This window comes from Sphaeramia orbicularis, chromosome 21, assembly GCF_902148855.1.
Source record: "Sphaeramia orbicularis chromosome 21, fSphaOr1.1, whole genome shotgun sequence".
NCBI lineage: Eukaryota > Metazoa > Chordata > Actinopteri > Kurtiformes > Apogonidae > Sphaeramia > Sphaeramia orbicularis.
The window spans coordinates 22,078,547-22,184,953 of record NC_043977.1 but is presented as its reverse complement, the minus strand read 5'-3'; the positions used below and the strand labels follow the sequence as shown (position 1 = coordinate 22,184,953).

Sequence of the window (106,407 nt, the reverse complement as noted above, 5' to 3'; positions counted from 1 at the left end):
TAACAAATGACATCCGAAAATATAGTATGTCTTGGTCTTATAGTTATTAATACAGAAGCAAAAATGCTCTATTTTAGAAGAGAAAGGTTTTCCTTGACAACAACAACAACAACAACAACAACAACAACAACAACAACAACAACAACAACAATAATAATAATAATAATAATAATAATAATAATAATAATAAATCAAAATTTTTGTCAACCAAAATGTATGATAGCAGCCAAATTTTTCAGACAGACCTGAAAATACTGACTGTATTTAAATTTTTTGCCCCCAAAACATGATTTTATTCCATAATGTTCATAAAACATGCAGATGTTTGCTCTGAAGCGAGTCCTGCTGTTTTTTAAATCCACCTTTATATGTATTATATACTTAATGAGCAGGATAGGTCTTGTACATTCTAAAATAAATAAATAAATAAATACACAGCTGTGTCCTAAGACTCTACATCACCATCATTTTGACAGACAATGATTACACAAGGGATTTGGCTTCTTCAATGAGGGAACATGATCTTATGACATTGACAGTGAAATAGGCTTAGCATGATTTTTGTAATGGAAATTACCTAAATCTCCTTATGGTGGCTCTGTTCTATGGTTTATAAAGCATAATGATGATTTCAGATTTCATTTATTTGTATATATGCAGGTTAATACACAGCCAATGCAATGGAAAGTTGTGGACAAGAACCATTCAATGCACTAGTCACAAATATTAGAACAACAATGCATATTAAAAATGAGAAAAGTGTAAAGATATATGAGGGGAAAAAAAGAAAGAAACAAAAAGATATAGCTAAACATTAAAGGAAATATGACCATGTACATGTGCAGTGTCTAGAGCTACAAAATGAGAATGTAGGCCTTAACAGCTCAGTAGTGCAGATAAGATGGGTAATTATAATAATATTGCACAGATGGAAAGTGACAGTACAGGTGAGTGAGTGTGCACAGAAACACAGTATGAGGTTTGGTGCATGGTCATGACAGTTTTTAGTGCAGGGTCAGTGTCTGTTTAAAAGCCTGATAACCTGGTGGTAAAAACAAACAAACAAACAAACAAATAGAATCTTTTAAATATCTAAAGCAGTACTTTTCAACCTCGGGGTCGATACCCCACGTGGGGTCACCTGGAATTCAAATGGGGTCACCTGAAAATTCTTGTAATTGATAAAAAATAAAAAATTACTAGTAAAAAATATATGGTGAGTTGGGATGACAATCACAATCCACAAAAGACATGACAAACTCTGAAGCTGAAACTGAAGCACTGTGGTGCTGTTTATCTTTCAGATGTTCATTGTGGTCAGTTTCAGATGCTGCAGCTCTTTCATAATTCATAGTTTGAGTTATTGTTTGTTCAGTATTAATTGTCAGCCTTGTAAATCCAAGCTGGACTGACTGTACATATGCTGACCAAGGAAAATCAAATTCTCACTTTGTGCAGTAATCTACACCTGGCTTTTCTGCCTCCGTCCATAATAATATACATTAAACAGACTAAATGTCATCTAAAATTAACGTTTATTTATAACATAGTATAGCAAACTATTACATGATCAAAAACAAATTAATTTTAGCCAAAAAAGGCTCCTTTTTTGAATGTCTGGGGTCGTCAGAAATTTGCGATGTTAAAATGGGGTCACAAGCCAAAAAAGGTTAGGAACCAGTGATCTAAAGTGTTCTAGTAATGTTGGCCCTCACTGTATTTCTGTTGTGTCTTCATGGATCAGCTCTTTGTCATCCTGTCCATTTAGCTAGACCATACGTTATGAAATGCAGTGGCGCCATCTAGTGTCCAGTGTTAACAGCTGCACTTTGAGGGCTCTGGTGCAGCTCTGACTCCGGTGTCACTGCGTGACATATTTGATCGTCACACAACGTGACACTATTTCACACAAAGGGGCTGTCAGGACATTTCATTGTTTATTATTTATTTTAAAATAGTAAATGATATTCGTAAATATTCGCATAAATAGGCTACATTTCATATGATTGTACAAAGTGTCCGATCCAGAGCCGTGTGTGGGGGGGTCTTTAGGATGATTTAATTCTCGCCCCCTGTGTCTATTGAACCATTGTGTCCGCTCGTGGCATGTCACTGTCACGGCATGGTGAGCGCGCGTGTGTTCAGCGCGCGCTCATGTGTGTGGTCCGTTATTTTCCGGGTTGGTCTCGTGTCGAGCGGTAGTTGCGCTGCAGCAGCCGCCAGCTGACACTTGTAGTCAGGAGGTGAGGTCAAATTCGCCTGCCTCTCAGTGTCTGTCCGTCTGAGAGGCTGCTAACTAGCGCATCATCATCATCATCATCATCATCATCATGGCGGATCAAGGCGAATCTCCGGCTCCGGTCCAACAACAGCCGCAACCGGCGCCGACCCCCAGCTGGCCCATTACCAGGGAGTCCTACGAGCTGCAAGAAGTCATAGGTTAGTACCCACGATGGGGAATAATGGCACGGAAAGACACGTCGCGGTGGGTTATCAGCTGTGGGTGACGACCAGGGCCTACCGGCTTTTTCATGTGCGGTAGCAAAGCAATGCGGATGTGAACACACATTTAGAAACTACCGGTGTGGAGCTGTGGATGTGTAGAATAGAAGTGAAACGGACAGAACTGGAAAGGTCACACATGTTCCCATCATGAACACACAGTCTGTCTGGGACACATGGACAGTTTTAAGGCTCAAACCAGTCAAATCACAGGTTGTGTGATGTTTAAAGACCATCAGATGGTGTTGGAGAAGTCTGATCTGTGATGGCACGTAAGCGGAATTAACCAACACAAGTTTCACATCACCTTGAATGGAAAGGACGGCAGTACGAGTTTTACGTTACACTTTTCAGCATAAACTACATATAGCCTACAGGGTTATATGTATATTAAAATGTGGATTGATGTGTCTGTTTATGGGTTGATAAATTATAAAAAAAAACCCAAAACAAAACAAAACAAAACAAAAAAAACAGAACAAAACACTGCTTTAAAAGTAATGTCTGAAGCTATGTAGTTGAACCAAAATCTTTTAATTATTTGGATTGCTAAATGAAACTATAACCAGACTAACAAAATATTCAAGATTTGATAATAACCGTTCCAAGACTACTTTCCACAATAAGACAGTCAGTCAAGTTTTTGTTGTTTTTCCCATAAATTTCAAATAGATGAATACAGATTTGAAAAATACATATATTTAGTCATTCTGAAATCCAGCAGCTTGTGTTTTCTTCAACCATTTATTTTAAGACTGACAAGCTGAATTGATGTGTCTGTTTATGAGTTGATAAATTATTTAACCAATAAAAACACTGCTTTAAAAGTAATGTCTGAAGCTATGTAGTTGAACTATTGTTCAAAATGTTTTCATTATTTAGATTGATAAATGAAACTATAACCAGACTAACAAAGTATTCAAGATTTAATAATAACTGTTCCAAGACTAATTCTCACAATAAGACAGTCAGACAAGTTTTTGTTGTTTTTCCCATAAATTTCAAATAGTTGAATACAGATTTGAAAAATACATACATTTAGTCATTCTGAAATCCAGCAGCTTGTGTTTTCTTCAGCCATTTATTTTAAGACTGACAAGCTGTTACACTTTCTTTTCTTTTTTTCCAGCGTTTTAAAACATTTCTTCACACAAGTCATTCACTTTTACTTTCAGAGTTATCCAAAAATCACTGTATTTCATAAATTTTATTCGCTACACTGGTCAAAATTGTACATTTACTGAAAAAGCACGAAGGGAAGTTGTGTGAATATTTTTGGCACATGCATTTCCAGTGCAGATGAGCTGACAAGTCATATCATTGTAGATAAGAGGCAGTGTTACAGCTGTGCGCTGCTGACTGTGAGGAGTTAGTGGGACCCCATCTCTGTTCCCATAATCAGCTGGTTAGCAGTCAGATCTCATGTGTTTTTTACTTCTCCTTATCTGTCACTAACAGTTGGCAAGCAGTATACTGTTGGTCACAGCTTCTTGGTGTGAACAACTTCACTACTCCAGCGTGGCCTGATTTGTAATGGACCTGTTAAACGAGTAAACAGCCTGTCGTGTTGCAGAAAGCGCTCCACTTGAAGGCGGCTGATGTAACTGTGTTTGTCTAATGTTTCACCCAGCACATACGGAAGATGAATGTCATAACATGAACACACAAACAGAGGGACAGGAGGCATACACACACCATACGCTGCAGAGTGATGCTGCGTTCAGAGGTCCAGCTGTGCATGATGTGAGTCTCCCTTTGCTCCTGCCTTATTTTTCATGGCTGTGTTGTGTTGTGGCTGTGATTCCAGGCAGCGGGGCCACAGCTGTGGTGCAGGCGGCCCTCTGTACCCCCAGACAGGAACGCGTGGCCATAAAGAGAATCAACCTGGAAAAATGCCAGACCAGCATGGATGAGCTATTGGTGAGTACAAAAAATACAGGCTTTTTTTCTCCCTGCTAGTGCCCATGGAGTGTTTGTGTTCCTGTATATAATATTTTACTATTTCTTCCCCTTGGATCCATGTAACTCTTTGTTGTCGGGTGGTAAAACATTGCTTTAAATTTTAGAATATCAAAAGAACTGGATCTATACATGACTGTACCATACATGTGTTCAATAATACACCTCAGAAGCAGGTTTGATCAAAAAATTCGAGGGTTATTTTTTCAGACTTGGGTGCAGGGATAAAACTCAAACCAAATCCACAGAAACTGCAATGTCTTCCTTAAAAAAACTCATGTCAGTGAAGTCTGAATGAAAAAGGCTGTAATACCCAAAGTTAGTTACAAGGGCCAGAAATCATGAGAAAAGCACACGACCCAGAAAAATAAGTCTTCGTTCAACAGCTCACTTCTCTTTATCCAAATCATATGTAGATGGATGACCAGACAGTGTGTCATACTGCTGTGGAAAAGTGAAGGCAAAATATCATGGTTATGGAAGCTGCCGTGTTGTTTTTATGTGTGGTGATGAGCCATAAAGTTGTAGTAGTTACATGACACAACATCTTCTGCAGTCATAACATCTGTCAGTCAACCCTGACTTTTTGAAAACACCCACGATCAGCCAAAATCTTGCGTCAATGGGATAAATTTGCTCTTCAAGCAGAGGTAATGAAGTTTTTATTGCTCTCCGACCTTCTAAATCTCAATACTGAAGGTTAGTAACTGTATATGAAATGAATGTCTAGTAACTAATGCACCAAAAAAAGAAGAAAAAATCCTGCACTGAAGCTGTAACCACTTATTTCTTGTTGATATTTGCAGCTTCTCTTGTCCTTTTTGAATAGTTTATCACATGAGAAATAAATTTAGGATTTATGGAGAAAATATTCATAAATATAACATCTTTTTAACTGACCTTTTTCCTATCTCTCTCAAAATAGAAAGAAATTCTAGCAATGAGCCAATGCAACCACCCGAATGTTGTCACCTACTACACCTCCTTTGTTGTGAAGGATGAACTTTGGTTAGTTATGAAACTTCTGAGTGGTGGTAAGTTTTACCTGTGAAGATATGTACAACTACTGTTTATCAATTACTTATATGACTGTATATGAACTGAATGATGCTGGTCTGTTAATCCATTTGACCTTTTTGAAACAGAATTATTAACTTATGCTCTATTAAAATGGTGTAGTCACACAGAACATACAGTATTTACATTATTTGTGCATTATTTACTGTCATTGCAACACTAATTTATATTATAATACTGTGTAAATAATGCGATGAATAGACAGAATGCAAAGAATAGTTGTGTAAAAATATTTCTAAGTGCAAGCTGTGTAAATAGAACATACGTAATATTTATGTTCTAATGATATTCCTTCACACATGGTTAAAATGTGATAATATTTCCTAGAGACTAAAATATATCATATGTTACTGTTGGGCTGGGAGATACAACAATAATGATAATTCCTTATGATATATTTTCATATCATATCATGATATAATTGGTCATATTATATTTTCATATTTTTTTCACTGAGATTAGCAGCGATGATTACTGCAATATAATTTTATATCACAGTCTGTCGTGTTATTTTGTGTTTTCATTGTCAAATTGAGTGCAAAATTTCACAGTCTTGTGTTGTTTTGTTGAATTTTACTGGAAAAAAGGTGATTTTAACATTTTCAATATTCCACCTCTACATTGTAAAATGTTTTGATCAGAAAAAAAGTTTAAAAACCCAAATTACCATCAGCTTTCTTCAATTTTCACACCAGAAGTGAAAGTAATATTTTTATCATAATGGCGTTTTGGCCGTATCATTTGGGTGTATTTGACTGTTAAAGAGAAAGTGAGAGAGATGTAGCCGGACCACAGTCGCTGATGCTGATAATATGGTTTTTCTTTTCTTATTTTGTTCTATTGTAATTTCTCTTCCTATTTCTCATTTTCTATTTTAAGGATCCATGTTGGATATAATCAAGCACACAAGCAAAGAAGAAGACAAAAACCGAGCTCTAGATGAGCCCATTATTGCCACAATATTAAAAGAAGTCCTTGAAGGTCTGGACTACCTGCACAGAAATGGACAAATTCACAGGTAACACATTTATACAATACTTTTATACAATTCTTATTCTCTTCTCCGGTTGCTTCTTTTATTCCCGAATATAGAAACCCCATGTTCCACTTAAAATGCCCTGTTATGCCCTGTTGTGTGGTGCTATTATTGTGTGCAGTTAACTTCCTGCATTTCAAGGTCATTGAGAGCCAGGGTTAAACCTTGATCTGGCCCTTGGGCAGAGTTCCAGATAGTGGTGGGATGTGGACATGAGTGGAAGAATCAATGCTGCCCCACATGTTGGTTGTTTGACTCTGTGTTTGTTTATGTCCTAAGGGATGTTAAAGCTGGAAACATACTACTAGGAGAAGACGGATCTGTTCAGATTGCAGGTGTGCACATATATTCCAGTAGTTTCTTATTAGTACAGTGTTTGTGTTTTGTGTGTTAAAAAGTGTTAAAGCCTTTAAATGTCTTGAATTCTCTTTTATTAATATAAGGTTTTAGAAGGATTTAGTTGTATTTATGAGGGTTTAATTGCAAGAAATATTGGAACTAATTTAATTTGTCAGTGTTTTTATTTCTTTTGTGAATGTGAAGCTGATCTTTAAACCTTTCTGAGCTTAATACGGTCTTTATTCATGCTCTTGTGTAGATTAATCCAAATTAGTAATAATCAAACTCCTACACAAAACCTACTTCTGCACAGGACCACATACATACTGCTTACCTGTAACTACCTGGAATCCATGAATAAGTGAAGGTTATTTTTCCAAAAGTCATTATTTGTAAAAAAAAAAAAAAAAAAGATTCTGAAACGTGCACAACTTTCTAATATCTGTTGGCAGCTTGCTTAAAATGTACGGACAATGACACAAACTATTACATTTTTACACATCATTTGATTTAATTTGGGATCACGTTTACTGTTTAATTTTAACACATCACTGGTTTTTAACTCATAGAAGGAAGGTGATCGCAAGATTGGTGAATGTAATATGTTTACATATTGTGTGCTGCACATTGTGTTAAAATATACTTTAAACAATACAGTTTGATTTGATAATGACGTGGATTTTATTTAATAATTTACTTAGGATCAGACATTGAATTTTATGGAGAATAGCCAATGACAAATGAGAAAACATACAAGCAATATTTAGTTCATACACCAATTACTATCAACAAAACAAGACTTTCAATCATTTCATTATTGACAATAAGCAAAAATAAATGAACTAACAGAAGTGCAAACTATCTAACTGATACACACTTTATCACATCAAAACAAGCCAAACAACAACTTCATTAAAATGAGTTATTAATACTTACAGTGGTACTAGTTCACAGTGTTTACTCAATAAAATAATTTTTCCATCATGATCATACATAACCTAAACTGATCTCCTTATGAATGATGGCTGTTCTTTGTTTATTTCTGAAGCCACACTTGTTATTAATCTGAGCTAAATATGCTGTTAGGTTTTTCCATCTTAGCACAGCCCTGTAGAGTAAATATTTGTAGAGCCCTGGATAATTTCTGCATTTTTTTCTACACATTCCATCAAACAATGCATTTGCTCTTCAGATATCCAAACATGGTTGAACAGAGAATATTGAATCAGCAAAACACTGACCAGTACTGACTGTAATTGTTTTTTGCTTCCACTTTGCCTCAAATATATGCAAAGTACCCATGTTTTTGTGCAACATCAATAATGTATTATTTACTTGTGTAGATTTTGGAGTGAGTGCATTCTTAGCCACTGGGGGGGATATGACGAGGAACAAAGTGAGGAAGACGTTTGTTGGGACACCATGTTGGATGGCACCAGAGGTGATGGAACAGGTCAGTCTCTGTTTAAAGAAAATTGACGACAACTTTGTAATATTTGCTCATATTATATTTAAAATGTGTTTTCCAGAACTTTAACTGAATTCTGTTACTGCTAGTGCTAATCCACACCTTGGATATTTCTGTTATTATTTAACTAGATGTATCTCTTGCCTTTTTAACATGTAGACACTTGCATTAAGTGGGTACATTTCCGTGATAATACATGATATTGTTCCCACAGGTACGAGGCTATGATTTTAAAGCGGATATATGGAGTTTTGGAATTACAGCCATAGAGTTAGCAACAGGTTCTGCACCGTATCACCGCTACCCTCCCATGAAGGTAAGTCTGCTGGAGGTATCACAGGTTCTGTGATAAGTGTAGTACTGACAATAAAAGAAAAAAACAAGACAGATAGTTATTTGGCGGATTTAGAAACTCTACACAGTGGCCTGCAGTGCTGACATTTAAGACCATGAGGATGAATGAAAACAAACAAAAACACTGAGAAAAAAGCAGTGCCAGCGCCTCAAGTTGTTTAATTTCTTATTTTTCTGGTTTTATTCATAGTAATTGGAAAAACAAACAACAAATTTAGAGGAAACAGCTTCCTCCTGTGACTTTCTTTTATCACTTCCACAGTATTTACTGAAATATGTGGGCGATTATGACCTTTTTTTTTTCCCCTTGTCATTTTAGGTCCTAATGCTCACGCTACAAAATGATCCACCCACTCTAGAGACGGGCATAGAGGACAAGGAAATGCTCAAAAAATATGGCAAATCATTTAGAAAGCTAATAACAATGTGCCTTCAGAAAGATCCTGCCAAAAGGTTTGTACCACACGTCGTATATCAGCCAAGCTTTTCAGCATCGAGGGCCAATGATGCAATTTCTAATCAATAAAAAGGACAGACTTAACATTCAGCAAGGGTTGTGTTGAGATGTGTTTTCTAAAAACAGTACTCTTTCTTTATCTCTAGGCCTACAGCTGCAGAGCTTTTGAAGTGTAAATTCTTCCAAAAGGCCAAGGTATTTATATCGTCTCAGATCCAGACTTTGTTTTTCTCGTAATTGTTGTCCTTAGGGTCCTGCAAAAGGTTTATAATGCACATACATAAAAGAACACATCAAACAAAATACAGCCTAAAGGTTCAGGAGAGTAATGCATTCATCAAAGAAACCAAGACAACAAGACATCTTGAGTTTATGTAAGAAAAAGAAAGCAGTGACATCAGAGCATTAATTATCTTTACACTATGGGTTTTCAGTCATTTTGATGTAATAATGTGACTGTAGTTAGCTGGACTTTTCAATGGTCATGACATTGTTGGATTCATTACCAGTGATGGATGTTTTTATATCAGAGATGCAATATACTAAAAAAGTTCTGACAAAATGTTTTTAAGTGGGTAGGATTTTCTGGATGTGTTTTTATTTTATGTCAATTTTACTTTACGGTTTTGTTTTCTTTTAGAGCTGGGTGGTATGATTAAAAAAAAAAAAAATCTGTTTTTCAAAGATTTACTTTTCTAAATCTTTAATTTTCAGATTTTTGTTTTTAGGACTTTAATTTTCAAACTTAAAGATGATTTTTTTTCTTCTGGCATTTAAGTTTTTATTGATTTTTCATTAGGTAATGCACAAAGATATACAGTACTATACAAAAATGAGCACAAGAACACCAACTCACGCAACAGTTAGTTACCTTAACAAATATAAATATGAAAGGCAGCAAGGGAGAAGGATAAAACACAGAAATAAATAAATCAATTAATCAGTCAAATCAATCAAGCTTTTTTTGGTCATTTTGTTTGTACCGTGTATAAAGAGATAATGATAAATAACACAGAAAGGTAACAGAAACATCAAGATCATGAAAACTCTAATAATAAATAAAAGCACAGGCACAGTTCATACTCTGAAGGTCCAGATAATTTATCACATCCAAATAATTACAAAAGCCTTTTAACACCAGCACCATGAAAACAACTGAGGATGATTTACAAGTTTGGTCGATTGTTTTCTGTCTACATGAGCTGAAAACAAAACATGTTTTTTTTTTTTTTTTACTAAATCTGTATGTCATAGTTGATCGGAGAAACACATATACAGTCAATATATTACAAAAAATTAACAGGGTGTGTTGTTATTTTTGTTGAGCAAGAAACATCTCCCAAGGAACAATTCATAATTTGCAATTTAGGCATTTTTCACAATTTTCTATCAGCAAAACCTGACTTAATTGAAATAACTTAATATTGTTGGTTTTGTAATTTTTTGTTTTGTTTCTCTGTTCGTGGATTTTATTTTGCACTATGTGAAAAACTAGTTAGATATGCTAATTGCACTTATACTACATTTCCATGAAAAATACTTTCAAACAGATTTGGTATAATGTGTAAAGAACTGTAGATATGAAATTGTGCAACCATTTGTGTGTTTGGACAGAAAAGTGCATCTCCACCAACACATCTTTTCATGACATTATTATTCATTAATTAAATCTGTTAAATTATTCAGTTTAATAATAACACGTTAACAAATATTTTCCTCTCTTGCAGAACAAAGAATATCTAGTTGAAAAGCTTTTGTGTCGTGCACCAAAGATTTCCCAGCGAGCGAAGAAGGTATGTTTGCACAAACATCCCCGTAAAACAACTGTTATTGACTAAACATGAGCACATTATAGCAGAGCGACAGAAGTCTCTCTCTGTCCACCACGATGTTGCATTTACAGTCAACACAAGCTCCTCACTCATTTTCTTCAAACAATTTATGCCCAAACTATTGTGTATATGATGTGAAAATACAGGCCAGTGCAGCAACAGTTTCAGTCTGACAAAATAGATGCAGATTTCTTCCCGTGGCTAAGAGGATTTCATGAACCTGAGGCATGAAGAAGAAACTTTATTTTTAATCCGTCTGCTTTGTTGGCCTCTCATTGCACTTTCCTGAGAGTTAGTGCATTTTTTGGAGGCGCAGCTGATATTGGCGTCACATAATACACACCGCCTGGATGGCAAGGACAGGAAGGAGAACAGAGGGCTATTGCCAGAAGGCAGAGTGGCCCAGCGGAGGGGTGGAAATTCACTGACATAGTTTGGAGTAAATGGAGGACATAGTGGAGAGCAGGGCTGGTACTGGTCTATGACGTAAACGTTACGCACAGGGATGGTCACATATCAATAAAAAGGCCCTCAGCTAAAATGGAACTAGCATGTGTCTGTGCGAAGTTAACATAGTAACCACAGTCATCTATAGTAGTAGTAGTCAGAGATTCTCAATGCAGTATGTATAAATAAGCAATATGTGTCTTTTACCGACTAGACCTTAAATACCGTGGAGTCGTTTTTATTCTGAGCTATAAATGCACAGTTATTAAATGTGATATACCTAACTCTGTGGCCACGCAATGTCTGATTTGCATCAAAGCTTTGGTCGATGAAATGCGATCCCCTGTCCTTGTTGTTTTGTGCTGATTTGACCTACAGAGGCATCTACATTATACACTCAGCAAACACATCCCAAAGCTTGCAGAGACAAGCAGTACTGTGGAGACATTTTTATCTCTGGATGCTTTGACATTCTTTTTTTTATTTTTTTTTATTTGTAAGACCACAGTGACCTTATGCTCCCAGTATTTTGTTCAGGTTTTTCCTGTGTCTTTGTAGTCTGCCCTTGATGCACTTACCTCTATTGTGACTCTCTTCTTTGCTGTATTTTTGCTGTATGTTGTATTCTTCTTTCTTGGTGCACATATACAACCCTCAAAAACAAGACTAAGACATGAGATAAAAACATACTCTTTGAAAATAGAGACTGATTTAAAGAAAGATGATGCATAGTGTAATGGACATTTAGTGCTGCGGATGTGATGTTCAGAGTATAGACCTGGGTGAAATATGAATCCAAAATAGGGTCATTTGCAGAGTCTTAGAGTGTACACTGCAGATACATATGAGTTGATTGACCAGCAGAGGGCGCCCTAACACCCACTATCACAATTCCAACAAGGACATTTGGAGGCATTATTGTTTAAAGATTAGGTTTTTGTTGCATGCAGCAAAAGAGGTGGGCTGGTGCATTGATTTGTTACATAATAAATAAGTGAGATAATAGAAAATGATTCCGATTGAGCTAAAAACTGCGGTCTATTTCACAGTAATGATAGAATAATGACTGAGCTCTGCATGGACGCTTTGCAGAGTGTACACAGTCTTTATCCGAATATGCAGCCTCTGGATTTTATGTAAATGCAAATATTACTTGTTGCTTACACACTCTGATGTTGATCTGTTTCTATTCATGTTTTTTGCATCTTTGCATGGAGTCACCTACACCTTGTATGTGTTGGTGTGAATGATCATCTCTGGCTGCTATGTGGATTGATCTGTATCTGTTTTGCTCAAGGACCGTGAGCAGAACCGGGGGAGCCTTGGTTCTTTGTCAGGTTTGGAAAATGAACCTGCTGCTGCAAGAAGGGTAGAGCTTTTTATTAACTTTGACCTTGAGTAGAGCTGGGGAATTTCCATGTATGACCCCAGTGTTAGTGACTTACAGTTTTGTGTGCTGTCTTTTCTGTTCTGTAACAGTGTGGCCCCCGCTGTCATATTCATCTGCACTCATAGACTAGTCATCTGCTGCTTGCTTTATATGCTCACAAAGTCGCAAACAGCAAACGATCACAGGCTTTAGCAATGACTCTGCCATATTTACATGCTTTGACTCTTCTGCGCTTATAGCAGTTCTGTTTACATGACTGGTGTCTAACCAAGTGGAAGTCATCGAGTTCCTCGTATGTTACATTGTATTCATTGTGCTGTACCCAAGCCATGCCTACTGAGATAATTAAATATTAGGGAAGTGCATGAATAATCGATTAGTTGATTGAAGTTGTTGAAATGAGTGGTGGAGGAAAGAGTTTTATGTTTTGCTTTCTAGAGATTAGACAGTTAAAGTTTTTGGCATTGTTTCTGCTATGTGTGTTGCATATATTAATGAATTAAAATGTGAAAATAATTGTATATACTTGTGATTCACCCACTCCTTTGTTGGTCAGTTTTTTGTTATTATCATTTTGGTTTGGATGGAGGGTCTGTGTTACAGTCGCATTATGACTAATCGACTATATTGACTTGATTATGTGACTTTTAAAAAGTCATTTAAATGTCCATCCCTATTAAATATTGAACCATTAGGTTGATATTTGAGAACTGGCCAGTTTCATCAATTATTGTATCATTACTATATGGCATACCAGCATTCATCAATACACTTTCTACCTTTGGACATTTGAAGATAGTGATTTCAAACCACTTTACCTCAATATGAAAATATTTTTATTGAATATTTTTACTTGAACCTTTTTAGTTCCACATGTTTTGTCAAAAAATGTATCTCATTGCAAATTAGGTAAACCTCAATGATTTTTCAAGGATTAGGTAAAGATTCAATTGAACTGAGTTGAGTTTATACCAGTAACCTTTAAAAATAGGGAACTATTAGTAATGTGTTGATCAATATGATTAGTATGCCTCCAATGAATGATCCAATACTGCTTATGGAATACTTCTTTTTTTTTTTTTTTAAATGTCAGGTTTTGCCCACCAAATGCAAAGATGCTGTTCTAATACAAAATATATCATTAGCTGATTTTAAGCAGTAATTTATTCTGAAGAAAAAGCACTTCAACAATAGCTTCACACTGATCAAAGGGACAAAGTAATCTTTCCTGCAGAAATGAAGAATCACAATTTGCTATCACGCTGAGTTTACATTCCAGACACATTGAGCACACTAAATTACTACACTGTGGATTTGTGGAAGTACCTTTTACAGACATGAAGCAGGGAGTGTTAGTCGTTTGTGGAAGAGAAATGTGTCCTTGAGGCATGTCAGGCCATTAAAGTGATAAAAACTTCAGAGGGCAAAGCACAATGTGTGCACATACATATTGTATTGAATGAATATACATTATTTTGCTAATACACAATGTTCTGGTCGTATTCATGTTTTCATGGTTTAGGTGAGGAGAGTCCCGGGCTCCAGTGGGCACCTCCACAAGACTGAGGATGGAGACTGGGAGTGGAGCGATGATGAACTGGACGAGGGCAGTGAAGAGGGAAAAGCGGCGGTGAATCAGGGCAGGGTAAGTGAGAGTTCATATGCAGCCACATCAGTTTATCAGTTTATCCTGCAAATACATATGATTTAAACAGGAACTATGATCTATAGAGAGCCGAAGTCCCACTTCTTCCCGTCTGCCCTAGGGTTAGGGTCAATGGAGATGAAACAAATAATTGTGCCACCATTTACACATATGATATTTGTCAACTGAAAAAACAATTTTCCAAGTCAAGAAAGTCTCAGTTTATGGCAAAGTTAGTAAAGAAACATCTCGCTTTGTGTTAAACAGCTTAAGGGCTCATTTATGCTCTACGTTAAAGACGCAGATGGATACGGATGAAGCGTTTGTCTGTCCCCTGCGTACATTACGTGCGTAATTCTGTCCTTTCTCTGGAAGCTTGCGGATGTGTACCTGGACGGATGAAACACATCAGTACCGCTGGGAACAGTGGAGGCAGTGCTGAGATTTGAACAGAATAATTTCCATAAATAGCGGCTTTTCTGTGAGTTAGTGAAAAACTACCGTCATATTTATGACAATTACCCTTCTCAACATCAACATTATTATCCACTTTAGTAAAACCTCCTCTGTCGTCGCCATGTTTGTTACCTCTGCCAAGGAGGTTATGTTTAATTAAATCATTTGTTCCTTGTGCCAGTATCAACATTTCCTGAAATTTTCATCCAAATCCGTCCATAACTTTTTGAGTTATCTTGCACACGGACAGACAGACAAACATCGGGGGAGGGGGGCACTGATCTGCCTTGGTGGAGGTCGTGCTCTCTGAGTGCTTTTCTAGTTATTATTGACTTTCTTCTTCTCAAAAAAACGTTTCGCTTCTTTGTGGTATTCGGCCAGCATGGCAATTAAGAGCAGCGCCCTCTGGTGGATTGATTAAGAAACGCTCATTCCAACGTACAGGATGCACTGAAGTATGAAGGCAGTGACGCATGACAACGTCAGAAACGTACGTACCTATTTATGTGTGTAAATAGAGCATAAATGAGCCTTAATGTGCCATCATACATGATAAACGTCACCAACACCAAAACAACCTCTGCTGTGGCACATTTCACCTCAGTCTTTAAGAGCACCTTTAAAGTATTTGAAAAGTGATGAAAATAACCATGAGTCAGGTCATGTTGAAGTTGCAGAGACCTCTACAGTGACTCAACACTTTTACAACCATCTCGAATGAAATTACCTTTTAAACTGACAAACGTCATGTGTGCAAATAATGGTATCATCAAAACAGTATCAATATAACTTCCCTCTCACCATTGACTATAATACTTTTTTTTTTCTGAATTAAGGTCCCATGGGATGTAACCAGAGGGGTGGGACTTTCTATCCCGTTTCCTTAGACTTAAGACAAAATTACAAGAATTGAATTATTAAGAGCTAGGTCTATATGTCTGCATACCATGCCTTGTATTGTTATATAACTTTTCCTTTTTGTCTTGAACCCTAAACACTCCTTCCCTCCTCGATCAGTTTGTGTTTTTGGATAGCAGATGGCCTCATGAGGTCACTGTAATGAGCTGGAGGATAACTGCAAGGATTTGAGGCAGGCAGGAAATAGTCAGTTATGATCAAAGAGCTCTTTGATAAAGAAATTCAGCTGTAAAGGGTGATGCAATAAGTAATAGCTCATAGCTGATGTAAGAAATAAAGCGTAGTGGTAGCCCGCTACATGCTAAGTTGTGTCTTCATTTCTTTTTATCACTCTCAGCCTTGTCAGAGTCAGTCACACTTTGCATGTTTCCACTAAAAAGCAGGTGTTGACTGTCAGATGGATAAACACATGAATACAATATCTTTACAGCTCACGAAGAGTGTAAAGTTTTTTGCTCTTTGATAAGCTGTAAGTGACGTATGTTTGATCTTTTCTTCAGTCCCGAAGGGTCAGAGATGAGGCCAAAGATGTAAGTCGGCTCTTCTTCTTGTTTACTAATTTATCCAACAGTTAAAAAAAATATAACTGTCTTGTCACAAAGAGATCTTTGTTAATGCAATTAACTGGTTGGCTTGAACAGAAGTCTTCACAATAATCATGAAATTTGCAATAATTGTTTATTTGACCACAAAATTTTTTACGTGATTAGGGTCAAACAGCCACTCCTGTTATAAACTCTGACCAAGCCAGTCAGTTGTACCATATTGATTATTCTAGAAATGACGTTTCTGTGTCATTTAAGATAATTCTTGATCTGATGTTTACCATGGATGTAACATAATTTGCACAACTGTACCTCTCATTTTGTTTTCCTAGAATGAGGAGAATGCAAACAATGTCCCTATTGAAGGGTTGTCTATTCAGCATCCCCAGGTGAGGGATTCTGCAGCAGCACTAATTTGTCATGATTCAATGACCTTGATGCCACACTAATTGTCTGTGTTTGCTGGCATACATCTGTGGATGTGCATACTAACTGTGCAAGTGTATGTGTTGGTGTGTGTGTACATGCTTGGATGTCTCCTGGAGGGATGCTCTCAGCGGTAATAACTCAAAGTAAATGGCTGTCAAAGCCTGGTAGTGCCAGCTCAGTGTCTGGGTGTATCTCATCTTAGGGCTCTGTGCCATTGTAACCCATTTTCTAAGGCTATTGTCATTTTGAAAATGAGCCAATGCAGTTTTAGGTGTAGTCATGTTCTCCAGTCAGGAATTAACCGTGGCAGCTACTCACCAGTCATTTCTTAGTTGTAATATCCATTGTCATATGGAGTCAATTTACTTTAACAGTATCCGGAATTTGCATTATACACCTTTTATGTTCTGTCCCTTTTTTCCCCCTTAAGTCTTACCTTGTGTTTGCCATTAATGGAGAGCATTTTTCTGACTACCGTATATGTTTATGTTGATTTCAATAGCCTCCTTTCTTGCTAGTGCACAATGTGGATAAAGTGGCCTCTTCTTGATGAAAGGAGGCATTTTCTGTGCGTCTGATGTCGACAGCTATTAGCGTGCAGAATCAACAGCCACATCATCAGATGTTCTTTTATACAGGTCGAACCATACGAGGATACTCCCGACATACAAGGTGCTGTGAACATGGTACTACGACTAAGGTGAGAGGGATAATTTTTTTTTTTTTTCATAAATTCCTCAATTACCTGTTGAATCACAGGACCGTCTTAAGAAGAGATCGATCGAGTTCACTCATGGCACTACCTTGTCAATATCCAGCAAAAAAATGGTCTCTTTGGAGTGAGGCTGATACAAAAAGCAGGTTTACAAATAGTTACATGAGAGGAGTATCTTCATTTCATCCTGTACGGGTAAAAACAGATGAAGAGTGGACCTAATCGTCTCTCTGCTATAGGGGAAAATCTGGCATTTTCATAGATCCCTTCATCTCAGTTTGTCTCACCATTTGTGTCACAGGGAGGCGAGTGTTACACACCATTTGTTTTCTGGCTCTCTGCCACAGTCTGCTTTGCTCCTTCAGACACTTTGCACTCATAGCACCCCTGCGTATTCCAGACATCGCTGTTTATGAAACTGTAATAGTGACAAAGCCTTAGTATGATCAACACAGAATGCTTCAGTGCAGTGTGATATATGTAGCTGTGCTGAATCCACCTCCTTTTTTCATCTGTGTGGGAGAGAATGATTTATTAGAACATACTGTGTTAATGAGGATATGTCTGACAGATGTTTAAATTACATATTCCCAGTTATTACATGTCACAGTAATTGGAGCTAACCACAATTATTTCGCATAATCATGGCAATTGTTTCCATTCATGTAGATGAAATTAACAGAAATGGTGTATTTATATCACATAATTTTCCACTGTTTGACATTTGACTGGTGTTCTTTGAATGCAGCGCTATAACAATTAATGGATTATTGAAACACTTGTTTAGTACACAGTTAATCAAAAACTATTTAAATAATCTAATCAAATTCCTCTGATTACAGCTTCTTAAATGTGAGTATCTTATGGTGTCTTTGCTTCCCCGTGAGTGTAAACTGAATATCTATGGGTTCTGAATCAAATATGTCATTTGAGGACATTATCTTGGGCTTTGAAAAATACTTTCTCATCATTTTCACATTTTTAGATCAACTACTCAATATGGGTAAGAGCATTTGGACGCATAGCTTCTACAACTTCCCATTCTCCTTTATCTGAAGTATTATCTTAATACAAAAGTTGATATCAGTTGTTGTTAATAATTATGATAAATCAGTTTTTTTTTTAAGTTTAAAGACTGATTTTTCTTCTTCTTTTCAGTCAAATTCAATCAAAATGTATTTATTTAGCGACAAATCCTAACAGAAGTTATCTCATGACACTTTACATATAGAGCTGGTCAAAACCGGACTCTCAAGCAGACTGTCTTTTCTTCCTCTGATCTTCATGTGTTGCATCAGCTGATTTACATTATAATTCTTTTAGCTTAGTTCTGTTTTTAGACAGAAGACAGCCACAGTAAAATGACAAACCACCTCCGTTTTCTGTACGGTTTGTGTTGTCAATAGCTGCACTAAAGCTCTCTTTAGAATCATCCAAACAACATCAGAACTGTCACCGTTTAGTCTCAACTGTAGGTCAACAAATAATCAACTTTGTAAAGATGATAACATCACATGATAACTTCTACCTTCATGAACCTCATTATCAAACTCAACTGTGTAGAAGAAACGCTGCCATTTCAGCATCAAACTCCATTCTTTTCATTTAGAGCTGTGTCCAGTGGTTAAAACAACAGTGCATCTAGTTTTTCTCACTTTGTTACTTTTTTTGACTCTGCAAGTTGTTTTTTAGTTGTTCTCATTACTTTCTGACACTTTGGTAAAAAGCCCTGTGGGTGTTCTGTAATGATAATTTAAGGTCATATTTCTATGTAGAATTAATTGACATTGAAAATAAATATAGATGCAGCCTTATTTTAATTATATGACCACTTTGCACTCCTTCATGTAGACTGGAAGTGCTTTACTTGTTTACTTGCTTCATGTAGTTACTATTTTGCAAATGCAAACAGAAATGCAGGTGTTCACTGCTATTAACTGGCTCTTCTTCTTCATTACTGTATGGATATGAGCACAATTTGTACGGCAATTAATCCTCAGCTAAATTTTCATTATCTGATAGCACTATGATATATTATTTATCTCTTCTTCTTAGCGTTTACATACAAACCAAATGAGAGAGGACATTTTAATGCAGCAGCAGACAATGGTGTATTTTTGGGCAGGTAAAAGTGTGCCTTTAACTCCCTTATGAGTTGGTTGCAGAGCACACTCATGGTTGAGCAGACATCTGAAGACCCCTCCCCAGGCGCCGACCATAGCCCAGAAAACTGTTTTAATCTGAAAAGTGCCTCGGATGCAATAGGATTTATCTTTTGGTGCCGAGTAAAGAGTGATTATTTTAACCAAGTAATGAAAGTGAAAGGTAATATTTGATTGTTTTCATTTTCACATCCTTCATTTCTCAATATATCCATGGATTTCGAGATTGTATTTGATTGGATTTTATGGCTCAAGCACAAGGAACAAATTGAATCCGGTTATCAATATTAAAGTTACAACATGCGCTCATCTTAAATAAAGAAGAAACAGCGTTATCCTGGGAACTTCAGAAGGAGCTCATAAAAAAATGTGTCAAAGCAGTGTTGTGCAGGAAATGAATTAATTTCCTCTTTCAGAGAAATGCATTCACTGTGTTTAATATGATCCCAGCATTAGGCTGTTGGTTCATCTCTCTTGTTTGCTAACTTTAATATTCAGTATTAAAGGTGGAGACGTGTGATAGACACTGTCTTAGATGCAAGTCCAGAAGCGTGAAGGCATTTTTTAAAGAAATACATGGATTTCAAAAGCATTGTACGCCCTGGTGGGTTTTTACATGCATTTCATTATGACATAGGGGATGTTTTTAAATCTATGAAGTATAAAAGATAGACTTGACAGAAGATTGCATTATATTTAATCTAGAAGGGATACTGGCTGCTTTGGAGATGCGCATAATATCAAGCGTGTCTCTTAAAATTAACCCTTTAAATGCTTTTTATGCTTCCCATCACATACATTTAGGCCTCTGTTTTAACATTAATAACACATTTTCATTAGCGTTGTAAATGTGTTTTTCTGGGATAAGGTTGTATTAACATCTGAGCAGTTTGTTTCTAACTGTGGACATGTTTCTTTAAGAGATGGAGCGGGAAAAAAAAACATCTCACAAACAAGCCTTTTTATATATTGTTGGCTGGTATATTTTAAAAGTGAATCAGCATAGACGGCTCTAAAAGAAGTGCTTCAGTATTTTGAGATGTTCCTTGGCTGTGTTCCTATGTTTTGGGGACAAAACAAGGCAAATTTTAGCCTTCAAAGATGGTGTGAGGCTGCACAAATATAAAACATTTAATTAAGGATTAAATGAAGGATTTATCTGGTACATACAGCTCTGGGAAAAAATAAGAGACCACTGGTTTTACTATTTATGGGTTTTATGTTTGAGTAAAATTAATATTTTTGTTTATTCCAGAGAAAACATCTACCCAGATTGCCAAGTGAACAGAAATTATTATAATTTAGAACATGTTTAAAATAATTAAGGAGAAGTGTTTGGTGACGTGCAAAGAAAATACAAAAAGCTTTACTTTTAAGCAACATGCTATGAATATTTTAACTTAGGAATAGCTCAGAAATCAATATTTGGCTTTTCACTCACAGCTTTCATGTGCTTTGGCATGCTCTCCAACAGTCTTTCACATTGATTTTGACTACTTTATGCCACTCCTGGAGCAAAATTGCAAGCAGCTCAGCCTCTGTTTGATGGTTTTTCCACTATAATTTTCTTTCAATAGGGTTCACATTTTTTCTGGAAATGTGCAGAGGATATAAAGGAAAATTCAGTCCATTTTAGTGTGTATATCAGAAAATCATATGTGTAGAAACCAATCAAGAATGATTATGATTTCACATGTAAAATTTGAAACAAGTTAATAAATATACAATGTAAAAGAAAAAACTATTACACAAAAAATGCAAATAATTTAGTGATTGTGGAGCTTTTTATTAATATATTAATGTATTGAACAACATTTAGAGCAAAGCAACAACTAATTGCTCCTGTACTTTAACTAATAAAGGAATCTGGGTTGGTTTAGGTTGTTGATGATAATCTGAGCTACACAGAATCACAGATATTGAACCACAAGCTCTACAGTGTAATTGGATTTTTGTCAACATTTTGCCTGGAACATATTCAAGTCATTTTTTTCCCCCCAAAGTCACCAAGGTCTCCTGAGAATGGCATTGTCAGCAGTTTGAAGGAGAAGTGAAGACCTGCATAATGAGCTTGCTGTTGTTGCAATGTCACAGAGACTTAAATAGCCAAAGTAGCATAGATGGAAATTGATTTCATTGAGCTTTTGAGTCCAGAGGTCACTTTCTGTGTGATTTAAGCTTTGTTAAATTTGTTCATTTAGACCAACATAATAATAATGGATTGGATTTCTATAGCGCCTTTCTAGACACCCAAAGCGCTTTACATTATTGACCCATTATTCATTCGCTCTCACATTCTCCCTCTGGTGGTGGTAAACTACATCTGTAGCCACAGCTGCCCTGGGGCAGACTGACAGAAGCGTGGCTGCCATTTTGCGCCTACGGCCCCTCTGACCAACACCAAACATTCATACACCAGTGTGGGTGGCACTGGAGGCAAGGAGGATGAAGTGTCTTGCCCAAGGACACAACGGACTGACTAGGACAGAGCGGGATTCGAACCGCCAACCCTTCGGTTATTGGACAACCCGCTCTACCAACTGAGCCATGGCCGCCCCAAAACATGCATGAATGTGGTCACCAGACCCGTCACATTATTGACATTTGAGTTGATGATTGATTTTCAAATAAGTAATTGCCATGAATGATATTATTGCCTAGTTTGTTGACTTTATACATATACATACATATATATTTATATATAGTAGTATTAGCCTAAAAATAACACTAGTCTGGTTTTTGGAAATGACCTGCTTTAGAGTTAAAATGTACTAAATCTTACATATTTGGAAAATAAATAATACAAGTTCTGGTTGGCAATTTGTTTCAAGATACATGATCGGTTCATATACATGAATCTAATACATTTAGAAATCTTACACACAAAAGGAATGTAAAAAAGTAGAATGGGCAGCTGAGACACAAGTAGTCCGACTAAAACCCATTCTGCCATTAATTCATAGAATTTCACATTTTTACCCAATACTATATCATCTAAACTACAGCCAACAGCACCTTTGACTTAATTCTTCTTTATTAGTAACCCAGATTTGGTTAAAGTTTCATTACTTTTATTCTAGAGGTATTTTGCCTATAGGCCAGTTTAGTCAAATTCTTCACATCTTTTAACCATTAAAGACCTAAAACTGTTTTTGTGGCGACTTCCACATCACCATTTATTATATTATTATCTTTTGCATTTTGCGTTTTTCAGTGAAAATCTGGTATTTTCCTGTATTTAACGCATGGACCATGGCAATGTTCGCAAAAGCTCAGAGTGAAATCAAAGGTTATTACATCAGAATGGAGAAAACTGAAGAAAAAGTGACTTTTTTTTTTCCTTAGCAAAATGTGTCATTAACTGAACATGAAAACAGGTGTCTACAGCCACTGCCTTTGTCAAACTACATGGGTTTAACTGGTGAATCAGTGTCACAGAAAATGATGGTGGAGCCTCTGAACATCTAAATGGGCCATATCTGATGACAATGAAAAGATGAGAAACTGCATTTTACCTGGATTATTCAATGTATTGATAGGATTATAGGTTCAAATGGTGGAAATAATTATAAATGTATTATTTCTGCAAGTTTTATCCAGTTGTTTCTATATAGCTGACGATTATCATTATTATTTCAAATAATTGTGACGTAATGATTATATACTAATTATGACAGACCTAGTGATCACCCACATTTTTATCATCACTTCAGGCTCCATACAGATGCTTTATCATCGTTCACTAGTTAGTGATGGGTATTTAGGAGCAAATAAATGGATGAGAGATACAATTCTGTCTAACCCAGCACTGGCATCACAGCCAACCAGCAGGTGTCAGTAGGACAATGAGGAGGCCATGACTCCTCAGTGGGCGTCCTCCCTCGGTTTGGTAAACAGCCCACAGCTTTGGAAATAATTACAACACAACATGTGATTTTTCTGCAGAAATTCAATATAATTGCTTTTTAAATTACCTTTTTTTATTCTGTCCTTGGAATATTCATTGTTGAACTGGTTTTCAACATCAGATGTTCTTATTTATATGTTACTTGCTACTGGGAAAATTCTAGATATTTTTCACAGTTTCTTTTCTCTTTTGTCATTGTGGTCTAATTATTATTTCCAGGGCTGCATTTTTAGGTTTTCAATTGCTGGTTGGACAAAACAAGCAGACTGTTGAATACAGCTCTGAGGGATTGCAACAGACATTTTCTTTCAACAACCCAGCTGTTTGGGCAGAATAAACAATTATTTAAAAAAAAATGATAAGATCAGACCACCTGTGATTTTCTATAGAAATTCAATATAACATTTCATAAAATGGCCTTGGTATTCTGTTTTTTGGAATATTGCTTTTTCTAGTTTGGTTTTCAAAATCATTTTTTTGTAAATTTCAGCAATTCTTGTTTTGACAGAATTTTGACTCACTTTTGCTCACAAGAAAACCTTACAGCTTAAAGTCACACTTATGACTTATGTTTACTTTTCTCTACTTTTTCCTTGTGGCCCAATAATTATTTCCAGAGTTGTATGTACTGGAAGTAATTGTAGGTTACAGTTCAGTAAGATTTCCACACATTTCGAGTGTGAAGCCTGAAATAGATTTTTATATACGCATAGGTGAGTCGTTCTCTATGGGCATTCAGCCATGTGCTGTGCTGTGAAGGAAAAAAGGTCTCCCTGTCAGTGTGAAATAAAAGTGTGTTGAATATCTGTGAATTATCTGCGTTTTCCTTAGCTTACCATGCCACCTGGTTATATTGTAAGAAAACTCCGTGACAGACAACAGCACAGGACTGTGTGTTGTGGACTGAGAAAACTACTAATTGAATAGACTTAAGTTGAGAGTTTATTTCCAGATCTGCCAGCCTCCATTATATGTGCTGATGAATTATTTATTAAGACTGTATCTAAAATTGCACAACCTGTCTTTAGAAGTGGAAAAGCATCCTGTCTACTGTCCAGTACACTTACCAGTCTTGCAGATGAAAGTTTTAGCATAACATGTCACATCTTGTAATGTCTGAAATGTTATTTTTCTGGTAATGAGCTGCAGAACTATTAAATATTGAGCATGGCATGTACAAAGGTATGTTTCTACTCATACTACTTGACAGTGTTCAGTCTGCTATATATGGCTAATCCCAAATGTTCCTAAAGTATTTTGACAGACTACTCTCTAAACACCCGCTGTGCTTTATGTAGATAGGAGGCAGATTTTGGGCACATTTTATTTGGGCAGTGTTAGGATCTTGATCTCGACAGCTCTGGCAGTGCACTCGTTTTCCCTCTGCTACTGGGAATAGAGATGTTTACGTCCATCTGCTCCACCACAGTTTTTTTTTCTCAGCTGTAAATCTCTTAAATTAAAAGTCAGGCTGACACACAGCTGAGTGAAAGTAAATCCTTCTACTCTTTTGTATAGTCTTGCTACTAACAGATTAATTGGTGATATCTACACACACACACACACACACACACACACACACATATATATATATATATATATATATATATATATATATATATTTTTTTTTTTTAAATTTGTTTTGGTTTTGTGTGTTGACGTATGGTTATAATCTCAAAAGCTCACCATGTGAATTATTTAAACAGAGAATAATCCAAATTTATCTTCTCCTATCACAGTTCTTTTAGTGGAACTGGTGTGTTTATGCTATGATTAAGTGCAAACTACAGAGAAGCTGTAACATTCCTCAGCCCTGTTACATTCACTGCACTGTTTCCATTACAGCATAATCATAATTCAAGTGAATTGTTATTCATAATTGTTTCCACTTAACCTGTATAAAACTGCTGGATTAACAACAATTTCACATTTCTATTAGTATTTCCACATAAACTTCCTCCATTTCAGATTTGACTGGTTGGCTAGTTGGCTTTAATCAGACTTTCACAGTTTAGGGCTGGTTAATAAACACATTTTTTGCATAGACTAGTTGTGTTTAAAAGGTAACCACTAACAACATTGCAAAATGACTTTGTTAAACAATTCTTGATGAAGTTAACTGTTTTACAGAGTCAGTAAGCTATTATTTAGCAATAGCTTGTTCCCGTTATACCATTCCTTTTGTCCAAACATGGTCATTTCTGCCTCCAAAAAGCCAACATGATAATAGCCAAATTGCAAATTACTGGCTTCAAGTTAGCAGTTCAGAAACGATTGGGTGACGCCCTTGACTTACCTGCATTATCGGTAAAGTTTTTGTTTATTTTGGTCACATACACAATTTTTATTTATGTTTTCTGGTGTTGAAGGTCAATAGAAGACTCTTTTCCCTTAGTGTTGAATGTGTATAAACAAACTAATAATAGGCTTAACTTTTACAGTTGGCATAAAATGACAAGTACAATTTTTATGTGTGACAGCCTCAGTAAATGCATTTGTTTTTTGGCATTTTACTGCAACACAGGGTGGTGTGACAGTATGCTGCTGCCTTCTTTTAAGCATATATGCACTTGAATTATACTGAGTACCATTTAAACACAAGTGTCTGAGCTGGTTTCTCTTTAGTTCTGTATTTTAATGCTGTTACTTTCATAGTATTTGTATTCCTAAAAGCACTTTGCACCCTCTCTCTATTCCTATAGAATACATTTCCATTCACCTTTATATTTAGCAGTTTTAATGTAGTTTTTAACACCTGTAGATTGTGAGGGTGGAAGTCTGGGAGCTTGCAGCTGAGGTCTAATGAATTTCTGCTGCTTTTCCTCATTATCATTTTTAGATCACACAGTGTTTCCATATCTACACACAGCCTTGTTTTCTAATCCTCTGCAGCTTTGAATCATGTTTCTGCTCAGTATGTTTTACCCCTTGATTTTCCTGTCAGAAAACCTGTCGTTACACTACCATTAGCAGAGCAGCAAGCCAGTGCTTTTGCCATAACACCCTCTTCTTTTTCTTCTTCAGGAACTCTAAAAAGGAGCTGAATGACATCCGGTTTGAATTCACACCTGGAAGAGGTAAGAACTCAGCCTAAATGGTTGTGGATGTGTGGTTTCCTCTCTGCTAACACACTGATTGTGACCTGAAGTGCGGATGACGGTGTCTAATTCAATATCTAACACAATTACCTGCTAAGTGGAATGTTGTGGGTCCAATATTTGTTGTGTTATTTCACCCACAAGACACCGCTGATGGCGTTTCCCAGGAATTATTCTCAGCCGGTCTAGTCAATGGACATGATGTTGTTGTAGGTAATGCAACACCTTTCTTTTCTAGTAAAATTGTGCTGTTTGATTTAATTTTTATCTCATTTTTAATCATTATTTAATATATATATATATATATATATATATATATATATATATATATATATATATATATTTTTTTTTTTTTTTTTAATTCACATGAAAAATATTAGGAGTAATTGATCTTCATTTTATTACATAAACTCCCAGATTCTGATGTGGCTACATTTGACTAAATTTGCACACTGGAGATTATATTGATTTTATATACTTCATCTGGTACAAATGCCATGCAGTACACTACAATAAATGAACAATATTGCTTCTTTACTGTGACTAGATTTTCCTTCTGTTGTTTTAATATCATGAAAAACAAAAGTGCACTGACATTATGTTGTATTATGCCCTCTGCAGTTGCTGCTAACCTTCAGAAGATTGTAGATGACCCAACTACCTACAAAGTATTGACCTTTAAGCTGGTGAGTTTTCAGGTGATTGATTGTTGACGACACCCTCCTGTGTTTGTCATGCGTGACAATATCCAGCTGTAAACAGCTTGGTGATGAAAGGTTCAGAGAGGAATGAGAGACCTGGAGTTTTTTTTAAAGGCCACACAAAGACAATAGCTTCACCACAGACCAACAAAAGGTTGATGGCAACTTTATTACAGGTTGTTTTTTGTGGAAAGGAGATTTTAGTTATGACTATATGACTGACAGGACAAATAATTTAGTTTTTATGCGGCAGCTGGTGTTTTTACATGCTGTGAGCATTGCTGAACTGCTGAATAAATACGTGGTGTATAAACCAGTTCTATACAAATAATAGTAGCTCTTAATGATGTTTAAGTATAAACAGGACATATTACCAGTAAACAGAAACAGTGGTCAGTTCATTAATGCTGACATAATGTTTGATATACAGTAATTAAAAAACCCTTCCCTAGAGTAATGTAAATGTGTCTCTTTCTCATTGTTGCTCTGCAAAATAAACTGAAACTATCATCATTCATAGAATATTGCAGCTGCACATTGCAAAAATAGCCCATGATAACTGTGCATGGATACCACTAAAACAGGTACAATAACTAATAGGCACACAGCCACAGTGGTTGTTTATGGACAGACTTTTATGCTTCTTCATCCTTAACAAAATATTGAAGGTCAGAATTGTTTTTTTGGAAGATGCACTCAGTGGTGCATCGTGTTGTATTGTAATTGAAACTGCTGACTGCTTTTTAGGAAGCTTTCCAGAAGGACAGTGAGTTTTCGGGTGAAAAACAGTTCACCCGTGGTTTTCTCAGTCTGACAACAATAACAGGTAGATTGAGTCTGCATGTGATCAGACGTCCTTTGTAACTTCATCTCTAATCACAGCAGAGAAGCAGCTGAAGTCACCTTTGTATGAACCACTGGTGAAACAGTTACATAAACAAAAGGAGACAACAATATTACTCCTTCTAGGTTTGACAGAAATATACGTGTCGTAAGTTGCGCATGAGGCTCACCTTGTCAGTGCGTCCGCCTTATCAGCTCCTCCCTGAGAGTCAAAGTGGGCAGTGCTGGGCAGGACATGGAGATATATTTGGCCATGCATCCATTTCCATATGTTAACACTGCTGTACTGCAGGTGTTGTAAAATCTTGCTGCTGCTCCGTTCTCCCTTTCTGAAGAGTTATGAGTGCAGTGTCACAAAACCCAGAGACTGAATAATTACCCTTGGTAGAGAACCATTTATAAGCTTTATGCAGACAGTTTATAGTGTGGGTGTCACTACAACAGCTTTATGACTAGACCGAACAAGAGGTCACTTAGACTCGGTGAGCTCAGAAAAAATGACCTCTGTTCATAACGGCCCCTTCATGTCAATCAGGGCACTGCAGAGCTCCCTCACAGATGGATATGGTGTATATCCCCAGCAGGCATTAGTTGAGTCAGTCACACTACCTGGCCAAAAGTTTGTGCACTCTTAAGCAGGGTTATTATACAGTTGTTAACAAAAATTAAACCTGCAACCTGAAGTGGAAGTGATTCCGAATTCTGAAATTAAATTAACAACACTGACTGTTGAGAGACAGAGACACAGAGGCACAATGCTGTTGTGCATCATATTTGATGCTAAAACTTTTCAAATCCTCAAATTACAACTTCAATTGTAAAAACATTGTAATACAATGTAATAATTTGCCATTTTAAGGAAACAAATAATGTCATTTTGACTTTGATGGCAGTGATACGCCTCCAAAATGCAGGTAAAGGGTGATGTTTACCACTGTGTAGCATCCCTTATTTCAACAACAGTCTGTGAATATCTGGGAACTGAGGAGGCCATTTGACTGAGATTTTGAAGAGGAGTGTTGTCCCATTTTTGTCTGATACAGGATTTTAGCAGCTAAGCCAGCCTGGATCTTCTTTTTACAGTTCTGTATTTCCAAATGCTTTCACATGAATGGTCTGGACTGTAGAAACTGGTTCAGCAGTTCATGCTGTTGTAATAGGTGTAGTTTGTGGTTGATCATTGTCCTGGTGAAATGTGTGGGGTCTTCCCAGATGAAGATGTAATCTAGATGATAGCATATGTTTTTCTGGACCTTTCAGCATTGAAAGCACCTTTCCAGATGTACCAGATGTCCATTATGTAGGCACTAATGTTTAGTTTAAATATTTGATATGTATTCTATGTTCTGTTGTGAATAAAATATGGGTTTATGATATTTCTGTTTATGAATCTTTGCACTATTTTTATTTATATTTTACGCACCATCCCAACTTTTTTGAGACCAAAACTGTGCTGATGTGTTTTTAAAAATAACTGGAGTTAAAAAACAAACTGAAGAATAAATTAAAATGAAAATTTAAAAACTAGAATAACTGATGTACCATTTCCACTTTACTGCAGGGCTTCTCTCTAGGATACTCTCAATATTTACACAAGCCTGCCCAAAGTTCTCTGTGCTGCCTGTGTAGGAGTGCATCTTAAAAACCAAAAGTTTTTTTTTCATCTGTAAATAAAAAAGGATCCTTCAGTTCAGCATCAGTCCCCGGATTTAAGCAGATGGTGCATTCATGTAATCATCTTGCTAACCTTTTCTTAAGCTTTTGCCAGCACTAGTATTTCTTTGTCAAAACTTTTTTCTTTGCACTTTTTGAAAATGAGTCCCAAAAGCTAATTTCCAGAAATAATAAATATGCTAAGTTGCTTCAGTCCCCTGGTTAATCCAGGATGTTGCAGTACAGCTGTTCTGCAGAATTCAAAGGATTAGTTTTGGTGCCAGAATGAGCGTTATAGGATGTTTAAGAGCCCCGTTGACCCTATCGGTGTCTTCCTCCTCACGCAGGCTTCCGGCTGCGATGACACGGAGATCCCAGACGAGGTGAAGCTGATCGGCTTTGCACAGTTAAGTGTTAGCTGATGCCTTCTTCATGCCTGAAGCAGGTGAGACAGGGGAGACAGTTCAGGGCAGACAGACTGAGGAGCACACCACTTCCTGCAACATTTCAACCCCACCACCCTCCTCCCTGAAAATGCACTCCCTCTCTTTTCCTTCTCACTTGCCCTGACGCCAAACTTCGCCTCCACGTCCTTACCGTCTCCCTCCCCGTGCACTGTCCTCAACCCTTTAACCTTAACGACATTCCACCGCCCAGCACATGGACCAGGATCAGGAAAAAGCCCAGGAACCTAAAGATGTACTCAGGTGGTGAAGGAAGATGATTAAGATGTAGCTTTGAATGTTTTATTATTTCCTCATGTTTGTTTTACATCACATTACCTCTGTGTTCAACAAAGCCCTCATTATTTATTAAAATGAGATGGTTTTTTTTTTTTCTCATGCTCTTTTTGTTGCCACAGTGAAAACAAATTTGCTTTTACTCACATCTTGTAAACCCACTCATTTGTGACGTTTCCCTGAGGTCTGAGTCAGAATGTATGATTAAGGTAATTTATGAGAAAAGCACATTTACATAATGAATGTCTAGAAAGAGAATGAGTCGTAGTTCTGTGTCCAGACCAGTTTTACACTGAGAAGAAGGGAACCATTTGCTTGTGAGTGTGCAGAAAAAAAAAAAAAAAAAAAAAAAAAAAACGAGACCTGGATGCTACTGTGTATAATTTGCTGCTGTCGACAGTGTTAATGCGTCAAAATGCTAGAGGTGCCTTGTTAATTTTTCTGTGCCTAAGGAAGTAGTCGGAGTGAGATCACACAAAAAGCAGCGCCTGCTGATTACCATTTCACAAATGTATTACTCCAGCATCGACACAGTTCAAGTGAAGTAACTTAATGAGTAAATGAGACAAGCTACAATGCACTTTTGGGTTGAGTGTACGCACACAACAAGCAGACGCTTAGCCCGTGATGACATGTTAACATATGTGCTTAACGTCATCAGACAAATAAAACATAACAGATCCTGTAGTCATGTAATCCACTCTGGTTGCAGTCTTTTCAGATGCCAAGCTTGGAGTCAGAACCACAACTATTTAATTTTCTTGCTCTGTTCAGCAAACATGTTCCCACAACTACAATAGTTACTAAAATGTACTGTATGACAATGCATCTGAAGACAAAACCAAAAGGCAACTATTGAAAGGGTCTCGAGCCATTTGTTTGTTCAAACAAGTCCAGTAGCTCGAAGTTATTTTTAAGTATTGAGGTAGTATATATTAACTTCTACTAAATTCTTTATTTTATGAAATAATTTATTGTGTTTTTTATGTACAGTATGTGTACCATTTCAGCATATTACCCCTGTTCTCTCTGTAATCAGCTGATGTCAAATTTCTGACAAAGAGCAACAAATAAAGAATTGCTATTAAAAAAAAGTGTGGGCTATTTAATTTTAATTCATGGCATCACTACATACTTATTTATAGGCAGATTTATGGTAAAATTCATCTAACCTATACTTTGGCCATTCATTCTTTCATTAAAATGCAGTGGAAGAATTTTAATATAATCAGAACCATAAATCAATCTGCTCTTTGCTCACAAATCACATCCACACACTACATGATTAGTTGAACCTGCTTGAAAAAAATCCTAGGGAGAAGGAGGACAAGTAAAAGCAGTAATATTACTTTAATTATTCAAGTATTTGTTTTTTAATATAAAAAACATACAATATATAATGACAACCCCTTGTGGGATAGATGCTTTCACAGTAAATGTCACATTAGCTTATATTACTACAAAACCTCTGGAAAAAAAACAAAACAAACTTTAAATTTGTCCATGAAAGCCACATTTGCTGAGAAACAGATATTTTCCATGTTGTCAGTCGCAGTACTGATGATGCCAGATACATGTGATAGTACATCCAGTCTGTAATGATCATTTAGCTACAGTAAATCTCATACTTGCACAACGTGATACTGTATTTCTGGTGATGGCATAGAGGGGTTGATGAGCTGCTGAAATACAGCGCACATAACCAACAGCTGCAGCAGGAGGAGTGAAGAACTGAGACACAATTAGCTCAAGTATGAAAGTGGAAAACAACAAAATGCATCTAATAGCTAAAACATTAACTTTCAGGAAGAAGAGGCAGTTAAATGATGATATGTAAACAAAAGACACCAGGCAAATCCGTAATAAAATCCTTAAGAGTTATAAATTGGCCAGTCTGGAGACCAATAAAACTGCATAAGGTTATTGTTAGTGTTCTGTCTGACTGTGTTCATGGGAGACTGAAGGCAGAAGCAGCATGAGAGCAGATGTAGTCTTATCTGGTTTATCATGGGATTTCAATGTACAGTGTTGTGGAATTCATTTGTTTCATTTGTAAATAATACTTTTAAAATGTCATTCTTATAGAGTCGATACAGTAATTTCATACTTCTATTGATTCCTGCACAGAAATTCTCTTTTTACTTGCACGCGTGCAGGGAAGTCTGTGAGCTGAGTCAGCAGCTATAGAGCTGGTTCAGGTTTGGTGTCTTGCTCAAGGACACTTTAACAGGCTAAGGGGTCATCAGTCATGAACCAACCATCTGCCAACACTGACTGACTTGATGCTTTAAAGTGTAAAGAGTATTGGGCTTAATTCACACCTGAAAGCATGAACAAAGTTACAATAACAATATCACATTTTAGAAATGCACGAGAATGCACGCCTTAAAAGCCTCATGCATTCATTAACAATCATGACTTGTAATTTTAGAAATAGACATAGATGGATGTTGATGAAAACATCTGTCATGAAATAGAGACTTGCAGCAGCCCTCGATATTTTTACTTGATTCAGTATAACTGATGGACTTTGAAAAGGAGGAAAAAGGCAAAAGAAAGTTCAGTGTTCCACCTGTGCCCTAACATCTCAGGTGCTTCTTGCTGGACATGTCGTTCCAAATGCGATGCATCTCCTCCGGGGAGATCTGGTGGACTGTGATAACCCGTCTGTACCTGCAGAGACTGTAGGCCATTTTCCAGTGATTAAAACCACTGTTCTGATAAGGGTGTATCCCCAGCTTACGCAAACACAGTCCGACATACACATCCTCGAGGTGCAGCAGTCTTGTGTGTAATGAAGTCTTGTAGATTAGCTCCGCTACATCTGCTGAGAACACATAGCCAGTGCCTGAGCAGAAAGGTGGGTATTTACTGTCAGGATACAGGTCTCTGGACATGTACCATTTGCTGCGCATATCCCTTATAGGGCCACCATTTATGACGTAACCAGTGAAATATCTCCTTCTTGGCTTAGTTGTGGGCTTCAGGAGCTTGTAGATCAGATTGTCCATGTTGACAAAGATGTCACTGTCAGTCTTCATGATGTACTGCGCTTTGGGGCAGTATGTGGCCACCCAACGCATGCCCATCATGGTCTTAAGTGTGAGGTTGTGATAGGAATCGATGAAATTCTCCACCACAATGTCATGAAAGATCTGGCTCTCCTGCTCCACCATCTGGTTCAAGACGGAATCCGTGTTCTTGCCTAGCAGAAAGATGGTGAGGATGCGGATGTCGCTGAAGGTGCTCTCATCCCCCCATGTTTCCCGGATGGCTTGACGCGCATCAAACTCCTTGTGTGTGGTGCTGATGAGGATGACCAGAAAGGGGGCGACACTTTCACACTTCTTAGGCTCATTGATGAGAAATTCAAAGGCATGTGGATTAAGGGGGCGAGTGCGGATGTTAGTGAAGGTGATGTTTTTGGGGGGCTTTGCAATCTTCCGCATAGGCACAGACATGTGGCCGACATAATTGGAAGTTGGGCGAGATATACTCAAGTACCACAGAGCGCTCGCCCAGCAGACCACTGTCAACAGGTATAGACATGACACTTTTGAAGGCATTATGCTGCATTTAGGTGTATTTTGATGAATACGATGTTATAAGGCTTTCTTTCCATTAGCAATGTTTCACCCAGCGAGGCAGCATTAAGCTGCTCCTGCGTGCACTTTGACATTAATTGTCAGTAATGGATTACTTTAGAGAGAAGTGATGCTGTTTGCATTTAATGCAAAGCACTTAAAATTTGTATGGACATCCAATTTCTCTTGATGACACCCACGTTTCTCCATTTACATCTGAAACACAAAAAGAAAAATGGAATATTAATATAACAAATGTATATTTTATTGGCTTTAAAATATAATCTTGAATACATCATGAGGTACTATTCCAGTTTTGCTAAATTCAATAAGCTCAGAAGCTGCAACACAAGTCTGTATAAGCAACACACCATAAAGCAAATAAGGAAAGGCAGCTTTTATTTTAAATTACTGCTTTATTTCTACAATGAATATCCTCATGCACTGCAGATGTACTGCAGAGAAATGAACTATTTGGACGGTACAATCAAAAGTCATCACACCACAGGTCTCATCATGAATTGATTGTCACTGAATGATTCCTATTAAATAAAACAAAAATTGAAATGAAATGTATGGCAGCCACAGCTATATAGTAAAGCGAGACTAAACACTAAAACATGTTCTTTTGAGCTGTAAACAGAATCATGACTCATTTTTAATGGAATACAGCAATACAGGTGATAATGCATAGAAACTGACAAATGTTTAAAATTATATCTTTTAAAGGTAAAAACACTTAAACTTGCCACTTCCTATTTGAGAACCTCTCTGAGCCTTGAGTCTCATATTTTTTTTAAAAATTGTTACATTAATACAGCCCCAGAATGAAATTGGTATAAAAAACCCCCACTGTTATCACCTCTAATCAGAGGTGTTTGCTATACTGGTTCTTTAATCACATTCTGCCAAAGCTCATTCATTTTCTGCCGGGTTGAACTGGAGCCATTTTATTACTCTATTTGGAAACCGTGGACTCACTAAACCACAGCCATTTTTTCCTTGTAAAACTGCTGTCTTGATCGTTTAATTTATTTATTGGGTTTAATCTGAAAGTTTACTTTTTCTTGGGGAACTTTGGCAGGTTTCAGAGCACTTCAGGGCTTCAGTTTCTCCCGTTCTCCTGTCTCCATCTGATTATCCATGTCTGGGTCATGGGGCAGACGCCTCAGCAAAAGGAGCCCAGACAGCCCCCTCCCCAAACACTTTCACCAGCTCTTCCGGGGGAATCCTGAGGTGTTCCCAGGCCAGTCGAGAGATATAGTCTCTCCAGCGTGTCCTGGGTCAGCCCTGAGGTCTCCTCCTGGTTGGACATGCCCGACACACCTCCCCAGGGAGGTGTCCAGGAGGCATCCTTACTAGATACCCGAACCACCTCAACTGGCTCCTCCTGATGTGGAGGAGCAGCAGCTCTACTCCCTCTCTCCTGGATGTCTGGGCTCCTCGCCCTATCTCTAAGGCTGAGCTGGGCCTCGTTCTTCTTTCCTGTGAACGAAACTCATTTCGGCCGCTTGTACTTGCGACCTCATTCTTTCAGTCATTACCCAAAGTTCACGACCATAGGTGAGGGTCGGAACGTAGGTCGACCGGTAAATTGAGAGCTTTGCCTTTTGGCTTAGCTCCCTCTTCACCACAACGGACCGGTTTAGCATCTGCATCACTGCAGACGCCGCCCCAATCCACCTGTCAGTCTCCCGCTCCATCCTACCCTCACTCGTGAACAAGATCTCGAGATACTTAAACTCCTCCACATGAGGCAGGACTTCCTCCCCGACCTGGAGTGGGCACTACCCTCTTCCGGCTGAAGACCATGGCCTCAGACTTGGAGGTGCTGATCTTCATCTCAGCCGCTTCACATTCTGCTGCAAACCACCCTAGCGAGAGCTGGAGGTCGCGGCTCGATGCAGCTAACCACATCATCTGCAAAAAGTATCCACCAGTGGCTTTGGGGATTACTGCAGTGACTGGCCCCAGCTACCTTATGGCCGCAGCTCGCCACAGCCTCCTTGACAATGGTAGAGCGGAACAGAGGCCGTTTGGACTCAATGTTTTCCTCTACGGGCGGGATGTGGTTGAAGCCCTGCCCTACTCCTTTAGGCTCACCGGGTTCACGCTTCCAAATGTCCAAAAAAATCCTTGAGATTTTCCACTGAACTTCATGTTCAATGTGTTGAGTCAACTGTAGGATGTTACAGTAAACACTTATCAAACTCACTAAAGTTAGGAGGGTAGTGTGAGAGACATGCACAAATCATGAACATTCCCTCAAAGAAAACTGTAATAAATATTAAAATCACATTTCAAGAGGTTTTAAATTGTACTGACATATATGTAACTGTTTGCCCATTCATAATAAAACCCAGGAATTTCATTATTTTGCAATGTGTCCATGGTGACAGATTCTGCTGGGAGACACCAACAGCACCTTATAATGATATTGACCCATATATTAATTAATTAATGTTTCTTCATCTTGAGTTTCCTCGTTCTTCTGGATCTAGTAAAAGATAAACCAGAGGGTGGGGGCTGATTTTAGAACTGGTCCACCACTTATCCTTACACTGAAGGGATTTAAGTTTGTTTGCATTGAATTAGTTTTTATCTTCATTATCCATCTTGGTTTGATGGGTTTGTATATGCTCCCCTCTTGTCTCATCCGTTTAGGTTTGTTAGCTTAGGTGGCATCTTGTTTTGTTCAGCTGTATTCCTTCTTTAGACTCATACTTTTTTGATGTATTTTAAAGGACAGGTAAAACTATGATTTCACTTCTCTTCAGTTGTATGTTTTGGAATATCATTTCTTGAACGAAAAACAAATTTTATTTGGACATTAATCACCATGTCCTACTCATAACTGCTTGGTCCTTTATGTAGCTGATATCATTTATAAGGCATTTACTTGTTTTTAGCTGCACAGATTATGATAGAAGGAATTTTTACATACCCAGTGAGTCATTAGTATTCAGGCAACAGCTCAGACATTAGTCATGGCCACAACTACAGAGGAAATAAAGTTATGCATCTTATGTGTATGATGCACAGACTATGTAATAAAATTTTCTGCCAAAGTTCTTTTGAAGTGAAAAAGTATCAAATAACATAGTATACTTTGTCGTAAAATGATAACTTAAATATTAATAGCCTAGTATAGATTAGGCACAGTTATTGATTTTGTGTCAGACCTTTGTATCAGAAGTGACAACATTTTCAGCATTCAGTACATGATCCTAGTGCACAGGTTGATATTTCACAAACGCAGACAAATGACCTTTTAAACTCAAAGCATAAGCAAAAAAAGGGTTTGTGAGCTTGTTTTTTCTGTCTGTAGTTCAAAAGAGCTCTGAGGTTGGCAGCGTTCTTCATGACAGTGTGATACAGTAGCACAAAGGGAACACCGTGCTATGATAAGCTTCTCCCACGGGATGATTTTTTTCCCCCCTGTTTTGTTCAGTGCCGCACCGCTATACAGTCTGGTTGTTATTGAGCTGACAGAAGTTTGGCATGTGTACTTTTTCAACCATTATTCTGCAGCAAGGACACTGAATGGGACATAGTCATTTGTGCAGGCAGAGCATGTACATGTTAGATTGTATATCCCAGCTTTTGAAGCTGCTCTTTACAGTCAGGGAGGGGCAGGCGATCAGACGATGCGCTTCACAGGAGAATGGCCATAATGGAATAAAAGTCTACATTTCCATCTTCAAAGCTGTAGTGTAGCAAACCCAGTTTAAACAGCCAAATGTAGCCATAATGATCTGAATTGAATTCCTTTTAACAATAGAGTGCAATTACCTGCAGTGTATAACCATATTGTATAGAAAGGTACTCAGCCTGACTGAAACACATGCCATTAACAACAAAGGATACAGTGCTTTGAATGAGGTTTTCTTTGTAGAATGTAATCTGTCATCTGAATAACTGTGATTTTTTTCCCCTTGAAATATAGGTTTTGAACTAACACAGTATGTTCTCTACTATTTATCTGTTTGCAGCTTGCTTCTGTAGAGGCGGTTTATGAACCTGTCGAATGTGTGCTACTATGCAGTTTCTTTTATATCAAACTCATTTCTCTAGAGTCTTTGAGCAAAACTCTTAAATTGAGAGTGTTTGCCCACAATATCAGATCTCTCCTCTTGTGAAATTGCTATTTGATCTCATAGGGTTGACAGAAGCAAACATTTGTTCAGTTTGAACAGTTTATTCAGACGGCAGAGACTTCCCACACTTTTCTGACACGAGATGACATGGTGTTCACACATGTTCAAACACACAATAACGAAGGCCAGCTGGTTGCAAGCAGTCGCTGTGTTCCACATTGTCACTTTGAAATCTCACTTTCCAGATTGAAGCAAAATATTTATGAGACAAAACTGTGACAGTTCATTTGGCTGCCAGTCTAAAAGTAAGATAGCGTGGGAGTTTTATGTGCATACACACCACAAATTAAACAGTTAATTCACTAGTAAAAAACAGCGCTCCTTTATACTACATCGATAATTAATTAGTCTAAAACTGAACTGAGGATGCTCCACACTGTAAACAAAATGCATGAGACACATAACAGTTCACTACTGTCATGTTTATTTTACAATTTAACAGCTAAAACAAATGATAAATCACTGTGTGAGAATAACATTTCATGATAACTGGCTTCATTCAGTGATGCGTATTCTTGCATCACAACCAGCACATCAGAGTATATGTGCATGAGAGAAATATAAAGTGGCTTTTTCGTGCTTTAAGCAAGTGGCCACATAAATCAGTCTTAAAGCTGCAGGAGCTGAAATCCACACTTTGTTTCTGCAGCTCTCTGCTCTCATTCCATATCAAAACACTACATATAAAGATAAATGAACCTGATGACATTTCACACCAGTGTGTAAAAAAAAGATGGTTTTTTTTTGTGTTTGGTGTACAATAGTACCATCACTTCTTAACAGTGATGCAATCATGAGTAGCATCATGAGTAGCATTCTTGTTTCCTTTCCAACAACTTGAATTACTGACTGAAAGATATTTAAGGAAGTTTTGCAAAAAAACTATCAAGTATTGCAGCTGGTTGCAGGAAATGCCATGATCATGGTCTTTCAATTACAATTAAATTCATTAGCAACAAACAGTAAACACATAAAATTTGAAGGTAGAGGTGATTAATGGGTTGTATTTTATCATTTTTACAAAAATGATTAACACATCGCAAAGGATTAATCCTACATGTTGCAAAAAGGAGGTTTTTGTGTGTGACAGTGGATATAATGGGGATAATGATCTAATATTCAATAATTTAAGCTGTAAAACTGTTTAAGATATAATTTCTTGGAATGTTCTACAATTAATACATCCATTTTCTGAACCACTCCTTGTGAGGGTTGGGTGGGTGGGGTGCTGGAGCCCTTCTCGGCTACCTGTGGGTGAAGGTGTCGGCATGTCACCAGTTCATCACAGGGTTGACATATATAAACGAACAACTATTCACTCCCATTCACACCTATGGGCGATTTAAACTGACCAGTTGACCTACAGCATTAGGGCGCATGTCTTTGGATGTTGGGAGGAAGCTGATGTACCCAGAGTGAACACTGGGAAAACATGCAAGCACACACAAAGGCACTGGAATCGAACCCAGAATGGAATGGACAGTGCTGACCACCGAACCATTGTGCCATGTTGTATATAACAGCTTCAGTATTCACACGCAATTTGTTCAGTAAAAGCATGTTTGAATATGTCATTTCTCTATTCACTGTAGGGTCTAAGTTAGCAGTGTAACCATTAAGGGTAATATTTTGCTAAACCCACTTTTGTTAGTCTTTGTTGTTTTTTTTTTTCTCTTTTTTTCTTTCTTTTTTTTCTGTTTCTTCTTTTTTCTTCTTTTTTTTTTCTCTCTATTTTTGGTTAGTCTTTGGTACATTTATTTGTCTATTTGGGGACCCTAATAGTATCTTTCTATTCATTTTGGCAAAAGTCGAGTGGATGTCTACAACACTTTTTCTCTGTTTTGGTCATAATATCCCTCAACTTTAAAGGGGTCATGTTTTGCTAAACCCACTTTTATTTGTTCTTTGGTACATTTATTTGTGTATTTGGACCCTAATAGTTCAAAAAGTTTGAATTTGAACCCTCCGGGTGCTGCAAAGCTATCTTTATATTAATTTTGGCAAAAATCGAGTGGATTTCTACAACCTGTTTTAATTCTTTCTTAATTTGGTGCGTTTATAACTAGTTACGTCACAACATTTGCACATATAAGGTCAAGACTTCCAATGAACATTTCCCTGTGTATGCCATAATTGTTTATCGGCAGCATCGGTTGTAGTAAAAACTGAAAATATGTCCAAACTTTGAGCCGATTACCTAAAATGTTCAGTTGTTGGGTGTATTAACGAACACAAGTGGCTGAACAGGACAGAGCAGCACAGTCAACAACCTGAAGGGGGTGGGATGTGAAGAGGCTCATTTGCATTTAAAGGGCCAGCGCTCAAAATGACCTTTCTTGTGTCATCACTCAGAAATAGCATTGAAGATGGACCTGTGGAGTTGAATTAATGAAGAATTCAGACCCAAGCAGAGCATTTACAGTTTATGTAGACCACAGGGAAATGTATTAAAATCCATAACTCTATTTAAAAAAGCAAAATATCACTCCTTTGACACAGAAACACCTATAACATATAAAACTAATACACACACTTCAGTCTTCATTAATTCATCATATGTCATATTGCCATTGCAATACAAAGCAATGCTATCACATATCACCTTTTTTTTGCATGTAGTTCAGGCCTAATCATAATCTTACATGATATGACCAGTATGTGGCTAAAGTTTATTTGCTTTAAAGATTTGACACTGTATACTTTGTCGGTTTGCTGTTGTCAGTGTGTTTTAACTGTCAGTCGTGACCACACTGGCTGTTGTTCACCAAAAGGTACAAAGCCTCCCTTCTCTTTAAACAGTAAGATATGAAGTCGATATCAGAGGATGTGTGTGGTTGAGACTCACACAGAGATGGATGCACTGTACAGTAGATGCTGATTATGATCGGAAGCCAGCAGTAATTATTTTAGGAGGTGCTCTAATTATATTTCCTGCTCTGTTTCACTGATGTATGCTTTGTAAAATACATACATGGCTACTGAAAATAAAAATCTGCAAAAAAGACCTGGTCATCCATCATGCACAGGGATTTTTGGGGAAATATACAACATAATGTGCATCATAAATGTAATGTGCCCGACTATTCTGTCTCAGTGCTGTGTATCAGGTTAGGTATCACTCCTCTGTGTGTATTTTCTACAGTGATTTTCAGGTGCAGGCTGTGGTTGCCTGCGTGTTTAAAAGCCTAGGTGTGGCAGCTCTAGCTTGTGTTTAGACGACCGTAGCGCCTAAAGGCAGACTGCCAGACCTTTGCAGAGCTATTATTCCAATCAGTCTCCATAACACAGGATGTCTCACTGAGAGTCCGTCATAAACTCCCTCGCTCTGTGTGACCAGATTGGGCCGGTGTCTGGCAGAAAGGACGAAGCACGATATAAAGTGGTCTATACGGGGAAGGAACAGGTGTACGCGGTCGCACCTTTGAGCACTGGACCCTCACGACACGAAACACACCGTAGAAACACAACAGGGAGGGGAGAGAAATGGGGAAATAATTAGCCCACACTCCTAACAGAAACCCAATTTATTATGATTTATTATATAGCATGAGGTAAACTTGTATGGGGAGCACAGTACAAAGACAGCCATTCATCAAGACATGACATTTCTTTCTCGCAGCCCCTGGGTTGACTGTTTGGCGGACTGGTTTCTAAAAAGGGCTATTATGCTTTCGTCTGTACACAAGAAAAATGTTTTGATTCATGGCCCCGTGACCATCTATAGACAGGTCTCTAAAGTGTTTTTCCAATAACAACATCTCTGAGCTAATAGGTTGCCAGATTGAATTAACGGCTTCATACAAAGCTGAAGTACAGAGGAGATTCTGTGCTGAAAATTTAAATGGATCACCTTGGGTTTCATTTGACGCCGCCCTCCCTTCAACTCCGAACAATGCTAGTTATACTTTTTAATCACACAACATGGCAACAGTAGACTTACGCTCTGCAGAAAAACTGCATCGGCGCATGGTGTAATGGTAAGATCAGCGCCGCTTCCATTAAAATACAGTCTGATTCTCCCATAATTCTAATCTTACACAGCTCAGATGCAATAAGCCTGCATGTATTCATTTTTCCTCACAGCAAACACCTGAATGATATATGAAAATCTAATGAAAGGACAACCTGACGCCGCGGAGATGTGATGATGAAGATTGTAACGCAGTAAGAGGTGAAGTCTTCAGTCTCCCTGTCTGGCATTCCGTTACTGAAAGCCCCATCTGCAAGCTTCACTAAGATAACAACGACCTTGGAAAAGACAGAAGATTGACCAGCTGCACATTTTCAGCACGATTAAAGAATATTTTTCACAACATTTACTAGAAACTCCCAATGGTTTATACCGTATTTTTCAGGCACTAAAAGCCACAGTGAACAGACAATATTTTTCCACTTTTAGTACCAGATCCTTCAAACCCAATGACCCTGTAGCTTTTAAGACCCTGTCTTTGTATATTACAATAATGTCTCATTCTGACAAAACACTGCTTAAATATTGTGGCATCGTTCTCAACAACAGCTCCAGTTAGCACAATTTGACTACATGCAATAATTTCCCTTGTGTTGTATCTTGTATTAGCAATCTCACAGTGACATTTGTACGAAATAACTCCAAATATGACATAAAAAAAAAAATCACACAAACTAAAGCCTAACACATCCATGAAGTTTTATATTAATCCAATAATTTAAGACTCACTACAATATTACTGATGCTTGTTCCTACAATCTCTTTATTTCACTAGAGATTCTTTAGTCAAAGCAGAAGAATAACAAATTATATATCAGCCTCTGCATACATTTATGTCTTTGGGACATTTTTGTCTTTTTCAGACAGCTGAGATACAGGCTGGAAAACAAAAGCAGACACAGAGAAGTTAGACATGAAACAAACAAAGGTCCCAGAGTCATAAATAAAATCCAATTGGCTGTTACAGGGCTTCTATTTTTCTTGAGTGGCAGACAAAACCCCAGTGACTACACAGTTTTATGACATAAGACCTGTAAAACAACGTACAAAAAAAAAAAAAGAAAAGAAAAGCTGCTCAGATGAAATGACACATGGAAATGTACAGTTGAAAAACAGTTGATGTTCACTTAAAACTGCCAAACAGGTAAAATTTACAGATGCACGATTTGTCGTCTGCAAACATGTCCTAAGTCATTGTATTACAGGCACAGCCAAACGTTTTGGCAGTAATACAAATTGACTCATAAATGTGATTTATTTGCCAATAAAGTTCTTTGAAATGTCTAAAACCATTATTTTTCAATTTACTTCAGAAAAACATGGAAAAAATCTAAAAGAACCGAAGTAGAAAATCTTGCAAAAGTATCTGTGTCACTGCCAGAACTGCAAAGTGAAAGTGAAAATGAGTACTTAGTGAAAGTAAAGTGAAAATGGGTGTTAGAAGAAAATATATGCTTATTTATTTGGTTCATAAATCACTGTCTCTTAATCAGTATGATTTGTTATACATGGCATGACATATCTTTCAGATCCCACACTAACAAATGCAATTAATTATTCTTAAAAATGTTAAAGTGCAAATGATGAAAAAAATCAATGCATTTTTGTAGAGGAAAATCTCACCCTGTGGCGATATAAGTATATTTGCCCATGTTTTGACTGCAACACAACATAATTTTAGGCAAAGTCAAAAACTGGGGTGTTTCAATGCGTTATTAAAACAGAGAAATGCACAATTGATATACAGCTGCAGTGGTGTGAGTGTTAAAGAAAGAAAAAAAACTAATGAAGGTAGGTATTTCAGCAATTTATAGATAGTGCATTTAATCATAATAATAGAATATTTATTCAACAGAAGAATGCATGAGAAAAACTTTGAGTATTTTAGCTGAATAGTAACAATATAAGTACTAAGGACAAAAAAATTGGACCAAGGGTCCTATAGTCCAACAGCATATTTAAAGACATGAACTGACATTCGTTTGACCTTTCAAGGTCACTAACTGTCAAAGATCATGGCACCGAATGAAGGCCCATATGTGACTTCCTCTATATTGCCAATACTAATGTCAGTATCTTCAACTGTTTTCAAGTTATGGCACTTAGAAATGTGTCCCATTATAAACCAGTGGGGATTTTTAAAATTTCAAAAGTTCATAAAAAATTCAAAAAATAAATATTTCTCAATTCTTTAAACAAACTTAGTAGACCTTGCCTCAAGGAACCTCTGCTATGAATTTCAATTGATTCTGGCTGGATTCTGGTTTTAGAGAAAAAGTTTCTTGAAAAATTGTTTACAGATGGGCGACGGACAGACAGACGGATGGGTGATGGATGGATGGATGACAGATGGATGACGGACAGACGACAACTGATACCAATAGTCCAATGGACCTTCAAGCCATTGGACTAAAAAGAGATCACTTTATCACCCAGACCTGAGTAGAATGAAATATTATTTCACTGTAATGGGCTGAAAATGTAGTTGTGGGATTATTTTAATGCATCCGGCTCCTTTCCAAATTAAAGTCTTAGGCTTACCACAGAAATGCAAAGTCTTTGGGATAACAACAGGTGAAAATGAGTATGTTATAACATGTTCTGCTATAACATTTAACATCCTCCGGTCTACTGAGGATTATGAGTTCTGATCAATGAAAAATCTGATTCTCTCCTGCCTACTTTATTATACCCTAACAGAAACATTAGGGGAATATTGTCATTCATGTATATTAGGCTTAGGGCTTGATCTAAATTGTGCTCTGCTATTACACCAAGACAAACACGAGGAGAAAATCCATACAGGCAATTAAATGAGTGAAGCCACATTAAGCTGAATGAGAACTTTTGATAAATTAAAAACATAAAACTGGCACCACAGACTACTTTATTCCACAGGGGGAGATGAGGTCCCTTAAGGATCAACACCTCTTGAAGTAAATTAATACAAGATAATAAATGATATGACTGAATAAATCTAAATAAAATAACATGCATGCCTGAGTAGAGGACTGTTTTCTGCTGTAAACAGGAATTTAGTATTGTTTTATAACAGGCCGGCTCCATCTAGAGCTATTCTTGTTGTTTGTCATGCAGTAGGACGACAAATTAAAGAAAAAAACACAAAATTATTCAGCACAGAAGTTGTCAGTTATTCAAGTCTCATTATCACATAAACTCAATTACGCTTTTAAATGAAAAGGGAATGGGTTCCTATTAATATACAGCAGCGCATGGGCAGTGGATTGCTAATTTTAATTTGTTAATTTATGTTTCCACTCAGAGGGAAAGGTTACAGATGAATGTGATTAGAATAAGAAACCTTGTCCACTGAATTAGGTTTATTCATTACTCATTTACAACAAAAATAGGTGTTTCAAGAATAAGGTTGTGCAGATGAAGTTTAGTTTGTATAGAAAAAAGTTACAGTATTACGTACAATAGTTGCTAAAGCATAATAAATGTTTTGTTTGTAAACTATATTAGGCTAAAGCGGCACAATATATTGTTTGAGCATTGTCATCATGACATACGTGTGCGTAATAGTCACATCGCAGGTCCTGCAATGTAGGAGGCAAATGAAGTCAACGTGTTCTCATCTCATTTCAACCTGGGTACCTGACACACACTGCACAGCGATTCACCAATTACAATGGTTCTTAGTCAGTTGCCGAAGCAGACCACGCCCCTGAACGCGGAGGGAGTCTCTGGTAACAACATTGAACAAGCAAGGAACAAGAGAAAATCACCAAAAACGGTATCACTTATCAGTTATTTGGAATTATTTTGGCCACAAGAAGGATGATATTGAAACACGAGTTCTGTGTCGACAGTGCCTTGCATCTGTTGCCACAACAAGAGGAAACACAACTAATTTGTTTGACCATTTACGTCGGCACCACACAGCTGTTTCATATCGCAATATATGTCACAGGGTTAAAAAAAATCGCAATGTCAGTTTTTTCCAGTATCATGCAGCCCTATATTAGGCTATAACCATGTGTTTCCAAAACCCAGAGTCAGGACCTAAAATAGTTCACTGGCTTGTTTTTCTTGGGGCTCCAAGTGGAAAAATACAATAAATAATGTTACGTGAATTATTTTCCATGTGGAATGTGACTTCTGTGAATGGATCTGTACATAGACGTCCATCAGTCCTGTTGCATCTACAGCCTGTCCGTCCAAGGGAGTGGATCTGTCCTTCACTGTGGTTCTCCTCGAGGTTTCTCTTTTCCCACTGGGTTTTTGCAGTTTTTCCTTGCCGAGAAGGAGGGTCTAAGGACGGGGGATGTCCGGGACATTAATCCATTTCCTTCATCTACTGTTTATTTGACTGTTGCTTGTTTTCATATCCAACTAATTGTGTAAAGCCCTGTGAGGAAACCTTGTTGTGATATAGGGCTCCACAAATAAAACTGAATTGAGAAATTCCCCAGACTCAATCACATGCATGATGTTGAAATAAAAACCAAAAGAAGACTTCATATCTGTTTGCTTTACCCATAGACTATTAAACAGTTCAGATACTTGTGTTTTAACTGTAGCTCTAAAAAGGATTATAATGAAGAGCAGCAGTGATTCTGTCATTGCAACACAGCAGCGAGCTCATGGCCTGCTGACCTCACCAATTAGAGTTGTTAAAAAATGATTAAAACAGGTAATAATTGTATGTGCTAAATATATCCAGTAGAAATAGCTGACTATAGAAAATGTGCAAGTGCATATGTACTAAATTGAAAGTGGTTCACGCTGTATCATCAACCCTATGTCGCAGTAAAACATCCATTTAATGGGGCTGTCAGGGTAATGCAGTGTAAGTTTTAATCTGAATTTAATTATCATTTTCTGTTCATTTTATGAAAGCGGTACAAGTTCAGCCCAGCAATAGTTTGATATACATCCAGTCAAAAAAATTTAAAAGCGCTATTTATTGGCCTTCACCACCAGAACACATGAATAAAATTACATACAAGGTATTTACTGATAAAAGTTCAAGTCAATGACATCACCCATGTGCTTATGAACTACTGTTCTGAAGTCAGTAGTTTATGATTTGGTTTAATGCTTCAACTCAAGTAAAGCAGAGACACCTGAAAAATGACTTCTTAGCTCTGTTGGTAGGAGACAGTTGCACATGCAGCAGTTATCCATCAAATGCTCCTTCAAGTTTGAACAGATATTAACCCATAAAGACCCAAACATCTACCGTCGACAAAAAGCATCTAGTGATCTAAAATGTCTAATACCTGTTGATCCATTAATCCTATCAATGCATGTAAATAATTGGTATAAAATACAGTTTGTCATCTTTTCATAGGCATCAGATATGACCCATTTGGATGTTCAGAGGCTCTGTAGTGAAAGTGGAAACACCGTCATCTTCTAAAACATTGATTCACCAGTAAAACCCATGGAGGTGGATCAATGACAGTGGATGGAGACACTTGTTTTTATGTTCAGTTATTGATATTTTTACTAAAAAAAGTCACTTTTTCTTCAGTTTTCTCTGTTTCTGTCCTCAACTTTAAAGGGCTCATATTTTGCTAAATCCACTTTTATTAGTCTTTGAAACATTTATTTGTGTATTTGGACCCTAATAGTTTATAAAGTTTGAATTTGAACGCTCCAGGTGCTGCAAAGTTATCTTTATATTGTTTTTGGCAAAAGTCAAGGGGATTTCTACAACCTGTTTTAATTCGTTCTTAATTTGTTATATTTTATAATTTGTACATCACAACATTTGCACATATAAGGTCAAGACTTCCAATGAACATTTCTCAAAGTACGACATAATTGTTTGTCAGCAGCAGCGGTTGTAGTAAAAGCTGAAAATATGTCCAGACTTTGAGCCGATTACCTCAAGTGTTCAGTTGTTGGTTGTACTAACGAACATAAGTGGCTGAACGGGACAGAGCAGCACAGTCAACAACCCGGAGGGGGCGGGGTGTGAAGTGGCTCATTTGCATTTAAAGGGCCAGCGCTCAAAATGATCTTTCTGGTGTCATTACTCAGAAATAGGGTTGAAGATGGACCTGTGGAGTTGAATTAATGAAGAATTCAGACTCAAGCATAGCATTTACAGTTTATGTAGACCACAGGGAAATGTTTTAAAATGCATAATTCCATTTAAAAAAAGCAAAATATCACTCCTTTAATATGAGCTTTTATGAACATCTAAATGATTGGTAAATTAAATATAGATAAATAAATGATTTACACTGTAAAAAGCAAAATTAAGAAAAGAATATTACAATAAATAGTGATAAACCACTTAGGAAAGGTTAAATAGAGAGAAAAATGCATTTGGGGGCTGCCACAAAAGTAGCTCTGGGTCTTTATGGGTTCATTTAAGCATAAGTCACTGTACCGAGCCAAAGGAGATGCAGCTATATACCTGCCATAATGTCACTGCTCCAAGAAAAACATAATTAGATGCTTTACGTAGTTATTATTAAGTAATAAACCAATCCACACAAGGCTTGGGATGTGAACTCCCATCTGTGGGTTTCCGTTTTCATATGCCCACCATCCACTTCACCCTTCTCACTAAGATTTGTGTGCAGTTAACAAAAGGAGCACAAAAAAAACTGTGACTGAACATAATCCAGACGGCAATTACCTCCCTAGAAATGCTGAGAAAACAAATAAGCAGTATAAAACTGTAGTTTCTAGGAGACAAGCTTCGAATAAATTATTCCAGAGGCTTCACAGTGGACATTTTGTTGTGCTAGATTTGAATAAATGTTCTTCCTAATTTCAATAATATTTTGCTCATGGACAGTACATCATCCCCAGGCAACTTCTATTCCTGTGCAGCCAAACTGGTCTTATTACCAAACCAGAGGATGATGCCTCTGAAGGGATGCTACCTCCAGATACTTACTGGTAATACCATTGGTGCTAATTTTAAGCCTGCGCTCAGTGGAGGCTGTAAATAAATCATTAGCAGTGTCTCAAACAATAACTTGTGGGAAATGCCAGAGGAGCTAAAGGACTGAGGTCAAAGATCCTGACTTTTTTTCAAGTAAAGCATTAGAAGTGAATCTGGTAGCTGGATGTTTTCTAAGCAGAGCTGCAGACTGACTCAGACAGAAATCTGGCTTCCTGCCGGGATGATGCCAGCATTATTTCTCCCAGAACAGATGCTGCCCAGCGCCCGCTCTTCTTTGTTCATTCCCTAAAGGAACATAGTATTTCAACTTGCACAGAGAATAAAAATGCTCACCTTGATGCCGGTAAAGGACTTGCCACAGTCAACATGGAACCTTTTGCCAGCTTTAAACCATCAACCACCTCCACAGTTTTTGATGAGGCACTCTGAAAACTTCAACAATTAAATGAAAGAGCCATTTTACATTTTAATTTCTAAATTCACGGCTCAGTTTGAAGCATGTAACGTAACTTAGACATGTGTCATTGCTATGCACAGCTGGCTTAATGGATATTTAATGCCACAGCAAAGGATGGTGGTGCTGGGGAAATGTTCAAAAATGCAAAAAAAAAAAAAAAAAAATTATAAATGCAACCTTTCTCTTAAGTACCAGCAGGAAAGAAGCACTGGTGTCTGGTGATAAAGAGAGCTAATAAATAATACTCAATTCTCAATTTATGACACACAGAAGAGAATGAAAATGCATCGTGCAATTTATTACACAGAGCTCATTCAATTTAAACGCTATAAATAATAATGATACAGTTCATTAGCATGCTTCGATGTTAGCCTCATGAGTCCACTGCCCTGCATTAATCAGATTAACGGCTTTGTAAATGTATATCTGTGATTCCCCTTCAGACTCTGTAAACAGTAACTGGAGGATTTGGTTATTTAAAAACTGGTGGAGAAATTAATCTGTAGCTGCTCAATATGGACACACACATACAGAAACTAAAACACAGTCTGACTAATAACTACTATTTTGTTCGCTTGTAAAAAATAAAAAAATAAAAAAATACATGAATTAAACAATTTACTAATAGTACATTGTGTCAGAATGTAATTTACAGCCTGACTATGTACATAATTTAGAACCGCTCCAGGAGTTCTTTAACCAGAAACAAACCCACATATAAATATTGATATTGAGTTTCAGTCAAGCATGAAACCGCACCTCATGTAAGAGCATAAAAAAAACAAAGTTAAATGAACACTTAAAGACCTACAACTATTTCTGTGGCAACTTCCACATGAATCTTTTCCTACATTTAACATTTCCTAAGTGATTTATCAGCCTTTGCTATAATATTATCCTCTGCATTTTGCATTATTGAGCCTCTGATGAAAATGAAAAGGTGAATAACTGGATTTTACTTGAATTATTTACATGTATTGATAGAATTAGTGGTTCGGAAGTTATTAATCCTTTTAGACAAGGCAAGGCAAGTTTATTAGTATAGCACATTTCATGTACAGGACAATTCAAAGTGCTTTACATAAAACATAAAAGCATCACAGGAGAGGCTTAAAATACATTTAAGTTAAGATAAAAGACATTAATTATATCAAAAACATTAACATTAAAATTAAAATAGACACTAAAATCATCAGTGATAAAATGTGATTTTAAAGTTCATTTAAAAGACATTATTTAAGAGTGTAAGAGAAAGATCAATAAATACTTTTGGTGAGTGTTTAAGTCTTTAAAGGAGTGATATTTTGCTTTTTTAAATGGAATTATGCATTTTAAAACATTTCCCTGTGGTCTACATAAACTGTAAATGCTACGCCTGGGTCTGAATTCTTCATTAATTCAACTCCACAGGTCCATCTTCAACCCTATTTCTGAGTAATGACACCAGAAAGACTGTTTTGAGCGCTGGCCCTTTAAATGCACATGACCCCACCCCCTCCAGGTTGTTGACCATGCTGCTCTGTCCTGTTCAGCCACTTGAGTTTGTTAATACAACCAACAACTGGACACTTGAGGTAATCGGCTTGAAGTTTGGACATATTTTCAGTTTTTACTACTAACGCTGCTGCTGACAAACAATTATGTCGTACTCAGAGAAATGTTCATTGGAAGTCTTGACCTTATATGTGCAAATATCGTGACATAACTAGTGATAAAACACAACAAATTAAGAAGGAATTAAAACGGGTTGTAGAAATCCACTCGATTTTTGCTGGAATGAATATAAAGCACCTGGAGAGTTCAAATTCAAACTTTATAAACTGTTAGGGTCCAAATACACAAGTAAATGTACCAAAGACTAATAAAAGTGGGTTGTGGTGTTAAAAAGCTGCTAAAACCACTCCATTGTAAAAATTGAGACTATGTTGAATTACTTAATCAATAAATAAATGCAACATTTACTCAATAAAATAGACAAAAGTTCAGTCAAATACATGAGTATTTTTTTTTAAGCTGCATGAGAGAAAAAAACAAAAACGCACCACACTTTGAAAAAACACACGTTCCTTCTGCCCTTGACCCGAATCAAAAGACTGAATGTAAATACAAATGACCTGACGCCATTTCACGCCACTGAGGAGAAAGGAAAACCCTTTTCCACGCTTCCATATCGAGCTGCAGAGTAGAACAGTAAAGTCACGTCTGACTGAATCTGATCTGGTAATTGCATCTGTCAATCATGTATTTATCCCCCTACATGTCTGAAAACACCTGTGATCAGTCAGAGCTTGGATCACAGGGTATGTTTTCTACAGCCTGAAAACAGATCCACAGTAGATGAAGGAATTTCATCTCAGACCACTTGAATTACATTATCCTGAAAGGTAATTATACATTTTTTTTCCCAGTGATGCTAAAAAACTATCAAGTGCTGGAGCTTTAATTACATTTTCAATAATGCCAGTAGAAAAAGTGCAACACTAAAATACAGAGTGGAGAATAATCAGAGAATATAGATTTTTATTTTTTACTTATATTATTGATTCAATCATTTCAAATTGAATTTCTACCTGATTTTGTTGCTTTGTTTGCGATATTTCATGCACTAAACATCTAATTTTGTTTGCACAGGATGTGGATAACTTACAAAACTGATTTTGTAAACAGCGTTTTAATTTGCAAAAATACAGATCGTTAAAGACACTTCCCAGAATGAAGATTCTTTTTAAGACTGTGATTTGTTCATATCCATCTGCACAGGGAAAATGAGGAGATTAGACAACAATGTTGTCACACTCCAAGTCTGGCATCAGTCTTCTTACTTTGTGAAATGAACAGACACATGAAACATCAATTATAGCTCATACAGGTGTGCATCAGTGTTTTACCTGCAGTAGATTATAGTCAGCATGAATATCTTCGCTGTATTCGTTGACACCGGTGTTATAAATGGAAATGTCTGTGTTTCTACATCACTTCTGTGTTCCTGTGTGATGACCCTTGAATAATTCATTACCTGACCTTTAGATTCTACATCTGTGGTTCCTCAATATGTTATCAAAGTAGTCCTTGTTCAGCATAATTTTTCCTCTGTCTTATTTAGTTTCAACATTTGACTAATATTGAATCCTGTAACCCCTCTGACAGCTGTCAGGGAGGGTCACTTCTGTTAGGAGTGGCTACTTATCTGCATACTTAAAAAGCACTGACTCTTGTATTGTTTGTCAATCCCCGACAGAACTCTGACTGTGTATTAATAATAACCTTTCTGCAAAAGCTTGCATAAAACAACCCAGTTGATTTGTGGGTTTGGCGTCCTTTATCCAGATTTCCACCACAGGGGTGAAATCTACATAATATTAAAAATACATTTTCACAAACAAACCCGCACTTAAGAAACTGACCTTGTCATTGCTGCTCTTCTTCATGCCAGACTAAAGCCTCTGCATCTGCAACGGCCAAAAATATAATCTAGATGAAAGCGTCTGTAGATATTTTTGTGTTTTAATGTGAAGATATTTAGTTTCATTTAGCAAAATATCACCATTTAATGAATAAAATGTCTTTTAAAACAAGGGAAAACACCTGATTAGGGTTAGGTTGCTTCCCTGAAAAATGTCTATGTCTAAAATGTCTGCAAAAATAGCAAAAATAGGACACTGTTCCTCATAAAGTTGGAATAATTGTGTTTTCAGACACATTTCTCTTTTTATTCCTTCTTATACACATCAATAATGACCTTTGAACAGATGCAATAATTACATACAAAGTCCCAGTTACACTTTATCTGTCAAGAAAAAAATCACATTGTCATAATCCTGTCATTGCAAGAGGTACAAATATTTTGCTCTAACTTTGTGGGCAACATGATTTAATCATACTGAATCTATTTTCCTTGTGAAATTAATTTGGGATCGACTTTTTAAAAGCTTTTTTACATTTTATAACCTTAAATTGACTAATCTAGTCAATAATTTTGTAAGTTGTTTGTACATACTAGAGCTACTTATTTATATATACATCTATATTTTTTTCATATATGCTTTTTCATCCTGTGTGCTGTATATCTTTTTTCTATTTTACTATTGTAGTAGTTGTAGTAGTTTATTCGGTTGTTAGTTACTTTAAACAACAAACAAAAACAACATCATTATTCCATATACAATGCGACCGAAAGGTAGGCTTGAGTAAAGAGTTATTTTGCCTAACCTTATTTACAATTAACACAATGTTTCCACAAGAAAACAAACAAACATTAAAAAAATATATATATCTATGTAATTATTGCTAAATATACAACAAAAGAGAACATATATTTAATTTTAATTCAGGTAAATCATGTCCTTATCTCAACTACCAATATTGATCCTAGTCATTTAAACAAGTATTTTCTTTAGTCAATCCTGAGCTCTATATTTTTGAATAATAGTTAATTTGTACATCTTTTTAACAATTTTAATTGTTTTAGACTGTTTTAATTATTAATTATTAGCATAGTTATTAATTATTATTGGCTGCAGGCACAAACATTAATTTTACTGTGCATTGTACTATGTATAACTGTGCATGTGACAAATATCTTATCATATCATATCTGATCTGATCTATTCATTTGCCCTAGTTTTCTAAAGTAATCTGTGTTTTTAAATGATTTTCCACATGAATATTCTGTTAGACCAGAGGTGTATTTCTATATACTGACTATCACCCATCCAGTGGCAAAAAATACAACAAAGAGAATATGTGACTTAACATTTCAATGACACATAAAAAACCCTTTGCTTTTTCAAAGAAATGTATGTGCTTTATCTCCCTGCATTCATATTAAAATAGTAATACATATAAATTATTTGCGTTGATGTTGATAGAGTTGTTTGTGGCACTGTGAATTAAGTGTGATATATTGACATGGATTTACATACAGAGAAACATCTATGTGGATAAAATGGATATCTGTTGGGTTGGCGGCTGATGCGCTTCGTTTCATCTTGCACCCTCCTTGCAGCTTTCTGTCTCGTCTGTTTCTGTGGTTTGTTCTTAGTAATATGATGTGAGAGGCTCTCATTAGTGGGGCCAAGACACTAAATTAAACAGGATGTGACAGTGCACAGAACAGCCATCAAGCTCCAAATCTCTGATCCCCCTCAAATGCATGTCACTGCACTATCTCTCCAACAAAAAGGAAAACTCATGCTAATTTCAAAAATACCCAGTTCTGTTAGGATATCCCTGTTTTTTTCAGCCTGTTCTACATAGTGGTGGTTGTTGAAGACTACAGTATTTTTTTTTAACAAAGGAGTTTTATGCTCCATTTATTTTCTTTGCAGAATTACAGTTTAAATAGCTGCAAAAAAATAGTTGGTCAGAGGTGGTGCTAGAGGAAATGTTATGACCTGCAAAACAGATGGCAGGTCAGCAGATTTATCAACTTTATGGCCACTTTGAACACTGTATGTAGTTCGAACAATAAACAAAACCCTGAAGAATAAATGTGAGTGTGCAGTTTAATCTCTATCAGAAATGTTCACTGTTTGGCTATGAAGCTTAAGGCAGATTGTGGTTGATGAGCACTGTGCAGTTCTGCAGCCAAAATCTGATATACCCTTTCCAGCTGGGCCATAAACTTGCACTGTTGACGAAAAACTATTACAAATATGAGTAAGTTCCACTGTTGCACAGGATGACATGTTCTTTCACTGCAGTGACTGTACAAGTAAACAATCCTACACACACTACCCTGCAGCACTTATGACTTGTTTTGATAAGTCTCCAGTAAAGACCATCGGGCTTAGGCTGCCCAAATTAGACCAAGGAATCTAAAGTATATGCACAAATACTGAAGTGTTTTGTTTTGCTCTTGATATGATCTGTAAATGTAATATCTGTGTTGCATTTTTGAGTTTTGATAAAGGTTCAGATAGATGTTTTAAATCCCAAAGTGTTTTCCCCACAAAGTAGAATAATGATACAAAAAGTGTCACATCCAAATGATGATATAGGAAACTGTGTTACACAAAAGCCCAGTTGGCAACTATAAGAATCTGACAAGAATGTGAAAATCTGTCACATGAGCAGCCACTTTGACTTTGATGTGTTTGCAGTAACGCAGTGTCTGGATTTTTGACACTAACCACCAGCTACAGGATAAACTAGGTCGAGGCTATCTGGATTCAAGCAGAGAAAAACAGAGTCCCAGATGTGATCAGGCAAAGCTGAAGCCTGATATAGATAGTCCATCAGTCTACTACTGCGAAAACATGCAAATCTTTAAATGAGCAAAAGCCCATTTCACATGTATTGTTTTCTTGCATTGAAGGGACTGGCAGTCCCCCTTAACCACCCACTGTGCACTGCGTCAGCACTGACATGATTAATGTGTCCAGACAAGCAGCTCCAGTCAGTCACACACTGTCAGTCACCCAGCTGAGTTGGTCTCTGAGATCCACCTAATGTTCTGCTACAGACTCACATTGTTGACTCCCACCTTTAATTGATAATAAATAGGAAAACAACAGATACAGTCAAAACAAGCTCATCTTCTTTTTTCTGTGGTGTACACCTTGGGTTTGTCATATCTACATACATATACATGCATAACATAAACAAGATGAACAGCCTTTCACTCTCACATTCACGCCTATGGATCATTTAGATTGACCAATTAGCTTATTAAATGCATATCTTTGGACGGTGGGAGGAAGCCAGAGCACCCAGAGGGAACCTATACAGACATAGGGAGAACATGCAAACTCCACATAGAAAGACTCACTAGTTGCTTTTCCATTGACCCTTAAATATAACTTATATAATGGAAAAATGACAATTTCGCCAAAACTCTTGTTTTTTGATTGAAAGTTTTTGTGCTGTCAAGAGGTAGTTTTTCGAGCATAGCGCAACTGGTATATCACACAAAACTGCAATGGAAAGACCTTTTTCCACAACTGCAGTCACGTGAATTAAAAAAATGGATGTTGAAGGACATTACAACAAGCGAAGAAGAAGAGTTTTAAAAGAAACATGGCACAGTTTGTGTGGACACACCAGGAAACCCAATCATTTATTAATTTAGTACAGGATAGAGGGGTAATATATAATAATAATGAATATATCTGTAAATCAACACGATATTTATGTTTGTTGCCATGTTTATGGGATGACTGCTCGTGTCACCTCGCGATAATAAATAAAAAAATCATTGCATTTGTGATTTAATGGGAGAACCGACATTACACACTTCTGTTTTTTTCAACATTTAGTAAATATTGGTAAAAATGTCCATTGGAAAAGCAACAACTGTGGTCGGCACTGGGATCAAACCCAGAACCTACTTGCTGTGAAGTGACAGTGCTAATAACAGCACCACCATGCCAACCACAAAAAAAAAGTCTTCGTTACTACAACTACACAGTCGGGCCAAAAGAGGTCATTACCTGGATTTAATTAATCAAATAGGTAAGATCCTTCCACTGGATAATTACTGCAGTGATCCAAGTTTCAGCTACAACAAGTTCTTTAACCCTAACTGATGCAGTGAGCTTCTCATTTCTTCAACGACCATCAATGTAATGGAGAGCATAGAGGTTGGACTGTGGTCATGTGGTCTGATGAGTCCAGACTGACCCTGTTCAAGAGTAATGGGTGCATCAGGGTGAGGAAAGAGGCAGATGAAGTGATTACCAATCATGCCTAGTGCATTGAGTACAATCCTCTGGGGGCAGTCTTATGATCAGTTGATCAGGTCTAGGTTCAACAATGTTATGTGCCAAAAACTTGAACTGAGCTGACTACCTCAAAATACTAAATGACCAAGTTTGAACATCAGTATATTTTTTTTCTTTCCTGATGACACAGGCACATCCAACATGACATGGCCACAATTTATCAGGCTCAGATCATTAAACAGTGGTTCATGGAGCATGAGGCATAATTTTCACACATGGATTAGCCACTATAGAGTCCAGACCTGAACCCCATTGAGAATCTATAGGATGCGATGAAGAAGACTTTACACAGTGGTCAAAGTCTCCAATCATCAGTTTAAGATCTTAATGAAAATTTCATACAACTCTGGCCAGAAATAAAATGACACTTACTGTAGGATTACACAAAAGTTACATGGTACAAAGAATCCAAATGCATCCCATAATCAAAGCTAATGGTGGTCCATACATGACATATCATGTTAACTTTCTATGTCATGTATGATTACAGAAACTTACGCAATATTGCAACAAACAAACAAACAGCTGCTGTGGTTTCCAGAAAAATAATCTCAGCTTTGTGATGCAGACATTTTCCCCAACTTTCAGAAAGCAACAACTCCATTAATCAAATGTGTTTGATATATTACAAAGCCTGAATATAAAGTGATGTTTTACTGTGACTTATTGTTGTCTTATGCTCCACATTTAAAACTACTGGAGGCTCTATTTTTCACTAAAGTATTTCATTATGACACTTAGAAGGACAGGATTAGCACAAAGGAAATGAAATCAGATTAAGAAAACGTAAAAATATAGCATTTAACAAACAGTAATTACACTACTAATCAAAAGACATGTATGGTAAAGGTGAAAATATAGTGATTACAATTGCTCTTAACTGAATATATGTCAGATTTATGTGATATTAACAGCCACTAAACCACTCATTAGTCTACTACTGAAAATAGACAATGACAGGGAATGTGAAACTATAACAAAGGAACTATTTCAATTTCAACAAATGCACTTTATTCACATCTTATTGCGTAGATGCTGAAAGAAAGCAACACCTTGCTTTCTTTCGTTGTCTTGATTGTAAGAAGAACAGAGGCTGTATTTTTGTGTGTAGAGAAAAAAGCGAGACAGGCCTGATCATGTGTCATCAGTTGTGCAGAGTTTGGTAGAAATGCAGGACTTAATGAGAGGATGTTTGCTATGGAGCCTCTCCAGCCAACCGTGTCATATCACAGAGCAGCCAGGTAGTCATTAGAGGGACAGATGGTGTTGCGGCTGATTGGTCTCTCTGCTGACCTATTTGAAGGTGTTTTTCCTCATCATGCCTCTCTTCAGAAGTAGAGGGAAAGTAGGGAAGAGAGAGGCCTTGGTAAAGGCAGAAATGTAAAGTACACTTCTGTAATCTGCAGGAGGTCTATTGCAGCTTTGATGTGTGACAGACTCTGAGGGGCTCAATGAGCTTGAGAATTACTCATGATAAAAAGTGTAAAACATGTCTTCTCTTTACATGAAGTGATATAACCAGCTGTCACTTTGCAAACTTCAACATGATCATTTCACTTAGAAATAATCTGCAACCAAGACAGGAATTGGATTGCATGCAAAATAAAAATGTCAAGCTAATGTTCTGAATCCAAAATCACCTCAAGCATACAAATAAAAAACATAAAACAACCACAAGCCAGTAATCTCGCCTATGTTTAAATTCACATGTTATCATTATAACTTGCAGCAGAAGTATTTCAGCAACTCCAGATAAATGCAGAAATGAATTTTGTGGCCCAGGACACCTATGGAGTTAAATTTTGCAACATCTCAAAACAGGATGAAACGGTGAATAGTATTCACAGCAGGAATATTCAAGTTGAGATGGAAGAGAAATGAATCATCAGCCAATTCTTTGTAGGATGACATCAAAAGATGGCGCAAAGGGTGTGAAAAAGTCTGTTCTAAAAGCCATGATGATTTGTAAATGATGAATAAACTGATTTAAATATCAAACTTAATTAATTGAATTTATCTTCATGTTTCTTGGCAAAAAAAAGTCATGTGAGGCTCTGAAACATGTCACAGATTGTTGTCTGCCAACTCTAACTCTGTGCAGTTTTCTACATGTGTAATACTTAACGAATGAAAGTATAAAATTAACTCAACTAGACTGTGAACCTTCAAGGAATAGCAAGGTAACATGTACCGAGAACTCTGTGTTTGAAATGTGTTTAATCAATGTGTCAAACTGCTTCTCTAAAATGAATTTCTAAAATGTTTAACCTTGAGGCAGTTTGAAAAGAAATGTACAAATTATGGAGCATTTCTGAGCAGTGAAATGGAAGCTTGACTGCAACACATGGGGCAATAATGTTGAAGAAAAATGTTTAGTTGTTTCTGAAGAAATGTCTCTCACTGCACCCTGAGTGTGAAATAATGCATTTTCTACAGAATAATGAGTAAAAAGAGTTGTTACGGTTGGGAATTCTTGGATTTGGTAGGGAAAACACAATGATAAGAAAAGAAGCTGCATAATTCAAAATATCACACACTTCACAGAATATCATTAGGTTTAATACTAAACTATTCCATTCTTCCTCCTCAACTCTCTTTAAGACAAAGGTAAGAAATATTTGTAGTCGTCTGAATGAAGTTATTTTTTTACAAAGCCAAGCCTTGGAGCTACTCAATGCAACGACTGAGTAGGTTTGTTTAAAGGTGAAAAACTGTTTTGATGTAAGAAAAACTGCCTCATCATAATACACCACACACCAGAGAGCATAGATTCATCTTCACAACAGCACTGCAAGCACTAGCAAATTGTTTCAATCTCACCTGGTCTTCAAACATATGGTGCCTTCATTTCATTCACAATTCAACATTTGTTTTAGTTCAACCTTTAAACAGCCACTCCAAGACTCTGCAAGTTATTTGTCCAGATGACAGCACAAACGCTGCAGGATCCGTAATGTTTTGTCTCAGGTGGCAAAATTGACCATGTGCTAAAGTAGATGCCATGCCACCACAGTGATCCTAAGGCAGAGTTAACTACAGACAGGCCCGGAGTGGCTTATCGGGAAGATCTGGACAATTCCCTGTGGTCTGGGCAGATTTTGGGCTGCAAGGGCCGGTGTTCACTTCTTTCTTTTTTTGCCGGGGTTCAGTCATGGCGCTGGGTTGATCACATGCATGACCAGATATCGTTTCCTTAAACGACTTTGATGTGACATGCTACCGTCCCTGGGCTGGGCCACCTTCCCCTCCACTGGCAGCTTTTTTTTTTTTTTTTACGGGCATACCTTGACATAACAAACAAACAGCACGCCGTCCACGAGGGAAAGAGAAAGGTACAGATCACACAGTGGGAATCAGTGTGAAAAATGTAAAATAAAAAGAGCAAGGGTGGTGCAGAAAAGGCACGAATCAAAAAGAGGAAAGCTCTTGAGACTGATGTAGCCAAATGTACAGAAAAATTAGTAACTTTTTTACTTAAATGAGCTCCCAGTTTAAAATAATTGAGGATGATGAAATGGGTAAGACAAGAAGTTGAACAAAGTACAACAACTTTGCCTGAAAACCACTGTTCAAGTTAATTAATTATCAGGTCAATGGATTGTGTGGCGTTGTGATATAACGTAACATACTTGAGACATTCATGCTCATGTGCACTGAGAAAGAAATTCTCATGTCTTTGGACAATGATACTGTAATAAACAAAGCCACAGAGACCAGTGCACTGCTCAGGCATTTATTAATCTTTTAGGGTTGGCCATGTTAGCCTGGCCAGACATCCGTCTTTCTCAATGAGAAATCCATCTGGAATCGCAGGGCTTGAAATCAAATATGAAGGCGGAACTAACAGGCCCCGAGTAAACCAATCACAGATAAGACGGACGTGACGCTTTTGTCAGATAAATTTGAGAATACAGGGTATAATCTGGAATTCAAACCTTATTTTGAATCAAGTAAACAACTGACAACAGTTGTAAAGAGATTTACAGACTTTGAACTGACTTTGATTCATGACAAAAAGAAGTCAGTGCATATGACACATTGCAAAACACCCACCCCCCAGACATGTGATTGGTTCGGTATAGGAAAGATTGTGCATCTTTCACAGTGACTGTTTCCTCAGTATTGAATAAACTGAGAAAACTGGATGTCTGGCCAGGCTATGGCCATGTCTCTTTGAAACTACGCTTATGCAGAGGAAGAAAAGAGAATGGCATCATTAGAAACTTATATTCCACTATGAAAAACAAACTTGCACAGAACAGCGCAATAATTGTTTTATTCTTTATTTATAAGGATTATATGTCTGTGAACACTATTTTTTATTTATTTATTTATTATTAGGATCCCCATTAGCTGGTGCAAGACATCAAGTACTCTTCCTGGGGGCTTCCCATTCCAAACAGACATACAGTATCCATTTGCAAGCATAAAAACAATGTGATTCACCCTTATATTTCCCTCTTTAGAACACCCAACAATCAAACAAAACAACGTTAACAATAATAACAATACTGCAAGATTAAATTAAAAACAGCAAAGAAAAAAAACAAAAACAGACAAAAAAAAAACTAAGTAATAATATTAAATAAATAAACCTAATTATAATTAGGTGTGTGTACATTTGTGTGTGTTTGCTAATTTCATATGTTTATGTCTACATGTCTTCCGAATTGTTTACAGGCATTGGGTTATTTGATGTTGCTTCAGTTGTCTTTTAAATCTCGCTTTTGTTTGTTCCTTGGTGATCTTTTCTGGAAGAGAGTTCCATTCCACCATGGCTCAATATATAACTGTTCTTTGCATTGATTGTGTTCTTGGTATAGGAATTGTATAGCAGTCTCTGGTGGCATGCCTTGTGTGATCTAATTTGCTATTTTATTTTATTTATTTATCTAATTTGAGGTTTGGATATCTGTAAACAATTATTTGAATAGAATATAGATTGTGATGTTGTTGAAAAAGATGTTGATGCTGGGGATGTGCACTCATATTGAAATAAATTTACATTATGAAGCAACCCTTGCACTGAATTGGAAATATTTTAGAAAAATACACTAAATTACAAGGCTGTTGAGAACAGTCCACTATTTTAGACTTAACATGTAAGGTTATAAAAACATTATTTTAATATAATAGGTCGTGATCTAAAGTGCACTGGTCTCAGGTATGAAACTCCAGGGCTGAAAATGAGTCCCACTCTGGCCCTGACTACAGAGGAACACACATAGAGATGGCAGTGATTTCTCCAAACACTCTTCCACAAGCCAGAAGCTTTCTGACATGAAGTTTGAACCCAAGCTTTCCAGTTAAAACTCATGTTATACACAGATCTTTTACAACATCTACTTGTTCTAATGGGTTATACAGTAAAATACCGATAATCGTGGGCGTCTCTCACATGGTGAAGCTTATAGGCCATGAAGCCGCTCCATCCTCCTGTAGTTCTCTCTTTAGTGAGTTGTAAAAAGGGTGTCAATAAAATATTAGAGACTATGTACCTTCTTGAATGTAAATCTTTTTACGTACTGATCACTGTGACTATAAAAGCAAAAGGTAATTTATTTAGTTGACTGTGTAAATTAGTAAACTAAACCTGAACCTAATGAGGCTCTCATCTCCAGGTTAATAGAGGGCTGTAAATGTGTGCATTATGAAGCCAGGCATTGATGTATTGATAGAGTAAAAGCAGCTGTGGGACTCGCACACGTGACAGGAAGTAATTAAGCTTCCATTACAGAGAATTGCTCATCTCTGAATACCATTAAAGCACTCCAAAGATTTTCCTCTTGTACGGTCGCAGTAAATGTAAATAGCCAAGCATGACCCTCCTGTCACCACAGCCCTTCCCCTCTGTAATAACATCAGCATTACCAGTGAATCATTATGCAGGGGAATCTGGCATTTAGGCTCATTATCTGACAGGCTGCAGCTCCCCATCAACCCCAAACACCTCTGCCTGAATCCTATTATCCCCTTCCACTTCTTCTGCAGCCTTCTGGAAATGAGCCCACCTAACCTGCATTTGAAGCAATTCACTATGACATGCCACGGTGACCAGTTGCACCTGTGATGTGCTGCACTCGTGCCGTAACAAAAAAAAAAAAAAAATCCATTTTGAACAAAAGAATTTCATGTCAGAGTGTACACCCACACATGCACATGTATATACTCCACATCAGAGTTTAATTAGCATACGTGCCCACACACTGATACATTCACATAATAGGAATTTTTTTTTTTTTTGTGATAACACTGGTCTGCCTCTGTCCCTTTCAAGCCTTATACTCTTTTCAAGTCACTGCCCGTTCCTCTCAATCCTCAGTCACAAAGCTCTGTCATGAAATATGTATTCACATTCAATATGTTTGGATCCAGCGTCAACACAGAGAAATGACGGAATAGGCTGATATACTTGCCAATGCCAGAAGTAAAACCAGCTGCTTCAAGCTTCTGGTCGCTTTTTCAGGCTTCTCCAGTTACGCAAAATTCATCGCCTTTTTAAAATCCAGAAATTATATGAATACATACTGGATATATGACTTTTATATCATGCAACCTGGCTGTGTGTTTGTGAAAACAGCAGGCAGAGTTAGCCAGGAAGCAGGTATACGCTTGAGGCAGCCTGATGGGAAACACACAGCACCAGGGCACTGACTGCAATGACTGGATATAGAAGCTAACAGATGACAAGGGTCTCTAGAGGAACTCAGTCCAAATAAGTGTAGATTGGCTGTGTCATATAAGGTGGGAGAGACTTATAAAAGACCAAAGAGACCTGTAAAAAAAAAAAAAAAAAAAAAAAAAATCACAATTTGGAGAGTCGATTATTCCTGTATGAGTCAGCGAACAAGTGCAGAGGGTTGAACTCTAACATCGCGGTGGGAAATTTGTCAAAACTCTCAGCTACTAAACAAAATTCACTGTTTGTAAATGCAATTAAACTGTCAAGCAGAAGTGTCCATAGCACTTAGTCATAGCAAAAATAAAGCTACTCAGAGAACTTTATGATGCTGTTGAGTTCTTCATCACTGCATCTCTTTATTATAAGCAGATGGTTGAAGTCATTCAGACAGAGCTGCTAATTCTTGCGTCTCCCCAGAATTAGATGAAGGCAGTTTGCCACGAGTCCCCACAGAACCCCTGCCGACACATAATACTGGCATGCAGTATGTATATTAATTCACAAATCCATTCTGACAAATAGCACATTCATTTTGGTATTAGTGCACTAAAATATGACTCTCCCATCATGAAAAAAGCCACAGCAAACTAATCAGTTTAAGTAAAATCAATACTATCTTCATTCACTGTGTTGCAGTGACAAAATGATATATGTCCACATCAACAGAGAAAGCGTCTAGCGTCTTTAGTGTAGTTCAAGGCAAAGGAATCAGCTCAATGACAACATATCACAGTACCTTGAGATGATGAATGAAAAGCAAAGTGAAGGAAGACATGGTAAATGTTGCGCCAAATGCACGTGTTATATTGCATTGTTCTCATCTGAAATAACATGGTACAACTGCACAAAGTCTCAAATCAAAAGCGACAGAAGCCATGAATAGATGTTAGTGAGTCGTGCATGCCTGTTTGTGCTTTATTTTTATTTCTAGCTCGGTCAAACTGCATAAACCTTATGCTGTTCTCTTTTGGCAGCATTGGATGGTGGGGAATCTTGTAGTTATTACGCTTGAAGTCAAAAGTGCACACACAGTAATAATAAATGCTTCTACTAAGCCATTTTGGCTGGGAGCCTCAGTGTGCTAAGTGGTGTGCAAATAGAGAAAGTAAATTACCATAATACCACGTTTCTGGTGGCAGTAAAAGGCACCAAGGACACTGAACACACAGCAAAAATAAAAATGCAAACGCTATTCATGGTACCGTATATGAAAGGACTATAAAGATGTGCCCTCTGGGTGACTTTTGAGGACTGCATCCATTGGCCACGTCAAGAGAAGTTACGTCTACAGAGAAAACAGGCTCATTAAAGATCTATTAGTGAAGAAGGGCTAATTAAACATGATGTTAAACCAAGGGGCAAGGACCTCAGACCCTAAATGAAGCCACTGGGGAAGTATCTCAATGTTGTAATACTGCTAACGGCCACTGGGGGTGGCCTGGCTCTTTTATGCTGCGTTTCCACTACGTGGAACCGGCTCGGCTCGACTTGACTCGGGTACCAGGTCCTATTTCTGGAGACCGTTTCCATTATAGGACACTACTGATTTTACAATACCTGGTTGTCATAGCAATGCGGCGTGTTACTTCCGTGTCGTCTGCTCAGAGAGTTGCCGATAAAGTTATTCTTTGAGTGTTGTCTCATCAAGCTCATACTGAATTTTTACATCTGAACCTCCTCGACAAACCACAGTGTAGTTTTACGGGCTGTCATCATGTGGATTAACCTACCGCTATATTTATTGTCGACTTCCGCATCTGTTTTTTGTAAAATGGCGGGACAGAGACGGCTCTCTGACCAATCAGTGGTCTGCAGTGTTTACACATCACGTTTTAGTATCTGGTCCCCAGTCTTGGAAAATCGGCGGAGGTGATACCAAAAAACTAGTTCCGGGTACCAGATTCCAGGTCCTTTTTCATAATGGAAATGCAAAAAGGCTGAGTCAAGTCAAGTTGAGCCGATACCTCGTAGTGGAAACGCAGCAATAGACTTACATTGGATTTCTCTCAAAAAATATTAAGTCAATATATCCATAATTCCATAATTTGTCACAATTTTACATTTTCAGTCTTACATACCTTGAGTAACTATTGTCAATTTCAGTCGATTTCACTGTACCATATATTGGTGGGGAGCACCACTAGGTTCTATTTGTAAATAAAGTGTATTATAGTTTACAATTAAAATGTTGTTTGTTTCATTTTTTTTTCACATATTTGCAAATTCCATGTATTGATTTTTGTAATAATTTAGATCATTTGCATTAAACATGGTATAAAAATAACATTATAGCAGCAGGATTCTATTCTAGGCCGGCCTAGAATAGAATTCCATTCGGGGCCGGCCCGATTCTGAATCGGGCCAGATTCCGTTTTGGGCCTCGACATATATATTTTTTCTAGGACTCGCTTTGGTGTACACCGCTATATTTGAGATCTGTCAAGTAGACGACTTTGATGCTGTGTCTGGCTTTGATTGACAGGTGTGATTGACAGCTCGCTAACCTGCTGAGTGAGACTTTCAGAGCTTGAATTTATTTAATGACATCCATATTTTCCTGACAGACATCCTTAGTGTAGCTGTGGTTTATAGGTTTCTCTAGTATGACTGTAAAATTAGGTTGTTATGAATGAAGCTCAGCATTTTACCGAGTCATTGAGCTAGCACTTAGCATTAGCTCACCTCTGACCTGTAGGGCTCCTGAAGTTCTGCCCCTTTTGTTCATATATGGTCACTTTTGGATCCAAAAATCTAACATGATCACAGTCAAATTGGAAACTACTGGCTTCAAAACAACAATTCAGAAACCAATGGATGATGTCATGATTTCTACATCCACTAATTACATACAGTGAATATATTAAGCATAATAAAAGTGTCTCTGAGATAAAAACAGTGTAATGTATTATAATGTCATACTTGTTCTGTGCCTAGTCCATCTCAACAGTTACTGAAGTTGACTTTTAACTGCATTTCTCCATTTCTGTGTGAATTCATATATCGAGCATGTACAGTATGTACCTTAAAAAATAAAATCAATCAAATGAAATAAAAATAATGATGCGCCTAGAAGTCAGTATCAGCCAATATTTGCTGATATCAAAATTGAAGATGTTCTTTCACTGATGGCATTGGAAGATATCGAACTGTCATATTGTATTAGAGAAGTTTTCTTTACTTTGTTTGTTTGTATGTTTAAACCCATGTTCATTCAAAGATAATTCAAATGACTGACAGACTTTAATATTATTTATAATGAAGATTTCTTTTAAAGGGGGGGGGTATATAAGAACAACATTAAAAAAAACAACAACAAAAAAACAGAAAGCAATATCAGTATTAACATTATCTATTGAACCAAAATATAATTTTAAATGGCTATTATATTAGACCAGAATTTTGTAATGAATGTAAACTAGAACAGAAACATTGTTCATTGTTTACTTCATCACTACTGCATCACAAAACAACATACACGTACAAAAACTCATAACATAAAAACAAAGCACATCATGTCATGTCATGCCTTGTGTGACTGGATAAATAAAGCTGACAATTAATCTGCTCCAAATATCACAGTTCTGTTCCATTCTGTCTGAAACACCTACTTTCATTCTCCTCCTCCTTTTTGTTTCACAGAGACTGAGGTTTAATGAAGAATGAAGCAAATCGCTACATGGCTGTTCAGCTGTATTTGCAATGTAAGGCTTTCATGGAACAACTCTGCCCTTTGCTAATTTATAGGTCAGGGGTTGACGACTGGGGGACTGGGTTTGATTCTTGCATGAATAACTTTTCAGTGACAGAAAACACCTAAAAAGAGCAGAAGTTTAGTCAAAAGATGCTCATAACACATACATTATTAGTTGATGTATATATTCTCTTGCATCATATTTTTAAGATTTTTTTCATGAAATAGAACAGAATTTGATGTGCATGCCCTACTCCAGCCCATTGGTTGTGTATTGTGAGTTTTCTTTTTGTGAAAGCTTTAAAAATGTGGATCTGACTTGACAGAGGAAATCTATATCCATCACAGGAGGGCAGAGAGAGTCTCCTACTTTTCAAAAGGTAGAGGCTATAGAAGCACTGCCAAGAGGAACAACATGCACAAACACAACAACAGCCTGCCATCCGTCAAATGCCAACGCTTCAGATGCAGGAAAATGTGGTTTTAAAGTCTGGAATAAAACACAACACTGCTGGTTTCTGTGGCTTTAGAAGGGAGTGAATAATACAGCAGCTGTATCCTCATTTGTGGGCCCAGAAACAAGACAGAATCGCTATCATGTGACAGATAAGCAGGGTTCTGAATTAAATTATTCAACTCAACAACATTTCTTGTCTTCTTTTTCGTACAGAGTTGTTTTCTTCTTTAAATTGCACTCTATTTGTTTTTATTTAGTGATTTGGCTGCATGTATGAGATTTCCCACAGGAAGAACAAAATTTACTTCAACTGAGAACAAGATCCTCTGGAGACACTGGGCCTCAGAGACCTGGAACATGGTGTATTATTTAGGATGTTTTCAACTGAAACCCACAAAATGCTGTATCCAATGTTTTAAATTGAACAGCCTCAAAATAGAACATTTTTAGGAAACAGTCATATGCAGATTTTTAGGTTATTAAATATCATTATTTCAGGAAAAGGAAAGAAGAAGAATAAATGATTTGGAAAAGCAAACTTATTTGGCACAAAACACACTAGGTAACATTAGAAATGATAATACTTGCAAATTTACAATAATCATCATTTTGAGGATCTCTCAAGCAGCAGCTAAAAATGTAAAATCCTCTCCAAAGCACAGAAGAATTAATTAAAAGAGGAGGATGGCAGCTTTCTACACCTGTTTTAATTGTTGTGTTGATGATTTGGAACATGGTCAATGTAAAAGAAGCACAACTCTGCATCTGCTTCCATGAAGCGTCCAGCTCTGCCTGCTTCACATTCACAGTCTGTGCTCAGTCTAGTCTAGACTTTTTCAGACCCAGGGTTAGCCACAATGATCAGCCAATCTGCTGTCATGTATTATCTATTCAGGGAAAATTATTTTTCTAATTTACTTTTAAATAGCGTTTTTCTATGGACAGGAGCTATTGTTACTGGTTTAAAGTACGGCCAGGATTTGATGGATGCTTACTAAGATTGAGCATAATTGGCTAGACACTGTTTTTGTCCTTGCATGAATCACCAGGACTTCTATTATAGAGTGCACTAATATGTTTTATTACTTATAATTATGAATATTTTAACTTTTTTTTTTTTTTTGGACGTCACTAATTTTACCAATTGCAAAGCTTTATTTTGTCCCTTAAGCTACACACAGGCCAGCATGCTGAAATAATATAAAGCACTTACTGTATGTTGCTATTAGTGCTGGGCAGCGATTAAAATGTTTTAATCTCAATTAATCGCATAGTTATGGGGGCGGGGGGGGGGGGAGGTTGCCGGCATCAACTGTGTGTTTTGCCTTTAAGTGATATTTCAGACTTGAAGTACTCCTGTGATAAAAAAAATAATTCCACATTGCAGTGCTTACAAACAACTGTGTCCTTCTCAACCCCACCATCTGAAGATATTTAAAATGAAAATGTCCATGTAAAAGACCGCTACTTTTCTCCATGTTTATGTCCACACCAGTTTATTTCCACTTGTGAGTGATTGACAGGAGTCTTAAGCCCACTAATAAGTACTAATACTAATAAGCCCAATAATATGTGATGTTCAGTTGTTCAAAGCAAGCACAGGGGGCCCTCTAGTGGTCGGAATAAGTTGCACTAACTTATGTTTTGTCCTTTCAGTGTTACCGTAGAAAGTTCGGACATAAGAAGGAACTAATAGACACGTTTCTTTCACTCTGTTTGTATGGCCCCAAAAACATTTGCCTGTGAGTATTTTATGTTCAGTTGTTGTAAGAATGAATAGTATAAAATATATATAGGCTGGCATATTATACCTAAACACAACCAATGAATTTACATAAACTTAGCATAAGCCTGCATAAAGAATTAGCAACCCATCTCCGACTGCTAGCATAAACGAATTAGCTTAAACATGTTAATAACACATTGTAATAAACACATCCAAAATAACGTCATAAACATCTTTCTAACGGCACGTTTGCGTGTGAAATTATTTAGCAAACAACAGAATGATTGATACATACAGGCCGCTGAACTGCAGGAGTTACACAAAGTTTGATTCAGCATTACTTGGAAAGTTCGCTTTCTCCTCTCAGCTACGTGCACAGTTCACACAGAGCACTGGCGTGGGGAGCACCAAAATAAAAGCATGAGTTTCAAAATAAGAGTCGGTATGTATAAATGAACTAAGACTTGCTTGAAAGGCAGAACAGCATTAACGGGAGATTTAAAAAATTGTCGGCGTTATTTAATGAATGAGTTAACGCGGTAATAACGCGCTAACTTGCCCAGCCCTAGCTGCTATATGTTTCAGACATAATATTCTCACAAAAAAAATCTGCAGATGTTTAAATGCTTATACAATAGGGGTGTAATGGTACAGAAAAAAATTCAGTTTGGTACGTTTTTGGTACAGGGGTCTTCAGTTTGATACCTTTGCGATACGTTTTGGTAAAGTGAAGGAGACCAGAGTGTGTGTGTGTGTGTGTGTGTGTGGTGGTGGGGGGGCTCCGTAACTCCCGAAAACCGAAAGTGAAACTGAACATGCTTTCGAATGTCCAACCCGGCTTCTGTGTCTGTTATTCTCTCTGTTGTCATGTTTACCCCCCCTTATCAACGCCTCAGCCTCAGAATAAAGTGGGGGGTTTTTTTGGGGGGGGTTGCAGTGACGTTGAGAATGTATATAGGAGAAACCCTGTACATGGGTTCTGCTTGCTTCCACCCTGCTCATACTTTGTGCATTCCGCTTCAAGGTACGTGTGGAAACTCAAGACGAGTGTTTGTGTTCTTCACACAGGCTACATGTATTTGTTCGGTACACCTCCGTATTGTATCGAAGGCCCCGAACTGAAAAAGTTCAGTACAAACAAGTGCACCGTTACACCCCTAATATACAATTATCTTTTACAGCTGTGACTGTCAGCTCTAAATGGTAATTGTGGATGAGCGAGTTTCTATTTCCATTATAGAAACCTTGAAGGTAAATTAAAGGTTCAGAGAGTGAGAGTTAGAAATGGAAGATAATATTCATAATAATTAGTGTATTAGGAACTGAAAATAAGAGCCTTCAAATGAGACGTATATACCTATAGAAAGACTGACTCACCTTGACTGCCATGTTTCTATAGCAGCTCAGAACAGCCATACTCTTATCCTTTATTTTCATTTTAGGGTGTGTTCTCCAACGTTAACATTACTATATTTGAGTATTGGCCAGAGTTAATACCTCCTTAACTAGAAGAGTGAAAAATGGACAAAACAAAGACTAAGTCAAGATTTCAGATTTGTAAGATGAGGTGAGTTGCTGACTGCCATTCATCAAACATCAATGTTGAGTGTCAGCAAGCGTTACCTACTGAACCTTAAACAGTTTTATGTAAGGGTCGGAACTACAATGCTAACTGTTTTTCCATTATTTTGATGTGGACAGTCATATTTGTCTGGGGCTGCACTTTGAGGATGTTGACTGCAGGAGTCACAATCTGGAAAATACATGTTTGCTTAGATCAGCACAACAAATCAAAAGACTAAATATTTACATGGATGATGCGGTTTCATGCCGCTTTTCTAAGCTTTGATATCGAGACACAGAATGAAGCAGAAACACATCTGACATAATATTGACAACAACTGATAAACTGATACTGATAACTGATAAAAAAAAAGTATGAGAAAAAAAATCCACCCAAAAAAACTGACTTGAATAATACATCTCATTAATACCCTACACAGACATAAACTGTTGCACACTTACTTTACAGCTTAATGATAGATAAATACCTGCACCACAGTGATGATTCATGCCTGCACTGAGCTCAGTCCAGAACCTCCAGACCTTTTTCCCAGCAAATCCTTTTACAAAATATCATTGAAAGACTTAAGGTGCTCAATGGTTACTGCTTCAGACCAAACATTCTCTTCATAGAGAGAGCTCAAGAGGTGTTTTGTGTCTGAAGCCACAGCTCTGAGAGCAATCATCCAGTAAAAAGCAGCAGAACATTTCAGCATGGCAGGTTTATACAGGAGGACCGGGATCCTCAAAGTGAAGGGCTCTGCCACAGTGCCCTCAGCACCGCTCTATCCCTCAGGGCCGGTTTGATCAGACCTGCAGACATGAACATGGTCTCCCTGATGATCAAGGTAGAGCTCAACAATCCAAGTGTTGCTTGGTAGCAGAAGTTTCCATTAGGGACTTTTATTGTGCTGGAAATGCTTTAACACAAGCTAAAAAAGGAAAGAAACTCCACTGAAATAATGGATCTGTCAAAGGCAATGTCCTTACAAATGAACTTCACAGCTTTCATTATCTTCAAGACAAAAGTGCAAAAATTTATTAGACTATAACGTCTATTAGCCTCAGCTTTACATGTAGTATTTATGTAGACATCTCCTGTCCTGACATAAGAATGAGTTAATAAAAGGTTTCCTTGGTTTTAATTATTAATCATGCGTTCAGGATTCTTCTACAGCAAAGTTCCACATTATGAAGAAATGCCTCATTATGTTGATATTAATTGGTGCTGACAGAAAATGAGTGAAACAGAACTGCACAGTAATTACAGAAGTAGATTCATCATAGTTACTGTCTGTAATTATGTCTTGGCAGTTTTACTGTAATTCAGTGATGTGACAGATATCTGTTTAATTGCAGAGTATGGAATGTGCAAGACCAGCACAAAAATATAGAGGAGATAGAAATAAGGTTCTCCACTGAAATATGTGAAAGTGGAAAGAAAAGACTGAACATAAACCTGCATGGTGCTGTCTAGACAGAAGTCTTATATGCACAGTTTTTTAAAATCCTGCTCCCTAAAACCTGCACCCCCCTTTTCCCCAAATCTCACATAATGTTTTATTCTTACTTGTTTTTCCAGACCGCTGCACAAAACAAAGCTCATGTTTTTGGGTGAGTTTTTGCTCACAGTTTTCTGTGAGGTCACACTGCAATTAGGACAAAACGCAGAATCATAACAAAACCAAAGCACACGACTATGCCCCAAGAATCTCCAGTCTGCACACAAAAACAAACTGCACTGTAAAAACACTAAAGAGTTTAGCTTTGTTTACCTCAGCGCTCTTGTTGAAACAATAAATCGATGCTGTAAGTCACATTGAGTCAGTGCTCCCTATTTATTGGCAAATCACAAGTTTGTCTCTGAGGGCTTTACACTGCAACTCTTGTTAAGAACATAATTAAATACCACCTTAAGTCCTTGGTCAGGTTAAACCCTCCCAACAGAGGCCGGTGGTGCTTTAGGTGGTTCATCTAAACTACAAACAATGTCAAGGAGGCCAGGCACCAGGAGGTGACGTGACAGCAATTCATTGTCAACAATGAAGATGTTATCAAGGAAGCCGGGGGGCAAATGAAGCTGTGACACTTCCTTCAGATCTTACAAAAATAAAGACTCAGAAGTGCATTCCCCACACTACTGAGCAAAGATGTAAGAAAAGCAAGAGCTTAGAAGTAGGGCTGCACAATTTTGGCCAAAAATAAAATCCCCATTTTTTTTCCTCTAAAAATTTGATTTTCGATTTCGATTAAAATTTTTAGGTAAAACTACAAAAGACAACAGAAGTCAGCAAGTTGTTTTCCTGAGTAGCCTACAATGCAAGGCACTGCTCCCTACCTCAAATATCTGAAGGTATCATGAAATCCCCGAAAATTCCATGATGGGCCCTCAGACGTTATACCAACGGAAGTCAGTGACAGGCATCAGTCATGCAGGCATGGACCACGGAATATGAGTGATCCCCATGTGGTTCTATTTAAACTGGGGGAACCGTGCATGGAGGAGACTGACCCAGGACACGCTGCAGGGATTATATCTGTGGGCTGGCCTGGGAACACCTCTGCTGGTAGATGTGTCTGGGCAGAGGGCTGTCTGGGCTCCTCTGCTGAGGCTGCTGCCCCCGTGACCCAGACCTGGATCAGAAGAAGACGGTATGGTATGGATCCATGCAGGACAACGTAAGATGAGTGATCCCCATGCAGTTATATTTGAATTGGGGGATCCGTACATGGACTACGGTTTACATTGGTATCACTACTGTGGGCCCAGCACAGATTTAAGGTCCGTGGCCATGACATTGACTTATGTGAAAGACCGCTCTCAAAGATAGGAGGAGGAGCCTATGGTAGCCCACAGGTGCACGGTCCGGAGGCACGAGAGAAATGAAATCGATTTGACGATTTCCCTTTTTTTTTAAATCGCCCTAATTAAAAAATCTGATTTCAATTTAAAATCGATTAACTGCGCAGCCCTACTTTGAAATGTTCTACAATTTTGTATTATTCACTATTCAGATAAGAATAACAATCTTTTTAGCTGAAACAGACAATAGTTTGTCATAATTTTGGCCAATCCCATGTATTTCGAGGGGTGGGGGATTTATAAATACAGACTGACCAATCATTACAGCAAAGACTCATCACAGAAGCAACAGGGCAGCTCCCCTAACTGTGATATTATGGTTTTACTTTTCAGTAGTGGTATGAAACTATCATACCATCCATCTTTACATACATTTTATCTCCTCTCTCTTCAGTTCTCAAGTTGTAGCTCCATGACTCTTGGCCCCTCCCACCAGAGATGTGAGGTCAGTTGCAATGAGAACCCAAGGAAACAGAGAGTAAGAAACAAGCATTTAACAAAAGGAGACATCATAGCCTTAGAGCTGTCGTTTGAATTAAAAATCAGCTGAGTATGATGTGTGACAGCTGTTACTTACGAGGGCTGTTCAATAAGTTCATGGCCTCACCCAGAAATACTGGTTGTTATAATACAGGATGTTGGGATAGTGATGCTTGAACATCGATGGACCAAGTGCATTGCTGTAATTGGAGATTATGTTGAAAAATAAAATATACATTATCAGTCTGTGTTGTTCTGTTCTGGGTGAGGCCATGAACTTATTGAACGGCCCTCGTATAATGTACTGCTGTAGTTCAGGATCTCCCAGATGAGTGTTCGCGTAAACTTATGATTCACTTTAGTGATGTAGGGTCCTCATACATTTTTTTTTCTTTGACACACAAGATCACTTTCAATAACTAGCACAACTTCAGATTGAGAAAAACTTTCATTCTTTAAGTCTTCGTCCTGTAGTGGTTTGTATGATGACGTGTTTTACATTCTATGGGTTCAAGCGCTGAAAACACCTCTGAAAAACAACCTATGACTGTGGATACATGGACGTTTCTTTACCCTTCTTCGTTCCTCAGACCTCGATGTACATTTTCATTTATTAAGACGAGGATGAACCAAGATTAATTTCTGGTTCACCATCAAGGAATCATAGGAAAAACAGGGAACTGAGTTAAGCCTTATGTTTAAGATAGGGAGGAATTCAGCTTTAATACAACACAAAACCCAAACAGACGAATGAATGGGAGTATCACAACACGGCACATAAAGATATCAGTAATTGCTAGTGGATGTATGGAGCTCTATGGAATGCATACGATGACTGCACCCACAGTAATGACACAATAAATGTTTAATCACTGATTATTTCCTTTCGACTTTTCACTGATACCTGCAATTTTCTCTTCAAACAATAAACCTCATCTAGATTCTTGGATGCCCCCCCCCCCCCCATCCTCCATCCTTTACCATTATCTACAGCCATGTGAAAAAAAAAAAAAAAGCTATTACTGTTTATTTATGATGTATTGTACGTTTTCCTGCATGCCTTGAGGTTTGTAAGCAGTGGTTGGTTAGTACAAGGTTTATTTTATTTATTTATTTTACCTTTATTTAACCAGGTAAATTAGTTGAGAACTGATTCTCATTTTCAATAATGACCTGGACATATAGAAATGAACATTTGCACCTATGAAGAACACTCTTATTTCCACATTTTTTTGTTTTGTTTTTTTTAAAGAATAAATATTTGCAAATCTAGACCATTATCACTGAGAATGGTGTTGACATTTCTCCCATTTCTATCCCAAGTCAGTGCAAATCAGAAGCAAACAGGAGCTTTGTAAACTGTTGAGGCATTGTAATTTGGTGGAAAAGTGACAAAAGTGTCGACAATATAACAACAAATTAGATGGATCTAGCTGGTTAACAAGGTCATTGTAACTGGATTTAAAATATTAACATACAACCGAAGTCATGTTTATTTTTATTTTTTTGGGGCTTACTGCATCCATTTCCACGGGTGTTCACTGGATACATACTCTACACAAGCCGAAATAGACTATAGGCATGGATAACAGACTGCACACATACATTTTTTTTTTTTTAATTAAACTTTTTACCCCTTTTCTGCCGCTCAAATTGTTATGCAATATTTTAACTCACTGTGTTAAGTTTTTTAGCATTATCCTGGAGCATCACTTGAAACCATCCTCAAATAGGTGTTTTAGATGTACATAAGATGATTAAATAATAAGCAGCCCAAGAGAAAATTAGTTTAATCAGTAAGAGAAATGATTTGGCCACCTTCAGAACAAAGGCCTTTAACACCATTACAAACACAACAAAATATCCTTTATCTATTCTTTGTCCTGAAACACTGCCCTTCCACAAAGCAATTACAGAGGGAGACGAGGAGCAGCAGGTACACTTTGAGAATACAAAGGACAGCCCCAAAGAAAGGATTTAGGTCTTTGAGCACTTGGGCAGAGAGTGATTAACCTTTATCTTTCAACCTGTCCCTGTCAGGCATGATTAGTGAGGGACGCTCACAGAAAATGATGGTATAAAACAACTCGCAGCTTTATGTACATCCTCTTCATTCATCTCACGGCAGAGGTTTTGTTCAAACGAGCTCATTCAATGTGCAAAAAAAAAAAAAAAAAAAAAAAAAAAAAAAATCAATTTTAATGCCACGAGGCAGCTTTTTGGCTATTTATACCCACAAGCACACAAAATGTATGATGTACTGTATAATATAACATGGAACATAGATCACCAGTAAACAATATGGACAATCCTCTGTCCATACTAACATGGATATTTTTCTAAACAGATATGTTTTTGCACCATTTTTTTTAAAGATGTCCTTGACCATGACCTTTTTTATTCATTTTTTTCCCCAAAAATATCTCTGTCCACACGACACTCAAATGCTTCATCAAATCATTGTTTCAGTTGGACTTTAACCCTTAGGGGTCTGAGCCTATTTTGGCCGTTTTTGAGTACTTCTGATTTTGCCTTTATATATTATATAAAGAAATGCTTACTATACCCATGTTTGGTATCTTTTTTTTAGCACTTCTTCATCTATCTCACCTGCCTATCATTTTTTCACTTTAACCTACTATATCAACACAAAATGCCAAAAAAAACACACCAAAAATATAAAATCCTATTTGAAACATTTATATAATTTATTGCATAAATAACACAGAGATGCTTAACGAACCTTTTCAAAGACTTTAAAAGTGAATACTGGTTCCAAGTATTAGGTATTTAAAATCATAATTATAACAAATTAAAACTATACTCAAATATTTGACATAAAAGCATATCTTTATATAGGCATTTTCTCCAGTTTTCTCACCTCCCCAGTCCTCCCAGTTTCCGCATGCGGTTCAGGTGGGGGTCATTCTCACCCTTATCTGTAATGCTAATGCAGTCTGTGGATTAGAATCCACAGATTCTGCCAGAAAACAGACAAAAAAAATGACAAAGAAATGGTAAGAAATCTAACACCTGCCCCACCTCATTTTCATACTTTTACTCATGTTTGAGTTCAAACCATCATACAGCTTTAATCTATCGTGAATGTGATCAGCAACAATGACACATGAAGTTATAAACTTGAGTTACTATAAGTGTTGGTGGAGGTTCATGAAGTGTATTCTTTACAAAATGTGGATTTGTCCATAACACCTGTCCATCCTGTCTCCCAAAGGTATCCATGCTGACCTCAATCTACTGCAGGTCACACGCTGGTTTATACACCTGATGTTTCAGGTGCAGCTTCATTACACAAAGCAATAACAGACATAAGCAGAATGGGTTGTCATGCCATTGTTTCCAATCTCTGTTTACTCTGTCCACATGGACTGTTCACTTTTAAAAGCATCCATGTGGACACTTGTAAAAGTCTTCATTTTTGTAACCTAAACACCATTTAGATGTGGAGGAAAGGCTCAAACGCAGAGAAAATATCTGTTCTGCCAAATATGCCCATCAGTGTGGATGAGAAATAAATCCCATTTTCATTTGGAAAACTGGAGTTTGATTATAGTGAGAGAGTATTTCATGTGTTTAGTTTTTTTTTTTGTTTGTTTTTTTTAAAAATCATTTTATTATTTTCAGTTTTCTTTTGAAGGTTGTTTTGTTTCAGATGTCCTTATTAGTCAGGATCGGGTAATTACTTGGTTCATGTAAAGAAAACATCATGGCTTGGCTTAACACAGACCCTGTCACAGAATTAACTATCTGCATTGTAAAAGCCAAGTGGCCTCTGTGTGTGTGTGTGTGTGTGTGTGTGTGTGTGTGTGTGTGTGTGCATGCGTGTGTGTGTGTCAGGGGATTCACAAAAATCCTGCCTGCTGCAGTTTGGCATAATTATGTATTTTTGGTCAAGGAACAGACTAGCGAAAACAACAAGTTGATAGGACCAATATTTTTGGAGATATTAGTAATTTTGGAATACAGCTGCCTTACAATCACGCTGCTATGGCCAGAACACTTTGGCAGTGACTGCTGGACAAATGCGGTACAGCATGTACAAATACACAACCGCATAAAAACTACCACATCTCGAACCTGTGGATCCCTTTGGTGTTGGCTTCCTGATAAAACCTGCTATGTGACTTTTGGCAAATTTTACAGGAGAAACAAAAAACTGTTTATAAACCAGGAAATTGTGAAATATGACAAAAAAAAATATCTGTCCCTTTAATGTTGGTACTTATGATGGAATGTAAAGAACTTTCACTGGAGACGGAAATTTTAAGCTATAATAGGGGAGATAGCAGGTTTTTATTCCCAACCAAAAATGTCACTTAGCAGGTTTTGTCAGGAAGCCGACGATGGGTTAACACACTAGTATATTATAAAGGCTTTCTACCAGACAGCTTTTGACTGTCCTACAATTGTCTACATCACCTAAGTGTAAACATGTCTGCCCAAACAGAAACATGATATGACTGCTTTACATTTATTACAGATGGACAATAACACTGTCACAATATTCCAGTTTGAGTCAATGATTCATTTTCATACAAATAATTGCAAGTAATTATATTACTGTCTGTTCTGTTAGCTTTATGCCATCTTTGGGGTATAAGTTTAATAATAGTTTGATTATGCAAATAGGACACATTTTATGAGGAAGAAGAGGAACTTTTTGGCATTGTATTTTGAAACATATAAAATAAAATATGTTTATTTTAAGATTATCTTATTGTCAGTAAAAAAATGTACATGGCAGATCTGACATGACAAAAATATAAAAAGCCCATTACTAAGATATTCATCCAAGGAAAATAAATAAATAAAAATGGTGATTAAAAAAAAAAAAAAGCAGAATGAATAAACATGACATAACTGATCCTAAACTCCTTGCTGAATTATTGGAAAAATTTACAAAATCAACATAAACTGTCACAATTTTCCATTCAATAATAGCAGCAATAATAGAATGAGATCCAACTGTGATGATGATTATGTAATTTCTGTTCATTTCACCCAACTGTTTTTATATAAATAAATGTGGACAGTTATGAAGTTATGTAAAATATTCTCAGTAACTGCCCTTTGTAATAATGACTCTAGCTAAATGGTAATGTTTTTAGCTCGTCTAGTAACTGAAACCTCACTCTACTATATTTCTTATATATATTCTTTTTAACCTGATTGCAGTATTGTAAATGAGATGAGCCTCACTCTTGCTCCTCTGATGCTTTCCTATCCCTTTCCAGTCCTTTTCATTGTGACCTCAGGGAAATTATACCACGAGTCATGACTTGCATCACACAATCTGAGTCTATAATCTCATGAATAGACAGTGTCATGGTAATGAATAAGCTGCAGTGGGCGACTGTGGTTTTATTAAAGGGACAACTCTACATATACTCAAAATGGCCCCTCGGTTGAAGAAAGTGTTAAAAACAAAACAAAACAAAACAAAAAAAAACACAATTTCCTTGCCCTGCTGCATGCACACTGATTGCTAGAGACAAACATAAATAGAATTTATGTGTCTCTCTGGTAGATCTCAGTCTGCTTGTTCTGGAAATAGCATGACGCACTAAAACCGACCTCAGTGTAAGCATCTTCATAGGAACCGTCGACCATATCCTTGAAAATCAATTTTTAATCAAACCTTTAACTGTAGCTTTTTTCTTCTCAAAAATGAACAGAATACATACTAAAAGCAACCTCTACATACTAAAAACTGGAAACCATACGCACAACTACACTCTGACATTGTGGAAGAAGTATTTATATTCTGGAGCAGAAACATGACTGAATCAAATCATTTTCCTCCAAGGCTGTTCAAGCTCAAGCAGACTGAAAGTTCAAGTAGACTGAACCACTGACCTCTACACCTGCCACCAAAGGGAGAGCTAGTGATTTAATGTTTGACACCGACCAAATCTTGAACAAAAGGACAAGAAACTCACCTCTTCTCTCCTACATCCAAACTTACAAAAGAACTTTAAAAATCACAAAGGGAACTGTCTAGATTAATGTACTGTGGCTGAGCACAAAGGCATAACAAGAAATACTGGAATGAAAAGGAGCCTTTTAAATATTCATTCACGTAGCTCTATAAAAAAATAAGACCTCACAGGTTTAACCGAACAAAATGAGAAGTTATGTATGTTTGACTGGCAATATTTCTCTAAGTTTAGGACATTTTTTGTTGCAGAAAATGACCAAAAACAGTGTATTAAGAAAGAAAATAAAACAATACCATTAGATTATATTAGCATTATACTCTTGGTTTTCAGCTGTTAATGCCTCATTTTTCCCACACGTTCTCCATTAGTGTTTAGTGTAAAAGCGTAAGCCTCTCTGGTCTGTTTGACAGCTTCACTGTTCATCTTTGCTGTGGAGTGGTGTCTAATTTGTTCCAAAGCTGTAAATTATGAATATGAAAATTTTTTTGAGAAATCTTTCCTGTGTCATTCCCATCCCACATTTTCAAACAAAAAGGTTTTAAGGGGGTTCTATGTAGTGAAATACATAATGATACAGTCTGTGGATATAGACTGCATAAGGTATAAAGCTCATTGTTTACACACATTGTATTATGGTATTATCAAGTTTTCTTCTCCAAATAAAAACTCGACAGCTGGTCCAAATGATACTGTGTCTTATAATCGTCATGTGCTGCATCAGCTGGTAGTTTACATTATAGCTCTCATAGCTTAGCTCTGTCTTCATACAGAGAACAACCATAAGTAAAACTATAAATTACCTCAGTTTGTGTTGTCAATAGTCACTTTTCCATTGGACATATGTGCAAAACTTTACCAATATTTACTAAATGTTGAAAAAACAGAAGTGTCGTTTTTTCCATTAAATCACATATGCAATCATTTGTTTATTTATTATTGCGAGATGACACAAAAAGTCATTCCATAAACATGGCGACGAATGTAAATATCATGTTGATTTACAGATATATTCATTATTATTATATATTACCCCTCTATCCTGTACTAAATCAAAAAATGATTCGGTTTCCTGGTGTGTCCATACATACCGCGCCATGTTTCTTTTAAAACTCTTCTTCTTCACTTATTTTAATGTCTATCAACATCCTTTTTTTTTTTATTCATGTGACTCTAGTTGTGGAAAGACGTCTTTCCATTGCAGTTTTGCATGATATACTGATTTTGCTATGCCCAAAAAAACACCTCTTGCCAGTGCAAAAACTTTTAATAGAAAAACAAGAGTTTCGGCAAAATTTTTATGCAGAAGTTATATTTGCGTAATTTGAGGGTCAATAGAAAAGAGACTAATAGCTGCATTAAAGCTCTGTTTGGAATCATCCAAACAACGTCAGAACTGTCAGTTTAATCTGAACCGTGGATCAACAAATGGTAATTTAGCAAAGATAATATTCTTTTCATTTCCAGCTGTGTCCAGTGGTGAAAACAGTGGTTTTATCACTTTGTCACTTTCTTTGACTCTAAGAAAGTAGTCTAGGTTGTTTCATTCTGGTTCCCATCTCGTCACCTTCTGACACTTAGGTCAAAGACCCTGTGACATTAGTTTTCCTCACCATGGGAGGCCGACAGAGTGACTCACAGATCAATTTGGTGGATCTCGGGATAAATATAGTCTGTCCATGCCTTTACAATCCAATTCATTAGTTTCCATGGTATGACTTCAAAGTTTTTTACTCTCACCACTTAGATGATACCTTTAGGTAATTTTATTTTAATATCAGAAGGCAGAAGCAATACATATAACCCTTTGTGTTTTTAGAACTATTTAAATTTAATGCATATTAATGTTTTTAGATCATGAGGTAAAACCGAATGTACCAAAGCGTCTCCTCTCTTTCACAGAAACACAATGCACGATATGTAAAATGCTAAAAGTTACTTTCACTTACATATTTAGAAAGGGGGAAAAAACACTTTGAATAAGAAAAAAGCAGCAGTCTGTTACCTTGAAAGTATTTTTTAAGAATCAGCAAGGCATGTTCCTGCTGCTGTGTGCTGACTGAAGAATGAATAAATGCATATGTGACAAATCTTTGTACTTGATGCGGAGATGAAAGTGATATTAGCCTTCAAATGTAAATCCAGCTAAGACTGGAGAGTGGTACATTTCCCAAAACCCTTAAAATATTTATTTTAATATGGTCTTTCACTGAAATACAATGCAAATTACTGGCCTCTGTCTTCTTTTTTTTAACACTGTTAATGCAGTTTTGAAGGAAAATGTGTGATTCAGTGTCCATTTACCTGGACTGGAATGTAAATTGCTTCGTGACTTGACTTTTGACTCACTTTCTCCAATCAAACAGCTTTTAACATCCCTTTCTTGAATGTACCTCATGTATGCTTTTCTGTATTTTACTGTGCTGCTGACTACAACAACTCTACCTGTAATGAATAATTCCGTGATCTGACAAAATTGTTTTTCTGCCGCCTCAGTGACTATTTTAAAAAACAGCCTGTGGAAACACTTATGGCCCAACACAGTTATGAAGGTAGATCTGACTAAAATATATTCTATTTACTGGTAATATTTCATTAACTGGAGCTCTTAAAAAAAGCTGTGTTTCTCATTTTCTAATACTTAGAATTCACATTACAGCACCTTAGTGCACCTTAGTCACTTTATATATATATATATATATATATATATATATATATATATATATATATATATATATATATATATATATATGTACACACACACACAGGGTGGGGAAGCAAAATTTACAATATTTTGAGGCTGGGATTGAAAGACAGTGTATGACGAATTAGTTTATTGGAAGTCATGAGAATTTATTTGCCACGAGAAAATTTACATAATAGAAAATGTTTTTATTCTATGTGTCCTTCTTTCTCAATAACTGCCTTCACACGCTTCCTGAAACTTGCGCAAGTGTTCCTCAAATATTTGGGTGACAACTTCTCCCATTCTTCTTTAATAGCATCTTCCAGACTTTCTCGTAATAGTTTTGCTCATAGTCATTCTGTTCTTTACATTATAAACAGTCTTTATGGACACTCCAACTATTTTTGAAATCTCCTTGGGTGTGACGAGTGCATTCAGCAAATCACACACTCTTTGACGTTTGCTTTCCTGATTACTCATATGGGCAAAAGTTTCTGAAAAGGTATGGATAATAGTGTTAGGTATGATTATGACATCAATATATGTTTGGTTTCAAAACAATTGACGTAGTGCCTGTTGAGAAAAAACAACTAAATGTTCATTGTAAATTTTGCTTCCCCACCCTGTATACATATATACATATATATATATATATATATATATATATATATATATATATATATATATATATATATAGTGTATATTTACTTCCATTTTCCTGTCTGTACATATGCAAATCTCTTTTTTTTTCTTTTCTTTATTAGTGTATTCTATTTGTTGCTTTTATCTCTTCACACTTATTTTCCTTTTTTCCTGTTTTTCAAGAGTGTTTTTGTATGCAATTGAGTTATTGTGATCAGGTAATTTCCCTTGTGGATCAATAAAATTCGTCTAAGTCTAGCGGATGGAATACAAACACACACATTTAACCTGATGATTATCCACCTCACATATCTCCATCTTTTGTTCAGGTTTTTCTCTGTGCATCTGTTTCTTTATCACTACTAAATTAAACCTAACCATGTTGTTTTCCATCTGTCACTCTGCACTAGCTGAGGTGATTTTTTTTTCACACTGGTGTGCGTCAATGGGCACAAAAGAAGACATAATTTTTCTCCTACAAAGTCCGTAACATATCTGCAAAACAACAGCATCCTTGTTTTGATTCACCTCATGTGTTTGTGTAACTGGACACTCGGAGAGGACTTTGTGATCCTCCTCCTTACATATTGCTGAACAGATGTTGCTGACTAAGGTGCAGAGAAGCTGACCTTTTCTGTCCTCAGAGGGATAACACCTCCAGAATAGCAAGTTGTCCTTAAATATAAACTCCTAGGGGGTCATCACATTGAACAAAAAATGCAACACCTGCGATGGCCAAGTCCATATGGTGGTAAAGTGTATGGAGAACTTTTCTGGTACTTTGTACTTGTTAGTGATGTTAGCATATTTTTCTTTTTTTTATAAACTGACAACAGGCGAGATAAAGTGGTTCTATATAGTATTGATATTCCACACTCTCAACAACAGGAGGAAGTCACGTACCAGAACCACCAACAAATAAACACTATGTATCCATAGACTGTGTCACTCACTGAATAAAGTATAAAGCTCATTGTTTACACACATCTGCTCCATGGTATTATCAAGTTTTTCTTCAAACTAAAACTTTTAGCTCGTTTTTTTGACAGTTGTTCAAAATAATAGTACCTTATGATCTTCATATGCTGCATCATCTGATAGTTTACATTATAACTCTGTTAGCTTAGCTTTGTTTTTAGACAGAAAACAGCCACAGTAAAACCACAAATCACCTCTGTTTTCTGTACAATTTGTGTTGTCAGTAGCTGCAGTAAAGATGTGTTTAGAATCATCCAAACATTGTCAGAACTGTCAAAGTTTAGTCTGAACTGTGGATCAACACATGACTAATTTAACAAACATAATAACATCACATAATAACTTTATACCTTCATAATCCTCAGAATTAAACTCACCCATGTAGAAAAAATGCTGTTATTTCAGCATAAAACTTCATTCTTTTAATTTACAACAGTGCTCCTAGTTTGTAACATAAATTAAATTTCTTTGACTCTAAAAGTTGTTTCTTACCTAATGCTAAGTTTAGAACGTTGGAGATGTAAAAAAAAAAAAAAAAAAAAAAAAAAAAAAAAAGCTGCAGAAGATGTTAAGAAACGGTTGTCATGACTCTTGGGATTCTCATCTATGGTAACTTTATATGTCCATGTTGTAATCCTGATTAAATTTTCTGTTTATTCAGTTCTTTAGATTTGTACTTTGTTTCTCAGACTCTCAACATCACACTGTGTGTCCCACATGGAGGGGCATAAGTGTAGGAAGGGAGGGGGGGCAGAAGGGTGTGGTCTGTGTGTTATGTAAGTGTAGCATACACATTTTGTTGTGTAATGTTGAATTTGTTTGTTTATTGTTGCAAACTGAAAATCAAAATCAACAAAAACAGGTGATTTAAAAAAAAGTTGTTTCTTACCAGGTCTCCACCATGACTTGTCATTAGTAATGGCCCGATGGTGTTAGTTTCCCTCCTCATAACTGGCAGAGTGAGTCACTACTCCCTCTAGTGGTCACATAAATCCCCTGGTCCAATGTTGTAAATAAATTTTGGTCATATCTCTACAATCCAATACACGGGCATAGCGTCAGACCTCTTTATTCTTAAGATTCCACTGATAATTTTAGGCTATTTTTAAAATATTTTAAAGTAGAAATACAATATTAAGCACCGTGATGATGACCAGAAGCAGATATGATGACAGATAGACAAGCAGACATACCAACCACTATACCCCAGTGTTTTTCAACCTTGGGGTCGGGACCCCACATGGGGTCACTTGGAATTCAAATGGGTTCACCTGAAATTTCTAGTAATTGATTAAAAAATGAAAACTTACTAAATAAAAAAATATATGGTGAGTTGAGAGAGACAATCCCAATACATAAAAGACATGACAAACTCTGCAGCTGAAATTGAAGCACTGTGGTACTGTTTATCTTTCAAATGTTCATTGTGGTCAGTTTCAGATGGTGCAGCCCTTTCGTAATTCATAATTTGAGTTATTGTTTGTTCAGTATTAATTGTCAGCCTTGTAAATCCAAGCTGGACTGACTGTACATATCCTGGAAAATAAAATTCTCAGTTTGTGCAGTAATCTACACCTGGCTTTTCTGCCTCCGTCCATAATAATATACATTATATAGACTAAATGTCATCTAAAATTAATGTTTATTTGCAACATAGTATAGCAAACTATTACATGATCAAAATCAAATTAATATTAGTCAAAAAAAAAAAAAGTCTCTGTTTTGAATGTCTGGGGTCGCCAGAAATTTGTAACGTTAAAATGGGGTCCAGAGCCAAAATTATGTTGGGAACAAGGTTATTATCGTAAATGAAAACTAACGAAATGACAAAAATTAGATTTGAAAAAACATTTTCGTTAACTGAAATAAATAAAAACTAATTAAAAGAAAAAAACGATAACTAACTGAAACTGTATTGTGTGTTTACAAAACTAATTAAAACGAATAAAAATTATGGATAAAATTCCCTTCGTTTTCGTTTTTGTCAACATTGGATTGATACGAAAACGATTTATTACGCTCTAGCAATTTTAGCTAGTGGCACCATACGACACTTCATGGTTCGTCACTTCTTGTCACTTGTGGTTTACAGTCATCTTCTGGTCCCCACTCTACCTGGAAACATGGATACTAAAGTTGGGATAAAGCAGCAGAGTCCTGTCTGGGATTTATTTAAAGACATGAAAAAAAACACTAAAACTAAACTAAAGCTAAGCATTTAGAAAAAATGAAAACTAATAAAAACGAGCAAACCTGCTCTAAAAACTAATTAAAACTAACTGAATTAGAGAAAAAAAAGTCAAAACTAAATAAAACTAAACTAGAACGAAAAATCCAAAACTATTATAACCTTGGTTGGGAACTACTGCTATGCCCCCTCTGACACTATGTGCTGGGGGGATAAAGAGAAGAATAAATGCCCTGTTAGTTTCTCTAGGTCTCTACTGACACACTGGGATAACAAGTGCAAAGTGCTTGAAGAATGCTTTGGGGAATGATCAAATGGCTATGTTTCCTGTAGCTCCAATATCTCTCTTTAACTCAAGTTTCAAATAAAAGCTCTTTTCAAGCAGCCTTTCAGTTACAGCTACAGTACAGCGCTTCAGGACATACAGGACACTGCACTTGTACGACAAAACACAAGTTAGAAAAGATGTTGCACATAAAGCACATCTCACTGTATTTTGCAGAACTGAAGCACTTGTCATCCTCCTGAACTAAGTCTATTACAGACACCACTGAGGCTCCCCTTCTGTAATTGACCTGGGAATTTCAGGAATATCAGTTCCAGGCAGGCTGTGTGTTGCTTTGTTGCAAGGTGCTAGTGCAGTGTCACCTTCACAGGATGTCCTGATGCTCTGTGCCCCTGAGATGGAGAGGCACAGCACTGCCATCAGTCACCCGATCCTATTTTCTGTGATAACTACACTGGATCGAGTCAAAGGGATTCAATGACATTTTTGACTCACACTGGTATCTATGTTGCATGGCACTGCGTTCTCACTTGGTTAAACAATACAGGAAATAATGTCATAACAGACTCCTGAATCCAGCTCACAAAACAGAAACAGACAACAAATTCACTTTTTATTGAAACCCAGTTTCTACTTCATGTTCTCATGGGCAGTTGTGTTTTGTTTACTTGCCATTTTAGAACACTAGGTCCTGGATGACACAGCTATAAATATGGATATAGCAAAGCACCGGCTCTTTTTTCAGTGCTAATGCATTTTTTAAGGCACAAAGGCCAAACTATAAGCTACATATACAATATATGAAGTCTGGACAAGAATTCACAGACCCTTTTTCTGTCAGGCCATGAAAACCTTTTGAGACCAGATCATTTTTGCTATTATTCTACTTGTACTATTACATGCTAACTAGGTCTCAAAAGATAATTTACTATGCAAGTTCTCTACTGATTTGCTGTGAAGGTACCTTTGTAGCTTGATGCAGCTGTTGTTCATATAAATGTCTGCATTATGCATGAGATCCCGCTGAATTCCACCTTGTATCTAATGCATGCATAATGTAATCCTCCACTTATATTTTCCTGCCAATTGATCAAATTAAAGACATTCACACCTGTTTCATAATTGGCACATACATAGAGGCACCTGTGATTTTCACATTCAGCCTGTTAACACGTTTTGTCTTCACAGTCGAACAGTCATCCACTAATTTTAAAGCTGGGAAAATAAAGTAAGATAAAAATAATATACAAAATTCATATCAAGATGAAGACCCTCAATTAACTGTGGGCGATAAAGACTAAAATTAAAGAATAATCTCTATAACATGTGATGTGATATAATCTTAATAAATGTCAGATACGAGTCTCATGAAATGACCCTCACCACTGCTCTTTTTACCTGTGTGTTTGTTTGTCCGTTAGCAAGATAACTCAAAAAGTTATGGATGGATTTTGATGAAATTTTCAGGAAATGTTGATACTGGCACAAGGAACAAATGATTAAATTTGGGTGGTGATGGGGGGGGGGGGGGGGGGGGGGGGCAGATCTGTCTTGGCGGAAGACTGCGTTCTCCGAGTGCTTTTCTTGTTTCTGATGTTCCCGTTTAACTTCAACAGTAGCTGCTGGAAAACAGCATGAGTGCTGCAAGATGTAACCTTAAACTGCAGGTTTTGTTACATTTAGAGATAATGAATAACAGCAAATCATCTGAATGCATGTCTACTTCATCATCCTGCCATGTCAAATTATGAAGCCATGAGGTGAGATTAGCCAACAAGCTGACGCAATGAGTCAGTTTATTGAATACCAGGATTTTTTTTGGACACTATATTCACTGCAGCCTGTGTGAGCCCTGAATGTGTTTTACTGCTTTGTAACTTTAGAGGGAGTTTAGATGAGGTGACGGAGCTCCAGAGGGACGAGTCTCTGATGGCACTGTTTTTTTTTTGTTTTGTTTTTTTGCCCTAGCAGTCTCATAACTAGCAGAAACATATCCATAATTAGTTCATTCATCAACAGAGCGGAACCCATAGAGCTACACAAAATCCATGCACACGGATAGAAAATAAATCTGCAAAAATGTGGTTCTTTCAATATTTCTGTTAGGCCAAAAGCTTGGATGCACTGAAAAGATTTTACAATCACCAATCTTTATTTCTCAGTATATTATACGTGAGGAAATGCAACAAATACTGAAACTGAACGTCTGCTTTTAACGAGATGAATATGCAGGAACACATCACTGTAGATCAGGAGGAGTGGGCTGCCATGTCAGGGACTTGGGAAGTACATGAGGGGCTGAGTGCCTTGCTCAAGGACAAATCAGTACAAACTGCTAGTAATTAAAAGAAATGTATGAATAGAATATGATAAGGATAGTGGATGAATCTGATTGAAGTTATAATTCTTGTTTCCTTTATTAGATGGTGTCAGATTAATGGAATCCCCTGTTGAAAAAAAAAAAAAAAAAGACCCCACAAAATATTCTTCTTTAAACAATTATTTATCCTAGATATTTTCCAGAACACAGTTGCAGCCTATTTTCACCTTTACACACACTGTATTCACTCATGGGGTTACAATGATCAAAGATTTTTTTTTTTTTTTTACTACTTTATGTATCTTGTGGGGTTTACGAGATTTTTTGTTTCTCTGATAGAGAAAAGACATCCTTTCTCCACTAGATTTCCCTACAGATTTCCCTATAGAGAGCAATTTGTGATATGAAAATTAAAGCAAGTATAAGAATTCAGCTCAATTCTATGTGGGCTGAGCTTAAAGACTGATGCTGTAGTTCAGCTAACTGAGACAGACTGAAGTGTCAGATAACATATATGTCAAGAGGATTAGAACATCTCTCAACTAAAGAAACTCAGCAGCTCTACCAGAAGCTTCCACTAAAACAAGAAACCGCAGCAGATTCACAATGAAATAACATTAACATACTCATGTCACTCACACTTCACTCACATTTTTTCCAATTCAGTTGTAAACTCTGGTTTAAATTCACACTTATTCAATTAACTTAAATTAAATAAAGTAGCAACATTAGCTGTAAAATCTTATATAAGTGTCAAATGAAATGTGGCACTAAAAATATACAAACTAATGCATGAGTAAAGCATGAAAAGAAGCACACAAGATAATCCTTGAAATAATCATGAGATTCTGAAATGCTTCACCAGCTCCGTTCTTCTTGAATAACAAAGACCCTTCAAAATAACTTGCAAGACTGAAGTGAGATAATTTCAAAAGCAGCCAAAGAGTAAAAGCTGTTTCTAAACTTTTAAACTTTGCTATTAGGTGGCTCTCGCTTCCACCAAACTTATCCAGGGTCCTTTTTGTCACCGCAATAAAAAAGCTTTGGTCTGCTGGTCACTGGGGAAATCAGGACAAACTTCAACAGGCTCCGGTTCAGACTCATTCTTCTAATAAGGTGGCTAGAAACCAGTCATGGGCTCAGATTCCCATGTAGTGACCTGCAGTTAAATGCATTTCTTTACCCTAAAATGTTGTGGGTTGTGTGGAAGGACTAGCGGTACTCAAAAAGGGGTGAAAATGACTGTATCCTCACAATGAGTGTACATATTCAAATATACATCAATAAACATGGATAAAACAAAACTGTCAATACCATAATTAGATAAGATTAGCAAAGATGAAAAAAACTGCCCTCGCCTCATTGAAAGTGCATCAAATAATCAATTTTCCTTTTAGGCTAATTCACAATAGATATAATCTGAACAGCAGGAAAGGAGGACGTAATAACTCACTAATGTAATGGAATTCTGTTATAGCAACACTACATTAAAGATTGAATTAAATCAACTGAATATGCACAAAATTGGTTTTTAAGTTGTGATGTTCAAGGAATGTCTAAGTGCATTTTAAATAAATAAAAACAGACAAAAGACAAAACTCTGTACCTGGACCTACCATTTCATGGTCTTGTTTAAAAAAAAAAAAAAAAAATCAAGACAATAGCTGTTTGCGAGTCATGTGGGAGGTTTTTTAATCAAGTTGGATGCAGGCACAAACTAACAAAATGCACTTAAAAAGGTGGCGTGGAATCATGGTAAATAGATCGCACTTATATAATGCTTTTCCACACTTTCATGGTGCCCAAAGCGCTTTACTAAGCCTCACATTCACACATACACTCATACACCAATGGGCGGCTGCTACCATGCAAAGCACTGCCAGGAGCAATTTAGGTTCAGTGTTTTGCCCAAGGACACTTGGACATGTGGACAGTCGGAGCCAGAATTCGAACCGCCAACCCTTCAGTCATTGGATGACCCGCTCTACCAACTGAGCACAATCACCTATGTGAAACCTTTTTTTTTTTTTTTTGCATGAAAAGGAAATGAATTCTAAACAAGGGCTATGACATGATCCTACTTCACTAGACTTATTGTGTTAAGTAAAACAAATTAAACAAATCCTTAAGCGGCTTGTTTAATATAACTGTCAGATGTTAAATACTTAAATGGGTTAACTGAACTGAATAGTATCCAACTGGTCATATATCACACAACATGATTACTTTGTCCCTATAACATACTTGCACACTTTACACAGACGATACCTTCTTTTATATACAGATTAATCCTTTTCAGATCCTTCTAAAGTGTTTTTCACTAAATAAATACATACCGAGGAGGGTTAGCAGGAAATTTGGAACAGTTAGCCTACTCTGTGTATGATAATGCAGTTGTTGTACACTTAAGATACAATATAAAAGGGAAGACCATCTCATCTTATCTCATTGCCCACTTTTAATTAGCATATACAGCAATGACTGTCAATGCCCTTTCTCCAAGAAGATGAGCGTGGAGATCACACAGTCTTATTTTCAGGTAATTATACACTAATTACTGCAGTTCTGCAATTAGATCCCACTAACTCTTAGACGCAGCACTGGAGTGAAAACTTATTTTCTCTGTTGTAGAGCTGCACAGATTAACTGATGACATGTTGACATTAAATTAACTGACAACCATTACAATAGGTTTGAGTTATTTTGTGGAAAAAAATAAAAGTTGAAATTTCCTTTTTCCGAGTTTGCAAGTCAAATTTTTACACTCTGGGTTCCTTCCTTGAATTTCCTAGTAAAAGTTGACCAGTTCTTCAACTATTTTCTGATATTTTACAAATAAAGAAATGTATTATTATTATATTAATTTTAAATTTATATTTATTATTATTATTATTATTATTATTATATTAATATTATTATTATTTATTTAAAGAAATCACTGAAGTGACAAAACATTGTTGGTTTGAGAAGAATCATTGCAAATGGAGGATTCTTCACAAGAAAAATTTTAGTTTGGGCCAAAACATCAGCTCATCAAAATGTTCTGCAATTTCATTATAAAGGCCACCTTAAGTCCTGAAAAATCAATGTGAGCTACTGGGTCCTCCTAAAAAGCATCCTCATAGTGGCTCCTTCAATCACATTAGACTGGAGCTGCTGAAAGCCATTAAAAAGCACAACATTCAAAGCCAAAGTCTAAAAAAGAAAAGAATATGAGTAACTGAAAAGGACCTAATCTGACAATGGAAAGTTTGATGATTGCATCGATAAGGAGCATTGTAGCAAATCCTAATTGCTACTAACCTCACTAATCTCCTGTTATCATTCAATCTTACTATGAGTGCAGTTTTATCTGTTCGCATGAATTGTTTAGATATTAGAGAATACTTAAAAACTGCACCACTCAAGTACTGCTGTTCTGCTGAAGTGGGTTCCAGCTAAAAAGATCTAACATGCGATTTGTCTGAACAGTCAAATCAAGTCCATTCATCTGAAAACCTAAACAACTTCATTTTACTAAACACGAGCTGTTAAACCACCTCAACTAAAAGTGTTTTAGTATATGAAAGCATATCTAAGTGGGTCCTATGAATAGGGAGTGGGATGAGACTCTTATCTCCTTGGTTTCTCAAAACACGGAGAAAAAAAAAGAAGCAATATCACAGTTTTGCTGCCAGCTGATAATTTGAGGCCAAAGACCTCTAATCATAATTTCTGAACAATCTAGGAAATTTTCCCGGGAGGAACAGCTCTAATGGTGTTTTTCATGGTGACACAAGAAGCCTGGTTCTCTTTATCAGGCCATAGTTGTGTATCTGATAATCAATATAACAAGTATTTCCCAGCATGGGTCAGACAGTGTTTACCCTACACTCAACTAATTATAATTAAAGGCAATTTTATTCTGTCTTTCTTTACTTCTTCCTTATGTGAGTGGTACGCATTGACAAATATGGAATAAAGAGAAGAGAGTCTGCTGAAAAACTCACAGTAGGTCATGTCATATATTTGACTGTATTGACAGAATTAAAACTGGTTATGCAAACAAAACAAAAAAAAGACAAAACTGTACCCGACATCAGCTGAGAATACTGTGAAAACGTACCATATTAACCATAAGAATAATAATCATCTCGTAAGTGACAGGCAGTTATTAACCTTAGAGACATATTCTCAAATTCCCTGCAGGACATAAGACTATTGCAAAATGGACAGGGCAATAATAATGACAAAGCAACGCATAAAAGAGAAAATACAGAAATAATGAAGGTTTTGAGTGTTTACACAGGTTAACTGCAAAAGGACATTAAGACTTAACTTAAAATTTCAACATGCACAAGATAATTGCTCTTAGTCTAACATAAAACAACCAAACCAAACAGTTACTCTGATTTAAATGAGCTGTTGCTCTGTCTGAAAGGTGAATGATGTAAACCACTTCAGGCTGTGATATTTCATTGTAGGATTTATGTTTAAAGCTTTAATTTGATTAGAGGAAAATGATGTTGTTTTATTAGTCTGCTTTGCAATATATAATCTTTAATATTTCTTAAGGACCTTTATATGTGTGTGTATGTGAGGAAATAACACTTTCTACCAAAAGCCGTTGCCATTCCAACTGGCTTTTTGCCATTATTAAAGATGTCAGAAAGCATAATACATTGCATTTCTTACTCATGAATGTTTCATGCTCTACTTTTAGAGCAGAGAAAGCAACACTGAAACAACGGCTCTTCTGTAAAGTCGCCAAATATTCTTAAATGCAATCAAATTATCTTGTATTAAATAAAATAATCTGCCAGTGGAGTAATCAAATTTGCTTGGCTGCTTTTGTTGAAATTATAATAAAACTCTAATAGGGTTTAGAAATAGAAAAAAAATGCCAAAGGTAGCTAAATTATGCTTGTAAACACAGTTCTGAAGAAAGTCTTAATATTCTTAGTAAGTACTCTTGATAAAAGACTCAGAGTCCAATGAATCACTAAACAATTTAACCTCTTATATGCCACAGTCATCAGACTAAGGTCCATTATAGTCAAAAGTACATTTTGTCTTCACCCAACCAATAAAAACACTAATTTAGGATGACTTAGCGTGCATACTGTAATAATAACATATACAAATGTACAGTATATAATTGAGGATTGCTGGTAGAGGTCGACCGATATGAGTTTTTCTAAGGCTGATGCTGATTTTTAAAAATTTGGCCGATACATACAGCCGATTTTTGAGGCCAATATTTAAGGCAGATTTTTTTTAAATCACATTGACCATAAAATACAATTGAAACACTCAGCAATATGCAGCAATATGAATAAAATTATCAATACATGTACATGTAGATATACATCACAAGTTTCCATAGTGTAGTGGTTATCACATTTACCTCACATGGGAAAGGTCCCCAGTTCAAAACCAAGTGGAATTGTATTGTCTTTTCTTGAATTTCCCTCAGGATTAATAACGTATCGGTCTATCGATCTACATAGTACTCTTTCAACATTTATTGAACTTCAGGTGCTGCCCACACATGTGTCTGATCAAATATCTTATAACATTTTTACTACTGATGAAATATTGGCTTTAAAAAAAAAAAATTAAGGCAGATGGCCGATACCGAAAAAAATCTAAATATCAGCCAGCCAATATATCGGTCTACCTCTAACTGTTGGATCTGTATAACAGGGGAGGTAACACTGACTAAGCAAAGATCCAGATGACTTAGAATGCGGATTAAAGCCATAGACTCTCTAGACTAATTACACCTAGCAGAAATGTGATTAGTGAGAGCAGTCATGGTAAGCAGGTCAGAGACAAAGACATGTATGACTAAAAGCTCAGCAGCTAAAAAATACAGAAGCAAAGGATGCTTTCAAATACTCTGGCAGAAGACCTTATTTACTGTAGGAGCAGATGGAAATGTAATGGAAACCATCACGTGGTAGAATGAGAAAGAGGATTACCAATAGATCCAGATAATGATCTAAAATGTCCTAGCAACACCAGCAGGAAGAGGGACGGCCCCTGAAAAGCAGCTTTCTCACTCTTGACTTTGACTTTAAAAAGCCGTTCTGAGGGGTTTCATCACATTGTTTTCTACATAATAAAATAATAGCAGATGACATTTTAAAGAGAGAAATACCGGACACTAAAATAAGCAAAACAAGGCTGTATAATGGTAAAAGTGAAATGAAATGGATTCAATCAATAACACTACATGGTGGCGCTGTGTCATATAAAAGACTGAGGTGAGACTTGAATTGTTAAAGATCAATAAGCTGGGTTTCAACAGCAAAACACCCTCTTTATCAAGCTACACACAAGACATTCAAGACCTTTTCCTGTATATTTCATATGCTTAAAAGCAGCTGAACACACATTCAATATAACCCATATGGCAAAATCTGGAACGAAAGATAGATAACATGGACCAGAAATTCATGATAAACACCTTACAGTGCAACAAAGTCCACAAAACACCAAATAGAAATGGGACTAAAAATGATGCACTGACTGGCAAAATAAGAATGTTCATGTACGTTAAAACTTTTCACGTCAAACTTTATTTGCAGAATTGGCCACCCAGGTCCACACTCTCCTCTTCCCCTTCAATTTTGGATTTCTTCCTGTAGCCATAAATACCACTAACAGTGAGATCTTAGCTGTTTTTTTTTTTTTTTTCACAACTGGGTACTTCTATGAAACTGGCCCCTAAAACTAGGACAGAGGGGCTCAAAAGTCAAATAGGATGTAGACTAATGTTATGAAGCAAGTTTAGAAGCACTTTGGGTCTATTTTGAAAATAAATATTTAATGAGATAAAAGACAAAACTATTTTTCAGATAAAACACATTTTCCTATTATTTTTACACAAAAATTTGCACGTAACACGGTAAAAAGGACACGAAAATTATGTGCTACTATTTTTTCGAATTTTTTTTTATTCTCTCACAGGTAGATTTTGGGAATCAAACTGATTAGGCAACACAGGGTGTTTCACAGAAATGACCACTTTTGCAGAACCACTTGTGATTTATATGTGTTTAAATGGGCAGGGTCCGTGTGTAACGCCAATGGACACGATGGGTTACGCACAAAACCTGGAATGAGACTGCCGAATGATGAAAAACCTGCATGTCTGGATTAGAAAAACCACTAGGATCGACAAATTTAACATAGTGTCTTTGTTTATAGCAGTATTTAAGACCATTTCAAGCCATGTTTTCAAGATAAAATGCGCTGACACCTAGGTAGCTTTTCATGTCCCAATTTTGGTCCTATTTTTGGCCCCAGTATTTTATTAAAAATTCATTTATTTTGGGATGGCTAAGAGAAAGAATATAATTTTTTTTGCATTCATCTGAGGTACATCCAGGTACATTAGGTACATCCTGGGGGGAAAAATGTCTAAATTTCTCTTTTATTATTGGGTCTAAAACGCTGACAAAGTGCCAGGTACCAAAATGAACCCAGTTTCATAGAAGCACCCAACTATAGACACAAAGTTCGATAATGTGCTGATGACATTATATTGTAGTTTTGGCTTGCATCATCATCTGTGATTCAGCAGGTCTTATCACTGCACAGCATGTTATATGTCGCCCCCAGATCTATTAGATCCATATTGCATAATGTGGCTTGGCAGTAAACTCTTTAGGTTAATGAAATTTCACAGACAACAGGAGCTCTAATTTACTGTTAAAAGGGATTATAGAAGTTATTTCTACACGCATCCAAATCTACTCTTATACAGGTGCACTGAATATCATATCCCACTTTCACTGGTTGTTTTATTAATATTGTTCCACTAATATGGATATAAGGTTACAAGTGCCATGAGAAAAATACTCTGCTATGCAAAAAGAACTTCAGCAGAAGTGATGCTAGAGTGGACTAAGAAAACAGTATGCCAAGTCTAGCATTACAAGAAACATAAAGATCCATCAATGGAAAAACAGGTGCAATGCTGTAAATGCCAAATGAGAAGATGGATAAAGTAACTGAAAATAAAACAATAATTTAACAAGGAAAATGCAGATGTTTGTGGCATATGAAAAAAAAATCCTTTCATTTTCTGCTTGTTCTTGTGTATTTTATCCTTGTTTCCGCTGCTGAACCTGGCACTACTGCTATGTTCTCGAACAAAAAGAAAGAAAAGAAAATGGAGACAAAAAGAAAAAAACCGCTGAAGCGAAGAACTGTGGGACAGGGAGAGGTAGTAGTCTCACAAATACACCCAAGAATTCAAGAAATAATAAGGTGGCGCTGACAGGTGTCCAGTTAGGAACCCCACTTGACAGCGATCCTGCTCCACATGTATCAGTTTCTGAAGCACTGATCCACTGCAAAGCACATGAGGAACTCAAATCCAGCAGCGATGCATTCAAAGACACACCACAAAGCCACTAATCAAATCATCTGAATGACTACAAACACATAAGAAAAACATTTCATTATTATACTCTGATTAGTTTTGTGTTATTTTGATAAGATTACCTTCAACCAATTTTCTCTTAAAGAAGCAAAAAATAAGAAAAAACTGTGGTAAATCCCTGAAATCAATAGGTACTTACAATGCAAAATGAAATGGAGGATATGGAGAAAAATACAAGATTCATTAGTAACTTGCTGTGCATATGAGGCCCATTGTGTTGAGGGGCTTACAAAAGAGAATGACATTAAAGACAATGACGTTGAGCCTTTTTTGAGGATCTAACAATGTGACTTTTTCATCCTGACCATTAGGTGAAAGTATATCCAGGAGATGCAGTTGTCAAGTGCCCTCTGCTGCACACTTGACCTTTGTGAAGAGCATGTGACAAAGGACCAGTACTGCTGTAAACTCACACAGGAGCATCACATTGAAAATTATATCTGAAAAATATCCAGTGATCATTTTTTAGAACTAAATTTTACCCTTTAACAATAGTAATGCTAGCTCTAAGTATTGATTAGGCCTATTAATGCTATGTACTAACCAATGTATAGAGTTAGTGCATGCTATTTTAATAAAGTGATTAAGCTTGCTTGCTGAAAAAATGCCTGCCTGGATTTTATTTTTGCATTTCAAGTGACAGTTTTTTAGATGCCACATATTATTATACATTTCTCACATACAATTTCCTTTATTGCATTAGTTAAAACTACGTTCTACGTCTCAAGAAAAATTAAAGGAGTGAAATTTTGCTTATTTTAAATGGAATTAAGCATTTTAAAACATGTCCCTGTGGTCTACATAAACTGTAAATGATATCCTTGGGTCTGCATTCTTCATGAATTCAACTCCACAGGTCCATCTTCAACCCTATTTCTGAGTAATGACACCAGAAAGGTCATTTTGAGCGCTGGCCCTTTAAATGCAAATGAGCCACTTCACACTCCACCCCCTCCAAGTTGTTGACCGTGTGTCTCTGTCCCGTTCAGCCACTTGTGTTCGTTAATACAGCCAACAACAGAACATTTGAGGTAATTGGCTCAAAGTTTGGGAATATTTTCAGTTTTTATTACAACCGCTGTTGCTGACAAACAATTATGTACTCTGAGAAATGTTCGTTGGAAGTCTTGACCTTATATGTGCAAATGTTGTGACATACCTAGCTATAAAACGTAACAAATTAATTAAGAATTAAACAGGTTGTAGAAATCCACTTGATTTTTGCCAAAAATAAATATAAAGATAGCTTTGCAGCACCTGGAGGGTTCAAATTCAAATTTTTTGAACTGTTAGGGTCCAAATACACAAATAAATGTACCAAAGACCAATAAAAGTGGATTTAGCAAAATATGACCCCTTTAACTGAACATGTGAGTGTGACTAAAATGAACATTTTGCTCAGAAGATTGCAGCTGAAAGTAAAAAATACTGTTATTTAGAACATTTACTTGTCAACTGGTCAAAAATATCCATAAATGCAGTCTTCAGCCTCAAGTACTGTGAAAGAAACAACTTTGCTTTTTAACAACACAATACATGAACAAAACAACAATGGCTTAGGAATCAATATTTGGTGGAATAACCCTGATTTTCACTCAGCTTTTGCATGTTTTAGTATTTTCTTCACTAGTCTTTCACATTGATTGCTAGTGCTTTAAGTCACCCCTAGTCTTAAAAATGGAGGTAGCTGGGCTTATTTTGTGGTTTGTGACCATCAATCTTCCTCTTGATCAGATTCAGTGGTTTTCAAAGAGGTTCTGGTCTGGAGGTTTGGAATCATCTCTTTATTACGAGTTATGCACCAGTGGCTCTACTATAGCTCAGTTTCTCCCAGTGTGAAGTAACTGATTGGCCCTTTTACAAAATTATGCTCTATCAAACATCTCCTGTGAGAAGGAAGATGGTGAAGTTTTATGTTTACCTAGCACTGCCTGAGGAAGAACATGATGTGTCTGCAGGTTGTAAGAAATCCACAAAGAGTGCTGGGACAAGATGGTTGTACTGGCTGCAGGCTATGAGTTTATATTACTAATTATCCCACTGACTTTTACAGGAGGACCTTTAATGCACATAAAACATGGATTAGATGACATGTCCCATCACAGCTCATCTGACTGACAATCTGAGAACAACTGCACAGAAACTTCCTGCATTAACTCATTAAGACCCAAACATCCACCACTGACCAAAACTATCTACTGATCTTAAATGTTTGATACTTGGTGACTCATTAATCCTAGCAATACATGTAAATAATTGGCGTAAAATGCAGTTTGTCATTTTTTTCATGGCCATCAGATATGACCCATTTGGACGTTCAGAAGCTACGTAATGAACGTGGAAACACTGTCATCTTCTACAACATTGATTCACCAGTAAAACCCATGGAGTTGGATCAATGACAGTAGATGGAGATACTTGGTTTATGTTCAGTTAGTGATAGATTTTACTGAAAAAGTCACTTTTTCATCAGTTTTCTCTGTTTTTTTTAATACAATAACCCTCAACTTTAATCTGAGCTTTTAAGAAAATATAAGAAAATACCTGATTTTGACTGAAACAATGCAAAATACAGTGGATAATATTATAGTAAATGGTGTTAAATCACTTAAGAAAGGTTAGAGAAGAAAAATTCATTTGGGAACTGCCAGAAATGTAGCACTGGATCTATATGGATTAATATGTAACTTTATTGTCCTGCTCTTCTCTTGCGCCATTTTCCCTTACGCCCTTCACGCGCGCACACGCACACCAAACATACATAAGACAAAAGCTTTTATGGACACACACTTACACCCGCAAACCTTAAGAGGAAACCAAATATTTCTGAAAAGAAGGAAACAATAAACACTATGAACACTGGATAATTTGACTAAAAAAAAAAAAAAAAAAAAAACAAAAAACAGTTTTTAACAGACCCTACTTTTATTTATTTGTTTATTATGTACCAGACTATAAATTATGACTCTGTACTTAGACGCATTTCTTCTATCTGGGTTAAAACACATTATGAACAGTGAGGAAGGAATGCATCTGTTTAAAGTTTGATAAGCTTCCTTGTAACTTGGCCACCTGAACCTCCCAACGTCCTGGACAACCTACGCATTTCCATCCGTAAGTGCGGAAGTGAACACTGGTGCCAAATAGGACACGCATCAATATGTACCCAGAGAGGATGTAGCCAAAGTAGCTGCATCATTAAAGCCACAGACGGGTACATCCGGAACGGACTAGAGGTGAAATGAAAAGCCCTTAAAAAAAACAAAAAACCTGAGACTGAACGCATTGCACTGAACACATTGCAATGAGGAGAGAAGGGTGATGCTCTCAGTATCGCTGCATGTGGTAACATTGTATAAAATTACAAAAGTAAAACATCACCCTACATAAAGCATCCTGCAAGGTAATAAAGCTAGAAATAAGAACAAAAAGCATATCCTTCATATGCCTACCTTACAGTGTCTCCATCCCACTCAGACTTGTGGTCCTGATGGTACGCTACTGCCTGCTCCAGCATCCTAAAGCACTGTTATTCGACTGGGGAAATCACGATGGTAGTGCAACTGTGCTGACGTACCACGTGACGAAGCAGAACCGACCAATCAGAATGTAATCCGACGGATGCTTTACCAATCCGCTCGAAGGGAGAAAGTGAGGACTGCTCAGACAGCATTAGCAAGGTAGATTGACGCTGTGAGAGAATTTCCTTTGCAAGTCCTGCAAAGTATTACACACCAGACAACACGTTTTGCTCATATTATACATATAAAAAGGTTTACATACTTTTTTTTATCCCACACACCATATTTTGTATTCTGTTTCTCATCTCTAGGTTGGACAAAACACATTAAACCAAACATGGGACAAAGAGTAGTGTGTGTATGTGTATGTGTGTGCGTGTGTGTAAGTGTAAGTGTAGGTGTGCATGTGTGCATGCGTGTGTGTGTGTAACCAATACTGACAGATTCTGAAAATTTAATGTGATATCTCTTAAACTCTAAGAAAACATACACAATCTAAAATATGTAATAGGTCATAAGCATGTGAGAAACTTAACATAGATTTTATTTCAATATAAAAGTCCAATTTCTAACATTAAGGTGATAAATTACGTATGAAAGCAGCTAAGTTTTACTGTTAATGTGAGTCAGCTTGAAAACATGTGCTCCTTTATAATGAAAATGTAAAATATCAGTTAAAAATGTGGGAGCAGCGATTAAAAAAATATGGATTTTTATGCTAATTCTAGTATACAGAATGTGCATCATTACTCTAAATTCATTATAAAGTGAACAAAACATACTTTTTCTTGTTTTTTTTTTGTTTTGTTTTTTTCTTAATTCCAGTAGCAAACTGTGCTAAGCTCATGGTGGTCCACATTGAGGAGCAGTAAGAGGATGACAACCCACATTTGGTCATAAGCCTATTTTAGACCAGCTGTAAAATTAATTTTATGATGTCCCGTCGGCTGCTCCTATATCACTCTGCATGTGGTCAACTGTACCTCATCTGTCTGTCATTATTCTTAATTTCCACCCCCTTGGCACCCCACCCCACCCCTCCTCCCCTCCCCCACCTCTCACCCCTTCGTGAAAATGCTAAGTAGCCCACCCTGTCTAGCCTACTGTCAGCACACCTGTGGTCTGAACTTTTAAATCCTCTCAAGCGTGGGGACAGTTACCAAAGAAGATTATACTGGTGTGAAAGGGATATGCTGACCTGTCTTCTATAAACTGCTTTTACCAGATACATATGTTTCAAGCTCTAAAACTACATAAACTCTATGGACAAAATGGCCAATAATAAAGTACATAGATGCTTGTTTTATTCTATGTAATGTAATGTTAAGTTCTTATAACTTTCAAATTCAGGAACAAAGACCATGCCTCATGTAATCCTATTTGCTGTACCTGTCTACATAGACGTCACTGACCCCTTTTCCATCTCATTTTCTCAATATCATCTGCCCACACCTTCACCTCTTCCCCCCTCTCATGATTTTCATTTTCCTCCACATATGAAGATCCATTTCCCATCCTTTGATTTGCTCCTCACATCCCATCCCCTCATTCCTTAACCCTTAAAGCAGTGTTTTCAGCCTTTGGGTCAGGATCCCATGTGGCGTTGCCTGGAATTCAAATGGGGTCACCTGAAATTTCTAGTAATTGATGAAAATAAAAATAAAAACTTACTAATAAAAAATTTATGGTGAGTTGAGGAAGACAATCACAATACATAAAAGACATGGTAAACTGTGAAGCTGAAACTGAAGCACTGTGGTACTGTTTATCTTTCAAATGTTCATTGTGGTCAGTTTCAGATGCTGCAGCTCTTTCCTAATTCATAGTTTGAGTTTTTGTTTGTTCAGTATTAATTGTCAGCCTTGTAAATACAAGCTGGACTGACTGTACATATCCTGACCAAGGAAAATAAAATTCTCACTTTGTGCAGTAATCTACACCTGGCTTTTCTGGCTCTGTCCATAATATCTATCGTATAGACTAAATGTCATCTAAAATTGACGTTTATTTGTAACATACTATAGCAAACTATTACATGATCAAAAACAAATTAATTTTAGTCAAAAAAAAAGTCTCCGTTTTGAATGTTTGGGGTCACCAGCAAAATAAGGTTGGGAACCACTGCCTTCAAGACTTAGAACTATTTTTATGTCAGCTTACCAATGAATGTATCTTTATTGTTAACCTTTGCTAAGTGATTTATCATGATTACTATTTTATCTTCTGGATTTTTCAGTGAAAATCAAGTATTTTCATATGTATAATTTACTGACCATGTTAATGTTTGTATAAGCTCAGAGTAAATCCAAAGGTCATTATATCAAAACAGAAAAAAGTGACTTTTTCAGCAACATATATTATTAAGCGAACAAAAAACCCAGCATCTACAGTCAGTGTCATTTACCAAACTACATGGGCCTTCTTGGTGAATCAGTGTTGCAGATGATGATGGTGTTTCCATGTTCACTGCAGAACCTCTGAATGTCTAAAAAAGACACATCTGATGCCACTGAAAAGCAGAGAAGCTGCATTTAGCCTGAATTATTTAAATGTATTGATAGGATTAGTACATCAAACCTTATAAAATATTTTAGATGACTCGCTTTTAATGGATGTTTAGGTCTTAAAGGGTTAAAACCTAGAACTATTTTTATGGTAAATTAATAGTGGTAAAGACATTTTTCCTCCACATATATAAGCTTTCCTGAGTGATTTATCTCTATTAATTATTTCATCCTCTGCATTTTCCAGTGAAAATCAGACATTTTCCTATATTTAATTTACTGACCATGTAGATGTTCTTAAAAGCTCTGAGTAAATTCAAAGGTTACTATATAAAAACAGAGAAAAGTGAAAAAGTGTCTTTTTTCAATAAAATATAACAGTGACTGAACATCAGATGCTGTTGCAAAGGTTAGAACCTGCATTTATTTGAATTATTTTAATGTATTAAAATAATTAGTGGTTCAAAATTTGTTAGATATTTCAGAACAGTAGATACTTTTGGTTTTTTAGGTCTTTGAGGATTGATTGTTAGTACCAGATCATATAACCATAGTGACAAAATAATAAATTACATCTATTTTATTTTTTTTATTTTTTAAAAATTATTTTGTTAGTAGGAAATACTTCCGGAGAAACAAATGAAACAATAAAATTCAAAATTTTATTGCCCTTAGATCTGCAATAAAATAAGTGAACCAGCCTGACAGCATCACAGAATCAGGAACTTTCTTGTACAAAGCAAGGTATAACGGTCTAATCTAAAAAATAAAATTCTTCATTGCAAAATATTTGTTGTTCAAAATAGGATACAAAGGTCCAAAACAAACATGATAATTACCAATTCACTGTTTATAGTATATACTTTCAATATTATAAATAATATAATTCCAAGATCCTTTTGGTAGCTTGCACACCAGGTGCTAAAAAAAGCAAATGCAAAAATGTCGGTATGTGGAAAGATAAAAAGTCCTGAAAAAACAATACAACAGCACAGCCCACAGACTGACCATGAAGTGGCAAAGAGTAGCAAAAACTGACTGAAACTGTATAAAGTGATTATTTTTCACAATAAAACAAAGTAGTGAAAAAGAAACTGGGCTATATATTTCCTGTGCTGTGATCCAGAGTAGTGGGATTTACAAGGAGGTCTTTCTTAAAAGCTGACAGAAGAGAGCGAAGTAAATCATTTAATTCCAGCTACTCTGAACTGTAGGTTAAACCAAATATATATATAATTTATCTGCATTGACCATTGCTTTTTCTTTTTCTCTATCTTAAGCTTTTCACATCCTGTTTCCAGCGTGTGTTACAACCATTTCCTCATACTGTTTGTATGTTGTCAGATTTTATTCCGTCTCACTGCATTAATAATTGCTGAATGTGACTGCAAGGTGTCAGGAAAAATACAAATAAAATAAAACAACAACACATGGATAACTGTAAATTGACATTGTACATTGTGTCATGTCTACATCCACTTTCCAGACGTCCACTTTCCACATCTATCCCTCTACTTACTATTCCAACTTGCCTTTCCATTCGCACTCCATTTACAATTATATACACATTTTCCTTCTGTATCCATACTTTTCATGTTCCCTTTTAAATCACTTAACCATATAACCATCCGCCAAACGCTTCCTTAATTGTACCAGAGTTATAATACTGTGGTAGTATTACATTGTACTGTTAATTCTTTGTGCTTCTTCTTTGGGTTTGTTTGAATGGACTACAGGGTTTGGGGTGTCTTTATTTCACAGGACACTTCTGGGAACGGCCTTTCTGTGTTGGGCTTTGGGTGACTGTGTTGGTGTTTCGGTGTCTGGAGGGGGCCACTGTGGTTTAGTTAGCTGAATGTCTTCCTCGATTTTAAACATTTTCTTTGGGTGATCCGCCTGTGGGGGCCAAACTACTGATATTTTATTGCTGTGTGGTTTGTTTTCTGAACTTAGGCTGCCCGTGGAATATCTCCAT

The 106,407-nt window shown here is 36.7% G+C and overlaps 2 protein-coding genes across 4 annotated transcripts; one reads left to right on the top strand and one right to left on the bottom strand.

The window, feature by feature from the left end:
* Positions 1–2,026: 2,026 nt before the first annotated feature.
* On the top strand, positions 2,027–31,097 carry stk39 (serine threonine kinase 39). Of its 3 annotated transcripts, XM_030124644.1 has the most exons (19): positions 2,027–2,439; positions 4,310–4,422; positions 5,387–5,495; positions 6,418–6,556; positions 6,854–6,909; positions 8,257–8,366; positions 8,596–8,697; positions 9,055–9,188; positions 9,339–9,387; positions 10,920–10,985; positions 12,769–12,840; positions 14,384–14,506; positions 16,381–16,410; positions 16,758–16,814; positions 17,493–17,554; positions 26,663–26,715; positions 26,881–26,949; positions 27,358–27,422; positions 30,281–31,097. In XM_030124644.1, exons 1-19 carry the CDS (start codon positions 2,331–2,333, stop codon positions 30,353–30,355), a joined length of 1,593 nt encoding a protein of 530 aa, XP_029980504.1. In that variant the 5' UTR covers positions 2,027–2,330; the 3' UTR covers positions 30,356–31,097. The 3 variants fall into 3 exon arrangements, with proteins under 3 accessions (XP_029980504.1, XP_029980507.1, XP_029980506.1); XM_030124646.1 differs by lacking the exon at positions 12,769–12,840 and having other exon boundaries at positions 2,038–2,439; XM_030124647.1 differs by lacking the exons at positions 16,381–16,410; positions 16,758–16,814 and having other exon boundaries at positions 2,034–2,439.
* A 907-nt stretch (positions 31,098–32,004) lies between these two features.
* Positions 32,005–101,954, bottom strand: b3galt1b (UDP-Gal:betaGlcNAc beta 1,3-galactosyltransferase, polypeptide 1b). The gene is made up of 2 exons (XM_030124648.1): positions 101,860–101,954; positions 32,005–34,473 (listed from the first exon to the last, which is right to left on the bottom strand). The coding sequence occupies exon 2, from the start codon at positions 34,237–34,239 to the stop codon at positions 33,253–33,255; it is 987 nt and encodes a 328-aa protein (XP_029980508.1). The 5' UTR covers positions 34,240–34,473; positions 101,860–101,954; the 3' UTR covers positions 32,005–33,252.
* Positions 101,955–106,407: the final 4,453 nt, after the last annotated feature.

Excerpts from the sequence above, each read along its gene's own strand:
- stk39 (XM_030124644.1), top strand. The coding sequence starts at position 2,331 with ATGGCGGATCAAGGCGAATCTCCGGCTCCGGTCCAACAACAGCCGCAA. Across the intron at positions 2,440-4,309 it reads CGAGCTGCAAGAAGTCATAG|GCAGCGGGGCCACAGCTGTG; the intron begins GTTAGTACCCAC and ends CTGTGATTCCAG. Across the intron at positions 5,496-6,417 it reads TATGAAACTTCTGAGTGGTG|GATCCATGTTGGATATAATC; the intron begins GTAAGTTTTACC and ends TTCTATTTTAAG.
- b3galt1b (XM_030124648.1), bottom strand. The coding sequence starts at position 34,239 with ATGCCTTCAAAAGTGTCATGTCTATACCTGTTGACAGTGGTCTGCTGG.